General features: G+C 42.4%; 2 protein-coding genes across 4 annotated transcripts; one reads left to right on the top strand and one right to left on the bottom strand.

Moving 5' to 3' along the window:
• Nucleotides 1–29,041: 29,041 nt before the first annotated feature.
• On the bottom strand, nt 29,042–68,402 carry LOC311526606 (ubiquitin carboxyl-terminal hydrolase 12-like). 2 transcript variants are annotated; one of them, XM_084639810.1, is made up of 10 exons: nt 68,254–68,402; nt 53,345–53,425; nt 47,328–47,541; nt 45,993–46,219; nt 44,575–44,651; nt 43,484–43,567; nt 40,189–40,386; nt 37,541–37,619; nt 34,477–34,541; nt 29,042–31,422 (listed from the first exon to the last, which is right to left on the bottom strand). In XM_084639810.1, the coding sequence occupies exons 1-9, from the start codon at nt 68,299–68,301 to the stop codon at nt 34,524–34,526; spliced, it is 1,026 nt and encodes a 341-aa protein (XP_084495936.1). In that variant the 5' UTR covers nt 68,302–68,402; the 3' UTR covers nt 29,042–31,422; nt 34,477–34,523. The 2 variants fall into 2 exon arrangements, with proteins under 2 accessions (XP_084495936.1, XP_084495935.1); XM_084639809.1 differs by lacking the exon at nt 34,477–34,541.
• Nucleotides 68,403–74,185: 5,783 nt separating this feature from the next.
• On the top strand, nt 74,186–87,446 carry LOC311526688 (ras-like protein family member 11A-like). 2 transcript variants are annotated; one of them, XM_084639963.1, is made up of 4 exons: nt 74,186–74,530; nt 76,017–76,073; nt 80,042–80,124; nt 85,270–87,438. In XM_084639963.1, exons 1-4 carry the CDS (start codon nt 74,386–74,388, stop codon nt 85,735–85,737), a joined length of 753 nt encoding a protein of 250 aa, XP_084496089.1. In that variant the 5' UTR covers nt 74,186–74,385; the 3' UTR covers nt 85,738–87,438. The 2 variants fall into 2 exon arrangements, with proteins under 2 accessions (XP_084496089.1, XP_084496090.1); XM_084639964.1 differs by lacking the exon at nt 76,017–76,073 and having other exon boundaries at nt 85,270–87,446.
• Nucleotides 87,447–140,763: the final 53,317 nt, after the last annotated feature.

The raw sequence follows: 140,763 nt of genomic DNA, 5'->3' as shown, positions 1-140,763 counted from the left end.
GCTCTTCAAATAAAGACATGGTCTCCGGCCTTGAAGAAATTACAGTTAAGATGACAAATGATATAGGAAGGGTGGGGGTAAAGGGCACAATCAAGCTTTTATAGACATAGCTACTGTGATCTCATCAGATCTCTTAAGCAATGTTAAGCTCTTTAATACAGGTATGGGAGCTTATCACGGAAAATCTAGGTAGGCTGTAGCAGGGGTGCTGGAACAATTTGTATAGTTGTGGTGCTGAGAGCCACCCAACCAAACTGTAAACCCTGTATCTGATGGAAATCACTTCAAGGCGGGGGGGGGGGGCAGGGTGTGCAGCAACACCTCCAGCTGCCCTAGTTCCTATGGGCTGTAGGAAATGATATAAAACAGGTTAGTAGGTGGCATGCTTTCTTCCGAGAATACTATGAAAGCTCTGGAAATGGGGTTTTAATCTGCACCTCTCAACCTCACCAGAGGGCGCTGCAGAGCACTTCTGCTTTGGTTTAGTGAAAATGGGACATTCTGCAAGGGTTTAAGGTTATGACAGTTCTGTATAGTCATAGGAACCTACAATCATTTGAAGATTAGCTTTTTTATAACCTAAGCTGATGGCTTTTTATTTTTCATTTGCATTGACTAACATGGCAGCATATGGAATTTTGTACAAAAAGTAAGATGAGTGGGAGCCTAGGTTAAACTAGAACACAAATAATAATAATAGTAACATGAGGAATCTAGCAAGAGCCTTTAGCACTATGAACTAAACCATATGTCCTGGTTTCTTCCGTTCATCGTGGAAGTGGACTCCTCTCCATACCCTATCTCCCCCAGCCAAAAAATGTATATCCTTGGGTCACACTTGAGATTTAAAAACAACCTGTAAAATATTATCTAGCTGAAATAGCTTTGAATCGTAGATTCAGGGCACAGCTGACGAGGCAAGTCAGCAAGTCCCAGTCATCTGCCTTTGCAACCCTAGCAGACAAGTGGCATCTGACAGAAGCACAAGGAAAAGATAGGGCATGAACTAGTAGTCCCAGTTAGCACGCTAGAGTTAATAGAACAATGAGTAACAATTTTAACTCCGTGCTCTGGGATTTATCAGACCTGTCGGGCATAGGATGTGGAATCTCCATGGACAGTCATATTTTAATGGTGTAATATGACAGTGTTGGAGCAAAGAGCATTGATGCATGTAGCCACAGTGAAACCTTGATCCTTTCTCTCTGCTGTGCGTAGCAATGGGTGCTGAGTAACCAAGAGCCTGAATAATTTTTGTGTACACTGATAGCCTTGATGTTAAGTTGAAAACCTGACTGAAAAGGGTGTCAAACAACCCCTAGTGTGGTGATGGTCTAAAGTGATTTAACTTGCGTCTTTCAGTGTAACAAGTGTTGGTTATGCCTCAAGCTGAGCAAACTTACTAAACCAATTTCTTCTGCGGTTGTCCGCAAATTGCTGCCAGCTACCAGATAATTTTCTTAGGTTTGTTTGTTGTTTGAAATTATTTGCCAATTTTTTTCTGCAGACTGAAGTATTTGCAAAGATTAGTTGCATGATCTTACATTGTATTATTTGAGAAACAGCAGGTTATCATGTAATTATCAATTATGGCCCTGATTTGCCTTTCACTTTGGACTCAATCCTGCAAGGGAAGTAAGTAGGAGAACTGGCAGGGGTTGTGACTGCTCTATTTGGTGGAAGGGTATGTTCGTTCACCCTTTGCCACAGAGGTTCAGAATCTTGGGGTACTTTTGGACCTGACCCTGCTCTTGGTAGCAACAGTGGCTCATATTGCTTTTTTACTTTTCTGCATTGCTGAGGGTTTGCAGCCTTCTCTTGATAAGGCTGGTCTCACCACAGATCTAGATACCTTTGCATCTCCAGGTTGAACTGTTGCACTGAACTCTACTGGGGACAATCCCAAAGACAGCTTGGAAATTACAGCTATGCAAAGTGCAGTGGCCGACTTGCTTACGCGGAATGGGTCATCTATAAAGCAGTATATGGCATGGGACCTACCTCTTGTAGGGACCATCTTTTCCCCTTGAGTACCATTGCAACAGCAAAAGTCCACTGAAGAGCCCCCTCTAGTGGTCCGAAGAGGTGCACTCTTGAGGACTGGAGGCAGGGCATTTTCAGGAGGGGTTCCTGGCTGTGACATCCACTCCCTCTCAGAGCAGAATGCAAGGCACGTCTGCTAGTCTAGCATCGAGAATATAAACCATTGCTAGGTTAGTTACTATGATTGCCTAGGATGTTACAGGAAAGGGAGGTATTGGTGCTACCATTTGTGGGCAGTTTGTGTTCCAACCACAGCAGTGGGTGCATAAAAATTATTCTATCAGTCCAATATGGGAGCACTCTGGGGTCCTTTCAAACACGGATCTGTCTGATGAGACAGTTAAGCACTAGCAGATACTGTAGATAGTGGTTTGTCCTCTCACCAATGGTCCGACCCTGGAGCAGACTTAGCAGGTAGCAGAGTTGTCAACCAGGTGATTAGACTTGCCACACAAATGAGTTGTGCACACTGCCATACCCAGCAAATGAACCAAGAGCCCCGTGGTCCGTAAACAGTTGTTCTGCTGGACGGGAGGGGGCTACTCTCCTTGGCCAAACAGGGAGGTGCTGGTCTTTTCCTGAAGGTGCCCTCGGCATATCTCACAGAGACACATCTGTGAGCTCTCTCCTGGCTGGGGCGTTTGTAGCGCTATCTGAAGAGCTGCGCTACAGCAGTAACAAGCTTTGGCTTTACAGGGTCATCTTCCTGATCCGAGCACATCAGTCAATTCTCTCGTCACACAACTGACACAGGACTAGCTAAGCGGACAGCCATGAATAGAAACCTCTCTCCCTCCCCATAACCAACTTCCAGTCATTCTGGCCAACTCTCCTGGGACTCCAGTGTAAACGGACGTCGGAGGATGCACAGCAGACGTGCTCCTACCTGCTACCACAAGAGCCAGCGTTACCCACCTTTCCAATATGCCTGCTGGGAACAGGAGGTAATTACCGGCAGAGGGAAGAAAAACACTCAGCTAGTGCAACTGCTTTCACCGCTTTCACACTGGCTCTGGCAGACAGACTTCATTTACACTTTGCTAACACTGTCAACTATCTGTCACTTCACTTTCCCTTGTTTCTGCAGCTCTGTGCTGCCATCTCTTTCTTTTCTGAGCAGCTCCTATCTGGGAAACATCACATTTGCTTTGTATAGATGTACAATCTGCAGCAGCTCAGCTGCCAGTCAGACCTGGGATGTATGGCTGTCTGTTAGCAGGGAGGAACATTGGAAGGGCCACGCTGGGTCTCACCATTAGTCCCTCTCGCTCAGCATCCTGGTGTCAGAGGGTGCTATGCCTCCAGCTTTAATTCAGTCTCTCTGTGAGCATCTCCTTTACTGGGCCAGGCCCTAGGCTTCCACTTTTTGCAAGGGTGAGACCTGCAGCTCCATTACCCTGAGACTGGGCTCTCTGGCTTCTGCACTCCTTTTTCTCACCATGGCTCTCCAATGAGTTCAAATGAGTTTAAACCCCAGATAGAGACTTTACTCCTTTGGAGAGCAATTCCACCAGCAGGTCTGTGTAGAAACGCACAGCAGCCTTTTCAAAACAAGCCAGCATTTACTAGTCAACTGGAACACAGGATTCAAGGATCCCTAGGCTAGTCCAGAAAAGCACAACTTCACGGAGAGCCCATGTGGGCAGTGTCACCTGCCTTCTTCTCCAAAACCTCCCAGATTTCATCTCTCTCTGCCCTGGGCAACAGCCATCATGTCTCACAGTCTGCTCACACCCAGCCCTTTGACTCAAGTTGCAGCATGTTGCGCGTGTTCTGCTTCCCTTGGCTTCCATCATTAAATGTTGGTGTCCGATATTTGGCCTCCAGTGTATCTCTGAGACAACTGCTTTCATATGTGGACAGTTCTTGATAGCTCATTCATATGAGTGCAGATATCAATATCCTATCCATTATCTCAAGGTCCCAGAGGATAATCTAACTCTTTCACACCCAGTGGATAACAATACCAAGCAAGTGGGGAAACTGAGTCACACATTATCCATTACAAATATTATTAAAATGTACCAATTCTCCACACCGGGTATAGCCCTTCCTAGGGTCCTGATACTAATTGTCTCACTGGTGTCCTTTTTTACCTTCTTTTCCACTCATCGCTTTTGTTGTTGATGAGAAAAGGGAGAAAAAAAACAGATTCCATTAAGTCTCCCTAGGACCTCCCTATTACTCATCTATTTTACCTGGAAGGTGATAAGGGCCAGATCTTGTCAGATTTAATGGGACTTAGGTGCTTAGGCACTTCAGAAAATCCCCCAAGGTGCCTAGCTGCATCTTTAGCTCCTAAATATCTTCTAAATGTGGCCCTAAAATATGAGGCTGATGGGTGGCAGTACAGTCCAGCCAGCCAACCTCAACTGTTGTATCCTGTTGAATTTAGCCTGTAATCTCTTTGGGAGAAAAGGATCGTCTCTTCACTTGTTAATGGGAAGCACCTAGCGTACTTTTGGGCTCTCAAAAGGAATAAAAATGTGTGGCTATGTAGGGGAGGAATGATGTGCTGGGGGGCTGGATACAGGATTTTGGTTTGATCCTGTTTCTAGTTATTGCATCTGTGCTCCATTTCCCCCAACAAGTGACGTTTCCATCCCAAGGAAATGTTTAGAGAAAGTTCTGAGAGACTGGGATGACACAGAACGGCTGCTTGCTCCTTGGCTGATTTGGCGAATGTGGGACGAGTGGGGAGGAGGGAAGTGTAGTCTACTCCTGTGCTATAGTTTTGGAAAATCTGCCTCCCTCTGTTGTAATCATTTCACTCATTCACCTGCAATCTCTGACACCACAGTGTGGTTTCTCTGCTACGGAGTGAAACACACAGCCCTGTTACCTTGACTTACTGTTCTAAAAAAATGGAACTCAACTGGCAAATACATTAATAGCCATAGGTGTCCTCATGCTGATTGATGAGATGTCTGTGCCAGCGTGTCAACATAATTGATCTCTGGGGGCAGATTCATAAATGTGCTTATGAAACTAGAATCATAAAAAATTTCTGCCGGGACAATGTGGCAGGTATTAAGGAGGAAGTCACAAAATCAGCTCAAGTAGCTGCTGCACAGATTCCCAGAGCCTTGTTTAATTTTGTTAAGTGAATTTTATGCCAATGAAAGTTGCCATATTGACAGCACCAGACTGATGTCTTTGGCTTATCCACAGAACAGAGGCATCATGGACAAGGGCAATATAAGCATTCCCTGCACCATTAGACCTGGCTTGGACAGATATACCTCTAGGAAAAGGAAAGTAGTTCAACTGTTGGCCCCTGTACGGAGACAATGCCAGAACTGTGTGTTGCCCGTGTAACCTTAATTCAGCCCCCTTGTGCATATGCATTATGATACAGTCTTAAATTGCATGATCACCTATTATTGTTTCCACAGAACCCCTGACTCATTCAGTACACAGGACAGACAGTGCTTGAATAATGAGCAGCTATTCAATAGGATTTCTCCTCATTGTTCAATGTGTGGCCCCAGGCTATATTTATGGCACACTACTCAGACCCTACTCTGAAGACAGAATTATGAACTTCCTCAGGGCCTTTTCTATGGTGCTCATCCCTATAGTATCTGAGTCCTTCATAAACATTAAGGAATGTCTCTTTACAACACCCCTGTGAGGTGAGGGAGTGGTATTATGCCTATTTTACAGATGGGAAACTAAGGCATGGAGAGATTAAGTATTCACTAATTTCAATTACTCCAAAGTATCCATTAATGTTGGGTGCCGAGTGTGAGACACCTAGGACCTGACTTTTCGGAGTACTAAGCATTATATAGCACTTTATATCCTCAAATCACAGCTTGCAACTGTCAGTGCTCAGCACTTCTGCAAATCAGATCCCTGGGTCTCAGGTAAGGTACCCTGAGAAGAGGAACACACAATTAGTTACACCTGTAAAAAGTTCGGTTTAGATGAGGACGTCTGTGACAGAGGAAGGGGTAGAATCCAGTTCTCCAGGGCAGCAGTTAATTGCCTTAACCTTGAAGCTATCCTTTCTCTTCCTGCAGTTCCCAGCCTCATTCACTACATACCTTCCATTTTTGGCAACAGATGAAGCAGGGGGTCTTACAGACAACAGCCTCCTTCAGTACACAACCCTGATCCATCCCCAGAGCAGATCTGGTTTGTGCACTGAATGAGGTACTTACAGGCTTTGGTACAATGTATGAAGGCGGGCCAAGCCCAGGGTATCTACACAAGTATACTTTTCCCCTGTAAATCAGAACATAGTGATCTTGACCTTTAAATGCACCACATGGTTGGAGATGGAACTGAAGCAAAACCCTCTGATCTGAGCACCCCTGAGCACCAAAGAGCTCCAGACCCCAATCTTGAAGCCCAGGCCCACCTGCATAGCTAAGCTGGCCATTTGAACGGGAAAGTAAAAGTTTTGTCAGGTGTCTCTTTGCTACACGGCAGAGGCATATTTATTCTCTGGGCTGTTCAATCCATCCTTTTAAATAGCCAAGTACACTGGGCAGCCACCAGCCAATGCGCAAGGGTGAAAGCGGGAAACAAACTTCACACAGCTGGCTTTTCAGCTTTGAAGGTCAGCTCTGAAAAGCAGCCTGCTGGAGATTCACACTATAATATTCCAGACAGGCTACCATTGCTCTATTTTTAGCCTCCAAGCCCTCTTAAAACAACAACATCAACATAAAAACCTCACGTATTCTGTCAAAAAGAAAAGACCCAAAATATTTCAAATCTGCTGCATATCAATTCATAATGCACCTCCCATCCCTGTGCAAACAGTGAGTGAGACCCCAAGCCTTTTCCCCAGCAGTTTCAATGAGATCGCTCTGAATTCAGTTTGACAGCACACAGCAAAACATGACCAGTTATAGCAGCTGCACTGCAATCTCTCATCCAAAGGTATTAAAGCAGTGCAAAAGTTGGAAAGCAGGATGTAGAGATAGGCCCAAACCCACACCTTGGCTCCCAACAAACCAGAACTACAAGGAACTCACTCTGTGGCTCTGGCTATCCTTAATAATATGTGAAATGGTGGGTCCCAGATTGCACACATTATATTTACCTAGGTTAGACAGCCTACTTCTGTGTCCATCTTGATAGCTACAACATGCTCCTCAGAACAGAGGCTGTATCTTCTTCCTTGTGCACAGTGACAAGCTGTAATAAATAACAATGTGATGACAATAATGTGATGACTATGCTCACACGATAAATGGCATCTGATAAATTGCATTCATTGTCCCCTTGTGACTTCCTCACCTGTAGTTATCCCCACCTGTCAATCCCTCCCTCAGAGCACTCATAGCTTTCCAAACCCAGCAAACAGCAAAATGGACAAAGCAGAATTTCCCCAACAACCCTGACCTGGCAGAGGGGAAGTGGAGATCATGACCTAAGCGGTCATGCTCTCTAGCCTCAGGTTCCATGATGTTCTGATCAATTGCCATGCAGACAGGGACAAGATGACCTACTGCATGTCACTTCCAACCCCAGGGTGATGGGGAGGGGTTCAGTGCAAAAAGCTCACGCTGTTTATAAGAAAAGGCACATCTCTTTTGTCTTCTGAATGCCACCTGCAATTATGGTTTTTACAGCTACTGGAGGACATACACACAGCGCTGGCTGGGCTTTGCACACCAAATTGCATTATGCCAGCTGTGATGTTGTGTGACTGAAATATGACCATTTGTATCATTAATATTGCCACTGTTAGATAGTTGCAACAAATCTTGTACAAAATATGTCATGTAAGGTATCAATGGAAAAGTTACAATCTATCAAATATGATTATCCTATTTGTAGGTATGTATCATCTTTGTATCTAAAGTGATGAATATTGACTATGTACCAATATTTCCAATGTGTTTGCTCCTGGGGTAACGCCCACAAGGGAGTTTATATTCAGTCTAGCCAGCACATTGTGAATGAACCATTCAAGTCGATGGCCCCTTAAAGAACACAATAGGACATAGAAGAAGCTTGTCCCCTCCTAGTGAGCCTTCCTCTGGACATTTCAGCCAAAATTTGGGTAATGGCTGCTCCTGTGAGTCCTCAAAGCATGTAAGGGCATGTGACTTGCTCATGTGATCCTGGACTCCATCTTGTGCCTGTAATTTTCCATGAACTAAGATTGAGAGCATCCCCTCCACATGGGAGAAGGTATAAAGGACCTTGGACGCATCTCCATTTTACCTCTTCCCTGCTCTGATATCTGGACTATGGACTTACACTAAAAGGAGCATATTGACTATGGACTGAGGACCTTCCAATCTTTTGGAAATCACCAGAGACTTTACAAGCCAGCAGTCTGTAACATCAGTGCTGCAAACCTGATCCAAGAACTTTGCAATGATTGCAAGTATATGACTTCCTAAACCATTTTAACTCTCCTCTTCTTTTTGTTATAAATAAACTTTTAAATTTTAGTTACTAAAGGATTGGCAACAGCATGATTATTGGGTGAGATCTGAGTTATATATTGACTTGGCTATGTGGTTGATCTCTTGGGATTAGAGGACGCTATATGTGATGAAATTGGCTTTCAGTAACCACTCATCATACAGTCCAGTGTCTGGGTAGTAAAGCAGGAAGACTGCATTTTGGACTTCTTGTTAACTAGCGTGGTGAGACAGAAGTTTACTTTTGTTGCTGGTTTGGTATATTTTACGGAAGAATAATCACCAGTTTGGGGTGAATCTTCCCTATTTCTCAGCAGGCTGTCCTGAATCTGGTATTCTCAGCTGTGACCCACTGAGGCACAGTGACACCAGCACCTAAAACTCAAGGGCTATCAGGGACCTGAATCTTGAGAGCAGGAACTAGTGTGTATATCTCTATACTGTATTATCTGTATATATCTACTGTATTATCTATGTTTCTTTAAGAAAGCAAAACGAGACCAGCCCTTCACTCTGTTTACACATGGTAAACTATCTGGAGAATGCCGGTGGCCCACCTACTGCCATGCTACCCATTCTGCTCCTTTATAATGCATCAGCTCAATAAAATCCCAGAGAATCAGAGAGGGAAAAGACCTAGTCAGTACCTACCCATGGCCAATGTCAGACTGTTCCCCATTGTGCCTTTGCCAGGACTTTGTTCAGTCCACTTTTAAATGATGCAAAAGATGGGGACTCCACTGGAGAGACTGGGGCTAATAGCCTTCACTGCTAGGACTGTCTGAGCCAAATTTGTCTTTAATGCGGTTACACTAGAGACAAATTTGGCCCTCTCCCCTACTGTCTAGCCTATATTTTCCTGTGCTTGGCTTCATCCCAATACTCTTAGTTATATCCCACCCATTCAAGACCACTACAAGCAATGCCCTTTCCTCACCAGTGTTTACACCCTTTGTACCCTTGTGTTCACTGCTCATACACAGCTTTCATTGTCACTTGACCATGCTCTCTCTGTCAGGCAACATATGCTCACCTCTGCTGGGTGGCAGAGACAGGAGCAAATTGCAGCAGTCCAGTACCAATTGCAGTGAGGAGGCCACATGAAGGGTTAAGAGAGCTATGGAGTACATTGCCTAGGCTATATAGCTACCCGCATGCCTTCTGAACACCCCTAGGCTGCTCCCCCATCTTCCTACTCCTGGTCCTCACCATTATGGCATCTGAGTCGCCTTGGTACTCTCTCCCTTTCCCCTTCCACTCATATCCCATACTTCTGCCAGTCCCCATACTCCAAGGGACAGTGTGGTACAACAATGATTCTGCCAAAGTCACAGATCTTGCCCAAATCAGATTTCTGTGGATATTTAATGAGATAATGGTGTCTATATCACTCAGCTCCCTCCTTAGAAGTCATTCCCTCCAGCCCCTTAAATATCTGTGCTGATCTTTCCTCTCAAACCAGTATTGTTCTGGCACAAGAGACAGCTTCAGAACATGTTCTCATCCGAGTCCCCCGCAGATCATTGGGGGGATCCTGCGATGGAAAGTGAGGCACTTATACTTGCGCCAAAGTGCAAAAGCATCATAGAAATACAACTGATGAAACTGATCATCTTTTTTTTTTTCCAGTTGTAGTCTCATCCATAATGGGAGTAGTTCATGTGACAGACAAAAAGTGCCAACATTCTCATCTCAAACACACGCACCAAGACAATGACCATTCTGCACACACTCCGACATCCTCAGCTGCAGCTAGTGCTGCTGTCTAAAGCACCCGGGTTTTCCCAGTGCCGTCATTGTTTTCTACATATTCAAAAGGGAAATAATGTAAAGTGTACTTCTCCTGCCTCCCCCTCAAAACTGTTCTCTCTGCCTCCCTGGAGAATGGAAATGGACCAGTCTGTAGAATGTTTCATGGCACAATGGAGGCTGTGATATTTAACCAGCTGAATGATCTGGTTAGATGGATAAAAATTCCAGGTGGACATGATTATTGTTGGGTTAGCACCCACGATATGTTTGTATATATAGTATACAAACTATATAGTATACAAAAATAAAAGCAGTCTTTGACCATAAGAGCGCACAGGAAATCTCCATGATACTGCAAAATGCTGCCCAGCGGTGAACCTAAAGACACCGAGGAGAAATGGGTTTAGCACTTTTCAGCAGAGTTGATGGGCTTAAATTCAACTCAAAGAGCTGAACACCACAGCAATGTGGGAACAGATCCAAACTCTCTCAGGTGGGCTGGACCCAAAGCTCTAGCTCTTTTGGAAAGTTCAGATTTGATTTTCAACTGAAACTCAAAACATCTTTGCAGCCTCCAAATAGACATGGATTTTTCAAAATGGAGTGTCGTGGCTTTATTTTGATTTTGTGACAAAAATGGCAATGGCTGGTCATATGTTTGCATCTTCTGGGCTGAATGAGTCCTTGCATCCCTGTATGCAATCCACTGTGATTAGTCCAACTTGTTGGCTTCATTTTGAGTTTTGCCTTTGTGATCATGGGATCAACTGAACCTGAAACTCAAAACAATCCTCAAGGACCGGAATGTAAGGTGTTCTGAAATTGACAGAAGTCTGACAAGTTTTGTATGGCTGTGTTTCCAACCTTGAAAATGACAGCTCTAGTCTCCTGGTTACTGGGAACTGCAGAAATCAAGGCACCAAGACTCAGTAGTAAGGGACATAACTATGATCATGGCTGCTTTTCACGATATCCACAAAGCCCTTTCTAAACTCCCACAGTCCTGTCCCAGACTACCCTGGCCTTAGTGTAAATCCCTAGGACATTGCAATCACATTACTGTATCTTTGTTATAATAGTGGCTACAATAGATACTCCTGAGGGTATTCTGTGCCAAAAAATTAAAAATTCTGCACACAATATTTTAAAATTCTGCAAATTTTATTTGTCAAATAAGTGCGGCGGATCCAGCATGGCATTGGGGAGCATAGGCCACTGGCTGCACAGAGCAGAAAAATACTGCTGGGGAGGGTCACATGACCGCTCTTGTGGCTTCCCTTTGCTTCCCCATCAGAAAGTCATTTTTCTGCGGGGAAGCAAAGAAATCTGCGGGGAACATAAATTCTGTGCATGTGCAGTGGTGCAGAATTCCCACAGGAGTAAATAGAGCCTACCATTGGTGAAATCCTGACCTTATTGAAGTCAATGGAGCCAAGATTTCACCCTTTCACCCCAAGGCTTCTTAACACAGAATTTATTTATTTTTTGTCACTACTTGCTGTAACTAGGAAGTAAATACTCTGAGCAGGAATAGAGAATATCTGTGATTGCATGCAGGCCTGGCTCCTTTGACTGATCAATACCTTCCGTACGTTAATTTGTATCTAAACTAAATCCCTAAGCTAGTACGGTGAGAAAACATCAAAATTGCATTTTAAAAAATGCCAAGCTTATACTATAAATACAGGAGATTCAGAGCTGAAGCATCACTTAGATCTTGACTCATGTCACTAGGGGCGAAGCAATTATTTAAAACTACATACATATAATCTCCATGTACCTACAAGGAACAGGATCCTCAGGCAATTGCTAATGGACAGAAAGACTGTTACCTCTAGGTTATCAGTACAAGGAGGTAGGTCCAGCTCCTCAAACAGACTCAGGCATCTAATTACCATTGAGGATCTGGGCCATAGTGACCAAGAGCCTCCGCCATCCGATGTCTTTTAAGTGTCTTATGTCCAATGGATTTTGGTGACTTCGCTCTGTCATTCAGTAGACAAACATCCACATCGTCATAATCGGCACTCTTGGGCCTGCTTGATGCCTGGCTGAGCAGATGCCAAGTATGGCATGCATCGTTGGGGATTGAATATGCTCCTTTCCCCCACCCCTCCCAGAGGTGGACTCTCTTCTCATTGGGGTGGAATACAGTGATGCCTGGACTGTACCTGCTCTGTAGACAAACTGAGGACATGGGGCCGGAGTCTGATCTCAGCTACACTGGTACAAACTGCAGAGTAGCTTGTTTCACCTCAGCAGGGTTACTTTGGATTTTGGCCAATGTCTCTCAGACTAGAATCAGCCCCTTCAACTACAATCCTGTCAGTCTTGCCCTGTTTACCAGCACTGATTTTATGCACACACATGAGAAAAATGTGCATTATATCCTGTTCACTGATCAATTCTTTAATGTATTTATTAATTAAACTGAAGTCATTTGGTGAATTCAAAAGGTACTTCTGAAACCATTGAAACATCTCACTTTTGCTGCTTCTCATTCATACAAGACTGACGCCTTCCTGGAAGATCAGCTTTAGTCAAACTCAAGTGAATGGACTCAAAACAAGAGTAACTGAATGAAATTCTATGGCCTGTGACATAGAATCATAGGACTGGAAGGGACCTGGAGAGATCATCTAGTCCTGTTCCCTGCACTCATAGCAGGACTAACTATTATCTAGACCAGTGGTTCCCAAACTAGAGTCGCCACTTGTTCAGGGAAAGCCCCTGGTGGGCCGGGCCAGTTTGTTTACCTGCCGCATCTGCAGGTTCAGCCAATCGCAGCTCCCACTGGCTGCGGTTCGCTGTGCCCGGCCAATGGGGGCTGCGGGAAGCGGCGGCCAGTACGTCCCACCCACCTTATAGTAGCTCCATCTAGGTTGCATTTCCCTAGTTTGTTTATGAGAAGGGCATCAGAAGCTTTACTAAAGTCAAGATATACCACGTCTACTGCTTCCCCCCTATCCACAAGGCTTGTTACCCTGTCAAAGAAAGCTATCAGGTTGGTTTGACATAATTTGTTCTTGACAAATCCATGCTGACTGTTACTTATCACCTTATTATCTTCTAGATGTTTGCAAATTGATTGTTTGATTTGCTCCATTATCTTTCCGGGTACAGAAGTTAAGCTGACATACAGTTCAGCCTAGGTGACCTAATAGTCTCTCAAGCTTGGTGAAAACAAATAAACTTGAATCCATGTCCCCCCGCACCCCCAATTACTTTTATACCAAACTTTAGCTTATATTTGTTAGTATGTATTTCTAGAAAGCTTTGACTCACAGGAGTTTATCATGAATCATGAATATCTTATTACAGACAGTAAAGTAATGCTTCTCATTCGTGATTGCAGAAGGTCTGTCATTAACACCCAGGCCTTTGAGAAAGAGGAAAGGATGTTACGCTTGTGATAATGCAATGCTTTTTCTTTTTATGGCTCTTCATTACCAGCCTATCTCCCCTGATATAAAAAACTGGATTCTGATTCAGCTCTAATCAGTGAATGGCATCCTCGCTGACTGCAGGGCAGGGGGAAATAGAAACAGTGCTGGTTGCCAGGTGTTTGTTACAGAGGAGGAAACAGCAAAGATGCTCTGTTTAAAGAAAATGTAGAGCCTGATTCCATTTTCAGTTATGCAATTTAAATCTGAAGGGACTCCACTGATTGCAATACATTTATTCCAGACTTATACCACTGTCACAGAAAGCAACATCTGGTTCAGGAGCTGTATTTTTCCTTTGTTTTGCTTGCTTTGACAATGCATCTTTTAAACCTTTCAATGAGTGGATGCTGATGGCTCCCTATTGGCATCCTTGGTATGACATAGACCACTCAGAAAGCCCTCCCAACCCTGAAGATCCACAGTAGAAAATCTTTTGGGATTGGCCTCTTCTTATTATTGTGTCCTGCTTGGTGAGTGTGCTCACTAGGGCTTAGCATGAAGCAAAAACCTACCTTTGTGGAAGAGGAATGATGTTTCATTAAGAAACACGAAGTGTCAGCTAATGAACAGTCTAGGACACTGGGATGTCACTTCCTGGGCTCCCAGACACACTTGCGTGAGAACTGTATTGTAAAATAAATGAAGTGGAACACAGAAGCCAAATAAGAAACCTTAGGGAAGCATATAAGCATGGGGACAGGTTTATGAGCCTAGTCACATCCACCACTAATTAAGCCTGAAAAAAAGAGATCTCTCAGAACCAGCCCTCCATTAATTTTCATTGGTCCCTCACTTCCTTTTTACTGCCAGACAACGTCAACCCAGCTTTATTCGTGAGCTGCCAGCACTGTCGAGGAGCTGCTTGCTGCTGTACTTCCTCTCAGACAGCACCGTTAGCAGTGTGGGCACATTGGGCATATCCTACCCAATTCAGATTCACAAAGGAGCCAAAAAGGGATTGGCTGATATAGGTGACAATTATAACTCTGGCTATCATAACAACAAACATTTTGGAAGGGATGCTAAACCTCCTGCCCCCGTGCTTAAGTCAATGTTTCAGTGCAATCAGGATGAGACCTGATGTGAGGGGCAGATTATTCTACATCTGCCTACTGGAGGGTTATCTGGTACTAGCCCTCATTGGAGACTGGGTACTGAACTAGATGGCCCCTGATCCAGTGCAGCAGTGCTTATGTTTTCTATGTTCCTATCCACAGCATGATCACATTTAGACTAGTATAAAATCCCAGATAATCTCACCAAATTCAGTAGTCATCTCTAGTAGAAGCGCTCTTAGAATTAGGCCCTTTCATTTCTGCATGCTGCAGTCAACAGAGTCAGAGTGGCCCTTTTAATATGCCAATTTCAGGTCCCTTCTTAGAGTTCATCAGCCCCACTGATCTTTTTCCAACAACTGGGAGTTTACCAGCATCAGTTCCCTTGTTCTCACGTTCAATGATCCATCAGTTGTGCTGAGACTGGTGCCTTGAATGCCAAGAAGGACAAAGATTTTGGGAAAGTGGAGTGCAGTTAGAGCCAGGTTAAGGCAATACAAGGCCCATGGCACACTACGATCTTGAGTCTCCTGTAGTTCTGCACAAGGAATAATACTTTGCATGTATTTGATTAAATTCTGCCCTCATCTACATCACTGCAACTGCATGAAAGTCAACTAGCTTGAACCAACGTAACAGAGACGCAGCATTTGGCCCAGAGAGTCCTCCCTTTCGTCTGAAACTCCCAAAGCACTTTACAAACAGGAAATATTATTAATACCATTTTACAGATGGTGAAAACTAAGGTGCAGAGAAGTTAAGTGACATATCAAAGAACAGAGGGAAAATTAATAGCAAATCTGGAGTAGCCTCCAGGTTCACCTGACTCCTGTTTGCCTAATATAGCGCAGTATCCATAATACAGCAGAGTTCACTGATGTAGTACTGTTTCTATCTCTCCTAGCCTTATGGGCATGAGCCCAAACTCAAACTGGAATTTATATGACAGATAAATCCATTTAAATATGAGCCTTTCTTATATTTTCAGCTCATCAACAACCCAACATGTGAACCATTGATTGCACTCATAGGCATCAAGAAGATACTTACAAATTGGTGCAAACTGTGCCATAGGCTAGGTAACAGGTAGTTATTAGATAGTCAAAGGTGTCTGGATTTCCTACGGGGCAGAATGTACCTACTTCATGCATGCAACAGCAGTTTCTGACACCTTGTCAGTTACACATTTGCCACATCTTTGCCAACAGACCTCACTTTTCCAAGCCATTCACTGGGGGAATCTGCCATCTCTGGATACGTAAGAGCCTGGTGTTTGTGAAGTGAAAACTATATATGAGAGAACAATTTGCTTTATGCAGAACAGAGTGCAAAGGAGAAGAACCAACTCCCAAAGTCAGGAGGGCAAGGAGATTAAAACAGCAAGAGGTTACTGGAGAATCAGTCACGCTCTTCAGACTGCCTGAGCAGAACTTGTCTGTCCCTGCAGACCCCCTACACGAGGCACTGTCTTGCCCTTGCTACTCTCTCACGTCTCTCCTTTTCCCCATAAATGTATTCTTAGGGCATTAGTGTGATGGGAGTTGTCATACGGAATTGTTACAATTGCCAACAGATGATACCATTTTGTTGATGTTACCATTATTTGAAGAGAATGGTGAGAATTAGAAAAAGGAAGCTGCTAAGGGAAGGATTAGCTTCTGTGTAGCTTGGCTTTATGAAACATGGGAAAAGAATCAGTACTAGCTTCAAACCCTCTGATCCAATCCCCAGCTCACCATCCTATTTCAGGTCTTCCTTGAAGCATCTCATACTGACGACTGCTGGAGGCTGAATACCAGATCAATGGATCATTAGTTGGGTCCGATATGGCAAGCCCTCCATATGACAACTCAGTTCTCCAGGAGTAGAGTTACCACACCAGTGGAATGATGCTCCATGCTTCTATGAGTCTTGGAGCACCTTGCAAGTTATTTCCTTTCACAGGCAGCTTGCCTTACAAAGACACATGGAGAAGTCCGCTGGTAAAGAGATGGACAGCCTGCTACTTTACCTGTTGTGCCTGGGCACCAAGGGGTGGTGAGGGGGAAACTATATGAGAGATGGGATTAGAAAATTAGGATAACTGCTTACTGCTCAGCTCAAGAGTCTAGTAGTGGATTCACATTGGACACTGCAGCCAGAGTGCAAATGAATCTGACTACACTAGCGATTAATCCATTAGCTGAACCCCCTTTAAATACAATTCCCACGCACAGGATCTAAACCTGGCTATTCTGAGTAATGACAGGTTTCAGAGTAGCAGCCGTGTTAGTCTGTATTCGCAAAAAGAAAAGGAGGACTTGTGGCACCTTAGAGACTAACCAATTTATTAGAGCATAAGCTTTCGTGAGCTACAGCTCACTTCCTCAGATGCATATCGTGGAGACTGCAGCAGGCTTTATATATACACAGAGAATATGAAACAACTGGGGTGGGAATAGGTATTGTTTCATATTCTCTGTGTATATATAAAGCCTGCTGCAGTCTCCACGATATGCATCTGAGGAAGTGAGCTGTAGCTCACGAAAGCTTATGCTCTAATAAATTGGTTAGTCTCTAAGGTGCCACAAGTCCTCCTTTTCTTTATTCTGAGTAATGTAGCTCAGGCCTGACCATTTACTGAACAGCTTTCCAACCTAGGATCCAAATCCGTAAAGTAATTAGGTGCCTAAATTGAAATCAATAGTAGACAGACATCTAAATACTTCTGAAGATCTGGGGCTGGTCTCTACCCATGGGAACCAGAGTCATCAGCCTTTAGGCCACATTAGCATGAGCTCTGTTTAAATAATGGTTTACAGTGTTTTAGCAAGCAGTTTTACCCTTGTATAGACAAGGCATTTGTGACCAGACTTCACTAGAAGGACATATCTACCAACAGGGCACCTATCACCTTGATAACTTAACTTGTCCATCCCGTGCTTTGCTGCACATTGGGCTACCCGCATTTGCCATCCTTGCCTGTCAACTTCCCTTCTCTCCAAAGCTTCCCATTTAATGTTGACATGCTTGATGTCATTCAGTTGGCTATCACCCTGATAGCCAAACAGGATTTCATACATACACAGGCCTGGTCTACACTGGCAATTTTGCAGAAGTTTCCCGACATCACTCTAGTTCAGTTCTACTACAGGTACCCAAAATGGGATGTTACTGGAAGATGCATGAGCTGGAAAGAACCCAGCTGCAGTTCCAAAGCTCAGTATGAGTTTGTGGCAGTGAAAGTTAGAAAAACAACAATACATCTCTTTACTTGTAAACTAAGCAAATTCGATACGGGAGTTACCAAGAAACCAGAGCACCTCACAATGCCACCTCATTAAAGGGTGGCAGCATTGTTGAAGGCATGCAACTCAGCTGGAGCCCCTGTGGAAAATCTGGAGTGGAGTTTTGTATGGATTGTCTGAACTTCAGCTGTTCTTAAACCCTGATCAGAGACACGGATGGGATGCGGGGGAAAGAGAATCCGTATGACTGGAAGGGGGTGAGATTCCACCACTGATAGGAGACTCTCAGAAGCTGCTGCAGCAATTTTATGACACCAGAAATCCCAGAACCTGAAGACAGTTGCTCAAAGAAGCAGCACTGGGCTTCCTTCCAGAAAGCTTCTCAAGCCCTTCATGTTATTTTTCACTGTGCTGAGATATAATTAGTTACAGTTCTTTAGTAACTGTCATTCACCAGCATGCTGGTTTTTCTTTCCTTCGGAATATGACTAACTCAGGAGTGATGATAAAGGCTTTGGTGGGAGGAGGAGGAGGAGGGGGAGGGGCATTCAGATGAAAACTTCAGGACCCACCTTTTATTTCACAGAAGAGTAAAACTTTGACAGTGTTTAAGAACCAGTTTGTGATTGGTGACGCATGCCTGGCAACCTCTGGCCACAGGAACAATTGCTGTACAATCTACAACAGGGGTTCTAGACCTTTTTCCTGCTGAGCCTCCCCTCAACATGCTATAACAACTCCAAGGCCCAGCGGGGGGGAGGGACACCTCGGGGCTCCTGGCCTGGTGGGGGTGTGACATTGCACTCCATATGCTTTATGAATATATGCTTATGAATGTAAATATGATGTAACTGGAATATGCTTTATGCAAAAGGTCTCTTGTAAGGTATCATTACAAAGCTTATAATCTACCAAGTGTGTTCATCCTATTTGTTTGCATGTATTATTTCTATGTCTGGAGTTAGGCGAATAAGATATAAACTTGTATTACTGATGTAAACATATTAAGTGGAAGCCATTAAGGGTGCTCCAGAAACAAACAGTTGTAAATAGCCCTAGTTACTTGAAAGCCTTCCAGTGTACGTGTGGGCCAGCCCATGGAGAATGGAGTCTAGAGGTCTTACAGTGACATGTGACCATGTCACCTAATAATGAAATCCATCTTAAATCTGATACTTTTCCATTTAGAAGGAGGAGTGGAGACCCAGAGAGACAAAGATTTGTGCCTTGTGCCAAATCTATAAAAGGGGGTGAAGCAGGACAAAAGGGGCCAGTCATGAGAAAACCCTTGCTGACCACCTGAGATGTCTGCTGGAACTAACAAGGACTGTACCAGGGGAAAGGATGGGGCCCAGACTAGGAAGGAGTCTAGTCTAGTCTATGAAAGAAGTTTATTGGAATATCTCTGATGGTGAGATATTACCTATAATCAGTTTCTTAATGTATTAGGCTTAGACTTGCGTATTTTGCTTTGTGACTTACTTTGTTCTGTCTGTTATTACTTGAAATCACTTAAATCCTACTTTTTATACTTAATAAAATCACTTTTGTTTATTAATAAACCTAGAGTAAGTGATTAATACTTGGGGAGCGAACAGCTGTGCATCTCTCTCTATCATTGTTATAGAGGGCAGACAATTTATGAGTTTACCCTGTATAAGCTTTATACAGATTTATTTGGGGTTTGGATCCCATTGGGAACTGGTGTCTGGGTGCTGGAGAGGTAACCTACTGACCTGTTTTTGGTTAAAGTCTGCAGCTTTCGGGGCCATGGCTGTGTTGCAGCAGGCTAGCGTGTCTGGCTCTACAAGGCAGGGTTCTGAAGTCCAAAGCTGGCAGGGAAAATAGGTTCAGAGGTAATTTCAGCACATCAGGTGACAGTCCCAAGGGGATCCCTATGACCGAGCCCATCACAGGGGGCCCTTGGGAATAGGCATAGTTTTACTTCTATTTGGTGTGGGGGCAAGGGCTGGTGGGGCTCGAGCCAGGTTCACACAGCGGGGTCCAGAGAGGGAGTGCCACCTCCACCCCCGACTCACTCAGGAACCACCCAGCCTGTTTGGGCTGTGGCAGGGGAGGGGTGCAACTAAAAAATATAACTCAAATGGGGAACTCAGTTCAAAAAGTTTTAAAAACTGCTCAGGGTGCAGGGAGGGGGTAGCCAGAGGTTGTGTGAAGTAAGGAGATAGCTAGGAGCTCTCTGCAGGCAGGGGATAGCTAGGGGCTGTGTGAGAAGGGGGTAGCTCAGGGTGCAGGCGGGGGGTAGCTAGGGACTGTGTATGGGCTGGGGAAGCTCCCAGTGTGGCTCCCAGCTTCAACGTGTGGGAGGGGGCGCTAGGGCTCCCGGCTTCAGCCCCACACTGCTCCTGGCTTGGGTGCTTGTCGGCTTCAGCCCCATGCTGCTTCCAGCTTCGGGGGGGTGGGAGGACAGCTTTAGCCCTGTGCTGCTCCTGACTTTGGGGGGCAGCTTCGGCCCCACGCCGCTCCCAGCTTTGGGGGGAGGAAGGGCACCGGCTTCAGGCCTGTGCCCCTCCAAGATTTAGGGCCGGGGCTCGGAGCACTGGCTTTCAGCCACAGGGCCCTGCAGCCTCCCTGAAAGGGCTCACAGACCCCCCAGGGAGCTGTGGATCCCCGGTTGAGAACCGCTGATCTACAACACTTTCCAAATGTAGTTGCTTTGCTCCAGATACATAGATCCAAGGCAATGTAACTGGTCCTCCAAAAGAGCGGGGAGACTCACATTCATGCATGAGCGCTCTTACCATCCAATCCCAACTCACTGTGTCAGTATCAAAAAAGGGTTCTGGCTCTCCTTCTGGCAAGTGACAAGGATAGGAAGGGCTCTATCCCCAGGAGCCTGCTTTAAGGCACTCCTGAAGTTTGGTAGCACTTTCCCTATATCAGCCAAAGAGCCAGATACTATGGTAATGAGCACAGTGCAAATGTTAGGAAGACAGAGAGATGAATGGTGTTTTGAGCCATAAAAGGATTAAACAACAAATGAATGTACTTTGTACCAAGTTCTGCTCTCTGTTACTTGGGAAGGCATATTTGGAGGGGCGGGGGGGAAGAGTCCTATGGTTCTAGCTCACACTTAAATTACGATTTCCAGGTCTACATAGCTGATCTCTAAATGTTCAACCTGAGAGGAGTTACAGCTGCTTGGCCCCTTTCAGGATCAGGTCCTCAAGCCAGGAAGATACTGATCTCCTAGGAGATCAGAGCCGGAGGAATCTCAAGAAGGAAGCAGGACTATGACTGCTTGTAAAAGCAGCACATTGTCCCCAGGGTCTGAGGTACAACCTCTCTGAGTTTGTGTAATGATGAATCTCTCCAATTTTCTTCACAAGCCAGTGTCCTCTGGGGAACAGGACCTAGCTAGGGAATCACTTCAAAAAACCTGGTGTAATGGCAAGGAAAGGGGGCAGAAATAAGACACAGAGCCTGGTGGGACCAGTCCTTGAAAAGGGAAGTGTTCAGAGCTTATAGATAAAGTTCAGGAGCGTGGATGGAAGAGGATGGAAAGGAGAGGAGGAAAATCTTCCGAAGATCTAGGAATCTTGGGGGGACAAGCCCGTACAGGGAGGAGCTTGGGGATACAGGCCCGTACAGTCCTAAGTGACTAAGCACAGTGCCTTGCATGGTACCCAAAACATGTTACCGATGGGTACCAGATTGGGAGCACTGGGCTTTTGCAAATTCTCCCACTCTCATTTCAATGCATTTAGACATGCAGATAGTTTGTTACCTAACACAACTGCTTTTTAAACAGTTCCACAGACCTCTTAAGGGCCAGTCAGTTCAGTCTGAAGCTAAACCAGCCAGTTCTCTCTGCATGTTATTTCATGAACTCAAAGTCAAACATTGCATAATTAGTCCCAAAGCATTCCTCCCCCATTGTTCCAAAAGCCACCAAACTCCTAATAGCTGTTGACATCAGAAGACTGCAGCACTGAAAATTCACAGGCAAGCTGCAGACAACAAAAGAAAACCAAATAGAAAATACCCATTAAAGAGGATGCAGCAAAGCGGTCACCAAAATATTCAGAATGTTTGATGTCAGTTCGCTGCTTTTAAAAAAAATATGTGGAAAATAAACAGCTGGACACCCCTGCATGATCACTAGAGTGACAGCAAACCACTCATTCTAGATTCCAGCTGTTGCAAAGAAGCTCCTCTAGACGGACCCACTTGGGAAAGCTCAGAAAGGAGCAGACGTGGAAATCAACTGCTCTGGCACAGACCTTATTTGCTGAGCATTGCAAACAGGTGACAAGGGGTGCTCTCATCCCCTCAAATTGTAAGGGCTGTGTCCATAGTGCTATCCTCCTACTAGCAGTGCTTTCATTCCCATTCACATGGATTCTTTTAATTACATAAAAGCACTGACATTTCAAACCTTGCTCCACTCTTGGTGAGGTTTTAATGGGAAGTTTCCATAGACACCTTCTTGTCAATCTGTTTGAAGCACTCCACGTCCCCCTCTTCTATTTGGCACTTTCACTCCTTCATACAAATGCTCAGAGCAGTGCCACTAAGGGAGCCTGAAATGCTTCCAGCAGAGTCCTTTTAATGCAGCAGGTTTCTTTTGGCTTGTCTCATTGCCAGCACTTCCTGTGAGTAGGGACACATCTCACGAGACACAGGAACAGCAGCTTTCTAATTACTGCCCTTTTAACTGCAACTCTCAATCCACAGAACAGCAGCCAAGAATTGAACTGTGGACTCCAGAGAACACTGAACTAGATCCCTTGATTTCAGAGTGATTTTTGAAGGGTTTTTGTTTTGCTTTAAAATACCTTACTTTTTAAAAAAAAAACTAAAATACCATGGTCTTCAAATCGCAGGCTGCAGCTCTTGCTGATCTTATTGGCTTTTTGTTTGCTAAGACTGTGGAGGATTGGAGATGTAGTAGGTGGCACTAGAGATACCATATAAGGGAAACCTGATTGACTGAGAAGGAAAGTGATGTTTATTCAGCCTGCTTGAAACACCTACTCAACTTGAACAGGAGAACGCTTGGGAGAAAAGTTGTCTTTGTTAAAGATCCAACAACCCCAGTCTCTTCGGCTGAGGACTGAGACAGCTCCCAATCTCTGCAGTTTTCAGCAAAAACAAAATGTGACACTCCAGATATTTCTAAGGCAACCTTCCCCCCCCCCCCAAAGAAAAACAAAAGCACACAAGCAGGAAAATAAACCCTTTCAAATATATTTTTATATCAGGCTTCTCTCCACCCCTCTCATGATACAGCAGAGAAATAAGGGCAAAAGCTCAGTTTATCCTCTTGCTTAAACCCACTTTAGGGTCACCTTAGTGTATCTAAATTTTGTTTTCTCTGGATATTTCACACTTTGTGAATCCTCTGCTACCTCCCCATTCTGTCTCTAAAGCCCTCTTCCCTGTGACTCTCTGAAGTCCTTTTCCCTTCCTGCTTTTCTCTAACTTTCCTTGCCCTTGGCTAAGGATGTATTATCAATCTAGCTGAAGCTGGCCATCCACTCTGTATTTTCACTCTCACTTAGTATCTCATAAGAAGAGAGATGGCACTTAAACCCTTCCACCCACTTCTCTGTGGTAAAACAGTCATGTCTGATCACAGGACAATAAGAGACCACACAAGAAATACAGAAGTTGGTCCAATAAAAGATATTACCTCATCCACCTTGTCTCTATAATGTAACTTCCTGTCATTTCCCCTCCAACCTATTGTCTTAGATTGTTCACACAGGACCAGATCCCAAGAGGTGCTGAGCATCTGCCATTGTATATTGCTATAACTAAGAACATTACATGGCAGGTGGTTTCCCACTTATTAGTACTTGATTCTCAGTTTTAGGTCTTATACATGAGTTATAACATACGGGGTCCCGCAGGGATCAGTTCTGGATTCGGTTCCATTCAATATCTTCATCAATTATTTAGATAATGGCATAGAGAGTACACTTATAAAGTTTGTGAACAAAATCAAGCTGGGAGGGGTTGCAAGTGCTTTGGAGGATAGGTTTATAATTCAAAATGATCTGGACAAACTGGAGAAATGGTCTGAAGTAAATAGGATGAAATTCAATATGAACAAATGCAAAGTACTCCATTTAGGAAGGAACAATCAGTTGCACACATACAAAATGGGAAATGACTGCCTAGGAAGGAGTGCTCCAGAAAGGGATCTGGGGGTCATAGTGGACCATAAGCTTTATATGAGTTAACAGTTTAACACTGTTGCTAAAAAAAAAAAGCGAACATAATTCTGGGATGTATTAGCAGGCGTGTTGTAAGCAAGACACAAGACGTAATTCTTACTCTCTACTCCACTCTGATTAGGCCTCAACTGGAGTATTGTGTCCAGTTCTGGGCACCACATTTCAGAAAGGATGTGGACAAATTGGAGAGAGTCCAGAGAGGAGTGACAAAAATTATTAAAGGTCTAGAAAACATGACCTATGAGGGAAGATAGAAAAAAATGGGTTTGTTTAGTCTGGAAAAGAGAAGACAGAGGTGACATGGTAACAGTTTTCAAGTATGTAAAAGGTTGTTACAAAGAGGAGGGAGAACATTTGTTTTTCTTAACCTCTGAGGATAGGACAAGAGGCAATGGGCTTAAATTGCAGCAAGGGAGGACAAGGTTGGACATTAAGAAAAACTTCCTAACTGTCCGGGTGCTTAAACACTGGAATAAATTGCCTAGGGAGGTTGTGGAATCTCCATCGCTGGAGATTTTTAAGAGCAGGTTAGACAAACACCTATCAGGGATGGTCTAGATAATACTTAGTCCTGCCATGAGTGCAGAGGATTGGACTAGATGACTTCTTGAGGTCCCTTCCAGTCCTATGATTCTATACCAGCTCTTCACTTCCTCCAATCATGACAAAAATTAACCCTCTAGCACCCATTACTACTTTTGGCAGCTTATTCCATTGCCTGTTTTTGTTGTCACCAACTTCGTATATATCTAATCCAAATTGCCCCTGTAGCAATTTACTTCAGTGGACTTCATGCTTCAAGAATAAATTGGTCCCCATACTTTGAATAACCTTTTCAATACATAGGCAGTTCCTTAGAAACCTCATCTTTTCTTGCATAGAAAAGACAGAAAGGGCATTCAACAACATAGCAGTCAAACGCCCATGGCAGAGGCGCAAATGTTTCATTCCCTTATCACGTATCGTTAAGATGATGAGCAACATTCAGTAAAGACTGCCAGAATTTTTAAATCTATATGTCGAATCGCAGCTGAAGTGGCTCAGCTTTTTCATTTTTGCTCTGGACTGAAGTGATTCCAAACAAATTTTAAAAAATGATCTGGATTTTTTCCAAGCTGATGGCCTTTTGCTTTGAAAAATATTGTGACTCAAACTCAAAATGAACAGTTTAAAAAAAAAAAATCATGTATTTGGAAACTGTTGCCAAGAATACTACTCAGTTCTCCCTTTCCCACCCCGTCCTATCTCCTGCAATTTGTTAAACCACTATTGTATGGAAAATGAGGGGCTCTTGGGTGAGAATGGAGGGAAAAATACTGAAAAAGCTTCATGCTTAAGCAATGTTTGAGCACTGTTGTATTTTAACTAAACTTGAATGGATATGGACAAAATTGTCTGCTTAGAATTGAAAGGCGCATTACAATTTAACCTTATCCCAGGTTCTCTCTGCAAACAAACATTCAAGCACAGAAATTTTGCTAGCATGAATACATGACAGAACCCATCTTAGCCAACACACCAGGGATTGACCTGCGGATATCCCAAGCTAAAAGCAAAAGCTGAGTTAAAGAGCCAAGACACTAACTGGGGCTGTAACAGACCCTCATCCTCTGCAGATTGGGCAGAGGAGGACCTATGGTGGGGAAGCCCAAAAGACACACACATCCCACAAGATTACAAATAATCATGAAAAACAAAATTATAAGCTTGACTGGTCAAATATGTACCCAAAGTGAAGTTCAAATTATATGTGACTCAGGTGGGCCCACAGATCATCAGGGACCCTTACTAACACTCGTGTGGTGTTTACTGCTCAAACCCCAAAGTTATGCACGACAATATTTTCCAGCATGGTTTTGCTATGACAGCTGTAGCAGTTTCTGGACAAGGATTTGGTAGCTAACTCTTTCCCTAACTTCATTAACAAAGAATGATTCAGGTGCCCAGTGGAAATTGCTGGCAGCTACTTAAGTTATTTTATCTTATATTAAAAACTTAAAAATGATTTAGAACCACCAAAATATGCACATAACAAGCAGCTTGTATAACCATATGTTACTGTTGTCTTCCCACCTCCGTTTCCCCCCTCCTTGTTTTAGGATAAGATCTCTGGGATGAGGACCACTTTCTCCTATATTTTTGTACAATGCCTAGCATAACAGGGCCTCCACCTTGATTATGACCTCTTGATACTATCATAAGGAATAGAGATTACTGCACCAAACTAGTTTTATTCTAGGGTTTCTGAACCAGTTTACAACTGTGTTAAATTGTCAGTGTTTGAAAGCATCAAACATTGCCACATGCTCTCTGTTCAGTGTTTGTACAACACCTAGAACAGTGGGGCTCTGCTCCATGACTAGGGCTCCTAGGCATTACTGCAACAGAAATAGGTTATAGTATGGAGAGGGTACTAGGGTGCTTCCCTTCAAAGCATATATCAATGCCAACAACAGTTAGCTAAAGTAAACGGTTCAGAGTAAAGAACAAACAGTATTCATTTAAAGATCAAGTCACTTCCCTTTGCAAAATATTCAGTCTCTAAAGGAATAAGGAGAAAAATGTGTGAATCTTCGTGTTCTTAACCCAAGCTGTTGTCCGGTACGCAACTGCAATTACTCCACTAATACCATATATACCAGGGGTGGGCAAACTTTTTGGCCCAAGGGCCACATCTGGGTGGGGAAATTGCATGGCCATGAATGTAGGGCTGGGGCAGGGAATTGGGGTGCGGGAGGGAGTGCGGGGTGTGGGAGGGGGTGCGGCAGAGGAGGGGTGCAAGGTGTTCAAGGGGGCTCAGGGAAGGGGGTTGGGGTGCAGGAGACGGTGCGGGCGGGGACTCAGGGCAAGGGTGCAGGGTGCAAGAGGGGTGTGGCAGGGAGCTCAGGGCAGGGGGTTGGGGTGTGGGGTGCAGGAGGGGTTTGGGGTGCAGACTCTGGCCCAGCACTGCTTACCTGGAGCAGCTCCGTGGTGGCAATGGCACACAGTGGAGCTAAGACAGGCTCCTTGCCTGCCCTGGCCCTGCGCCGCACTGCTCACCCATTCCTCCGAAAAACCTCTCACCTATATCTGAGCTATTGAAGTCCTCAAATCACATCCCTGCGGCACCTGGGGGAGGGGGTGCAGAGGGCTCTGAGCACTGCCCACGCCTGCAGGTACCTCCCCCAAAGCTCCCATTGGCCGTGATTCCCCACTCCCAGCCAATGGGAGCTGCAGGGGGTGGTGCCTTGAGGCAAGGGCAGTGCATGGAGCCCTTTGGCTCCCCTCCCCCAGGGTCCACAGAGATGTGGTGCCAGCCGCTTCCAGCAGCAGCACAGGGCCCGCGGTGCCACAAGGGTGGCAATCCTGCAGGCCAGATCCAAAGCCCTGAGGGGCCGGATCAGGCCCGCGGGCCGTACTTTGCCCACCCGATATATACTGTAAACCATAACTATTCAACTCCATTGCAGAGAAAAATCTAATCCCGTTTTACCACTGCACATATGAACCAAGCTCAAAACAAAGCCAACTGACTGTGTAGGTGGAAGCAAATTGCACAGAAAAAGGGAGGAAGCCTCCAGAAGTTAATAGTGCACAATAGCAAATGCTAGCAGGAATTCATATTTAGAGAATTAATTACATTTCAGGGGGTTATTCCTTTCCCTGAATACCGAGGACTGGAGAAGAAGGTTTTACTTGTCTCACGGACCTTTATTATTCTATTTGCCTCCTTGTACCAGTCAAATCGGATCTGTTTTAAAGGCCTTCTAAACTGAGCTGGCATGGTCACTTCAAACTCTAGGGATGCTAACTAGAATGTTCCAAGTACAAATACTAATTCACAAACAACGTTCCTCGTGCATAAACTCTGTGGGGCAGGTACTCGTGTGTATGAACACATTGTGGGATTTACTGGAATATCAACATAATAGTATGGTGTGGGGGTTCCTATCTGTCACAGTTTGCAGAGATAAATGGGCTACAGGACCAGAATCTGCCACTCTCTCACTGAGCACTAGTTTTTTTCCTGGAGGGAGCGGTCTCATTGAAGCGAACTGGATTACTTGAGGAGTAAACCACTATTGAGCATGAGTTAAAATGGCAGACTCTGACTCAGAGTTATTTCAGCAGAAGCATATACTATAAAATCAAATCATGAACCTTTCAGACCTGAGCTATATTTTGAGGTAATCAGATATTCATTTCTCATATTTGTTTCAGACTACAATGGACCAAATTCATCTTGGATGCAAACAGGTAAAATACCTATTGAAATCAGTGGACATTACCCCCACTTGTTCTAAAATAAAATATGATTCCATTGCTTATTGCCAATATGTGACCTACTAAGATAAGGAAGGGAATTTATTCTGATTTTAAATTCTTTTTTTTTTTTTTTTAAAAAGAACCTCCCTTACTTATATAATTTACTTATTTAGGTCCATATACTCTGATCTGTAAACTCTTACTTATGTGAGTAGTCCTTACTCACCAAGTTTTCCCTTTAAGTGAAGTGGGTTAACTCACATAGATGGCAAACTCTTCCGGGTAGGGACTTCAACTTTGGCCATTAAGCTCAAAACACATGTATGGCACCAGATAGATTTTTAATCTTTTCACTTGGGTTAACACCAGATTAGTAAAATGAAGTATTGAGCAGCTATGTCCTGCAAAGTCTACCTCAGACAAAGGATTCCTTTCATAGCCCTTCCATTTCCACAGTCATCCCTTCCAGTCTATGTGAATGAAGTCTAACAATTAAAGGACTGGGCGAAGCTGGAGATTCGTGGGTACTAGTTACCAACAAATATTCTCAGAAAATTAACGTGGAGAGAAGAAAAAACAAAAGGGGCCCTGTTCACTCTTGACAAAACTAACCAATTACTTTTATTTTTTGTCTTCGAGTGATATTCACACCAATCAAGGAAAAACATTTGGGCCATGTGCATGTGAACATACATGACCTTTATTGGAGACAGGTGGGGTCATTAATTATACAGAAGTAACATCACACCATTCTCTTCCAATTTAATCCCATTTAGTTTCCTTATAAATCTGTAGCAAAAGTGCACTTTTAACAGTTCTTTTAATCTATAGTATATATTCTTTCAATATTCTCTCTCTCAAATCAGGTATTTTATTTGTAAAAATGTATCACCAGATATACAAAATACATGTATAGTGTTCTACATCACTTTTTTGTGTCGACTGTTTAGATTTGTTTTTTAAAATCAGTGCGCTCTCCTTTTTGCAAGAGTTACTGATGACAGATTTCTGTTAGTGTCACTATCCAGGGGCTCTGGGTTTTTCTGCGAACAAGGGGAGAGGACTGCTAACCAAGAGCAATTTTCACACAAGTAGGAACAACAAGATGACAAAAAAGATTTTACTGTTACTGATTAAATCTCTGAAAATGAGAGTACTTTGCATAATAAAAATCAGGAATTGACTGTCCATACATTTTCTTCTGGAGAAGGAGAGGTGGGAGGGGATGGAACTTGTACCCAATTGGAATATGCTAATATTTACTAACTTCCATTTTAAAAAGAAAGGAATTAATTGCTAACAGGAGGTTTCCAGTTGTGAAAGGGAACAACAGATAATGAGTACAGCCACCATAAAGGACTGCATGTATATGATGGGTCTTCATGAGGACAATATTTTGGTAAAAATATTCTATTTATCCCATACAAATCACAGAATTGCATAAATTAAATGTCCTCATAGATAACAATCACCAGTGCGTACTACGAAGTGCTGTACTAAGACCAACAAGGTAGAAGACAGCTTTGGTGTTATTTAACAAGATGAAGAAAGGAAAATATCAATTTCCACTCCTGGTTTAGAGCCAGCTATGACAAGCTTTGGCACTGTAACAGGACTTTTCAAAAAGAAAATTACAAAGGGTTTCAGAGATTTCTTATAAATTCCCTTTAATCTTTTCTTTCTAATTATCCTTGAGATTATACTATATACATTTGTAATGGACAGTTTCTTAAATTCAGTCTTCATAAGACAAATATACCTGTCCCCTGTTAAGCAAGGCCTATAGTGGCATATCAAACCAGAGAGCATTTTCAGGGGCAATGATTCACATGACAAAACTAATGTAACCAACCAGATGAAGAGGAACTCTTTGCAAGATAGTGTGTTAACCATTGTTTTTTGTTTTTCTTCCTTAATGGAAATTTCAAAGACTAGGAACAACTGGATTAGTTATGTAAATAATGCTTCCCTTGGTTAACTCTTCACAATTAGTGCTGCTTCTGTGTATTATCATAGGCAGATACGATCCTGCATCTGTTTACTATATACTGAATGAAATGCTGAACAGATCCTGTTTCAGAAGAGGGCACTTTTGGCGTATGCAATAGCTCCAAGAAATACTGTAACTTTAAACTTTCTATAACAACTTGTTGCAAGACATGCACTTTTAAAAGCTCAACTGCTTCTTTGCTTGAATTTGCAGCATTGTGGCTTTGAGAGTCAAACTTTTGCTTAAAAAATTAAAAAGTACAACAGATTAGGTTAAATGTGGGAAAAAAAATTACATCTTCTGGAGGGGGAATAGGATAGTAAAAGTTAAAAATATACAAAAAAGAGTGCTATTAGTGTTATCTAAAACCAAGATGATACATACTGAGGGATTTATAATGCTGCAGAAATAGCTTTGTGTCTACCTTTTTAAAAATTACAGACTTGACGTTTCCAGTGTTTTAGCACTGTACTGTTTCGCATGTCTGAGTCACCAAAAATATCCAGCAACTGGCTGCTGCTCATATCTCAAAATATGTGTTCAGCTGACACTGAATATTCAAATCATTCTGCTAAAATACAGAAAAACGACGATGACAGACTCCAAGGTATAGCCTCAGGCTGACACTGAATGGTAAAGAATTCCACAATGCTACTTTTAAAACCTTTCTTCAGTTCTTGAACAAATAAGCAGCCAGGTTTCAAGTAGAGGTAACCCAGATTTTGGAAGCTAGCAACGTAAAAAAAAAAAAAGCCCAGAAAGAAAATCAGAGCAAAAGCTCTTCTTGTTACAGAAGACAGCACTCATCCTCCAAGAAATGGCAGAGGTAAACCTTTCTTCTCCCTGCTGGATCTCTCATGGTCCTACAGCAATGATGAGGAATTGTTTCTGCTGTCACTGATGTCCTACTTGGGACATAACCTTGATCCCTTTTTTCTTTTATTTGTACACATTTATCATTTCAGTTTTAGTCTCTTGACTGGTAGAAGAGGATATATCCGGATTCTGAGTTTTTGGAAATGTCTGATGTTAACCCATAGAATTCTTCAATGGCCTGGGCATCAATTTTCTGCAATTCAACAAGACATTCAGATTAGACCCACTCAAAATAACCAACACTGAGCACACACCTCCCTCCCCCAATGAAATACTATTTTCAGTTTAGTATATGGAAGAAGTTGACTGAAAGCTACCCAATATTAATACACCAAACATTTCTTCAATAGATTAAACTGCTTAATTTGGAGAAGATTAAATCAGGATAAATTGATAAGACTATCAGATCAAAAAAATAGTGCACTGTGAAGCTACAGTGCACAAACAAGGGCTCTATGAAGGCCTGCTCTAAAAATTCAAGCTGACGTTCACCCTCAGCTCTTTCTACCAACTGGAGTCTCCAACTTCCCTTACCCAAAGCCATGCAGCCGGCATGCAGATGAAAAATAGTCTGCTATTAACATAGGAAAATATCTCCACCAGATAATAAGGAGTACACACAAAATTTTTAGTAAATTCAACAGGCAGTCTAAATGAACTGCTACCTCGCAAGAGGTTACTGGGGCTTCAAAAATGAAGAGAACTCCTGCACTACTGGTTACTAATCTGGATCACCTATCAATAATGTAACACACAATCACTATTTTCACATTAACTCTGTAAGAGTATACCACAAATGGAGCTTGCTCTCCCTGGGATCTAGTACAATGCTGACCAGTGTGATGTTGAGAACCTCATGAGTATTTAGACAGGGAAATAGCTTCTTTTCAATTCAGGCAGGAATACATTTCTTGTCTACACAATTTAAAATTGAGAGAAAATTACTGCAGGAAAGCACAGCCAGAAAAATTAGTTTGCATTTTGCTCTCAAAGTGGCGAGGCCTATGGTCATTATCTCTTGTGGGTGTGAACTCCGCGGTTGTGGTCCGTCTTCTGAGAATGAGTCATTTCTCATTATTAGTCAATAATTTCATTGTTCTAGGGGAATGCAGCTGTCCTGAGAGGCCAGTGTCAGGAAAAGAAGTCTCAGGCAGCAAGAGCTAATCCCATGTAAGACTGAATTTGATTTGGCAGTCAATGGGGAGCCAGTACAGAGACTGAAACACTGGAATGAATGCTCATGACCTCTGTTGCTAAGCAGACAATGGTTCCTTTAGTATTTTAAAATGCCTTTAGGTCACATGATCCACCAGAATAAGAGGATGGCCTGAGGTGGGGAGCCAAGAGGAAATCAGTCTAGAGCGACTGAAGCTGTAATCTCCTCTACTATCCCCAAAATAGAAGATTTGGGAACCAGAGAGAAACTAAGAATAGGAAAGAATTGGTGGGTGACCTTTAATACTATCCCACACAGCAGCAAAGATGGCCTTGGGATACCACAGAACCAAGATTCTAGGTCCAAAGAAGAAACTTTGGGTGGAGGAAACAGGGAACATTCTCTGCTTGAACACACAGAGGAAGGCCCCAAGCTACAACTTGTGTAAGGAACCTCATTAACACCAAAATGGCTATTAGTACTGAATAGGCAGGAGGTACAGTCCTTGGTATGAAGGAGCCTCTCAGAATAGGTAACATCTTGGTTCTGAGCTCACAGATCCATATGGAATCAAATATTCAGGACAAAAACAGTGGCCTTTTCTTTTTTTCCTTTCTCTACACTTCAGTTCTGAGGGAGAGAGCAATGGCACTGAGGCATCACGGTACTTGGGCCAAAGAGAGTATTTCCCTCATCAGATCAGGGGTCTCTTGGGATTCAGACTTCCACATGGCATTAAGCAAGGAATAAAGGCTCAATGCCAACTCAAATATCATACTGAGCTGCTTTAAGGGTGTATCCAGAGCTGAGATTCCTGGTCCTTTTGAGCCCTCAGGGTTAAGGTAGCACAAAAGGCATTTTTCAGTATGTGCACCTCAGTGGGACACAGGCAGCATTACATATGCAGGGCTGTTCAGCACATTTTCACATTACAATGGGCATCATTTGAAGCTGGTTACCTTGCCAGCTATCCTATGAAAATAAAAGGTGCCCAGTACAGAGAAACAATTCACACACAAATTAACTGCAACGACGTAACTACACTATTCTAGCTATAATTAAAAGCAGGAGAGTTTAGTAACAACCTAAAACACAGCAAACAGAAAGGCAGCTGGAGAAATCTAAAGGGACTCCAATTAGACATCCATCAGGAACTAGAGTATAGCACTGTAGCTCCATATATAATGTTCAGGCTGAATGATCAGTACCACAAGGGAACTTGCCTGCAGCTCCAACCACCAAAGCTTTCTAGAAGTTTCCAGTTAAGAAAATGCAAAGTGCACAGGCTGAACCAAGCATGTGAATTTATACAGTTGATACCCAAAGAACCACCAATTTGTTCCTTAGTATGTTTATGTGCATGAGGAACAAATTGGTTCTCTGAATATTGCCTGCACAGATCCAGCAACTTCAGCAACTGTTCTGGTGGTCTACTGTGAAAGCACTAGTCATAAAAATGAAAGCTGCCTGTAGGTGCACTCAATTTTGAAGAGAATGTACATTACCTACTTGATTAGGCCAGTACTTTTCTTTTTCCCCACCCACCTTATGAGCCTGGGGCAATACACACTTGGTAAGTTGCAAGAAAGATGCAACGAACACAAAATGGAATTACAAAAGATATGATTTGAAACAAGACATGCATTATGTCGTCTGAAAATCCAAATTCCTCAAATGCATGCGTTTCAAAATGCTCTGAAGTTCTGGGGAGAAGTATACGGGACAAATAAGCGTATTTTTCCAAAGTTCTTTTCCCAGAAAGCCTTGTATATGAATATTCAGGAAAGAAAGATCAGTCATTCTAACAGAAAAAATACTCACAAAAGCATATTCACCAACAGACTTAATATAATTATTTGGCAGCTCTGCAAACATTCTCTGCTGTTAATTTAACTTAAATAAGAACTAGTTTACCATGAAATCAAGTCTATTTCCACTATCTAGCATTTTGAATATAACCTGGAAATATTCTTATAGATTCACTTATCCCACAAATATTTTTAAATTCTTTGATAGCATAGCTATATATCCTAACTCATTTCCACATTCACAGATTAACAAATTAGAAACAGAAAATAACTATTTGATTACCTTGTCTCCTCCCCCTTCCATAGCAGGATTGTTTTCCACCAATATACTCAAGAGTTTTGTCCAGCCTAGTTTTAAAGTAACAATCAGTTGATGTTTCCACCAATTCTCTTTGGGAGACTGTTCTACATCTTAACTAACCTGATATTAAGGGTTTTTTTTTTGTTTTTTTTGCTTTGCTATTGAACCTAAATTTTCTTTTATCATTTTCTGGTCCACCCAAAACAATACCTTTCCCTCCACAGCATTTACAACTCTCAAATAATAGTAAGAGTTATTGCTCTCCCGAGTAACTATTAGCTATGCTACAAATTTGTTCTTTTCATCTTTCCTCATAATTTGGGGGAACGAATGTGGATAGACACTCTCCCCTCTATTCCATATAGACATTTACACTGTGCTGCATCACTTTTGGTTGCTACAATGTGACAGCTTGCCAAGCTAATAGCATAGAAAAGTGCATTTACCCATATTGCTTTCAAGTAATTTGGCTTTGTATATTATTCTATTTGAAGTCATTTGCCTTTGGTATTTGACATGTGACAGGTTTTCACATATACTGTAATAATACACTTTTACCTAAATAACTTTCATTTACCTGATATTTTACTTGAAACTTGAACCTTCACCCAAGCAAAAATAAAACATGACTCTTTCACTTTTATTGCATTTAGCTAATCTTCAGACTAGTAAAAGAAGAGTAAGCTGCTTCCAATGTACATTTCAGATCCAAAAAATCATAGCATTTATAATAAAAAGGTGACAAAGCTTTTTGAAGTCTTACATTATGAAACCAATAGAGACAAAAAGATTTATCCTCTGCTCTTTTACAACTTGGCAAAGCATGCACAGAGGCTTTGGAGTTATCTGTTAGCAGACTCAGGAAGACAACTTTCTTCACTTTATATGTGTTTCATACTTAGCAGGTTAAATCTCCAGGGCTTGAAAAGTCTACTTGCCCACTTGTCCCTGGTGTGCAGGGACTTCCCCTGGCAAATAATAAGGTCTACGCCTGCTACTTCTGCAGAATCTAAGCTTTATTTTTATAAATTACTTTTTCATGCCTCATGATTGTGAACATATCTTTCTGAATTTGACCTGATGAAGTATTGAGTTTCCTGCAGTTTCTCTGCGATGCTAAGCAGCAGCAACATGACGGGAAACCAAAATGGTCAGTTTCAGAGCCACAAATCAAAATCTTGTGGGGAGCAATGAAACTGACAATGATTTCAATTTCACTCTGTAGTTTCTTGGACAAGCTAGAGCAGCAGCAGCAAGGAGCAAAGCTTTTTACAGGAACAGAGGACTCACAAAAGTAAACGGGACAGGCAGAGCTGCAGACAGACCCTGTTCCTGCTGCAGTGTAGGTCACCCCATCTCACTAATCATTACAGTAGTCAGGATGATTCCCAAAAACACATTATTCGGGGCAGGGTTGCTGAATCTGGGGTTGGAGGGCACAGATGGGGAATGGACAGGAGAGACATTGCTTTTCTGGCAGAGGAGGGTGGGAGGGGAGTTTCAAGTTTAGCAGGCACCTATCAGTTAGAAGCAGATATGAAAGACAGTCATTGAGTGGAGTTTCTTGGTAGGAATATTCTACACTCTTCCCAGTGGGACTGGACTTCAACAGGACTTTCATGCCTGGACCTTACTTATGCCAAACATTTCCATCCCTAATTTTTCAACTGTGACTTTCAGAACATATGGGATAGAAACTTGTTTTAAATGAAAACTCTCATCCTGCAGAAACTGATGACAAAATCCCCTGCCCTGCAGCCGCCACTCTCCTCCCCCTAATATGGGAAGGCTTCCCACTTGCCAGGGGATTTTTCAACTGCTGAATCTCCAGCTTTACAAGAGCTACATTCTGTATTCCCAATCCTGAGGAGCACAGTGAAGATTCAAGAGAGAAACAACTCACACAGACTATACTATTTTCAGATCAGTGAGATTATGAGGTAAACAATAAAATTTCAGGTTACTTTAAAGCATGACTCAGGTAAGAAAAGTAAATGAAAATCTGGCATCTTTGGAGGAGACAAATCTACTCTGTGTGTCTTCTAGACCAAGCCAGCACACATGCAAGAGATTAAATTGTATTCTGTTCTTACTCATGGTTCAGTACAGTTGCCATCAGTGTTTTCAGACAGAGAAATTTTGCTTTGGCCCATAAAATGAGCAAATCTGACATGGAAGACGTTGACTAAGAATATATAATAACATGGCTATTTTATGGCCTCTTTAAAAACCATACATGTTTTTAAAGGGATTACCTCAGTGCTACTACTAATCAGAGTTTGGACTTATTTTAAGGAGTGATCTAAAAAGGCCAAGAGATAAACCTTCATGTTTTTACAATACAGCTCAATGGGATATGCAACAAAATGCTACCACATGTGTGTATATATTTTAGATACATATGCAAAACATTTATAGGCAAAATATTTTGTGGAGTATAAAATAAGTTTATTTTAGCTAAAGTATATCTAAATACTCTGCTAAAGATCAAAAATCCTATGGATATTTTCAGTATCTAACTACCCATGTGATCACAAGTCTCTGATTTTCTAACTCTTTCCACAGTTCTTGCTACCTGTCTGCAGCAAAAATCAAGAATCCTTCTTTTTACATACTCTTAACCTACAAAAGAAGATGAATGGGTGTTGAATTTAGTGTTGAGGTACAGCCATCAGAAATATTTAGGATCAAGCCGTTGACTCTAGATAGCAAACTGGTCTCAAGAGCGAGCCTGAGATATGGGAAAAAATACCCTGGTGTTTTACATTCTTAACAGGACAGTTGTGGTTGTACCAAATAGATGTCATCCTCAGTCTTCTGTCAAGTGACTAATGCAGCCCCTCAGTTGAGCACGGTTCTACAAGTCAATTATATATACACAAATCTGCTCAGAACTTGACGAGGATGCCCCATACACAGATTTTGTTACAAATCTTTCATGGATGCAAAATGAATTCCTAGATACTGAAATAGGATCCCTGCACATAGCTGGAAAATGGTACTGTCCATATTGTTTTCACAACATAAAAGCAATCTGTATACCTACCTCTACAATGTCGTCGTCAAACAGCAACCAAAAGCCATGGCTCTTCACTATGGTGATATAATGTCCACGGTTTGGACCGCTGTCAGGAAAAATGTCAAAGATTTATTACACTGATGCCTACATATGAAAAACGAAACATTTGTAAATAACTCAAGCTATTATAGGTGGAGCTGATAGTGTCACCTATGGTTAAGGTTCACCAATACTTTCCAGTGTAAGACCTTCTTTTCAATTGCCTATAACTTTGCCCAACCTTAACAGTTTGCCAAAACCTTAACACGCTGGGTATCTACCTCAGATTTACTTAAAAATAAAGAAAATAAAATTTCACCAAAAATGGTTCCATACAATGGTTTGGGTGAGAAGCTTTAGGGTCTCTGCTCTGGAGCAAGGATTTGATATTTAGAAACAGGAATGTGCCGTTTGCGATTCTCATGAAAAAATGCCCACATCAGCCAAGTTACAAACCTTTGGGGGAAAAAAATCTTAGTTTGTGCTGGTTAGAGACCTGTTAGAGTTTGACAGCTGCAGTCTCTGAAGATTCCATCTGTGCTGAGCATGCTTCAGACCAGAGCTGCAGGCACTCAGCTAGACTTTCTGTGCCATTGCTGCTTCCTGCTGTTGTGGCACTATCATCAGAACCGAGTGCAGAGAGACCCTCTCGTGTGTGCTCTCAGTACTCTCCTGTTGGAAGTGTGGTGGAGGAAGCTGCCAGATCCGAATGCAGCGGGGACCAGAGCCAGATCAGATGGGTAAGGGTTGCAAAGGAAGTAGATTGGGACAAGGAATTTTTGGAGTGTAATAATATACATTAGCACTAGGTAAGCCACCAACTGCTGACCTCAGACAGTGAGGGAGCAAGTTAAGGATAAAACAAGAAACTAAATTCTCACTTTTTCTGGCTTTATTTTGTGTTTAATTTAGGATCTGAACAACACAAAACATAAAATAACATAGCTTTTTTAAAGGACTTTACTGTGTATCGGGAAAGTGATTCTGTAGCCCCATTCAGTGTTATGAACTTACTGGATTAACAATTTCTGCTTTAGAATGAATGTGTAAATTAAAGTGAAGTTATCAAAGCAAAATATTTTAAACAGATGTTTTAAAAAATCTAAAATATATAGAAAATAAATTTGTACCTGGTCTATCCTGATATGTTAAGTTCCAGCCTGATACAAGTTTACAATGGAGCTGTGGAACTGCTAAAAAAAGCCAGTGTTTACAGAACAGCAGCTCTAGAGCACAACTGGTGACCCCTTCAATAAGGCAAAGTCACACTAACCGCCATTTCTATATATCATTACTGAAAGCTGTATTTATGCTTATTGGAATGTGTGTCACAGATAGCAAACCTAGGAACTAGCCTTGCAGACTCACAAGAGAAAGTTTGCAGGATAGGACCCTTTTTTTTTACATCATCAATATGTTGTATGAAAATGTATTTCAGAACTATATCACAATCTCAGAACCATGTACAGCATAGACAGCATAAATAATTCAACAGATACCGGCATGTGTTTGGTTTTGCTGGCTCTCTAATTTCGACACTGATCCTTTGGAAATATTCTATAGACCTTATGCTAGATTTCCAACTAGTTAAGATTTACCCCCCACTCCAAAAAAACAAAGAACACATAATCCCCGACCATCCCATTCTAAAGCCTGGTCTAATCTGAAGCATAATATCAGCATAGCTTCAGGGTTGTAAAAAAACATACCTCAACCGACATATCTATACTGACATAACCCCCAGCATACACACAGTTATGTTGACCCAAATAGTCTTCTTTTGATGTAGCTAGCTTTGTTCACAGAGGTGTCCCTACACCAACAGAAAAACCTCTTCTGTTGGTGTAGGCTGTGTCTACTCTACAGGGCTATCCTGGCCTAGCCATGCTAGTACAGTCTCAACATAGTGTAAACATATCCCATTTTTGACTTCTGTGAGTAACATTTTATCTTTTCTTACATAATGCAGTGTTTGCAATGGCTTTTCTATTTGCATCAAGTTTTTTATAAAAAATATTTGTTTTTCAATTATTTTAATTCGGTTTTAATCATGCTGGATCAAACCTGTGCAGCTGATTTAAAAAGCAGTATGCAATCTAACCACTTGGTGGCACCAGCATTTTTAAAAAAAATGTAATGATCTAGCAAGTCACAACATACAAACTGATTCTATTTTGAGAACTTTATTATTCCAAGAATTGCTTTATTTCATTTAGCTTTCCTGGAAGCTTTAGCATGTTTTAAAGCTATATAAAAAGAACAAGGCTGAGACTGTGCATACTGAATAGAAAAATAGGCTGAAAATATTTTCAAAAAAATGTTTAAATGTAAAAACATGTAAAAACCTTTTTATTCCTTCAGTTAATTAGCTTAGATGTTGCTGAGATTGTTCTACATTGTCAGCTGCTGCAGCGGTATTCAAATGTACATGAATGACCAGGTGAGTTAATTTTCATGGATCAGGTTTCAGAGTAGCAGCCGTGTTAGTCTGTATTCGCAAAAAGAAAAGGAGGACTAGTGGCACCTTAGAGACTAACCAATTTATTAGAGCATGAGCTTTCGTGGGCTACAGCTCACTTCACCGGATGCGTTTTCATGGAAACTCATGTAAAACTCAGAAAGCACTGGAGACATACCTGCCACAGTGAACTACTACAGCCACAAGGTCATACATTCTGTCAGGGTTTGTAGCATCTCCTGAAGTATTAAAGAGCCGAAGCTCCAAGGGAAAGACTACACGATAGGAGAGTTTGGTGTATCGATGCAGCTGGTCCATGTATTTGAACCTTTTTAAGTGCAGAGCTAGAATCATGGGCAACTTCTTCACTCTCATTCTGGACCATAAAATATATTAAACATAAAACATCACATTAGAAAATACTCCTTACATTAGATAAACCTTTTAAAAGAAAATAATTAGAATTTGTGTTTAAACGATTAAAAAAAGTTTAATCGTAAATTCAGTTTTAATGAAGATGATTTGTGAAGAGCTGCTTTTTATACAAGCATTTTGGTACAAGTGGGAAAGATTTATAGCACAACTGACATCCACATGCAAGACAGCTGCTTGCCTATGCTGAACAAATCAGCTTTCATCATATCAGGAAAGTGGAAAATGGAATAAACCTCTGTCCTTCAGGCCTGGCTTCTATTAACTAAGAAATGAAAAAAATAGATTTTCTACAACATCTGTGGCTGAAGGGGAAAATGTTCTGGAGGCATCAAACTGATTACAACTAACAGGGAAAAAGGAGTGATGTCTGGTAGTTCTTTAGGGGACGAATGTGAAACTGACCATTTGGGATCTCCTCTGATTGTAGGAGCTGCTCCGAATTTATATTTTCCCTGACATTTCCCCACCTAGAATGTCAGTTATTCTGTGGTTTCAAAGAATTGCCATTGGATTAATATTGTAAATTTACTAGGGCTGTCAAGCGATTAAAAAAATTAAACACGATTAATCACACGATTTAAAAGAACTGCAATTGCGTGATTAATTGCGCTGCTAAACAATAATAGAATACCATTTATTTAAATATTTTGGATGTTTTCTACATTTTAAAATATATTGGTTTCAATTACAACACAGAGTACAAAGTGTACAGTGCTCACTTTATATTTATTTTTGATTACAAATATTTGCACTGTAAAAAAAACAAAAGAAACAGTATTTTTGAATTCACCTTATGCAAGTAGTATAGTGCAATCTTTTTATCATGAAAGTTGAGCTTAGAAATGTAGAATTATGTACAAAAAACTGCATTCAAAAATAAAACCATGCAAAAACTTTAGAGCAGGGTGGGCAAACTTTTTGGCCCGAGGGCCATATCTGGGTACAGAAATTGTATGGTGGGCCATGATTGCTCATGAAATTGGGACTTGGGGTGCAGGAGGGGGTGAGGGCTCTGGTTGGGGGTGTGGTCTCTGAGGTGTGTCCAGAAATGAGAAGTTCAGGGTGCGGGAGGGGTCTCTAGGCTGGGGTTGGGATGGGGGGCGGGTTCTGGGGTGGGGCTGAGGATGAGGGGTTGGGGGAGCAGGAGGGTGCTCGGGGCTGGGATCGAGGGCTTGGGAGGGCAGGAGGGGAAATCAGGGGTGGGGCATCGGGTTGGGGCATGGGAGGGGGTCAGGGGTGCAGGCTCTAGGGTGTGTTTACCTCAAGCAACTCCCAGAAGCAGCAGCATGTTCCCACTCTGGCTCCTACATGGAGGCACAATTCTGCATGCTGCCCCGTCCGCAGGCACCACCCCTGCAGCTCCCATTGGACCAACAACCCATGTGGTTCCTGGCCAATGGGAGTTGAGGGGGTGGCACTTAGGGCAGGGGCAGCGTGCGGAACCCCCTGGCTGCCCCTATGCGTAGGAGCTGGAGTGGGGACATGCTGCTGCTTCTGGGAGCCGCGTGGAACGAGGCAAGCCCCCAACCCCGCTCCCCTGCTGGAGCAGGGCAAGCTCCGGACCCTGCTCCTCAACAGAGCTCAAGGGCCGGAGTAAAATGTCTGGAGGGCCAGATGCGGCCCCCAGGCCGTAGTTTGCCCACCCCTGCTTTAGCGCCTACAAGTCCACTCAGTCCTACTTCAGCCAATCACTCAAACAAGTTTGGTGACAATTTGCAGGAGATAATGCTGTCCACTTCTTGTTTACGTCACTTGAAAGTGAGAACAGGCATTCGCATGGCACTGTTGTAGCCAGCATCGCAAGATATTTACGTGCCAGATGCGCTAAAGATTCTTATGTCCCTTCATGCTTCAACCACCATTCCAGAGGACGTGTCCATGCTAATGACAGGTTCTGCTCGATAACTCGATCCAAAGCAGAGCGGACTGATGCACATTCGTTTTCATCATCTGAGTCAGATGTCACCAGTAGAAGGTTGATTTTCTGTAGTTTCCACATCGGAGTGTTAATCTTTTAAGACTTCTGAAAGCATGCTCCACACCTTGTCTCTCTCATATTTTGGATGGCATTCAGATTCTTAAACCTTGGGTCAAGTGCTGTAGCTATTTTTAGAAATAACACGTTGGTACCTTCTTTGTGTTTTGTCAAATCTGCTGTGAAAGTGTTCTTAAGACGAACATGTGCTGGGTCATCTTCCGAGACTGCTATAACATGAAATATATGGCAGAATATGGGTAAAACAGAACAGGAGACATACAATTCTCCCTCAAGGAGTTCAGATTTTTTATTCAATTTGATTCAATTCAAATTTAATGAATGTATTTTTTTTAATGAGCGTCATCAGCATGGAAGCATGTCCTCTGGAATGGTGGCCGAGGCATGAAGGGGCATACGAATGTTTAGATTATCTGGCACGTAAATACCTTGCAACCACCTGCTACAAAAGTGCAATGCCATGCAAAAATTTGCCTGTTCTCACCGTCAGGTAAATAAGAAGCAGGCAGCAGTATCCCCCATAAATGTAAACAAATTTGGTTTTTTTAGTGATTGGCTGAACAAGAAGTAGGACTGAGTGGATATGTAGGCTCTAAAGTTTTACACTGTTTTGTTTTTGAGTGCAGTTATATAACAAAAAAATAATCTACTTTTGTAAGTTACACTTTCACGATAAAGAGATTGCACTTCAGTACTTGTATGAGGTGAACTGAAAAATACGATTTCTTTTGTATATCATTTTTACAGTGCAAATATTTGTAATCAAAATAATATAAAGTGAGCACTGTTCACTTTGTATGCTGTGTTGTAATAGAAATCAATATATTTAAAAATGAGAAAAACATCCAAAAATATTTAATAAATTTCAATTGGTATTCTATTGTTTAACAGTACGATTGTGATTAATTTTTTAAATCGCAATTCATTTTTTTGAGTTAATCACGTGAGTTAACTGTGATTAATCAACAGCTCTAAAATTTACACTAACATATGTCCCCACCAAGAGAGAACATTAACATTTTCCAGCATATCCTAACCTTACCTCTTCTGTGCTTCCTGTTTACTGCGACACTGCTCACAGTAATATTTATATTCACTGCATAAAGTCTCAGTATTACTGAACCCCCTGTGGAAGTTGAGAGCAAAAAAAAAAATGAATTACAAACACGTGGGAACCTTAGTCAAAACCTCTACTTAACACTTTACTATCCTGCTGCTATCACAGAAAAGAAATATACCCCAGATGAAGATTTCTCTCTTAAACAAATTTCAGAGTAACAGCCGTGTTAGTCTGTATTCGCAAAAAGAAAAGGAGTACTTGTGGCACCTTAGAGACTAACCAATTTATTTGAGCATAAATAAACTTGAGCATAAACTTGTCCCAGTCTCATGTTGTGGGATCTAAGATTCCAGCCAAAGAAATTTGGATATGGCTCCCTTCAGAACATGAACTGGCCAGTATCTGATCATCAGTCAGACCGAGAAGTAGAGTACACAGCAGTATATAGGCTGTCATGGGTTTTGGTTGTACAATTATCTAGTTCACACCTATTGTGTGATATTTGGGGACATGTACAAAAATTAAAACTCATTAACTCTGGCCATAATTTTGCCCACAAAAGCACATAAGCACCCCCCAACTCACTCATCATTAGTGCCATTAGCAGCTATTAAAAAGCTGGGTCCAATGGATGCATCTTGCAAAGTGCTGGTTTGATAAGCTTGGGCTTTGACAGGCTATCAGAGAGTGAATTCTAAAGCAGAGAGCTGTTCAACAAGAATGCCCTGTTGCCTGCCCTCAGAAGCTCAAGCATTCTTTGGCAAAGAGCAGGAGCATTTCAGCAAAATGCAGCAGCAGGATGACAAAGTAAAAATGTTTTGAAAACAAACAGCAATACTTAGTTTTGAGAAACTCTGAACACATGACGTAGCATTAACAGCCTTAGAAGACACAATTAAATGGATAATTCTTATAGTTTTGGTAGACTTTCTGTATAACAGGATCTTGAGCAGAATTTATTAGTTTACGGTAAGCTTGGGTCCTAAACTGCTGCACAACTGAATACCCAAGTAGCCACTCCATTCAGAATGTGTGCAGATGTGTTTCTTTCAACCAGATTCCTTTTCATTTACCTTAGGCAGTGTGTAATTGATGTATTTTGTTCCACATCAACCGATAGGTCCAGGAAGTCCTCATCTTTGCTACTAACCTTAAAAAAAATAAATACTTCATTGCGGCTTGGAATCTGGCAGGTTTAGAATTGCTTCAAGTCCCTGAAATGGTACAGATGTGATTGCAAGTAGGAAGCTTCAGAATTTGACGAATGTATAAATGCAGTAAGAGGCCCTTTCCTGCACTACTCAAGAAATACTGTAACAATCTGAAGTGTAGTTACAGTCCAAAAAGAGACTATGTAAAAAAAGAACCTCCTTGTACAACAACTTCCCCGTGTGCCTGCAAGTCATATCTGCCTATTTTACTGAAAAACCAAGTTTTTGCCACTGACGGCACTCAGACAGCTAGACAGGCTTTAAATGGATTCTATTCTACTTTGTACAGCAATACAATTATCTGCCATATTTCACTCTTCAGGATATGAGAGACAGAAAGAGCTGGATTTTCAGATGCTGGGGTGAGTGATAAGGCCTGGCCATTAGGAAAACAATCTTTTGACTTGTGAGCCAATCACATTTAGTCTCAAAATCCCTCAGAAAGAGCCCCATTTGGTGCCATTTTTTAGAAGTCCCTTTTTAGAGCATAACAATAATTTAGATTTAAAATGCTGACTAGTATTTGGAGCTATTTGAAAAAATGTTGCTATCCAATATTATACTAATTTTTCTTTTCCTCCCAATGGGGCTTTCATGTTTGAAATACTGTTAAACCAATGATTACATGACTAAGTACAAATTCCCAGCCCAAAAGTGGTTCTTTCAGTTTCAGTCTTTCTGCTCCCTCCTTCATTCTCAACACAGTAATTATGGATTAAAAACAAGAAATGTAATCTTTTGACTTGAAAACACGTGGTTAAAACACAAATTCATGAGTACCTTTCCCAGACTTGAAGAAGAGGTTTGTGTAGCTCAAAAGCTTCTCTCTCTCACCAACAGAAGTTGGTCCAATAAAAGATATTACCTCACCTACCGAGCCTCTAACATCCTGACACCAACATGGTTACAACACCATTGCAAATTTAACTATTGTAAGTAAACGGTGAGTAACTCTTGTGGAAACACAACATACACTATGACCGTCACAAGAAATTACAACAGGACAAAAAGGCGGCTCATATCAGCCAGGTGCAAACTGCTTTGGTGGAAATGGGGAGAGGGAAGGAAAGGACCCTGCATTTTTACTAAGGAACATACCTTCATGAGCATTAGTTTGAATGGACAGCTGATACAGTCATAAAATAGGTTAGGTTCAATTTTTAATCAGAAAATGTTCAATTTCATCTACCCTAATAAATGAAAAAATTTGTTTAGAACTAGGGAAAATGGTCCAGTGCCTTTTAAAATCAAATAAAGAGATGTTTTGTTTTTCAACATACAGCTTCACAGTTAAGACATCTGGTTTCGTTGGTTAGTGTTCCCTGGAAGATTTCATGGACCCATGTCAGATCAGTCTTGTCTCCTTCCTCACTCTCAATACTGCCATTCTGGAGTTTGCCATTCTGTTTCTCCTGTTTTTTCTCTTCTTGTAGTAAGTCAGCAATAGTGTTTAGTAGGTAGTTTAGGAATTCATGTGCATCTTGCTGCATATAATTATCAAATAACTCTGGAAAGGAAACAGAAAAGATTGGGAAGAATAAAAGAGCATAACAACAATGCTATTGTTAAGCACAAACTTTATAAGGCCACTCTGCTCTTGTGAAGCACTGCATGTTCTTTTCTATAATTTTTACATTCTTTTAGCCACTGCTATTAGTTAACAGTATTTAACTCTCTAAATCATTTCAGTATACACTATGTTAAAGATGCTATACAGAACAGAGCTGTAATTATGTAGTTTTATGTAGTTCTAGCAACAGATGTTTTGGACTTCAGGTTACTCTCTCTTTTAGAAGGCAGCCTTCTAAAAATTAATTAAGCTCCTTAAGTTAAGGGCGGCTGGCCTGGCAAACATGTAAAATTGGCTTCGTAGATTGTTTTGGGGAGTGAGGGTAAGATGAGTAAGTTCAGATGTGCTGCAAGGGACCACTGGTACATGAAGTCCAATATCTTACCTCATGAGGAAAATGAAAAAAATCCTATAACAGTAAATCAATGATATCTTTTCAAGCCAAATCAGAGATTGTAAATTAACATGCACAAAGGCTCTTCACAACTAGTCCTGGGAAATAACTACTGGATTCCCAATACAAAGAGAGAAACTGATTACCTATTACTTTTTTCTTGCCCTGAATACAGCAGAGAAAGAGGGCGAGAGTGACTTTAAGCCACCGCTGAGCTTCCCTAATCTGGCCCTCTCTATGTGTGTACCCAGTTCATTGTACAACTTAAAGCATTGCCAGTGATGCTCTAAGTTGTAATGGCTTGTTACAGATCTCTATACTGGCATTATACTAGCACAGAATAGCCAGGGCATCAAAAGCTCCCTACCCGCTGTGTGATTGGCCGACATCAGGATGGAATCACTAAATCAGATGGAAAACCCACCTAAAATAAAGATACTTTACAGGGACCATCTACACACTCTTTATACTACACAAGTGGTGAAAATTCGTACCACATAAATTGGGGCATGAACCTTTTAAAATCCAGTTAGTAAAACTTGCTAAATGTCAGTCCCTAGATACACTTGAAAAGAGCTCAGGTTACTTAAAAATGAGCAGCCTAATATCCTAATATTGAAATTTGATCAGGTACTTCAGTTATTAATTTACCATTTTCTTTCCTCAACCGGGAAATAAATTTCTTGGGTGGGATGACCCCCACCTTCTTCTTTTGTGTGGCAATGCTGTTGAAGAGATCAGAGAGGCACGTAAGGAGGCTTTCCTTCTTCCGGGGCTGGACCTTGTATGCCAAAACTTTTTCCCGAAACGGACGACAAAAATAAAGTGCCTGTAGGACTGAGTTGCAGTAGCAGGTATTGCCAAACTGGTTAAAACAGAACAAGAAATATTTCCATTATTACATCTGTTAAAAAGAAACTAACAAAGAGAGACTGGGGAAGCTAAGGACAAACAACAGAGGGGTACAAAAACTAATATGGAGAGAAATATTTTTATGAAATTAAAAAACTTCATAACTACTTTTCTAACTGAGACATTCCATCTGAAATGCTGGAAACCTAAATCACAGCAGCATGAGAACCAAAACGTGAACGACAGATCATGACAATTTCTTTGTCTGAACATAGCAAACTGCAACACAAAGTGTGAAAAATGAGATTTTTAAAATTTTGTCTATAGTTATATAATAAAGTAAGGTTTTCTGCATAAGATTTTTAGCATGATAGACCCATCCAAATTTTGGTGTTCTGAGCAATCACTTATTGCAAAGGTATTGATAACTCACATTTGTAATTCTGGCAAAGAAACAGACTAATGACCTTTCTAATTAAATATCCATGTTAAGTAGAGAGGAAGCCTATTTTTATGGAAGATGTTACCAAGGGCCTTCTAAAAAAACTTTTTACTGTTATGAGCAGGTATCCTCAATAGTTATAGTGAGGAACATTCATAGTACTAGGAACATCTTACTAATAGAAAAAAGTAAAAGGAAACACTGAAAGGATACTTACTGAATTTGCATTCTTTACAACCGCAGGAGAGTTTTAAATGAAAACTATACAAAGGTTCATCAGTCAAGATATTTTTAAAAGTGACTTTTGGGACAGAACTTGATGAACCTTGAAGGGGCTTCATTTTCAGAAGCCCTTCCAAAGTGGCTCAATTTAGACATGCAAAAGCTAAGGCAACAGAGTCACTAGTCATTGTTTCAAATCTTGGCCATAATTCCCATCGGATGGGAGTAATTGAAAGTAAACATTAGATCAAACTGGTTTCAATCTTGGAAGCCCAGATAGTGTGTAAGTAAATTTTCTCAAACAAAGTTTCAATTACCACAATGCTTTATCAAAGACCCTCTCTAAAATAGACCAGAATTACAGTATCTGGGTAAATTAGGCCAAGCATCTTACAGCTTTTAGAAAACAATGATCAAGAATGGTACATATTAATGAATAATGAGTATGTGCTGTGGATCAAATGGGAAATTTTAGCATTGATTATATGACCTAAAGGTCAAAAGATTATCCTATATTTCAGGGGATTGAACTAATACTAGCAGAGTTTCATCTGGATCTTAACACACACCAATTTAAAGGTGGCATGATTGACAAGAGCAGCAGCTGGGTGGAACAGATTCTCCATTATGGGTGCTGAAGCAGTATTGCTTTCTCTCATTTCTTATGTAACTATGTTAATATAATACCTTTATCAAACTTACCAAGGATCTGGATCAAAGCAGCTATCTTATCTACAAGTTTTTTTCTGGTGGTAATTTAGTTAGTATTAAAATTCTATTTTATTTCACAAGCAACCACCATAGTTAATTTTATTGAGGGGAGGGCTATGTGTATGGGGGATAATCCAATGAATGTCCGCTAAGAGAAGGCTACTCCAGGGTTTGCCACAGGCAGGTAAAACTAGCGAGTGACCGCATGGTTATTAGTCCTGCACAGGCCTGAAGCTGCAGTCACTGATATGTCTCTCAGTGGCACCTAAGCCCATAATGTGGACATAAGGAGCAAAATGACAGGATGGTAACTGGTAGCATCACTGTATCCCTTGTGATCAGTTCTATTACAGTATTGTAACAAGGTCACAATAGGTGGATTCAGATTTTATGTTTGCCTGTGTCAGATACCAATATGCCTTTTGAGACAAAAAGTAACACATTAAGTATTTCCTGTTTACAATGAAATACTGGCAAAAACACATGATGCAGAGATATCTAAGAGCAGCTGTTTTACATCTGCCATATCTGAAGGCTGTGTCATTAGAGGACAGGGCTGATGGTATGTAATGTCTAGAGGCGATGTGTCCCAGATTGCTTAACAAGGAGAAACACTTAAAACAGTGAAAAGTTAGATGCTTTTATACAATGACATGAAATAGTTCATTTTGGGTGGTTTGGTTCCTTCTGTTTATAGTAATCTGTGCAATTTATTTTATAATAACTGGATTATATAACATTGTTTGTTTGGCTTTTTTGAGTAACAATGATTTCAGGTCTGCCTGTCCCGAGGATATTCTTGTAAAGGAGCTCTGCATCTCAAGAGCATTCTGGGTGAAATATTTTAAACAAACATAATTAACATACAAAAAAACCAATTGTAGAATACTGATAATCACATTAAGTGGTACTCTGGGAATATGGCTACAGTGTACACCAGAATTTTGTATAATTACTGTAGCAGAACAACTGCAAGTTAATAGTCAATTTTCTGGCTGAGAGAAATTTAAAATTTAATCCATGCAACTCAAAAGGTTACAGCCTTATCATCGTTACAGTTGCATTCACATCACTTTACATGGTACATGAAATGAGAAACAATGGTTCAAAATTGTTAGTTACATGATCAAAATAAATACACAAGCTGAACAAACATTTAATTTATGTTTATTCTTAGTCCATCTCTTTATTAATAACCTATAAGACTGAATAATCAGCACATTCATGAAATCTGTAGATGATACAAAATTGGCAAGTTTTGGCAACACCAATGATGACAGAGAAATAATGCAAGGGTACCTGGAAAGATTAGAAACGCTTGCAGAAAAGAAAAATGAAAATCTTTTGGAAGAATATTAGCTCATATATTTGGGGGGAAAATCCCCAAAACATATTTAATGGCAGGCAGGATCCTAGAAATTAGCTATACTGAAAGAACAGGATGTTAATAGTGGACTTGCTGTCCATTACTAACCTCCAGTTCTTTCAGCATTGCTAATTTCTGGGTTAGAGTGTTTATGCTGTGATATGGCAGCAAAAAGGTTAAAGTGATTTTTGACGGTACACACAGAAGAATCAGGTCACAACGTGTGGAATTAATAGGTCCTGCGTATACAACTCTGGTGTGATTAACTGTGTTGCATCCAAAAGTGTGTTAGGTACTTTATAAGCACAAAAAAGCACATACCTCAAAGAGCTGGTATTAGAATCTCAAGGCCAAAAGTAATAAAAACACCAACAGTGAAGTCCTGGCCTCATTGAAATCCATAGCAAAACTTCTACTGACTTCAAGATGGCCAAGATATCACCTCAAGTGTACTGAAGAACCCAGCTACTGACCTTGCCCTCATTTGTATTACAAAGACCACTTTCCGAAATAAACATTACAATTATAACATTTATACTATACAATTTTAAATAAAATATCCTTTTCAGTTTGTTCATGTTGTGTAACAGCTCTTTATAAAGAAGCAACAGTGAAACTGACTAGACAGTCAATTTCCCCTATATGAGCCCACACAGCAATAGGAAAGTTGTTTGTGTTTTTTGAACAGGAAAATGTCATTGTATATCCACAAAAAATGACTAGAGGATTCAGGCCAGTAAATAACATGAAATTACTTTTAACTAATTTTTTTAAAAAATCAAAACACATGATTCATTCAGTTTAACAAATCTTGCTTAAAACAAAATATTTAGCTCAAACGCTATCTAATTAATTTAAAATAATTTTAAATTACCCATTTACAGAGAATTCCCAACAGATGGCACTTTGAGGATAGCAGCCTCTTAAAATTGAAAATGTTACAGTTTCACAATAGATTAAAATCTGCAGAGGTCAAAACCTGTTCTGCAAACCCTTTTAGGTGCTCCAGCTGCTTTCACACTTTACCAAGAGGGTTGAGAACAAGCAGAGGAAAAAACATGAGGTAGTGGGGAAGGAATTTTTGACAGAGAAGTAAAAATCCAAAAAAATTATTGAAGGAAACATATTTTGTCCTTTTGAATATTGCATGTGGCCGGTAAAAGGATTTTTCTCTACTTTTAGAAGGCAATTTTTTCTTCTTCAAACTATTTATCACTTTGGTATATATGCTACAACAGAACATGCCTTCCATATTTTCCCATTATGATACAAATCTCAAAACCATTGGAATGGCCATTAACACAACACTTAATGAAGATAATTCAGTGCGTTTAGATCAGCGGTGGGCAAACTTTTTGGCCCGAGGGCCACATCAGGGTGCGAAACTGTATGGAGGGCCGGGTAGGGAAGGCTGTGCCTCCCCAAACAGCCTGGCCCCCGCCCCCTATCCACCTCCTCCCACTTCCAGCCCCTGACTGCCCCCCTCAGAACCCTCCCCCGTCCAACCCCGCCCCGCTCCTTGTCCCCTGACCACCCCGTCCCAGGACCCCCGCCCCCAACTGCCCACCGGGACTCCACCCCCAATCTGAACCCTCCCCCCACTCCCCGTCCCCTGACTGCCCCCCCCCCAGAATCTCTGCCCTATCCAACTGCCCCCCGTTCCCCATCCCCCGAACCTCCACCCATCCAACCGCCCCGTCTGCCCCCCAGAACTCCCTGCCCCTTACCCAACCCCCTGACTCAGACCCCCTTACCATGCTGCTCAGAGCAGCATGTCTGGGAGCCGTGTTGCCTGGCTGGAGCCTGCCGTGCTGCCCTGCATGAGTGCGCAGCCCTGCCGCCCAGAGTGCTGGCAGCGCGCTGAGGCTGCGGGGAGAGGAGCAGGGCAGGAGCTAGCCTCCCGGGCCCAGAGCTCGGGGTCCGGGCAGGACGGGCCCGTGGGCCGGATGTGGCCCGCGGGCCTTAGTTTGCCCACCTCTGGTTTAGATTGTTGAGTGTCTGACAACATGATCTGCTACGGACAAAGCAAAGATCAATTAAATCAAATGAGCTCACAATGTGCAGCTGGAGGCAAGCAATACTTTAAGTAACTATATTAGCACTATTCAGTACATTAGGTTGTTTCAGTTCTGACGTGAAATAAGTGTCTAAATGATCCACTAAGGGAAGAAGGGGGAAGTTTAATTTACTGTGAATGAAGTTAACCAGAGCCATATTTTCAACATGAAAAATGAACTATGTCCTGTGACAATTGTAAACATTTTACTTTTTTACATCATATTATTAATAAAAGGATGTGACAGATTGAATGTTACATTTACCTTCCTTATGTTTAGGATGTCAGATTAATGCTTCTGGATAAGTGATGGAATAATGTTGCATTCTTTTCACAATCCTTAATTTAGTTCTATCATTGCAAATTAGGCAATTTTTATGGCCTTACTGGCCTTAATCACACTGTAAACATGAAAACTGACTGAAGTTATGGCAAACAGTTGTTTTAAACAGGAGCTCTCATGCTGATGCAAGCCTGAAAAAAGTACATTTCTACACAAAGGGAATTGACGTAGCTGGTATTTTTCTGTATTCTCTGATCTTTCCTCAACACGACTGTCCCCTCTAAGCCCATATGAAAAACATGAGATTTGAAAAGCAAACAGATTGTTTTGGTTTGAGTCTTTGGGACTAAGACCCACCAAAGTAACAGTTTAATATCTGATACTTCCTCTCTGTTGGAGGACCATACCCTGCTTTTATCTACCCTATGATCTTATGGGCTTTTCCAGCTTTAATTACTCTGATCCTATATTTAAAAGTGTGCCCAAGTATGAATGTCCCACGGAATTTTGTAATTATTAACATTTTCTATTTCACTACAGTTAACTTTTAAGATTAATCTTTTAGTTAAAAACAAAATTTAGCATGCATGTTACAGGATGTAGTGCTTAAATAGATTTCTACTTTGTGCCAGAACTACCCATGGATAAAGGTCTAAAAGAGAATCCTGTCCATTTCAGAAGAGGAGGACTGAAATAGAAAACAGCATTTTAAAAATAGTAAAGCAAATTCACTCACATTGACCAAGCCAAAATAATGTTCATTCACAGGAAACTGTTCAGGACCAATCTCTTTCTCCAAAGCAGAGGCATTGGCGCCCTGGGGAAAACAAAAACCCCCACATATGACTACTAGGAAAAAATTCTCTAAAAAAAAAAAAAAATCTGTAATATTCATGCCATTTCTGGTAAAACAAAGAGAGTGAGAATGGAACTGTTAATTAACATTTTATATTATACATAAAGGTGATGTGAATGTAGATGTGAAGTAATACTTTAAAATAATGCCCATCAGCCTGTAGCTTCGATTTCAGGGTTCAATTAATACAATTTTTTAAAATCTCTTTCCAGGATTCTTAAGAAGTTGTGGGATAAGACAGCTGGACCAGAGCTAGCTGTTAATGTAATAGGTCCCCTTTTATCAAAAATTAATTCAACATTAGACTATTTGTGCATTTCAGATTTTAAAGAAGGATGGCAAAGCAAGTTAATATGTACCTTAATGAAAGACAGATATTGAACTTTGCTATACAATCTTTTAGTGAGTCTAAAATTAAATTTCAACAATTTACAATTTTACAGAGAATTTATTGGACTCCTGCATACTAAGTCAAATGTTATCTATTCTACAAGACAGTGATGTGTGCTTGCAAGGCTGGAATCAACATGGTAATGAGACACATTTTTGTTCAAATGTTCGATTCTATATCATTTCTAGAAACTAACTACAAACTATAACACAACCTTAACAATGCTGGTGCAACTAACTCTAGCGTAGTAAGCTTCCAGCAGAGGTGCTGGGGAGCATGGCGGTGAAGAACAAAAACAATTTATTAATGCTGGACAATGGAAAAGCAACATCTTTTTTGGTTTATGTAATTCTTGTAGCATTAATTTTAAAAATCAAAGAAACTTTAAAATTTAAACCAGAAATGTTGCTCATTTTCAATATTTCCAAAGATATTACAAATACAAAAAAAGTATGTGAAAATTATTGAGTACTGACTGGTCTTTTTTTGAAATCAAACAGTTGCAGTTGCCATATTTTCATAACAAATTTTAAATGATTTTGAAAAAATGATTTTATAACATTTGAGAGTTTCAAGAGTGTAAAAATATAATTTATCCCTCCCTCTCCACCCCAATCCCTCAATGTACCTGCATGGACCTGCTTGTAGGAATAGGACCTAAAACGTTATTTGCAGTTAGCTGTACAACTCCTAAAAGAGCAACACAGTATGGACACTTCATTTAAATTCATTTCATATTATCAAGATATCATGCTTTCATCTTAAAAACTCCACTTTATAATACCCCACTATGGGTTTATATTTAAAAGAAGATACTGTCTTATCTTGAGGTGAACATCAAAACTACAAACTACTGATCAAACTGAGAGATTTTTGCACTTGAATCTATACAAAAATTTGCTAGAGAAAAAGAGAGTTTTTCCACATTCACTAAGGAGATCTCAGATTAGTCAGTCATCCAGGAAGGTCATTTAAATTTAGTGGAGCATGTGCTGTAAAAATAAACAAGGAACTCAAAATAAATTCGCTGTGTAGATGGATTAAAGAAAACAGACTGAAGGGCAGGAAGAATGGTAGGCAAGATGGGTGCCATGAGAGAAAATAGATCTTTAAGTGGAGGAGTGTGCTACAGGAAAGGAACAACATGTCTCCCTGAATCATCCATTGAAGGAGTCAAACTACTCAAGAAATTGGATTACCAGAAGACACTACCTATGAAAATGTATTTGAAGACTGCTGAATAATCTAGAATTGTGCCTATCAGTTGCCAGGTTCCAATTTCAAGTCTTCTGTTAGCCTCCTATTTATAGCTCAAACAGCATTTTAAGGCATCTGAATCACTAAAGAAGAGTGCTTTTCCATAGCTCTTTTTTTAATCTAAATATGTTTAGACATGCTTTGAGTACTTTTAATAATCTCATAAAATCTTTTCAATGCTGTTCCAGCTTTTTAAAATAAATGTAACTGAAAGTGCAACTTAAAATATTAAGTTAAAAAAACCGATGTTAATGAAATTTGACATTTGCATAGTGGAAAATCATAAAAAATTAGCAAATGCAAAAGGTGATGTTCCAGCAGAAATATTCATTTGGCTATTTTGCACATCCTTTAAGCTTTTGATATGTGATGAACAGTGATAAAAAAAGTGGCCTGCAGAGGAGAAAAAAATTAGGATTGTACCTTTTTTGCATCTTTATGATGTATAAAAGAGCACAGAAAGGATTCTCACCCTGTAGCTTCCAAGGTTTTAGTTTCTGCTCATATTTTACATTAGAAATTCAATCTTTTCTGCTCTGTTGTTCTCGTAAAGCATTATTGAGAGCTGGAGAACAGGTAGGATTAAGACATTAGAAATCCTACAGCTCTGGTGAACAGTCTTTACACGGTGGGTATGTCTACATCGCAGGGACTAGACAAACATATCTACGCTATGGGAAATATACCAGTATAGCTACGGCACTGTAACTATGCTGGCATAATCTGCTAGCAAAGATGCCGGCTACGCTGATGTAAGGGATTTTTCTGTCAAGGTAGAACACCACCTCCCTGAGCAATGGTAGGTAAGTTGACAGAAGCACTCTTCCATCAACCTATTTGCACCTATACTGGGAGTCAGGTCAGCATAGCTGCATTGCTCATGGGTGTGGATGTTTCACACCTCTGACTGACAAAGCTATGTCAACCAAAATTTTAAGTATAGACCAAGCCTAAATCACTGAAACCCTGAAGAAGAATTAAACAAAACTAAAAGTTTAAGTATGCTATAGCTCAGCCTTGAAAAGTGCTATTCACCCATTTCCCCACAGTTAGTAATGTTTTTAATGAACAAGTAAATACTATAAGCATTTTTACTATCAATCACTAGGACAAATGATGGTAACTTTGTAAAGCTGATATGACTAGTTATAAAAGGTAGAAAACTTACTATAAAAAAAATCTAGTTTAACTAGAGGTAGCAAAACGCTGCAGTCAGATTTCTTATTTCAAATCTATAGGGAATGACCTAGATTGAAGAAATAGAAAGGAATCACAAAACATAAGAAGCAACATGATTTGTGATAAAATTAACTAGGTTACTGCTGAGGTGTCACAGCCCAAAATTTAATTCCAAAAACTCATCAGCAACAGTCCTAGGTAAAACCATGCCTATGGGACACCAAAATGTTTACACTAAAATCTTCAAAATGTTAGAGTGCAGAGCTACAACAGACAGACAAAGAAGGCTGAAGATTGTACAATAACCTGGGTCATGATGTTATTAAAATATGATGCTTCTGAAAAGCTGAAATGACAGAAACAGTCTGTCCCTTTAATGCTCGGATTTCAGAGCAGAGATCATGTTGCCACTACTTCTAATAGTTTGCAAATTAATTCTACTGTTAGATGACAAATTGGACTGCTTAAAAGTAGCCAAATTTCTACAGCACACATTGTTTGTGGCATAATTGACCTCAATTAGCATAGCAATTTGCTACACATTTTTCAAAGAAATGCGCTTTAACATTATCAGATAAATTCAAATGCTACAAGTTTCAAACATCATAAAATTGTGCTAATCAGCTTTAAAAATGTAATCTGATGGAGCAAGCACATAGTCATGCTCACAATGGCAAACTGGGGAAGGGGGATGGAAGAGATCTCCCTGGCACTCTTCCCCCCTGCCCAACAAAAGAAAAACAACCTAGGCTGTGCAAAAGTTTAGAACTGTACTTTGAAAGAATAAGTAAAGAGGCAAGACTTCAGTTTTATTTTTAACTAGAGAGCTGCCTTAGGACAGATAAATATAATCTGTTAATGAAGAACAGTACCTGGTTTCCAAACGTAAGTGCTGGAATTAGGAAGCTCTTTACAATTCAAAATTGAACTAAAGGGTTAAAAGTGCAAAAAGTATTACTAACTCTTACCATAAATTGTCATTTGAGAAGTCATAACTGTTTGTGCTTGCAGTAAATCTACATAATGGAAAGTGTTATATATTCCATATATAGACAGCAATACAATAGCTTTGAATTCTACGGTGATAAATACAGGAAGAGAATTTACATTTGACCGGATGGCAAGCTGTTTGCTGGAAAACCAACAGTGACTGTGTCACCTATAATGCAGACATGCAAGATTTTGGTTTACTTAACATACATGATTCAAGCTGTGTATGGGGGATTAGGTTTGAATAAGCTATTACCAGCAGGAGAGTAGGGTGGGGGGAGAGAAAACCTTTTGTAGTGATAAACACCCATTTTTTCATGATTTGTGTGTATAAAAACAAACATTTTCTGTATTTTCCACAGTATGCATCCGATGAAGTGAGCTGTAGCTCACGAAAGCTTATGCTCAAATAAATTGGTTAGTCTCTAAGGTGCCACAAGTACTCCTTTTCTTTTTGCAAATACAGACTAACACGGCTGCTACTCTGAATCACCTTAGTACTCAAAAGCCTACGGTTAAGCCTAGTTAAATCAGATTCAGGATCTTAACACTGGCAATTCACACGTATCATGTTACCTTTTAGAATAACATTTAATGAAATACTTTTATTTAAATCTGGTTCTCCTTGCTTTTTGCACAGGAACTCTGTCTCCCACCTCTGTATCTCTCTCACTTCTCAGCAGGCTTGTATTTCAAAGTAACGCCTTTGTAGTATAAATAAAGCTGTTAGGTGTACAAGATTATAACTGATTCATTATCTACCACCCCCAGGGACAAACTATTCCATCTATAAAGCTTCCAAAAGGTACATCCATGAGACTTAGAGTATGTCCATGGAAACTTGTAATATAAATACCTTATCCGTAAGAAACTGTTCTGACACAGTGGTTCAGAGAGGAAGTACTGTGTAACTTTCTATAGGTAGCTATTTGAGCAGAAACTAAACATCAATTATAAATTCACCCAGTCAGCATAAATCTTCCATCCGAAAGGCTGCCTGATTCTAAGAACACATCCTCATGGTTTTGACTAAAGTGGTGATACTATTTACACCACTTGACAATCAGAAACAATCCACACTCACTTGTGCCCAGCAATTTCTAGTATATTGCAAATCCTACGGAGCTCCAAGGAATGGTGACAATCTGTCCTGATTGAGACCTCCACCATTCCATTCTATTCTGTTATAAGTGCACAAATATTGTCTTATGGTTGGATACAAAGCCCGCTGAAGTCAATGGAAATCTTTCAACTGACAGACTGGCTTTGGATCCAAAAATGGACATATAAAATATGTGATAAAATTAATATGCTGCTCTGAATTTAAAAATTATTTTAACTTTGTTACCTTAGCAGAATGACACACGGTCATATATCCACTGTGTGTGTGGAATTATCCATGGAATCACTATTTTAAATTAACCAATTGAGCTTCCGTCTATTAAGAGTAATCTAGGGAGGAATAATTAAAGCCTTTGAATATATTATAAATAGGGCTGAAGTAGTGAAATTTTTGAAAATTATATATTTTTAAAACCTATGTACGTGTATATGTGTATATATATATATACACACACACCTAAACAAACTGGTGTGGGCTTTTTTTTGTAGCTCTGAGAACATTGTGGTATTAGGCTGGAGAGGTTTCTGAAGGTGGATCTGACCTAGCCCTGGCCGCTCCTTGCAGGGGAAGAGGAAGTGCCTTCCTGCCCAGCTGGGACTAGCAGCTGGGTAGCAGCCACTGGCTGGGGCGTCTCCAGCCCTCCCCCGCAGTGATTTACCTCTCTGCTAGCTGCTCCTGACACCTAAAACCATGCACTCGCACTGCTGGGGAGTGACACATGATTGCTCTTGCGGCTTCCCTTTGCTTCCCCATCAGAAAATCATTTTTCTGCAGGGAAGCAAAGAAATCTATGGGGGACATGAATTCTGCATGCACACAATGGCACAGAATTCCCCCAGGAGTAATACCAATCGTGGTGTTATAGACCTCTGTCATATCGTCCCATAGTCATCTCTTTTTTCAAGCTGATCAGTTCCAGTCTTTTTAATCTCTCCTTGTATGGAAGCTGTTCCATACCCCTAATGAGTTTTTCTTGCCTTTCTTTATCCTTTTCCAATTCTAATATATCATTTTTGAGATGGGGTGACCAGAATTGCATGCAGTATTCAACATGTGGACATACCACGGATTTATATAGTGGGTTTAAAATATTTTTTGTCTTATTATGTCTCTTTCCTGCTGCACATTGAGCAGATATTTTCAGAGAACTAACCACAATAATGCAAAGATCTCTTTGAGTGGTAACAGCTATTTTAGAACCCATCATTTTATATTTATAGTTGAGATTTTTTCCAGCGTACATTACTTTGCATTTATCAACACTGAATTTCATCTGCTTTTTTGTTGCCCATTAACCTGGTTTTGTGAGATCCCTTTGTAACAGTTTACAGTAAGCTTTGGCCTTATCTTTCTTAAGTAATTTAGTATCATCTGCAAACTTTGCCACCTCACAGTTTATACCTCTTTCCAGATCATTTACAAGTATGTTCAACAGCAGAGGTCTCAGTACAGATCTTTGCGGACCCTGCTATTTTCCTCTCTCCAGATACTCCATGATGGATTTCCAGATGTCAGTGCTCCTAAATCAGTTTTAAAGGCTCTCATGACTTCACAGGAAGTGGTCCTTATTTACTGATGTACAACATGCAGTAATTTGGAATGGAACTGCCAGTAATTCACACACATTGATGATATTCTGCAATTTACTCCTGGGGAGATTTTGCGCCACTGCGCATGTGCAGAATTCATGTTCCCCACAGATTTCTTTGCTTCCCCACAGAAAAGTGTCTTTCTGATAGAGAAGCAAAGGGAAGCTGGAAGAGTGGTCATGCACTCCTCCCTCGCATTGCAGGTACATCGTTTCAGGCACCAGGAGCAGACAGCGGAGAGGTAAATCACCACAGGATTGGGGACACCTGAGCCGGTGGCTCTTACCCTGTGCCGGGATCAGCTGCTAGTCCTGTCTGAGCTGGAGGCAGGAGAGGATGGGCTTCCTCTTCCCCTACAAGAAGTGGCTAATGCTGTGTCAGATACCCTCCAGAAACCTCCCCTGACTACAGGAAGCTCAGCATCCTTCCCTGCTTCCTGCCCCATCACTCCTCAGATGCGGGGGGAGGGGTCAGTGTACGAGGAGCTGCTCCCCCATCCTCAAAACCCCCATGCATCATAACCTCCCATACCTGGAACCCACCCCCCCGCCAAACCTCACCCTGTACATTCAGACCCTCCCCAGCCCTCAGACCTGAACCCCACCCCACTGAAACTCAACCCCTGTATCTGGAGCCCCCCCACATCCAGACCCCCACTCCACTGACCCCCAACTAGCTGCACCCAGACCCCCCACTCCCTCAGCATCCAGACCACCCACTAAGACCTCCACACCCAGACCCCCCGCCGAGCCCCAACCACCTTCACCTGGAAGCCCCTGCAGAGTCCCATTCCCCTTATACCTGGAACACCGCCCTCCCCCGAGCCTCTGTGCATCCAGATCCCCCCACACCTAGACTCCCTCACTGAGCTGCCTGCACAGCCTGCCAGACTGTCCCACACAGAATCCTCTCACCCCACACCTGGATCTCTCCACACTGAGCCACTTCACACTTGGATCCTGCCTGCCCCACACCTGGTGCACCTAGTGCACAGGAGCAGGGGCCCAGAATATTCCTGGGGCAGGCCCAGCCCCTGTGCTGTGTCAGAGTCGGGTGCAGCCTCACCACTAAATCCGGGAAGGGAGGAGCTGCATGGTGATCTCCCATCTTCATGCAGCCAGTGGCCTGTGCTCCCCACTGCCATGCTTGAACCTCTGTCTTTATTTATTGACAAATAAAACTTGCAGAATTTTAAAATATTGTGCAAAGAATTTTTAATTTTTCAGTGCAGAATTCTCTCAGGAGTAGCAATTGTATGCAGTCCTAGAATAAGGTTGTAGTCCTAAAGAGCCCACCTAAGGAGGAGGTATGAAAGAGACTGATGGATAAAATGATAGGAAATATAGAACCCTCTGTTCAGACTCAAACTTTCACAAATTTCAGGAAACCCTTGCTCATTTAAAATACGGCATTGTAAACTGATGACCTGATCAACCAGCCAGGGAAAGTGAACTCATGTCCCAAACAATGGCACAGTTCATGGTGTGCAAGGAGGAGAGGACATATATACCTTTACACTATGTTTACTACATCGTGACTACTCTAACTTTCACACTTGTAAGCAGAACAGGCAAGGAAGAGGCAGCAATACACAACACCACTTGAATCACCTCAGGTACATTTTGCTATTTTAATGGCTCTCCCTAATTACAACCCACTGTTTAAGCTGTCAGCATCTCATAGCACAATGTCAAAAAGGTTCTAATACACAAGTCAGTGAATGTTTCGAACAACAGATTCATATGCCACCCCAGTGTGAGTTTACCTAGGTTTCCCATGGTTCCCTTGGGTGAGGGTAATAGTGCTCCACTCCATGGAACAACCTAGGGGTTTGGATCCTTAAACCAGTGGCTAGCTTGAGAATAATGGGTATATCAAGATTCTACATGTTACAGAAGCATCCCTGTGGAGACCAAGGGATACAGTATAGCTTCCAAGGCTCCCTCAGGATCCACATTGCCAATCCTTGTTGACAAGTGCTTCAAAACCCCACCACCTGAAAGGGATGGTGCAACACCACAAACTACAATTAGAAATACCCCGCTCCCCCTCAGGCAAGCATGCTAGAGAGAACAGCTACTCAACTCCATTGTTTTTCTCTGTCCCTATGTTGAGCTCCATAGCTCCCTGGGACTTCTGAGGTGTCTGGAGCCAAGAGAGAGAAAGTAACAGCTGCTGCTCTCCCTCCTATTTGAGTTCAACCACAGTTGCTAGCTTCTGTGCTTCACAGCAAAGGGAGCATGATGAGCAATGATCTGACTTACTAAAACACAAAATCAGAGTGTGTATCTCTATCTCAACTTATTTAGTTTGACATTGGCCAAGAAGATATGCATATTTTTATTTTTTCATATACCCAGAAAATCTTATGGCTTCACTTTATAAATCCAAATGGAACAAATGATGCTTTTATGTGAAAGCATGGAAAGCATGTTAACATTTAACATAATGATCCAATTACAGAGACTCAGCTGACCTTGAATAATTTACCAGATATCTACTAGCCACAGACCAATTCAAATGACTGGTGATGGACCACCAGAATCGTCCAGGGGCCTGTTGAGAAGCTCAGCCCAATCCCTGCTAATGGAAATAGGAAAAGAATTAGCATTGGTACAAGGTGATGTCTCTTGACCTTCTATGGGATTTCAACCTTCTTTCATGACAGCCTCTTGTAATATTAGAGGACTCCACCATGCCGACTTAGGCAACTGAAGGGAGTTTCTGTTCTTGCCCAGCACCAGTGGATCCATGAATCACATCACATTCACTGGCCTCACTTGCAAATCTCCACTTCACAGAAGCATGCAGGGAGGAATGCACAATGTAGAGAGCGCATGCATGTCCCTTACACAGGCTCCCCAGATTTCACCCACTGTAATAGATCTATGTGTTGCCAAGAGGCAATTACTAGATAAATCATATGCATCCCTTTGGAGCTGGGACTAAAACCCCAGCTCCAAAACTGCAAACTTCTACCCACTTGAGTTAAAGAAGTTCTCCCCAATTGGTGGCAATAATTGGTTCCTTATCCATCTTTTTGGGCTAGCCACTACAGGGAGAGACATCACATGTGTAGAGCCAAACTAGACAGCACCACCAACTGCAAAGTAAAACTACACTCCCAGACTACAGAGGAGAAGCCTAGAGTCTTCCCTAAGAAAGGTGTGTACTGAAAGACGTCAGTCATCTTGTTAAACCACTTTGTGTTTTGGGGTTTTTTTACACCTCGGAATGGGAACTTCCACAAAGAAAAGGCTATTGCCAAGCCTGGCTTCAAATTCAAGTACTAATGGCAGTAGCATAAATCTTCCAGAAAGGACATACTATATGATTTGCCAAGAGTTACATACAGTTATAATTTTTTCTAAAAAGAGTAATATTTGTTAGTGTTAACTATCTAATCTCTGATCTTAGAGTGGGGCTAACTTTTTGTTTCCTTTAACTGAATTTTAAGTAATACAAGTCACACAATTGGAAACAAAAGTCTGAGTTAAAAGTTGAACTATTTCCCCTCATTATTTACTATTTTATCCGTAGATGTTACCTTCCCCATAAAGTTACCAGTATAACAAAGTTTTAAAAATATGTCAGTGAAAATGCAACAAGACAATTCAAAAGCTTCACTGATGTGGATCGTGTGTGTGGCTCATATGGCAACTGACATGTTTATTTGCAAGTGAACTGCACAAAATGAATAGTAAAAATACTAATTTCATTTCTTGCAAGTTGTTTTCTATGCTCAGTATTCAGTCTTCCCTTGCACCAGTAATAAAGATAATAAATAGGCCCCATGCTGTACTGATCTGGGAGACAAAAATAGGACTACCATTAATGTGTATGCTGAATTTGTGTTCTCCAGGTGTGCCTTGCTAGCTTTGCAGAGCAATTAGATGAGGCTCTAGTGGGAAGTGGCCTTAATTAGCATACTGTGATACACCAACATTACTGTTAAGTCCTTGTTAAGACACATCACAGGAATCTGAAATAGGAAAAGTTCAGATCCCTGCTTCATCACTCATTGCTATACAAGTGTTCTGCTGCAGTTCTGTCAATGCAAAAGCTACAGATAAAGCAATAAAACAAGCTGATTTCCGATTCAAAGGTTTCTGTGTTAAGGCTCAGTTTTATGACTAGCAGAGGGAGGAAGCTTTTCAGACTGGCTGTACTGCCAGGGCTAATGAATGTCCTATAATATCTTGTTTCTTTCCTTGAAGGCTGTAGCATATGATTTAACATAATTTTAGAGATAACTGGGACCATACCTGCTCAGGTATGAGATTTTAAAAAACTTCAGCACAAGATCCATGTGTTTGTCCAAGGGACATAAGGGGATGTAAGGAAATGTCACCAATATCCTCTCCCATACATTCTCCTAATAAGTATCACAGCCATTTACACAAAAATTAACCTCATGGAAAATGTGACAAAGACATCTGTTGGTAGGAAGGGAGTTAAAGTCAAGCAGGCCCAGCACAGATTTTGGCTATGGCCTATGGGTAAGGTTGCTGGTCTGTCATGGAGGTCACGGATTCCGTGACTTTCCATGACCTCTGTGACTTCTGCAGTGGCTGGCATGGCTGGCTCAGGGGCTGCACAAGTCGGCCAGCTCCTGGGCAAGCAGCAGTTTGGGTGTGTGGCAGGGGGCTCGGGGCAGGGGTGCGAAGCAGCGCTTACCTGGGGGGGGGGGAGGCACAATCAAAGGCTGTTACAATACATGAAATATTTTCCTTACATCCATTTCTAATGTTTGCAATAACTGTAGTTGGCCCAGGATGTTCTAAATTGTGAATGGGAAGGAGGGTGATCACACAGAGGAAGGAGGGTGTCCATGAGACACTTGAGATATGATCCACACTACAAAAAGTTTGTGATCCCTTTAAGGAGGGTGGTTTGGTTAGGATTGAAACTCAACAGTACAAAGACAGAATTTAAATGATCAATTTTAATCTTCTATTTGTTTATTTTAAAGAGGTTGTATTGTCCATTGGAATGAGACTGGGAGTCAGCAGCTCCAATCTGGGAGCTATACATCCTAGTTCTACCACAGACTCATTTGAGTGGCTATGAGCAAGTCATAACTTCCTCATGCTTTAGTGTCCCAGTCTATAAAACATAGATAACACCACAGAAGTGTTGTGAGGATTGCCTATAGAGTACTTTGAAGATGTAAAACATGTGTCACATCATTAGACTCCTAAAGAAAAGTTAATTCCCAAACATACCTTGTTTAAGTAATTAAATAGTTTATTCAGAGTCATTTTCACATTATGGTAGAAGAGATTATAATATTTTGGATTTACTAGACATTAACTTAATCATCAAAGGTGTAAACTTCAGTATATTGGTTTGAATTAAATAAAACCACTGCAACCAGCATACTGTACTAATGTTTCTGTATTAGTTGAAAATAAAACTATAGGTGAACTTGACAATAAACTCAGCCAAGGCAAATCAAATAACTTTACATTTTTGTATCAATGTTTACCATGAAAAATGCCATAACACTTTATGCTGTGCATAAATTAGGGATCTTTAAGCAAGCAGTCCTCTCTGGGGCGAAGCAAAGCAGTCTGCACCAATAGCACCGCATAACAGTTTTTGTAGACGTGAAAAATAACTTCTCCGTCTGAAACAAAAATGAGCATTCAAATAGGCAGAATCTACCTCCCTAAAGTTGGAATTTGCTGAGGACACAAAGGGTTAACTACCTACTCTTGCAGAAAGTTGTACCTCAAGATGAACACTGATATAACATGGGCATCTGCGAGTCACTAATCTATTACACCAAACAAAAGCAAAACCAGGACAGGAGTAGAACCAATCCAAAAATGCATGCTTGTGGCCATAGTTACCAAGAACAAACCACTGAATATTGGAAGCATGACCTGAAGTTGGCTGCATGATCACAGGATCACTCAACCTTACGTTTGCCCTCCTAATCCTCTTACTCTGATGCTCAGCCTGTTGAGCTGGGGAATTTGTCCAGAGTACTACCTGGGGCTGAGTCAATCACATGCAAGGTGGGCAGGGAATTCTTCATCAAACCCTGCATCAAAGCAACTGTCCAACCACTTCCCATGACCTTATTTTCACTTGTGTTTACGGTGGGGAAACATAAGTGCATGCATGAACATGTGTACTTTTCTATGGACTTGTGAGGAGTTTTCAAAACCTGTAGCTGGGAGGTTTGTTCTAGAAAAACTAGTAGCAGAGATTACTCCGTTATATTTATACTTTTAATTAAATCAGGCTCTTAGCACTATAAACCGGCAACCATACCACACAGTATGATCCAGACAGATCTCAAGTTAAGGAAAATTGGGTAGTCAGTACTTCAGGAGACTACCTCAAAATGCTGCAGGAAGCAGAACTGGCTAGTTGCTAGGAAAGAAGAGTGGTGCCAAGTCAATAGTGAATTGACATCCCAGGATCATGATGCTACTAAACTTACTGTCATTTGGATGCAATGGAAAATTGAGGTTCTGACCACTTCCTGGTTATTAAGATCTATATGAAGAACAAGATCATTGAGCTTGAACACCCTGATCAAATTCCAGTTCATATAATTATATCCTGCCAACCTCAATTCCAGCAGCTATTTCCATTGGATAAAAGATTTTTCTGCACGAAGAAGAGTTCTTAAATGTTGCAGAGTTATCGTGTGCTATTGTGTTACAGGTGCAACGTTTTGCAGCAGAGGCAACTGTGTTTAGTGGTAAATTAACTGGCGCACGATTCATGTATTAGTTTTAGTTTATTAAAGGCGCTGCATAAATGTAAAATCCTTAATTACTGTACAGTCTGATGAATCCTATAGTAATAATACATACGAAACTCATGCTACTCTTATTCAACACATTAACCTGAGTGAAGGTTTGCAAATTTATTTAGAACGATTATACTAGCTTATGGGAGCTTCCCTCTTGGGACTAATGATTGCAAATGCAAGTGTGAAGTTTGACATTCTCCAGTTCTCTTAGTCCATCCCTCCTCACTTTTAAACACTTTAAAAGGTTCATGTGGGACCAGGGCCTAAGCAACTACTCAAAGAACTGACAAACTGGTTGTTTAAAGGAGGCATGTTTCTTGAATTGTGGAACAAACTACTATTCAGATTTGGCCCCATTCCTAAACTGAGAACCACCATCATGTGGTGCACCAAGTCTCGTGGACTTCAGTGGTCTCTACATGGGAGCAGGTCCGTACTGGTGTGATTCTGGGCCTATGTTTGGGGAAATCTCTTTGGGCACAAAAAGGGAGGCCTGTACAGCCTTTCCTGTCCTAAGTATTTTTCATCAGAGCTATCATGTAGTGCCAGAGAAGCTTTCCTTCTACATAGTTTTCCTATTACACACCCCTTGTTTCATAAGGGTGTGTTTATAAACATGTCATCCCTGTATTTTGCATTATAAAAACTTTTTTTTAAAAATGCATGCTGTTGAAGGCAGGGACTGCACCTCCTAGTGTGGTTACAAAGCACCTTGCACACAGTGGGCGCACTCACAACCTAAATAAATAATAGTAACTATACAACGCTCTATACAGTGTTGGGGGGGTGAGGCAGGAAGGGGATTATTCTAATAAAATGTTTTAATTCTTGATATCTACTCTGATAGAAATGGGTATCAGCTGGCTCCTGCAATAAGGGAAATTTTCTTAATACCAGGGAGAGTGCATGTGTGGGTGTCCTGATCCTTGCAAGGGACGATATCTCTTGGGGGTCAGGAGAAAGGACAGGGCACGCTCTCCAGGAGTGAGCACTGGGGAAAGGGCACGGGGGGGGTCTCTTGGCTCCCAGGGAGCTGGAGGCTCCAGGGTAAGGGGAGCCCTGGGGGAAGGGCAGCCCTTTGGGAGAGGGGAAGGGGAAATCTCCTGGACGCCAGAGACGTGGAGGCTCCAGGAGGAAGGGCCCCCATTAGCCGGTCGGGAGCCCTGGGGGAAAAGTGAAGGGATCTCATGGCCCCCAGGGAGGCGGCGGCGGGGACCCTGGGGGAAGGGCAGCCCTTTGGGAGGTGGAGGCTGCAGAAGGAAGGGCCCCTATTACGCCAGGCGGGGGTCCTGGGGAAGGGGAGCCCTGTGGGGGAGGGGAAGGGATCTCTTAGCCCCCAGGGAGGTGGCGGCTAAGGGAGGAAGGACCCCACCGCGCCAGGCCGGGGGCCCTGGCGGACATGAGTCTCCTGCCACCTGGGGAGAGAAGCCCTGGAGCGGTGCCTCCGGGGGCCCCCAGCCGCCGCCGCCGCCCCGGCCCCACACTCACCATGGTACAGCTGGAGGCGAGTCTCCGGACTGTCATCAGTATTTCCATCCGCCCGACGCGGCCCCGGACCCCGCAGCCGCCCCCGCGGCCGCCGACGCCATGTTGGGACCCAGCCACCCAACTGACAGCGGCAGCCAGAGCCGCAGGTGGCGCACCAGCCAAAGAGGTCCGGGCGCTGCCGGTGCGGCAGCGAAACGGCGCCGGGTACCCGCGCTGCCCTGCCCGGAAGGCCCGCCCGGAGGTCACCCCTTCGCCTGGCGCGTGGGACCAGTCCCCCGCCTCCCGCCGCTGCTCCAGGCCCCGCGGTCCCGCCTGGCGGGGCAGCCGACCCAGCAGCGGGAGCGGCCTGGAGCCGAGGCACAGGGCTGGATGTCAGTAGACGCCGGCTTTGCTCCTGGCCCTGCTGCTGAGGCCCGGGCTGCGCCCAGCAGTTACTGCGCCTTCCTTCCACATGGGAAGCGCCCCTGCTCCAGCGCTTTAGTGGTCTGGGGCGAGTCACTTAGCCCTGCTGTGCCTCAGTTTCCCCATCGGTAAAAAATACCTACCTCACAGGTACCTACTGCGTATGCAGGTGCTGTGAGTCCACTGAATGCATCCGATGAAGTGAATTGTAGCTCACGAAAGCTTATGCTCAAATAAATTTGTTAGTCTCTAAGGTGCCACAAGTACTCCTTTTCTTTTTGCGAATACAGACTAACACGGCTGTTACTCTGAAACCTGAGATATTATTAATCTCTGTGAAGCACTTTGAGATCCATGAGCAGAAGGTACTCAGGAAGAGTGTTCTTAATATTTATTAGCTGTTCTGGCATATGCCCCCGGGGCCCCCTTCAGGATCAACCTATTGAACTGTGCCTTGAACAAATGTAGAGAGAGACACTGCGAGTTTACAGCTATGCATAATTATAAGGAGAGGTGTACATGTTCATGCCTCATGGGGTGGACATTTTTCGTCATGAAACTAAGAGGGGACATGAAGGACCTTATGGAAATTTCTTTATTAGGATTTTTTTTCTGTATGCTGGACAAGAGACCAGACCACCAACAAATTGGATTTTAGAGATAGATTTGATTTGATAAAGAAGCTTGACAGTGATTTTGCATTAAGTAATTCTGTGCCCTTCTGCAGCATGTTTGTCTATCTCAGCAGAACTACAAAATGGATTCTTTTAGTGCACAGTTCTGTGAGTGATCACAATGGTCATTGTACATCAATGGGAAAAATCAGTAAATGCTATTGCAGCTTTGCCTGATGGCACATTGTATACCAGGGACATTGCCTGAGTTTATCTGGACAGTTAAGTTTTATGTAGAATTCTTTATCAAACCTAGAAATAATCTGATAACTTTTTATTAGCTACATGTGTAGTTCAGTTGAAAGGTACTGATTAATAATACTAAAGACTAGGAGTACTTCTGGCACCTTAGAGACTAACAAATTTATTTGAGCATAAGCTTTTGAGAGCTACAGCTCACTTCATCGGATGCTGTAGCTCATGAAAGCTTACGCTCAATTAAATTTGTTAGTCGCTAAGGTGCCACAAGTACTCCTTTTCTTTTTGCGAATACAGACTAACACGGCTGCTACTCTGAAACTTGTCAGTCTTTTTAATGAGGCCCACAGGCTTCAGCTCTGGGTTGTTTGCCTGCAGCTATTTTCCCTCTTACATGTTGCATTTTCCATGTCATTTAGTACTTGCTCTCATGGGAGAACATTCAGTTATTTCAAAAGATAATACAGACATAAAGAAGGCTAAGTACTATTTTCAACATTCCCATAGAGAGTGAAGCAACTAAACTAGGAACAGGAAATTGACAATGAGATTAGCAGAAACTTTAACTAGTTTTTTTAATTAGTTCCCTCTCTCCTACACCAAAATAGAACAAAATCCTTACAAATATTTATTTTTAGTATGGTAGCATCTGGAGACATCCATCAGAATCAGAACTCCCACGTGCTAGGTAAAACATGGAATAAAAAGAACAGTCCTCTGAAATAGCATTTCCTGATGTAGCTAGGTCATACACTCTACTTTTACCCCTCCCTCCAAATCAAAAACAAAAAAATATATTTCCCACGAGTCAAAGTGAATGGCTGACCAGGCAATGTAAGGGTTGTTTCATACATACACAATATTTGATACTGTTCTATTGTTACATTTTCTTATATAATGCAAGAATATTTTTGTACATTTCACAATTATGCTAATTTTAAGCTACAGTGAGCAGAAAGATCACAAAAATGCCACTTTTGTTTAGTGCAGAAGCACTGTATGGTATGAGAACTGGCCTTTGGGCTGCAGGGCTGTTACAAAGCACAAAGAAAGTCAAACAAAGCTATAAAGAGCAATCTATTGTTGTTTAAAATGTATTCAGAGTCAGAGGAGTTATACACAAACTGCCAGCAGCTAGTCTTGTCGCAGCATCAGCTAAAGCCTACTACAAGTATATTTTCTCTTTTATTTAGCTTTTTTTCCCAAAAATGGCTCATCTGAATGTACCAGTCCAGAGACCGTTTGCTACAACTGAGGATGTACAGTATATAAATTAACCGTTGTTATCAATACATTTTCAGGGAAGGCAGAATAGTCTTGTAGTTGAAACACAAGAATAGGAGACAGGTCTGACTCTAAGCCTGGTCACTGACTTGTGTTACCTTGAGCAGATCACTTCACCTCTCTGTTCATCTGTCTCTCCCACCGTAAAATCTGCAAGGGTTAGTTAAAGTTTTAAAAGCACTTTGTCATCCTCATATAGAAGATATGCTAGAAATGCAAAATATTTTTTTTAGGATGCTCCCTCCCTGAATGTGTTTGAGTGCCAAATAAAAGAAGTAAAAACACATATTTAAAGCTATAGCCAAAAGCAACATAGACTAGTAAATAAATATGTATGAAAGTTGGATCAGAAATAAATAACACAATCTCCCCACAACATGCACACACATAGAACTTGGGATGGGACCACCCTAAGGGTGTTTTGTGAAACATCTAGAACTATTGAAAAAAGTTTTGGATTTTACTATACTTAGAGTTTTGCAAACATTTCCCCCCTTAATTTAAGCCATTGTTTTTCCAGGGAAAGTTTAATTAAAAACATGTTATCCTAGTCAAATGTAAACCCACTGTACACCAACATAATAAAGATCCTCTTGAAAAATAATTCTTACTCTGAGTTATACAATCCTAAATAGTGTGATATGGTTTCACTCAGTGAAATGCTATTTTGACAATCTATAAAATTGGATAAAGAGAAGACTAGGAAGCCTCAGGCTTTTGCTACATAGTTTAAAAGAACCATTTCAAGAATTTGATTCTAAAATTTAAGATTTTTATAGAAATGAGTTGGGGAAGGTTGTTGGGTTTTCAAAACGTATTGAGAATAAAAATGTTTCATGATATATTTTTTAAAATTTCAACAAATATGTTCTGGAGAGGGAGTTCTGCATGGTTTTGGAAACTATAATGGTTAGAAACTCAAGAGCATTGTGATAGTGCATAAGAATCTGAAAGCAAAACTGATTAGAAACAGAAATTGATTGGTCTAGTTTGAGGATCCAACCTGAGTGAAATGATGTATTAATGGTGAAAAATAACCACAGGCCAGATTCTCGATTGTTTCACCAATTTTCCTCTACAGAGGATCTGTCTCTTACAGTTCTGTGTTTCTGAGCTGAATAGTTTAAGGTATAGTAACACAGGTGACAAATTTATTTTTAAGTATATAAATATATCTTGACAGTTTTGCTGTATATTGATCTTAAACAACCTTCCATGAAATTTGCCTAAGTGAGAGAGCAGGATAAATGGAGAAAGGGAACAAGGAACGCTTTTGTCAGAGTAGCTGGCATTTCTATCACAAGACCATCACAATGTTTCTGCTATTATGTACTGAAATCAGTTGTTGTGCCTTCCTTTAGGACTTCTAAATACGTATATGTTCTTCTATCAGCATTTTTGCTTATACACAACATCCCTTGTGACATTGCTAACTTATTTGGCCTTTTCCCTGTGGTGACACTCTTTTGGCCTCCCAGTGGTTTGGCATATATTGCCTTATTTGTATATTACTCATCTACATATGCTTTCAATAGCTAATGACAACAAAGGCGCCTTCATCCTTTAATTAGTATCTTCCAGTGGAAGACAGGCACAAGAAGACAGCTTTACCAGTTGATCACAAGAGTTCCTCAAATCAAGCTTTTTTAATATATTCAGACTTTTGCTTAGTAACACATTTAGAACTGAATTATTACTTGATCAATATATTCAATCAGAATTCCACTGCCCCTCCCCAATAAATGTGGCCTGTTCCCACAAAACTTCTATGAAATTGGAGCAATTTTGAAATTAACTTTCTTATGCCATATTTTTCATCATTTGATGTTTGAGAACTTGCTTTCAGATTGTCACTCTTAGAAATTTGGAAACTGTGGCGAGAGGACCCATGCCCCAAAAGCTACATGATCTGGTGCTTATTCATAGGACTGGGAATCAGCTGTTCCTCCTGGGTTCTATTCCCACCTCTGGAAGTGACTATAATAGTTTACAAAGCAATAAAACTTGGCCCTCCCATAGCAATTCAATACAAGTGTTATTTAGTGAGTAATTATTAGCAGCCTCATTTTACAAAGGGAGAAACCGAAGCTTCCTAAGTCACTTGACTCCTGTGCCTATTTTCCTAGACGACTGTGAACCAAGGCCAGATTTCAAAAGCATAGCGTCCAATATGCACTCAGCATGCTGAGCTCTTTTGAAAATGGGAAACGGAGCTCTTTTGACAACTTGGCTGTAGTGCACTGAGAATAGGATTGGCAGTCTGGAGACCCGAGGCCTGATTTTCCATTCTGCTACATTAGTTTTCTGTCACCATCATACTCTTGATCTTAAAACCTACTCTAGGGGGAACTCAGAGCCATGCTGTGACTGAAAGATGCTGCAAGACCCTGAATTTCCTGGGTATAAGGAACAGACCCAGAATAGCCAGCTCTGTACCCTTTTCTCTTACAGGAGGCTCCAGTGCAAAAGGTGTGGCAGGGACAGGAGAGGATAGTGGCTGGTGTATTCCCAAATCCGGCTGGCTCATCACCCACACACAGATCTTTGTAACAATGGAACACATTAAGGCTGCCCTAATGTACACTGGAGCCTGCCTTGCACCATCACTCCCTGGGCTGGGCACAGCAGCACAGCAGGGGTGTATGTAGGCCTTTTTTGACTCTTGGGTTGACAGTCCATCACCAGCACTAAATTCACTTTAAAATGTCCAAAAGGACAGTTGTGACCTAGCACAATGCTGACACACATACCCACACAGTCTAAGTACAGACTCATTGCATTGTTACACTGTTGACCAATGACCTATTTAAAAAAAATAAAGCAACTATCAACAAATGATTCTCCCCTTGAACAATAAGAATGAAAAGTATTGACATTATTTGTGTCATCTAATAACTTACGAACACCCAAAGGTATTGCTTTCTGAGAGGCTTCAAAATACAATCTAAAACTGCTTAAATCCTCATTATAATGCAGAGGAATGTCCATCAGCTCAAGCTCTCTTAAACAAGTGTGTCACCTGTATACAACAGATCAGAATGGAAGGCAGAGAAAACTGGGTCCAATTGAAAGTAAAAAGGGAATTCAGATAGGCAGAACAGAATTATTCAAACTACAATGTCACCAGGACAGTTCAGGGTGGCCATATCTTGCTGAAACAACCACCATGACGATTAAAAAAATTGAAGGATGTGTTTTCAGTTCAGAGCCAAGGTACAGCACGTAGAACAGGCAGCGAGAAAAGATAAAGCAACAGACTGATCATGGTTCATAGGAGGCACACACTTTATGCCCTCTCTAGTGGAATGTCACGTTTTGACTTCTGATTGGCCAAGGAATGCAGGAGTCAGTTTTCACTGGAGTCGAACAGAAAGTTTCCCTCCGCTTTGCAAAGTCGCTGTCTGAGCAGAATCGTCGGAAAGAAGCTGCTCTGATACTTCCCTAAAAAGCTACTTAAATGAAATGAGAGGACTTATCCATCCAAGGATTTACAGCCTAGAAAAGAAGCAAAGAAGTTTTTTTTTCCCTTTTCTCTCCCTACTCCCAGTAGAGCTGATCAGATCTCAGTTCTGGCATGCGTCTCATCTCTCAGAATACTATGTCACAGTATTCTACTAACTTTCTCTTGCTTCCCATACCCGAGTATCCTGTCTTAGACTGTGTGCCCAACAAAATCATCAAGCTTGTTGTACTTGGTGGCAGTAATGTTGGCAAGACAGGTAAGTCCACAGGGCTTTGATTGTATTTACAATGTAACTGTATTTACATTTTATGGTCAGATTGACCAGAGTCTGTATATACTCCAGACTGTAATTGTTGTATAGGTTTAATTACCACTTTAAAAAATGCTCAGAATTTTCAATGAGATGGATCAGATCATCCAATATATGTAGTTCAAAAGTGAGGTGGCATGATCAAGTGGGTAGGACATTGAGTAGATGTCCAGAGTCCTGCATTAAATTCTCAGCGTTACCACTGACCTACTGTATGATCTTGTACAAGTCACTTCACTGTGTCTCAGTTTCCCCATCTGAAAAATGGGACTAATGATACTTGCCTTCGTGGTATGTACCACTTTGAAATCTATGGATAAAAAAAGTATTATTTTCCACATATTTTTCTATGATTTGGGGTGGGGACAAGGAAGAGAGAGAAATTGAGTTTAGTTTAGAAATTTAGTTTTTGTATGTGTGGATTGTGATTTTAGTAGGAACAGACTTTGTTTTACTATATCTGAGGTCCCGCTTCCACTTAGTAAAATTTAAGCAGTCCCCTTGTATAGAAATTTAAAGTAGCTCATTGAAGATAGTGGCATAGCTGCATAGTTAAATAGCTGACTAGACGGGGCTGCATGTCAGTGGTGGGTGTAATAATCTTTAAAAATGGAGTCTGTGGGAATGCTGCGTGCAGATAGGGCTTGCAGAATCAGACCCTTCATTGTTTGCCAGTTGATTAATTTTGCCAACTATTTGGGATGAAAGGCACTATAGAAATAAGATGCTGTTACTGTAAAAAAAAAATACCACAGTTCTTCTCAGAAAGAGATCAAGAGACAGCAAAATGTTTTCCAAGCTTTCTAGCCCTAGGATCTTTGAAACCATCAGAAATTAAGATGAGCAAGAAGTTCCCACTTGCTGCAGATTGATCACTTGCACAGCACATGCAAAAAGAAAAGGAGTACTCCTTTTCTTTTTGCGAATACAGACTAACACGGCTGTTACTCTGAAAACAGCACATGCAGTTTGTCCATTGGATAAAATGAATAGATTCACAGATTTGAGGCCAGAAGGGACCACTAGATCATCCATTCTGATCTCTGATATCCATAGACCAGGTCTTAAACTTGGTACTGTGAACCATTGTAGTATTGTAAGAATTTGCTTTGTTTTAGTTCATCAAATTATTTTAAGCTCAAAGGGTAGCTTGTGATAGCTTCATTGACATTCACATTACTCTATGAGTAGCCTGATTAAAATCAATGGGACAACTCATGAGACAGGGTGCTGGCAACCCAGAGTAATGGTATCATACTCCGGCCCCAAATCATTTCCTATGTGGGCAAAAATGGAGCCATATGCCCAGAGTAATATGTGAACAAAGTTTATCTTGGTGCTACACTAAGTCAGCTAGTAAGACGTTACATGCATTCTGCAAAGGCTGATATTGACTCAGATTAAAGGCCCATATTTTTTCCTTGTTTTACAGCCCTGGTTGTGCGCTTTCTCACTAAAAGATTTATTGGAGACTATGAGGCCAATACTGGTGAGTCTACTTCCTTGTGTGGCATTACAGATAGATTCCTTTTCCAATCACTGTGTATTACAAGAAAGTGAAGCAGTTAGATGCCCATGAGGTGCATATTTCCAGTTAATTGCCTCAGGCTATGAAAACAATAAATCAAAGGCTCGTTATTTACGATCCTTTTAGTCAGTATTATTTCCACTCTGATGGAAAAGGTTCAGAGGGAAAGATTGGCTTGGGGACATACCTACATTAAAGGCAGAATCAAGGAATGTTTCATATATCAATTGAACAATAGAGGCCAAATGCTACCCTGCCTGTGCAACCGCAGTGAAGTCAATGGGATTTCACTAGAGTGTAAGAGTCATCCCAGAATTTTGTCCTATGTGTTTGCTTTTTTCAGTGACTTTAGTGTTGATGTAGAATGCTAGATTGAAGTCCTCTGTACCCAGGACAGGTACAGTGGTAATAGAAGCTTTCCCCACTTTGCCTTGCTATTTTGTCCAATCCTGACCCACAGGGAACATCTCAGAGCAGGGGCGGCTAACCTGTGGCTCTGAAGTCACATGTGGCTCTCCAGAAGTTTAATATGCGGCTCCTTGTGTAGGCACCGACTCCGGGGCTGGAGCTACAGGCGCCAACTTTCCAGTGTGCCAGGGGGTGCTCACCGCTCAACCCCTGGTTCTGCCACAGGCCCTGCCCCCACTCCACCCCTTCCCGACCCCTCCCCTGAGCCTGCCATGCCCTCGCTCCTCTGCCCCCCACCCCCGAGCCTCCTGCGTGCCATGAAATAGCCGATCGGGAGGGAAGGGGAGGTGCTGATCGGTGGGGTTCGGTGGGGGGGTGGGAGACTCTGGGAGTGGAGTGGGGGTGCGGATGGGGGGCTGCTGACATATTACTGAGCTCTTTGGAAATGTACATTGATAAATTCTGGCTCTTTCTCGGGCTCAGGCTGGCCACCCTTGTCTCAGAGGGTATGATGCTGTGACCTATTTACTCCACACCCTCTTTGCGCACCAGGACACCCATTGTATTAGCAGGGTCTGTAAAGTGGATACCTGTGCACTAGGAACTGTACTGAGACCAGTTAACTCATCTCACATGTAGGCCACCTAACAGCTATGGGTGAACTATCAAGCTGGGCTGGATTCAAACCAGTGATTTTGTAATTGTTTTGCTTTGGGAGATACATGTTGAGTTGAGAAGGAAGAGTCAGAAATAGGGATGGTAGAGAACCAGAAGCCTTTGATCTACTCTGCCTGTCTGGTGAGTGATGATCTGGAAGCTTTTACTGACTGCCCCCTTCCATTGACCCTAAATAAACCTTGACAGTTCAGTCTTTGTACTGCTTCTCTTTCTTTTCCTCCACCTTTCCTGCAAGACACTGTCAATCAAGCTAGATTTCTAAGTTTCACAATGGATTGCTACCAGACACATTGCTAAGAACTGCATGTTTTTTTTCCATTAAGCTACCAGCCCTACAGCCATACTGGATCAGAAACAAATATGCTAAAGATAAGAAACAGGTGTTAGTAAATCTGTGATCACATGACTATGCTTCTCCTGCGGCTGGATATAAGGCAGAACACTGTCAGCATCTGGAAGTACCTGTACTTTTTCCTGTGATATATTACAGAGTAGGAATAGCATATTGGCTGGTCTTGGTTCAGGGGTTAGGTATCTCCCCATAAAACAGCACAATCTTTTCCAGCTTAACATCTGACACATTTTCATAGGGCTCACAGAAAAGTTATTCATGCAGTGCAGTCAGGTTTAAAATGTACTATTTTAATGCTGGATTCAAATGCAGTGAACTTTGCCATAGTGAATGTCCTCATATTCTAAACGTTTCTATGAGCTCAGATATTTTTCCACTGGAACAAATATACCTGCTTCTGTGAACCAAATTTTAGAGACATTTCTCACAGGGATGATATATCGTTTTAAACTAAGGTTCACATGCACCACAGTCGGCGCTTATTGGCTTGTTCATAAGTAATCTGAATTGAGGCCAAGGGCTCAATAGGCCATGAAGAGTCAACTCCCTGCTTTCCCCTGGAGGGGATTCCTCCAGGTCAGAGTTGAAACATATTGCCTAGGCAGTAGCAGTGAAGCTTGTACTGGGACAGTATGTACACTGAACAGTGCCGCACTGACAGCTTTGAGACTGTAGTTCTCTCTTTAGCCATGTTTAACAGGGGCTCTCACCTCCCGAGTGCCTCCTGTGCTGTGTGCGGTACCGCAGTCCTTTTCCTGCTCCGGGTGTCCCATAGGTTGTTGGCCTCACTTGGCATGTTGTCAGTGGCTTGGCCCTCCAGCCAAATCACAAAGTCCAAATGAATTCCTTCTGGGGTAGTAAAGAGTCCAATAAATGAAACAGTCTCTTTGCCCTCGCTAGCATCTTCAGTCCAGCTCTGGGCCCTTTAACTTCAGCCCTTCACTTGGGCTTCCCAATGAGACTTGTCCTCTACTCAGGGTTTACATCACTTGGCCTGGGAACCCAGGCCCACCCACTACTCCAGGTTCCAATCCTGGGACCCTATGCACAGCAGCCATGTACTACTCACTTCAATTCGTTGCTGCTATTTCATTGAGCCTCTTCCCACCTGGCCCCCTTATCTTCATCCCTGACCGCAGGGTTAAAGTTCTCAGGTCCTCTCTCTCCCCCAGCTTAAGCAAATGCAGCCAGAACCACACTCTGGTTGTTCCTTGAGCTCCTGTGGCCAGAGAAGAGTCCCCTGCCTTGCTCCTCTGGTCCCAGCCAGGAACTGCTCTGCTAAGGCCTGGCACCTCCTGATTAGCTGCTTCTGTGCAGCCTCTGTAGGCAGGCCTGGAGGACCCACCTTTTTTGCTCCTTTACTGAGGGTTAGTGTAGTAGAACCAGAACTTAGTGTAGTAGGGCCTTTAGCATGGGGCCACAAAGGGCCTGTCCTACCATGTCACTTGTGTTATGTTTTATAGCTAAACAAAGAGGACATCAGTTTCCAAGCTGTCATTATGTCAACCATGGATACTTCATAAACCCCAAACCTAAGCTTTCTTTATGTTGTTGGACCTGCAATACAAAAACAAATATAGTTCAAACCCAACATCTCCATTGTCTTGATCAAAGTTGGGCCAAGCCTAGAAACTTTTATCCAGCCCTCATGCTCTGAACCTTAGTGATCTGGATAAAATGGAACCTGGATACATGCTATCCCTACTTTGGGGGTTTCAGAACCATAGTCTGACTGATGAGATTCTGCAGACCCATAATAATAACTTAAACTCTCTAGTCTTAATGCATGGTTGTGTGCTCCATTTACAATACTGTATGTATTTGGCATACTTTTCCTTGCACTTACAGTAGAAATCCATGGAAAACAGCTCACTCCTTTTACAGTGAATTCCCTGATTCACTTGTGATTACAAGCACTTCCAATCTGCATTATAGAAGAGTGCTACTCTATGTGGAATCAATGGCTTATTTTAAGTGGGCACAGAAATCCCATTCAGGTTGTCCTCTCTCATTCCAAAAGAAGTAGCAGATCATTAGGAAGAAGTCATCTATCAGAAAGAAGAACAGATATTCCTCAGTAATGTGAGTCACAGGAGAAATCGTAGGCCAGTATTTGCAACCATTGAAAATGGATTCTGGATTTGAAACTGTTGTGTTGCTCTTTGAACATGTCACATAAAATAATCTGGCCTGATTGTTCCATGGGTGAAGTAGTTTATAAAGAATTTAATTTAATTTTTAATAAAGAGTTTAAAAATGAAGAATTTAGATATAGCCCAGGGTGGTGGAAACACCCAGTCAAGGAACATATATAATACCATGTTACTTGGGCAACCAATCACACAAATTCACCCCTGTGTAAAGGGCTAGCCTGGGACCTATGTACCATATAATTCCCAGGACTCAGGACTAGAATATTCTGATTTTGACTGGATTTACTTTTTTTTCTCCGTTACATGTACTGTCTCTAATTATCTTACTTATTTTTCAGGTGCCTTGTATTCAAGAAAATTCACCATAGACGGAGAGCAGATCTCCTTACAGGTGCAGGATACACCCTTTGTCTCATTGGAGGTAAAATGTCTGCTCAATGGATTTATGCTTCAGAATACAGTGGGTGCCTTTTGTTCATTGCCAGCTCTTTGGTCTCCCCTATACGTAACTCTTGTCATTAGCAGATGTGCTCAAACTAGAACCCCAAATGTGGACATCCCAACTCAGGTGGCCTCTGCCCTGCCTCACCTACTCCTTTAAGTCAGGCTCCTTTCAAGTTAAATCAAGGCCAAAAGAAATGACTTAGTGCAGCCCAAGCTTAAACTGAGGAATAAATCTGCAGGGTTAGCTTGGTTCAACCAAGTCTTTGCTTAATCTAATTGCTGGCCAGGAGTTCCTGTCCCTGGATGAGCAGAAGGAACTCTCAACTGTTCAGAGGCCAATCTGGCTGCTCAGGTCAGACCCTCCTCTCCCAGAGCAAATCTCTCTTCCTTCTGAGGGACAGTCTTTATAGTAGCTGTAGAAATCTCCAGTTGGGGGCCTTCTTAGTATCTGCATTAAACCACTCCTTACTTCTCAGGTGCATGAGGTGGATAAGCCCCATCACACCAACCCCCCACCAGCTTTCAGGGTGTTCTCGTTATAATTCCTGGCTATGGACCTCTCCATAAAAGAGCAGTGCTAAACTGACTCTATTTTTTTGGAGCTGGTTTGGAAGCAGACCAAAATGGTGGAAATTTCACAGAAGCATCAAATTTTGTGATATTTTCCCCTCGAATGGTGGAACTCTCACAAGAGCAACTGTTTTCATGAAGTTTCTAAGATTTAGGGCCAAAATTACGTGCATTTTCATCAACACTGAACCCAAATTCCAGGTTTGGTTTTTCCTTGAAACCAAATCCAAACCCAGATTTAATTTACCATATATCTGAATCCAAACACCATTATCAACCTCATCCTCTCTCATGTCAAACCTGAAAAGGTTTGAAGATCCTGTTTAGTTTAGATATGCACCTGAAAATACAGATACTTCTCTGTATCCTGGCTGAGTTATCCCATCATGAGTTTGCAGAGCTGGGCAGGAAATCTCTTGTAATCCAGGATTCCATCTGAGTTTTCTTTGATCACTATAAATTAGTTTAACTGAAAAGCCAAAAGTCCCAACCAATCGTGTCCCATGCCTTTTTAGAATGGGGGTGGTGGGTGGGTGAGATGGAGGAACATACATCCTAGTCATCATCCACACTGACAAAAGGAAGGCAGGGAAACCTCCAGAACCCTTTACAAAATGTTTTGGAAACTTAGTCAGATTTTGTGGGGAGAAATTTAAAAAAAAATTCTCTTTTTATAAACAACTATTTTTCCAAGGAAATTTTATTTAAAAAACCACATGTTTTTCTCATGAAGCAGAAGTCTGTGCTATGCAAACAATATTCTATTTTGAAAGGAATTCTTACCCTGCTTGTAAGGCTTCCAGAGGAATAAAACAAGAATTAAAATGCATGCAGAAGCCCAGATCTCACATTTTTGCTAGCGCCAAACAGAACTTGACCTTTCTAAGTTTTGAGTTCAGTTGAACCCATGATTTTAGTGGTTTTGAAATTTAGTAAAAGAAGCTCTCCTATCAAGGACACAAAGTACAGAATGACATCAATTGCCAAGTATAGTCTTTCCCTCTATTTGTAAAAATACAGCAGAGAATCAAAAAGGTACGTTGTAGTCTGAAGCCCTAACTAAAAGCCCTATCATTTTCAGAGGATGAAATTCACCTCTGTGCAGAGGCCCAGCGTATGGCTTATGTGCCACTTACACCCTCAAAATAATGCTTAAGTGGGAATTAACTGGTACTAGCTCTCTGCACAGGTGTGACTATCACCCAGAGACCCTGTTGACAGAAATTAGGCACTGTAACCAGGGAAGCATGATAAATACATAATAAAGGGAATCCACCTTTCATTCTATCCTGGGAGTGGAGGAAGCATGAAGGAGGTCCACTCCCCTTCCTTTCTCTCCAGATATAAAATCATTTTTCAGATTTCACTATTTTGACTCGACACTGACCCGAGTTTTGATTTCTGGAACCAAGGCCGAACTTTGCAGCATTCAGAAGTGTTACCTCTGAGGTTTGGAGTCAGCACTATTTCTAATTTAATGATGGGAGGCTTCATTTCCTTTGTCCCAGTGAAAGCCCTACACTGTTTCAATAATTCCCAAAAAAGCTTTTTACCTTGGGTCTGTGTTTGCACCAAATGGTGTAATTGAAGTGATTTCAAGGGCTCATTTCTGAATTGAGCCATCAAAAGGATGTTTGACTAGGTTGTGTTCATGTGTTTTCTAAGGAGATCCTTGAACGACAATGAGTCACTTGCACTCTGACATCTGTGTGCTGTGATTTCTGGAGAGAGTCATGTGGAGTTACTCAGAATTCTAACAACATCGGAAATGTTAATGTTTAAAAAAAACCAGAAGCAGACAGATAACTGGGTTTGTTAAATGATTAATTGCTACTTGAAATATCCATAGCCAGTGACTGTGTGTAGTATTTAATTCGTAAGGAGACATGTCTGTAAACAAACTAGCTTATTAGTCTTCTATTTTTGTGAATAAAACATTCCACTGAGGATTATCACATCTATCTTACTGCTGGCTGGGCCCAGCCATTGTAACTGAGAACTTCTGCTCGGGAAAGCTGCATTCATCTGTTCCAAAGAAGTTTTCAAATCCTTGTTTATAGCAACTAGTTCTTTTCCCTGCTAAAACGAGTTAGCTGGTGAAAGGGGCCTGGGGATACAAAGAAGGGCTACTTATATACAGATCAGTTACAGTAACCATGCAAGCTTCCCCTCTCCCCACACACTGCCCTGCCAATGTGTTGACTTGGGGCACCAGAGAGTTCACGCACCTTAACCTTTGAACTGACAGTGAATATATCTATTCATTCTAGGTGTGACTGTAATGTTTGTGAGGTTGGACACCTGTTCGGCAGGAACTGGATTGAGACCCAGCAGCTCATTTCACATAAATAGAGGTCACTTGTTATATCCTGAGAGTTGCATTCCTTGTGGAAATGATCCATGAGTATCTCAATTCTTTAATGGCTTAGGGTGCTGCTGTACCAATGATATAGCCTTACTGCTGTGTGCATCCCACAGCACCACTAATGAGAAAAATCCAAACACAGCATGGGATCAAGTGTGATGGCACTGTGAGATGGAAGAGATGAGGTGTTATTAGATTTTTTGAGCCATTGCCTCCAATGTCTGTGGTCTAAACTAAAGAAAAATTTTTCAAAGGTACAAAGGGCAATTAGGGACCCAATTCCCATTGAAAGTTAGGCCCCCAACTCCCATTTGTACCTTTGAGAAATCTCCCCCTAAAGCAAAGATTGCTCTTTTAGTTTTGCCTACAGTATTCCTCCTGCTGTCTGATCAGTTATTACATAATACATTTAAGCCATCATTTTCAACCCCAAGTGCCTGAAGTTAGGCTCCTAAACCCATATTTAGGTGCCTAAATAAAGTGATCAATCTGGGGCAAGTGCTGAGCACCCACAAACCCCACTGAAACCAATGGGAGCTGCACATGCTCGGCACCTTTGAAAAATCAGACTACTTTTATTTAAGTGCTTGAATGTGGATTTAGGAGCCAACCTTAGACAGCCAGGGTTTAATATTTTGTCCTTTTCTCCTATTTTCTTGTTGTTGAATCTGACAAGTTAAATATCTGTCAAAAAAACTGCTGATGATTTTTCCTGGTGTTTCATGCTAGAGAAAAAAAGAAACCAAATTACCATATGAATGGTCGATATGATAGAACAATGTTTTAGTAATGGGGAAGGGTCTGAGAGGTTGCTGAAGTTCAATTTTAATTTAGGGTGATTAGATTTTGGGTCTGTCCTACAGGTTTCACTTAGCCAATTAGCTCATGGATTATTTTTATGCCAGTTTATTCTGGACAAATGTATTCATACTGGGCCATTCAATAATTTGATAAGACTCCCAGAATTTCATTTGGCAAAAGATGTTGGGCCAGACATTGCAAGATGCTGAGCATCCCCTGGTTAGGTTCCAGAGGTTCCAAGAGACTTTAATTCCCTCTGACATTAGTGGAGACTGAAGGTGCTTAGTACCTTGTAGGATCTGACCTAGAGTGAAAGAAGTTACAAGGACTTGTATGTTGTTTCAAAGAGCCTATAATATTAGCAGAAACATTTCTTATCAGACCAAGCCTGCCAGATAAGAACATGCAATGCTAATCTCCCTGTCTAATTGAATAAAATCCCAGCAAAGATATTAAAAGTAATCGATTAGTCTAAAAAAACCTCATACTTAGAAATGAACTGATCACAACTCAGGCCAAAAAGTAACACATCAGCTTCCTTTGCATTCTTCCCCTGGTGATTGTTATTCCTGTCCTGATTAGGAGCAATGATGTTATAACACCTGATATGGGCACTCTTGGACTGTGCAGACATGACAAAAAGACAGCCTAACAGTAATCAGAAATCCATCGCCTCCTGGAGAAAGTAATCAGTGTTCAGGCCACCATTTATTTTCAGCTCCAGTGAACAATCACTTGCAGTAGATTACTTTTTCTAAAAAAAACTTTTAGTCTGAATATCTGGAGAAACTTACAGATGGTAAGATCCATCAGACAGTGGAAAAGTCTCCTCAGGAAAATGGTAAAAATCCCATCCTTGGATACGTTAAACGCTGGACCGGAAAAGGCACTAAAGAAGGTACTGTAGGGAACAATCCTTCCCTTAGATAAGTGGGGCTAGACTAGATGACCTGACAGTTTTTTTCTGTCTAACTTTCTGGCTCTAACCTTGATGATTCCATTTATCACCCCTGATAACGAGGGGAAGGGTGCTGAATACTGATTCAATAAATACAAAATCCATTTGAACAAAGCATCAATGTTCTGACCATTTTTTAACCACTGAACAACAGCCTGGTCTCCACTCCATTATCTGTGCTGCCAGATCCTATTCATATTCCATTGACATATCATGGTATTTCATCCTAGATCTGGTACATTCAACAGCAGTCAGAGTTGCCTTTTGCTCTGTATTCGTGTCAGATTAAGTAGCAGCAATGTGATGAAATGGAGCAATTGCCTGCTCCCAGTGCTGTATGATCACTTGCTGCTGCCCTGTCTGATGGTAGCTTTTTTTGCTTCTTACTGTCTGTTTTCTAATCTCTCATCTCTTGGTTTTGATGGCAGGATGATAATGACAGTATTTGCTGCCAGGAGCAAATAAACCGTTCAATCTACTGGGCGGATGGTTTTGTATTTGTTTACTCCATCACGGACTACGATAGCTACCGGGTCATCCGACCCCTGTACCAGCACATTCGCAAGATCCACCCCAACGCCAACATCCCCCTGCTTCTGATGGCCAACAAAGGAGACCTGCTGCGAGCCAGGCAGGTGTCCTCCAGAGAAGGGCTTCAACTGGCCAATGAGCTGGGTGGCACTTACTGCGAAGTGTCAGCCCGGGAGAACTGTGAGGGGGTACATGAGGCCTTCCAGCAACTTTGCCAGGAGGTGGGCAGGATGATTGGAAGCTGCAATGGGGAAAAACGGAGAGGGCTCCACCTCATTCGGCCCAAGTCTCCAAACATGCAAGACTTAAAGAGACGTTTGAAACAGGCACTGTCTTCCAAAGGGAAATCTGCCACTACACTTTGACATAGCTGACAGCTAGTTCAAAAAGCAAGCAAGCAAGCTGATATTTATGTCTTTATTTCCTCAAAATTCAATAGACACATTGGTTAAACACAAAGATCTCAGTTAAACATCCTCTGTTTCCTTCAGCAAAAGGACCTATAGAATGGGTATTTCTGAGCAAGAATTTGGAAACTGTTTAAAACAATAACGTGTCAAAAGCTATGCACTTTTTAAAAGGGGGACACTGTCAAGTAGTTTATGCCTAAAATTTAGGTTTTATTAATAAGAAAAGATTTTCAAAATCCTAGAGAAGTGAAGAGAAATGTCTTGGGTTTTTGTTTTGGGATGTAAATATTCCCAAACACAAACATTAAGGAGCTAAAGCATGATAACAGGAGAATGAAACTGACTATATACAGAAAGTGAAACTCCACTAGACTACTTTCCCTATCCTGTGCTAGCTAAGTGAAATTCAAAAACCAAACAAAGAGAAATGGTGAAAACTAAGTGAGATTCAAATTAGATACTTTAAATTATGCTATAAAGTTATTAATAACAATGGGAATGATTTTTTCAAATATGATTTTTATCATTACAGTGCCTTTTTAAAGGGAGTGTAAAAAATGACAGTTCTCTGATTTTTTTATTTGTATTATTACAAGTAACACCTGGGTTGACTGTAACTGAAAGTATGGAGGAAAAAGATATGTTTCTCTTATTTTTTTTCAGTTTGTTTACTTTGACAGCACTCTTTAGTTAGTTTCACTACAGTCTGCTTCCCCCATTTTTATGTGTGTCTTCACATGGCAACAGGAGAAAAAAAAACATCAAAAAAGATAGAGAAGTGTGATTGGGCTGGCAGCAGCTCATTGCGTTGTGTCTTGGCATGCGCATCTCACAGTATAACCTTCATCACGTGATTTTTTTAAAATAGGATCTTAGTTTTGTTAGCGTTGTTTGTAGAAAAAAAAGTTTAACTGTATAAATAAAGTTAATTAACCCTCAGAGCAATTCCCACAAAGCCCACTCAGCAGCTGAGCCAATCTTATTGCCTGCAGTTGGTTTGAATATGATGGTGTGTGTGTGTGTATACAACATAAATCCACAAGGCCATACAGGTGTTGTGTCATTAGTTGTGCATTGTATGCAGAAGCAGCCTATAAGTGGAGGTGGACCAAACCACAAAACAGTAATCCTGTTCCAAACTTTCAGAGAACTCGGGAGTTGCCAGGTTAGGGATTTGGGTGGGGTTGATCCTTGTACAAGAAATTATTATTCTGAGTCGACTAAGGGAATAAATAGATATTTCTGTGAGGTACAATACAATCCTGATGCTTTTACATGCACAGGCCTGCAGCAGGAGTTAATGATTTGAAGGTAACTGTTATGGATTAATCCAAGAATACAGTGACTCATCTGTCTTCAGTGCTTCACACAAACATATTTAAGAGGAGATTTATGTTGCATTTTTTATAAGACAGTATCAATGAGGGCTGGACAGCCTAAGATACTTTTGCAACACTATTTGGTTAGAAGTAACTTCACTAAGAAAACCATAGCTCCATTCTTACTCAGCACACAGCTTCTTATATGCATAGTTGAAGCAAGAGATTAATGGACAAGCAGTGCTAGGTGGCCAAGGCTGAGCTGGTATGTGAGCTGAAAGTCTTTTTTTATTAATTATTATTATTATTACTTTAATAAACAAGGCTATTTATCCATCCCCAACTGCTCCACAGACTTTTGGGAGGTTGGGCAAGTCTCTTAACTTCTCTCTGCCTCAGTTTCCTCATCTGTAAAACAAGAATAAGGATATTTACCCACCTTTGCAAAGTATTATTGGATCAATACATGAAAAACACAAGGTAATTGTTTCCATTTACGATAGAGATGGTTTTAAACCACAACACCCAGGACCCCAAAGCTGAGGGCTGTTGGCATCCAGGATTTAGATACAGAGGATGTTAATGCTGGGAACCACATAGAAAATTCAGAACTTGATTTCAAAAACCCTCTACATTTCAAAGGGGTTTGTATTCAGTATTTTGGTTCAGGCCCATCTCTAGCTTATGGCATTTTTGCTGAGTTATGTGAGCTTCAGTCTTATCCAGAGTTCTGATGTGAACTGGAACCTGTTAAAGAGACCTTGTTAGCATGGTCCCCATAACTTCTCCCAGATGCATATCAAATGGATTGTGAAGGGAGAAGAAAATCAGATGATCATCTCCCTCTGCATGTGATTCATGTCAGGTCTGGAATGAGAGGGAAACAGTCCATTTCCGAGACACCAAACCAAACCAAACAAACTTAGTCTATTATCTGGAATGGCCAACTGATTGCCAAAAAGGGCCAATCGAAAGATATTGTGAAATTGCCAAGCCGATGATGGCAATTGGATTTCCTTACATCCAATGTCAAGGTTGGAGACGGTGGATCAAATTCAGACTTGCCACAAGCAACTGCAGTTCCATTGACTTCGTTGGAGGAGCAGCTACATATGCTAGATCTGAATTTGGCCCTGGAGCTGCTGAATGTCGGTGGCACACATGCTAGTTCAGGGGTGGCCAACCTGAGCCTGAGAAGGAGCCAGAATTTACCAATGTACATTGCCAAAGAGCCACAGTAATACGTCAGCAGTGCCCCCATCAGCTCCCCCCAGCCCCGCTCCCAGCGCCTCCCACCCACCAGCAGACCTGCCGATCAATACCTCCCCCTCCCAATCAGCTGTTTTGTGGTGTGCAGGAGGCTCTGGGGGCGGAGAGGAGCGAGGGCATGGCAGGTTTGGGGAGGGGACGGGAAGGCGTGGAGTAGAGGCAGGGCCTGTGGCAGAGCCAGGGGTTGAGAAGTGAGCACCCCCCGGCACATTGGAAAGTTGGCGCCTGTAGCTGCAGCCCCAGAGTCGGTGCCTATACAAGGAGCCGCATATTAACTTCTGAAGAGCTGCATGTGGCTCCAGAGCCACAAGTTGGCCACCCCTGTGCTAGTTCCTAGCCTCCCATGCATTTTTAGGCAGTTCTTAACCTCATTCATTGATAGCTATTTTTGTGGATGGCACAGGTGAGCTGTCTACATGAAAGTTAAACATCCCATGTTTCATTTAAAATTCACTGAACCCCAGATGCTGGAGCTGGAAAAGACCATCCAGTCCTTCTCCACTGGAGCCAGTCCAGGCTTGTCCCCTACAGCACTTTTCCTAGTGCTTCATTCAGTCTAGTTTTAAAAGTTCCAAGTGAGGGAAATTCCACAGCTTCTTTGGGAGACTACTCACAACCTAGAGACTGAATTTTTCAGCCTAATTTTTCCCTTTCTCGACCTTCTCCATGTACACATTTCAACCAGTTTAGTTAAACCAGTGCAATCTCTTGTGCAGACACTCATATTTTGGTTTAAGAGTAGCTGATTGCAGTTTAAAACCTAGTCCAAAAGGATTTAAATTAATCCCAAAGAACCCTGCTTTAAACCAAAATAGGAGTGTCCACTTAGCCTTTTGCTCTGATTTAAGTAACCCAGTTTACAATCACACCTTGAGTTAAACCAATGGAATTCTGCATGTACACAAGCCCTTAGATTCACCCCATCTCTCCTAGTTGCTCTCACTCCCATGGACCAGTTTAACAGTTCCTCACCCTGCTTTGTGCTCAGAGCATTCAGCTCAATTACATCCCAATCTCTTGCTTAGTCAGTGTTTAGCTAGACCTGTTTTGTTCTCAGACATCTCAGACCCTGATTATTTTAGTTGATCTTCTCTGATTTCCCTCCAATTTATCAGGAAGGTTCTATTTTGTAAACTGCTGTGCACGCTACTGAAGAGCACAGAACAGCTGTTGAATTAAAATACACAGTCCCCGCTCTGCCAGATTCTTAAAGATTTTGGGATTGTTGGATTATGGAAAGGGCTCTCCAAAACTCAGTTCTACTCTCCTTTCAGCCATTAATCTCCTTAGTGATGGGTTCAAACAATCTGTTACAAAGTAACACAGTTTATCTTAATTAAAGTGTATCAGTGTGGGTTCCTGTAGAGAGAGAAAAACAAAATGTGAAGCAGATAGATGAGCTGACAGGCTTGGTAAACACCTCGGAGCTGATTTATCTGAGAGCAGTTAGACCAATCCTTCTTTCTTCACAAAATATTTTTTCACATTTTCCATTTTATCCAAATAGGTTTCAAGTCAAAGCCTCTGGATCTCGTCTCACAGGGGACACTTACTGTTTACTCCACAGCAAGCTGAGGGGAAGCTGCACATTTTCTAAGTTTGATGGGTGATGCCTTGAGTGCTGTTACAGTGAATGACTGTAGAGACTGTTCCTATGGACACTGTGTGTTTTTCTCACTCTGGGCAATAATACAAAATGCTAGCAAGCTGTAGCTGGTCATTTTGGAAAGATATGAGTTTTGCTTACTGGATCTGGAGGACAAACTGTACTTTGTTGCTTAGAGAGTTCACTAGATAAATGGGGGTTGTGCCTTTTCAGACACAGTCTTTGAACTCTCACAAAGAGCTGAATTATGTCATGCTTGACTGTGATCCAGGTTTCCAGTAATTTACTGTGTTCCACACTGTTATTTCACTTTAAAATTCCTAAGATCCTGCTACATCATGCTGAAAAGGGTCGAGAATTTTTGAGTAGCACATTAAAGTGGAACCCCCCCTACACAAACATACACACACTTTTAAAGGAATATTGTAACTAATCTGTCAGGGTTATTGTTTTACTGCACACCAGAGTCATTCAGCACTTGATGATGACTGTAAGGATAGAACTCACAGCTTCCTGCTCTGTAAGCACAGGCCCCTGTCACCTGACCTGAAAGAACCTCCATTATTTGTCAGCAGAATGGATTCTATCACAGAGGGCTGAACAGTTCTGTTTCCATCCAGTAGAGGAGGGGACCACCCCCCTGCCCTACACCCCTCCCCTTCCCTCTCCCCCCAATATGCTGCCATGTATATTTTCATTTTACATAAAGGAAAGCCTGTCAAACTTTTCCTAAAACATCTGGAAAGGGAAGAGGCACAAGAAAGTGTGTTTCCAAGTTGATCCTGGGGATTCTGGAGTCCAGGGGGAGAAGGCAATGGATTGTGATGAAAGGTGAATTATCCGATTGGATGGAGGTTACTAGTAGAGTTCCTCAAGGACTGGTCTTGAGACCAATCTTTTATTAATGACCTTGGCACAAAAAGTAGGAGTGTGCTAATGAAATTTTCTGATGATACAAAGTTTGGAGGTATTTTCAATACAGAAGAGGATCAGAATATTAAACAAGAAGATCTGGATGACTTTGAAGACTGGAGCGACAAAAATGGGATGGAATTCAATAGTGCAAAGTCATGCACTTGGGGTCTAACAATATGAATTTCTGCTACAAGTTGGGGGCTCATCAGTTGGAAGCGACAGAGGACAAGAGAGACCTGGGTGTATGAATCAATTTCACCGACATGATCTAGCTGTGAAAAAGGCAAATGCAATCCTAGGATGTAGGGGTGAGGCATATCCAGTAGAGATAGAGAAGTATTAATGCCACTGCACAAAGCACTGGTGAAACCTCATTTGGAATACTGTTCTGATCACCCATGCTCAAGAAAGGTGAATTTAAACTAGAATAGGTGCAGAAAAAGCTACTAGGATGATCAGGGGAACAGACGGCATATCTTATGAGAGGAGACTGGAAGAGCTTAGCTTGTTTAGTCTAGAAGGCTAAGAGAGGATATGATTGAGTAAATACCAGGGAAGGTGAAGAGATATTTAAGTTAAAGGCAATGCTGGTACAAGAACAAATGGATATAAACCAGCCATGAACAAATTCCGTCTGGAAACTAGAAGAGAGTTTCTAACCATCAGTGGGTAGAGGTTCTGGAACACCCTCCCAATAGGAATTGTGGAGGCAAACAACTTTATTTGTTTTAAGAGGGAGCTGAACAAATTTATGAGTGTTATTGTAGGACAGGGTTCCTTGTGATGGTGGGGGGCAGGGCTCATCAGCCCTAGGGCTTACTTCTGATTTATGTCTTAAGTTCCTAAAAACTCATGTTTCAGGATTTCAATTGACCACCTGCAGAGGCTAGGAAGGGGTCTTTTCTCCCCAATGTATTCTGTTTGGGTTTTTTTAAACTCCTTCCTCTGAAGCATCAGGGACAGCCACGACAAATTGAACAAGGAGGGCCAGGACTCTGAGTTGGCATGGAGCATTCTCTCTCTCAAGTGCTTGGCTAGTGTTTCTTGCTCACATGCTCAGAGTCTAACTGATTGCCCTAAAGGGGTTGGGAAGGAATTTTCCCATAAGTCTGATTGGCAGTGATCTTGGGGGGTTTTGCCTTCCTCAGCAGAAGGTGGGTGCAGATCACTTGCCAGGATTATCTGGGTATATCTCACTTAATCTCCAATGAGGAGGCCTTGGGTACTGGTGCACTTGGTCCATCCTATTCTCTGTGTGGAACACATAACAGCCTAGTCTCCTGTGGGCTGTAATACTTTGGTCTAATTTCAGTGTTGGGTTTAGTGTGCAGGTATGTTGGTGGCCTGTGATATACAGAAAGTTAGACTAGATTATCTGGTGGTCCCTTCTAGCCTTAAACTCTATGACCCCGTGTTTTTCCTGTGGCTAAACTATTGTGTGCCCTGATTCCATCAGCTTTAGACACCAACTAGTGTTAGGCAACCTTGGTATTTGGAAGAGACACATCCAAAGTGCAGAAAGCAGTGCTGTTGGTCATTGAGCATGTAAGCAGTATTTGCTGTGTGTCAGTACTGAAGCAGTGTCTCATTGGGTTGCTAGGGGGTGCTGTGCTTTGCTCCTGAGGGCACTGTCTTTCCAGGGCCATCCTTACCCATATGCAAACTACGCAGCTGCGTAGGGCACCAGGAAATTTGTGGGTCCCCCAGCTGGCTGAGCTGGCCAGGAAAGCTGCCTCCACCTCCACTCCACCCCTTCCCCTGAGCTCTGTCTCAGGGGACTGCAGCAGGGGTCGGGCGTGCCCTGCACTCACCGGGCAGTGGGAAGTAGAGCGACCTGGCCCCAACCCACTCCGCTCTGCCAGCGAGTGCTGGGGGGCGGTTCCCCCTGTCCCCCAAGTCCCAAGGCTATGAGCCAGAGGAGCAGAGTGGTGCGGGTTGGGGCCGGGTCACTCCACTTCCCACTGTCCTGTGAGTGTGGGGTCGGACCCATCCTGCAATCACCGGGTGGCAGGAAGTGGAGCGACCCAGCCCCAATGTGCTCTGCTCTGCCGGCTCGTGCTGGGGGGCAGTTTCCCCCCTGCCCCCCAAGCCTGCTCCTGCCACACCACATTGTGGTGCCCTCCCCCTTTCCCCCACAGAGGGGGCTGCGGAGGGCACCACAATTTTTAAGGATGGCCCTGTGTCTTTCTGATTAAATGTAAAACCAAAGTTCTGGCCTCAGCTGATCATTCAAGATCCCCAGACATACCACCCACAAAGCAGCAGCATTAATTCTAGTATCCTAGCCACATTCCAACTCAGGCAGTTGTTCACCTCAAACTATCCTTCACTTCCTGTCCAAAAAGGTTGCAGCAGTGCTGCTGTGATCTATCAGATATTTGTATGAGTCCACTGCTGTGGTAACTGAGAGTACATATGTCACTGGTCAGTGAAACAATTCCTATATATCCTTTTAACTGCCAAGAGCCAAATACACAGTTTAACATTGCCACTGCCAGAGCTAATACCACCACCATCATCCTGAGCAGATCAGTGAGCAGCATTCCTCACTCTGTGTTTGAGGTTATATTCGTGCTATTGAATCTGATTCTGAAGAGTGTAACCTACACAACAGATCACCCTTTATTTGGCAACTTCCTTTATTTAGAGACCACTCTAAAAGAACCCCCAATGTACTGAGTACCATTCTGCTCCACATTTATTAAACAATCCGTCGTGATTTATCAATCAGCTGATTTTTGTTAGGTCTTTGAGTGGTGCTTTCAATGGCTTTCACTGTACTTTGTTTTAAAGTATGAGGGTTTTTTAAAACAAAACAAAACAAAACAAATCCCTGCTGTGCTGATGATTAAGAATGGCAGTTTTATCTATTTTCTGTTTTTAAATTTAATCTTTTTCCCATGTGAACTTTTGTGCTGGGCGAGGATGACAGCCCTGAAGTCATGTCTTTATACACATGGCAATGCAAGCTTCCCCCACACTTTACTATGCCTCAACCCTGACTTGGAAGAAGCATCATTAGCAGTCAGAGGATATTTTCTGTTTTCATTTCCCAATCAATCAGTCCTTGGCCTCTCTACTTTGGCTTGTCAGCAAGAGAACTGGTTAGTTATTTCTGATTAAGAAAGTGCCTGTGTTCACCATCCAGTTAGACACAATTTACCATTAGTCTTTAAAACTCAGAATTGTCTAGAATTCTCAGGGAGGAAGTCAGAGGGTTAAATATTTTTCAAATGGGCCTTTTAATCAAGAATCACGTAATGTGGAATGAATGTTTCAACTCAAACTGTTTTCTCGCTATGCCAGTTTCATAGTGCGAGGTCAAAACCGGGGGAGCTACTAAACTAATAGAAACACACACACAAAAATCCAAAGGATAGTTTCTCAGAAACAATTTCAGCCCTGCTGGAAGAGTGTGTGTAACTTTAAGAACTTCCTGCTCCGAACTGGCTCCATATATCTCATGTGTGCGTGCTGCTGCTCTGGGCACTGTTCCCACGCTATATTGCAAAATACTCCTTGAGTTTCTCATGGAGTTTCTGCCTGGACATAAACTGCAGCTTTGATTCCAGGTGGATGTGCTAATGTATATTACATATTCAGGATATTGGGGTCACTGTTGATTATGCTTGTTTTTCTGGCATGCATAGATTTCTTTCCTATTCTATCTGATTCATTTACAATACCAAAGGACTCTCAGTGCTGCAATAAAAATGAAACAAATTTAGAAAAGCCATGCCCATGACATTTCAAATTACTTTGATTATTTTAAACAAACCTGATCTCTGACTACTCCTTACATAAAGAGACCCTGAACTATTTCTAGATAATCTGAAGACCTTCCTATAAGGGGTTGTAATCAATCAGTCAGTCATGCCAACCGACGTTATTTGTAAAACCATATTTCTACATTTTAATGACCAATGTGTTAGTGTCTGTATGTTATTCTTCTTGTTCCTTTCTACTTCCTCAGACAATTTCAGTTGTTCTCAGTGCAGAGGTGAACAGATACCACTCTGATGACTGCAGCAGCATGGATAGATTAGGCAGATTACCCTAATGATATGAATATTAAATCCCACCTCTTTCCACTGAACAGAAACAAATGGAAGGAGGGAATCAACATACAACTTCTCTTGCTCAACACTACTTGCCCCTGTCTCTGACTGTGCATACTCAAACAAGTTGTATGAAACAAACAAAGTCTCTTCATAGCAGGAAATTCTTATGACCTCTCGGTCAGGACATTTTGTCATCAGGAGACAAATAATTTAGATTTTAGATCTAAATAACTGGACATTTTTGACATCTACTGTCATGAGCTTTGGACTGGTGAATGACAAAACCAGATCAGCTCAATAGGAACATAGTTTTTCAGTGGGCAGATGGACAAGTGTGATGTTCAACAGAGTAGTTCAACATAGACACTGGAGTGAAACAGGGCTGTATTTCATTTCTGCTGTTGTTTGGCATTGCCAAAGTCTGAATAATGAACAAGTGTATTAGCAACTGACACTGGTATTGCATGGTTAGATGGCAAAGGCTAGGAGACCTAGACTTTGCTAATGATATTGCATTGTAAAGAATAAAATTGTCAGACACATAGAAGAACATAAATTATTGTGCAAAAGTCAACATGGTTTCTGTAAATGGAGATCATGTCTTAGTAATCTATTAGAGTTCTTTGAGGGGATCAACAAACGTGCGGGCAAGGGGGATCCAGTGGACATAATGTACTTAGATTTCCTGAAAGCCTTTGACAAGGTCTTACGTAAATTAAGTTGTCATTGGATAAGAGGGAAGATCCTTTCATGGATTGAGAACTGGTTAAAAGACAGGGAACAAAGGGTAGGAATAAATGGTAAATTTTCAGAATGGAGGGGGGTAACTAGTGGTGTTCCCCAAGGGTCAGTCCTAGGACCAATCCTATTCAACTTATTCATAAATGATCTGAAGAAAGGGGTAAACAGTGAGGCGGCAAAGTTTGCAGATGATACTAAACTGCTCAAGATAATTAAGACTAAAGCAGACTGTGAAGAACTTCAAAAAGATCTCATAAAACTAAGTGATTGGGAAACAAAATGGCAATTGACATTTAATGTGGATAAATGGAAAGTAATGCACATTGGAAAAAATAACCTCAACTATACATACAATATGATGGGGGCTAATTTAGCTGCAACTAATCAGGAGAAAGATCTTGGAGTCATCATGGATAGTTCTCTGAAGACATCCACGCACTGTGCAGCGACAGTCAAAAAAGCAAATGGGATGTTAGGAATCATTAAAAAAGGGAGCGAGAATAAGACAGATAATATCTTGTTGCCCTTATATAAATCCATGGTACGCCCACATCTTGAATAATGCGTACAGATGTGGTCCCCTCATCTCAAAAAAGATATACTGGCATTAGAAAAGGTTCATAAAAGGGCAACTAAAACGATTAGGGGTTTGGAACAGATCCCATATGAGGAGAGATTAAAGAGGCTAGGACTTTACAGTTTGGAAAAGAGGAGACTAAGGAGGGATATTATAGAGTATATAAAATCATGAGTGGTGTGGAGAAAGTGAATAAGGAAAAATTATTTATTTGTTCCCATAATATAAGAACTAGGGGCCACCAAATGAAATTAATGGGTAGCAGGTTTAAAACAAATAAAAGGAAGTTCTTCTTCACTCAGCACACAGTCAACCTGTGGAACTCCTTGCCTGAGGCGGTTGTGAAGGCTAGGACTATAACAGGGTTTAAAAGAGAACTGGATAAATTCATGGAGGTTAAGTCCATTAATAGCTATTAGCCAGGATGGGTAAGGAATGGTGTCCCTAGCCTCTGTTTGTCAGAGGGTGGAGATGGATGGCAGGAGAGAGATCACTTGATCATTACTTGTTAGGTTCACTCCCTCTGGGGCATCCGGCATTGGCCACTGTCGGTAGATAGGATCCTGGGCTGGATGGACCTTTGGTATGACCCAGAATGGCCATTCTTATGTTCTTATTGTGGAGCAACACTTTTGAAAAGTTACAAACAAATGTGATGGCTGGGCTGTGGGCAGCCAGACCTAATGGTCAGAACCAGAGTCCACAGTCACAAGTCAGGAGTCAGCTGGGTCAGGGTACCCGGAGATCAGAACCACCAGTCAGGAACCAGAGTCAGGCTGAGTCAGGATACCAGGGAGTCAGAGCCAGGAGACAAACTGGATGTCAGGAACCACAAGTCAGATGCCAGAAGTCAAGCCTGGAGTCGGATGGCACACAATCCAGAGCAGGGTGGAGCTCAGCTTTTAAACAGCTTCCTGTTCCTACTGCTGGCTTAAGTAGGGCCTGTGAGCCAATCTGCTGCTCTGCCAATAGGACCTCAGCAGCAGAGCCTCAAACTTGGGCTGGGCTTTGTAGGTCCTAGGTAAGCAGCTGTCAGTATGCTGCCAGATGGAGGGTCGGAGCTTGACTGTTCTTACAGACCTAGGTTTGAAACCCATGGGTCATGACACAAAGACAGAGAACCTGAGAAAAACAGCAGAGCTCAAAATTAGTTATGCTAAAACAACATCTTTGAAACCCAGAAGTTAAGCAATAACATCACATTAGAAGGCAAAAATATCACGAAAGTAGAACAATTCATCTACCTGGGCATTTTAACAGGGTAAATACTGAAAAACAAAATCTGACTGTTCAATAGCATTTTGAAATTAATTTGCTTTAGCCTCCTGAAGCCTCTTTTGCCTTCACTTTCCAAGAATAGCTGAGTGATTGCGTTTTACTGGTACAAAAGTGCATGGAAGGGTTAAATAAGCAGCTTTCCAGGGAAGAACTGTTTTATTGTGCTGTATTTGTACATCACCTAGCACAACAAGGTCTGGGTCCCATGGCTGAGGTTCTGAGGTGCTACCACAATACAAATAATAACTAATGACAACATCAAAGCAGTGCACAAGGATTCACACAGAGAATTTTAGATTTGTGCTGGAAATACTTGTGCACACAACCACTTGGAGAACAGAAACTATGCCATGTGTTTTTTTCTAACCAATGACGATTAACCAAATCCAACCTCAACATTCACAGAGAACTGCTTAGCATCAATTCAGAAATAGATGGCAAAATAATTAAAATTCCTAATGCTTTTGAATAGCAACCAAGGTAGAGAGTATAATCTCATCATGGATATTGGATGAGCAAAACCAAGGCTAAATTCACCGGCTAATCATCTACTGACTTCTAATTCCAAACAACATCTAATTAAAGCTTTTTTGTCATAAGCATGGTTTGACTTCTCTATTTTGGAGGGAAGCTCCCATCAGGCCAATGGAGCTGTGTGTGGGGGAGTGGGGGGAAATTCTGCATCTGCCTGAGGCTTTCAGTTTTGGGGGGCAATGTCCCCTTTCCTCCCACAAACTGCACCCATGCTTTTTGACATGGATAACCTCTGCAATTGCTGGTAGCAGGCTGCACTGTCAACTGGAGAAATGACAGACATAGTGTACTGCAAACAGCTACGCTCACCGTAATTTATCATAACATCAGTGGCAGCAGAAGCACTGCTGAGTACACCCAGAAATCCAGGTTTGGAAAAGAGCTAACACGTTAAAATAAACTGGTTGCTATAGTCCAGTTATTTAATAGGACATAAAAACAATTAAAGAGACCCTGGTGCAACCAGTTGTGGAAAACTTAGGTCATATTATTTAAGATCAGTGCTGCTTCTGTGTTATCTCTTTAATTTATATTTCTCTCTGTGTGTTCTACTGATGTTATTAATAACGATGACAGCTACATAAAATCAAGATCTTTGATGCCTAGGAGTTTTTCCTCCTTCTACTGATGCTCAAGCTAACCATTTTATTCTCAGTTTAGGGTGCCATTATTACGTATGAGGTAACAACCGGAAAGTGAAACCAACTATAACCAGGAAGTATAACTGATCAGTCTAGTTTCCCAGTCCCAGTTGTGTGAATTACTAAAAAAAGGAAACTAAACAGCATAAATCTAGCACCAGCTTAATCAAATCAAATTAAAATAACCCATAAGAATGTGGAACATGATGTAGACAAGGTAAAAGCAAGTAACTTCATCACTTCATATGGTGTAAGCCTCCTTCCCTTCTACTCCCACTACTCTTCTTGCCTTATGCCATGCCTTTATTAATTCTAGCACAGTGATACTCAGACTGAGGCTCACAAGTGGCTCTTTAACATGTCTCCTGTGGCTCTTTGCAGCACATATTAAAACACTGTGCTTTTACTAGGATACTTTTACTATGTTCTTAACTAATTGTAGTTGATAAAATAATAATACTTGATCAGTCTTTTTGCTGTGAGAATAATATACATATACACACACACACACACACTAAATATTTCCCATCTTACTGTTTAAATATGAATATATAGTACTATAGTAAATTAAACAATGAATTCACACTGCTGTAGCTCTTTTGGGTAATGTTGATCACTAATTTGGCTCCTGAACCACTGAGGTCTGAATATCTCTGCTCTAGCATCTCAACACCTGTCTGTGTGTTGTCCCCTTGACTCCAGTGGGGCTGATTGTGGTAGTAAGTGTTTGAAGAATCAGGCCATTAGACCTTAATTTCAATTCTAAATTGCAGTTTAAGAGGGGGAAGAAAGGCAAAAGCTAAAACACAATGTTATAGACCTCAGTTTAAGCTAAAGCAGAGCAGCCACAGGGCTGCTCAAATTTATATTCCCCAATTGTTCCCTGATAAATTCTTATCAACCACTTTAAAATATTCTTCGAAGGGAAGGCTTGTATAGAGGGGTGTGCCTTGCATTGAGCTCTAAGACAAGACTTCAAGATGGATGTCTAAAGTTAGGTTCCTAAGCCCACATTCAGGAACCACTGAGCCCAAGTCCAGTTCTATATGATGAGACAGCTATTAGGGTAGCACCATAATAAATAGCAGAGCATGAAGGGTACATACTGTACATATCTGATCAACTTGGCTCTGGAACACAGGGACAAAGAGGGTCATAAAGTCTGCATATGTTGGGTTTATAAGCTGAAGTTCTCCATCTCCAGACATTACCCAGAGGGAGGGAGGATTGTTCTGCAACCTTGAATCAGACAGAAAGGATTAGGGGTCGGTGTGCCAGCCACTGATAACACACACGAAGCCGAGCCCAGCTGCTTGAACTATGACATAGTAGAACATTTTTCATTGATTCCCCTGGTGACAAAAGCCATGATATAAAAATGAAAACCTTTTAATGTATTTTAAGCCAAGAAGCAAAAGACCTCTAGATTTTTCATGAGCAGAGACATCTGCCTTTAATTAATCCTTGTGTACCAGTAGGTGTCATTGCCGATTTGAGTGGGAATGTATGTACATGTACACGCATAGCCGAAATTTCTGATCAGTTCTGCGTATTACTCCAGACCCTTCAAAGTTTACTTTAACCTCTCTGATTATCTTGCTCTCAAACTGACCCTGACCTCTGCATTCTGATCATTGTTCATGCTTAGGGCTCAGGAGCTTGGTAAATTTCACGTGACTGACTATAAACTAAAAGAAAAGGAGGACTTGTGGCACCTTAGAGACTAACCAATTTATTAGAGCATAAGCTTTCGTGAGCTACAGCTCACTTCCTCAGATGCATATCGTGGAAACTGTAGCTCACGAAAGCTTATGCTCTAATAAATTGGTTAGTCTCTAAGGTGCCACAAGTCCTCCTTTTCTTTTTGCAAATACAGACTAACACGGCTGCTACTCTGAAACCTGACTATAAACTGTCCATTAGAGGGTGCTCAAAGCTCAGAGTGACTTCTGTCAATTCAGGTTTCAGAGTAACAGCCGTGTTAGTCTGTATTCGCAAAAAGAAAAGGAGTACTTGTGGACCTTAGAGACTAACCAATTTATTTGAGCATAAGCTTTCATGAGCTACAGCTCACTTCATCGGCTGCATACTGTGGAAAATACAGAAGATGTTTTTATACACACAAACCATGAAAAAATGGGTGTATATCACTACAAAAGGTTTCGGTTCCAAAATGGAATCAGCATATGGATATTATACTACTTCTAGGCAAAGTGCAGGCAATGTGCCCAATGATGAGCTAAAATTGCTAAGGTGCATATTGCCTCCATCACCATTGCCATTTTCAGTTGCTGCCAGACCACTGCTCAGTAAAGGTGTCTTCAGAGCACAGGCCTTCTCTTGTTTGAGGCATCAGGCCTCAGTTGTAAGTGTCTAGGACAATTTTAAAAAACACTATATTTTCCTTTCTCTTTACTAAACACAGACCTTGTTGTTCCTGGGAGCTAATGTGCCATCCACTGAGGGGCAAATGCCACCCACTGCAGAAGTTTTTTCATGAAAGACCTCTCTCACCATTTAAGCCCTTAAGACAGGCCTATGCAATGCAGAATTTTGTGCATCCTCTGAACTGCAGCGAATGCCACCCTAAATAATAATTTCAATTTCTGCATGTGGCCCCAGTGCATAAAACCTTAACATACATCTACTACAATATAAAGTTCATTACTATCTGCCTGTGACCACGGGATCTGAACCTGCAGGCCTTTTTCACATGAATAGTCTAATGACAGCAATGAAACTACTTATATGAGTAAAGGTAGGAGGAGGAAGCCCCTTAGAATTGGTAACAGCTGTTGGCTTAACATCCTTATTGACTTAAATCTTCTCCTATTTAATTCATCTAATCTTTCTCCAGACACCCACCACAAACACTGAGCCTCAGCTCTGACCAGGAAGGATCATTTTTTCAGGATGGGATTGAAAGTTAGTTTCTGTGGGCCTGACTTTCAGAAATGCAGCTCCTAGTGAAGTCAAGTAGAGGTAGAGTTGTGAGTGCTCAGTACCTCTGAAAGTCATCCCCCATGCTAATGCAACCTCTCCTGGGGGCCTGGAGCTATTCGATTTTGTGGGGCCCCTGTATACAAGTCTTTTTCCTAATTTAAAACAAAATTATCAAAATTATGGCATTGAGGCTATTAACGTTATACTAAACTTGCCTTTTAATTAACATAAAGCCTTTTTGTGCTTACATTTCAGTCTTAAAACATGTAGAATATAGTTAAGTTAATTCAAAATAGCCTACTTCTTACCGTAAAACAGCTGTTATATTAGCTTTTCCTGGGAGGGAGTCTGGGTGCAGGAGGGGGCTCCAGGCTGGGGTGGGGTGCAGGAGAGGGTGAGGGGTGCGGGCTCTGGCCTGGAGGCGCTTACCACAGGTAGCTCCTGGCTGGCAGCGCAGCAGGGCTCAGGCAGGCTGCCTGCCTGCATGCCGTCACCCCATGCTGCTCCCGGAAGCGGCTGGCTGCTGGCACATTTCTGCGCACCCCTGCGGTGAGAGGGACAGCGTGTTTCAGTGCGCTGCACATGCCCGCAAGCACCACGCCTGCAGCTCCCATTGGCCAGTTCCCAGCCAACGGGAGCTGCAGGGATCGTGCTGGAGGTGGGGACAGCGTGTGGCACCGCCTTCCCCCCTCTCCCTGCCAGGGGTCGCAGAGACATGCCAGCAGCCTGCCGCTTCTGGGAGCGGCGTGGGGCCACAGCATGCAGGCAGCCTGCCTGACCCCTGCTGTGCTGGGGACCCTCCTAGCCTGGGGCCATGGGCTGCAGCCCCTAAAGCCCCTGCATTAATCTGGCCCTGCTTGGCTCCCCAGCTGAGAGTCAATCACGGGGACAATTTGTTGCTGTGATTTTTATGACACAGATACCTGTATAGATCCCTCCTCCCCCTGCAAGCCATATCACATAAGCCTAAGAATCAATGGATGATAAATTTCAGTTTTAAGAAAATCTAGTTAATTCAGAATCATTTATGAAATGTAGAAAATCTTTTCAAGGTTTTTTCAGCATCAGGGTTTTTATAATACATATATCTTACTACAGCTTTACAGTGTTGTTGAAGCCATGTTGGGTCCCAAGATATGGGAGAGGCAAGCTGGGTGGCGTGATATCTTTTATTGGACCTTCTGTTGGTGAAATTTGAAAGCTTTTGGGCTACACAGAGTTCCTGAAGAAGAGCACCCACTTTCTCTCTAAAACTTTACAGACAATAAAAGAGATAATAAACTGTTTACATAATACCCAGGATATAAAATCCTCCTCTGATTAACTAGAGCCAAGTATGATCCCTTTGTCCCTGAAATTCTTTTATTCATGCCACATTGTAGCCTTACTGATATAGCCAAACAGAACTCTCCTCCCACTTACCCCTATAATTTTCCACTTGGAAATGTTTTCTCTTGTTGCACTTTGATTCCATGGAATTCTACAACACTTTTAGGCCGAAGTCCATGACTTGAGTGAACCAATTCCTTGGCAGGGATACAACTCACTAATACATTCTTGGCTTAAAGTAACAAGGTCCATGTAACCCTCTGCAGTTCCACATCTCTAATTCCAGAAGCTGCTAGGGAATGAAAAGGATCCAGGAGTCTAAGTCAAGGCTCTCTACAGCTCTGCAAACCCCAAAGGCTGGTTAAAGGTAGTCTTTTCCAATATAATGATGGATTTTCACAGTGATAATTATATTATCATTACAATTCTCCCAGTAGCAGAACCCTGTGGCATCTTGGATAGTGGGAGAAGAGCAACATGTGCTATCCCACCTACTTGAATTGCCAGATGTGGTGGGGCGGTCACCCCGCCGAGAAAAGGGCTGGAACAAGCCTTTTAAGGCTGCGTAGACCAGCAGCCAATCAATAAAGGTCTTTGGAGAGCCAATCAGGGGAAGGAAGAGGCAGCCAATCAAAGCAGGGCGAAGCCCTATATAAAGGTGGTCTAGCAGAGAAGAAGGCAATCTCTCTCTGACTAGTGAGGGAGAAGGTAGGCTCCTGAAGCAAGAAAGGAGCCAGCACCTTGGACAGAGCAGTGCTAGGCAGGCTTGGGGGAGCCAGCCCCAGCCCGGCTGCAGACCCTGCTACAAAGGGCTGAGAAGGTGCACAGGGCCATAGGGGAAGTGGCTCAGGGAAGAATAGGCGGACAAGAGGGGAATGAAGGAGGGCAGAAAGAGGCTGCCGCTAGAGGGTCCCTGGGTCGGGACCCAGAGTCGAGGGCGGGCCTGGGTCCCCCCCCCCCCCGCTTCCCCTGCACCTGGCTATGGAAGACAGTGGCCAATATGGACTGCAACTTGCCCCTGAGCTAAGGGGCTAGACTCTGGGTTGTGGTTGGCCACTGAGACAGGTGTGAATCCCAAAGACTGCTATTACCCCCGCCCCCTGTCTCCCCTGGAAGGGGGTGAGTCTGGAGTAGTGGGCACTGCTGGAGGGCAGTGTCCTGAAGTGAATGCCGCTGAGCAGGAAGCAACGTGGGTCACAGGGCAGCAGAATGGGCAAGACACCACGTGCTGAGGACGCTCTGCAGCAGACAGAGCTAATTCCTGGAACAACCAGTGGGAGGCGCCAGTGGTGGTGAGTCTTGACCCCATCACACCAGATTTTTGAAATGCAGTAACTAAACCTAGCCTTATGAAAGGTTCCAAGTTCCACAAACTGGCTCTCAAAGGACAAAAAAAAATCCCCACAAAAACCATGGCCTAGATCAACCAAAATGCCCCAACCACCTGTTTTGTGGCACCAGTTAGGCAAAAATAAGTTTCTCTTTGTAGCACACACACTCTTACAGACATGGATAGCAATTTTAAGTTTAGTTTTGATGTATAAGGCTTTGCAGAGGCGATATGGGAGGCAGTGCAGTCCAGTGGACAGAACACTAGACTGGAAGTCAGGAGATCTGTGGATTATAGTTGCTCTGTCACTTACTTTCCGTGTGACCTCTAGCAAGTCACTTTGCCTCTCTGTTAAATGGGGATGATACTTACCCTTCTTTGTAAATCCCCTTAAGATCTATGGGTAGAAACAGCTATAAGATTCAAATATGAGCTGGAAAATCAGTTTGAGAGCCATCCCTTTGTCAGTCAGCCTGGTCTAAGTCTGTTGTTACCAAGCAACTTTACCTTGAAAGCACTGGCGCAGTGTTTGTCTGTGAAGTGGTCAAACTTGGAAGTGCCATAAAGAATCATAATATGGAACAGAACTGTGCAAAGCAAGCAGGATCTACCAGAAGGTTAGTTAGCATGAGCAGTGATGCCAGGAATAAGGAAGAAAATGGGTGTCAAGGAAGATCAAGCTGGACTGGTAGTAGGGAATCAGAGCAGAGCGAAAAAAGATGAATAATTCAAGGAGAGGGATGGGGGTGAGAGAGGAGGCAGCAAAGCCACAGAGCTCTGGATGAGGCTGACTTTGTAGCTAGATAACAGCCGGAAGGGGTCCATGTTGCACTAGAAGGTTTCAATATGCTGCCTCCTTAATACTTCAGTCCCTACATGTTCCATAGAACAATGCCAGGGAGTGAGCACCAGCTTGGGAATCAAACCCAGTTCTCCTTCTCCCAAATGGTAGTGAGGAAGTGTAAAGAGGGTGTGTTGAGAGTGGGGTCTTCCTCTTGTACTATGACATGTAAGCAAATGTCTCTTGTAAAGAACTCTCCCTCTGGGAATCTCACACACTGAACTCTTCATTACCACTGTCCCTTAGTGGGTAAAATAAAAACTGGTCCATTATGTGTCAAGAACCCACTACTGTTTTTGAGTGCAATTATGTAACAAAAAATTTCTACATTTGTAAGTTACACTTTCATGATAAAGCAATTGCACTACAGTACTTGTATGCGGTGAATTAAAAAATACCATTTCTTTTATCATTTTTACAGTGCAAATATTTATAATGAAAAATAATATAAAGTGAGCACTGTACACTTTGTATTCTGTGGTGTAATAGAAAAAAATCTACAATATTTAATAAATTTCAATTGGTATTCTATTGTTTAACAGTGCAATTAATCGTGATTAATTTTTTTAATCGTGATTAATTTTGAGTGAATCGCGTGAGTTAACTGCAATTAATCAACAGCCCTAAAATAGATACAAATTGAACACAAAGTTTTATTGCTATATTTACAATTTTTATGCTGACAGCAGGAGCCCTGCTGTCTGGGGCAAACAGCCAGAGCCCTGCCCATTCTCCCAATTATCTGAATTTTTTATCTGATCTGGCCCTGGTCCCAATTAGATCAGATAATTGGGTTCCACTGTACATGTTTTTATTTTTTCACACAATGTAAAAACTAAAGATTCTCTGTAAAAACACAAATTCTGCATTTTTTCCATATTTTTTTCCATGGCAAACGGATTTGTAGGCTCCTTGGTGATGAGACTGACTCTATCAAATTGAATCCTGCAGGAAATTCTGTGGGGTGCGGGGAAAGGGTCACAAAAACATGTCAGTCAATAAATTAGAGGGCTTCCACACCCCACCCAACCACCCTCTTACATCTCAGCAGTGGCAACTCTCCTTCTCCCTGTGGATGGTTTGATCACTTTGGAGCTTATGTCTGCCCAGCAGGAGCACTTCCAATGCTGCAGTGAAAATGAGGATCTTGGCCACCTTCCTTCTGTTGCGGCTGTGCACAGCTGTAAAGATAGCCCTGTCCCAAGTTCCCGAGTGTAACTCCACTGATTTCTCCTGGTTTTACTTCTGATTTACACTGGTGTGCATAAGGTAAGAATCAGGCACGCACTTGTCCAAAATAAAGGACAGTCCAAAATCTCATAGATTCCAATGGGAGCATTGCCTGAGTATTTGCTACCAGATCTGCCTCCGCTGCACAGCAAGATAAATCTCAGTTTAGTTGGGCAGCTTTCATTATTGCTAGGGACAGGTGAGGCAATGAGGGAAACAAACACCTGTTGCAAGACTTTTATCCAAAAGTGAAACTAAACCAAATGGTTTTCTGAGATTTAAAAAGTTAATAATTTTCCTTCTTCTCCATTATGTTTAATTTTCTCTTTCTCCCAAACATTCAGGATTCAGCTGCAGCAAGAAAGCAGAAGCACTGAAATACTGTAAGGAAGATTTTTTATTTTTTTTTGCAGACCAGTTTTTCAGACCCAATAGGAGTTCACTTGAATTGTATGAGTGTTAGTAGGAGATGACATTGGTACACTAAACATATAGGTCCAAATACTGGGGAATAGCGTGAAGACAGTTTAAAAAGCTTTTGCTCTGCGTTTAAAATATTACAGGGCTGAGGGATGGAATTCTTGGCCGCAACAAGCCAGACTTCCAGAAAGGTTACTATGGAGTAGAGCTGGACGAATACTTTATTTTTCGGTTTGGTGGCAGTTCTGAAAGATCAAGGGGGAAAACAAATCAGTGTGGGTTGAACTAAATCTAAAATATGTTGGGATTTTTGGTGAACCAATGAAGTCTGTTTCAGAACAGGGATTTGAAGCTAGGTCTTCTGCATTTTTGTCAAATAAACTATTTATCTGAAAAATTTCACCTAGCTGTACTATAGATCATGTAGGAGTAGTGGACATGAACCCTCGATAGCAAGTGTGAAAAATTGTGATGAGGGGTGGGGAGGAGGGTAATAGTTGCCCATGTAAGACAGAGCCTCTAATATCGGGATGTCTGGTCACACAAGCTGCTGAAGGGTTTTGGCCCCTTGTATCCTAGTCTGATGACAACTCCCATGCTACCCCCATGGGAAATCTACACAGACAACTGCCATGGAGTGTTGCAGTCTTCCTGCGTGGTCTCCACTGATGTTGCCACCTACACAGATGATGCAGGCTGGCTTTTGATGGGAATGCAGGATGTGGGAGTTGACCCAGAGCAGGTTTGGGCCTGATTCTGCCTTGCCCCGCACCTTGTGTAGTCATTTATACCAATGTAAAGTGAGTGCAAAATGTTAACAAATCAGAATGGTAACATGTTACACCCACTTTGCTCGGGTGCAAATAGCTACACATGGTGCAGGACAATAAACTTGAGTGCTGAGTACCATGTTCACTTGATCTGATGCAGCTCAATCTCTCAAATTGTTTGAATTTTTGATCTATGAAAAGGGGAGAAAGTTGAGGGCACCAGAGATGAGCCAAAGCCTTTACATTCTAGGAGATTCTGATTTAGCTGGATTCTTACTATTTAATATTTATATTATAGTAGCACCCAAAAGTCCTAGTCAGGATCAGGCCCCCACTATGTCATGAGCAAATCCTACAAAACCAAATAAAGTATAAACTCTCCTCATCCCTTCTACCAACCAGTGAACAAAAACAGCATCAACATGTTTAGAATGAAAAAAAAATTAACCAACCCTGCAATCTGCAAGGAAAAAAATCTGTAACATTTTTACCATGCAAATAAAGCATTTACCATATCTGCAGAGAGGTAGGAAGAACAGTTTCTCTCTAAAGAACAACGCATAGCAGTATGATTGTTGATATATAAAAAAGAACCACAACAAAAGAGCAATGCAGCATAAAGAGGCAATTATTTCCTTTTTCCTTTGAAAGGCTATTAGTTCAAATAATGAGCAGTTGTTACTCGCAGTGGTGGGTGTATGCACGGGGTTGGGAATAATCAAGATCAGTTTCAGTGAGCGCCTCTTCGTATCTATCAACTGATACATATTAGGATGGGTCAGCACTGGAGCTATAGTGCTGAGCATAGCTGCCTTAATGCAACTGACCCTGATCCAGTTCTTGGCCAAGACACAGTGAATTTCCTTCTTCATTAGGCTTTTAGCTATTCTGGGCCTGGGCTGTCTTTATCTGTGTCTTGTAATGCACCGAGAACATTGTTGGTGCTTAACAAATAATAAATGATAATGGGTGAAATCATGGACAATTATAATAATAATTGACCATGGGAAAAATTCCACTGACTGACTTAACAGGGACTGGATTTCACCCAATATTTCTTAGAGGTAAGTCGAAACCAGAAACTCCAGATCTGGGCCAAAATTTAATGTCTCCGGAATTATCAGAATTGACATCCCAAATTCAAATACTTATGAAATAGGCAGTTTGAAATCTGGATCCCAACCCGAACATTCCCAAATTTGAGATGTTTGGATTCTGCCCATTATAGAGAGATTCAAACTCAAACTTGGATCTGAACCTAGATTTTCAATCTGGATCAAGTTTTTCATCCAGGTCCATCTCCAGTATTTATATCCATCTTTTAAAAATCTTAAAATACAGTCAGACATTTGCTATGTCTATTTTTTTAGGTGTGAGTGGGTCCAGTTTAGGAAGCTACATTTTGTGGGTATAGGAATATTAGAGTTAAGGCGGGATTTGCTACTAATTAAGAGCACATAAGCCAGGGGTGGGAAAAACTACGGCCTGCTGGCCGGATCCAGCCCCTAGGATTGCCCCCTGTGGTGCTGCAGGCCCCGCACTGCTCTCAGGAGCAGCCGGCACCACATCCCTGTGGCCAGGGTGGGCCCCAGGCAGAGGGCTCCGTGAGTTGCCCCTGCCTCCAGGCACCGCCCCCCACAGCTCCCACTGGCCAGGAACGGGGAACAGCAGCCAATGGGAGCTTCGGGGGAGGTATCCCATGTGTGGCAAGGGCAGCGCACAGAGCCCTGTGGCTCCCCACCCCTGAGGGGCCACGCAGGGACGTGGTTCCGGCCGCTTCCTGGAGCGGCACAGCGTGGGACCAGGGCAGGCAGGCAGGGAGCCTGCCCTGGCCCCGGTGTGTGCCGTTGCTACCCCGGAGTCGCTATAGGTAAGTGGCGCCGGGCCGGAGCCCGAACCCTTCCTGCACCCCGCCCCGCAACTCCCTGCCCTGAGCCCCCTGCCTGCACCTTGCACCCCAGCTCCCTGCCCTGAGCCCTGTCACACCCCAACCCCCTGCCCTGAGCTCCCTCCTGCAGTTCTCACCCCTCCTGCACCCCCAACTCCCTGCCCTGAGCCCCCTGCTGCACCCTGCACCCCCATGCACCCCAAGCCCCTGCTCTGAACCCCCTGTCGCACTCTGCACCCCTCCTGCACCCCAATCCCTTTCCCTGAGCCCCTTCATACACCCCGCACCCCTCCTCTGCCCCAATCCCTTGCCCTGAGCCCATTCCTGCACACTGCACCCCCTCCCACACCCCAACCTCTTGCCTTGGCCCTGCATACAGTTTCCCCACCCAGATGTGGCCCTCAGCCCAAAAAGTTTGCCCACCCCTGACATAAGCACTGGTTAGGGATATTTGTTCACCCAAGAAAAATGAGGATTTACTAGCTGGACATTGGTGTGCATTTTCTATAAGTGCATTGCAGTTCACAGTTGAAGTCCACAGATCCTCAGCTTATGGTGATTTGGAAAATTAGGGTTTCACATGTGGGGGACTGTCTCAAATGCAACCATGAATTTTCCCCACAGCTATTACTAATGTCGAGGCCCTCTACATTTCTGTTTTTGCACCACCTCCATACAAAGTAGTCAGAGTTCTTTGTTTCTAGAATCCTTCTTAGTTGCCATGGAAATTATCACCATGTCCCTAAGTATAGGATTACGATTTCATAACAAACAACAGGAAATGGAGGGAGAGTACTTTTGCTTAAACAGATATTTTCAGTCACCTGGGTAAGGAAAACAAAAAGTTCCAAATAGTATTTTGGCACCCTTAAAGGCCCACGGTTACGGATTTTACATTATAGCCTCTGTCCGTTCTCTAAAGAAGGAAAGACATGCACAGCTAGCAATCTCAATAAAAGCATGTGTTTTGCAGAACTCAGAACAGAGCAGCGTAAAGCAGCGCTGTCATGAAATTCAGCTGTGAGTGGCCAACCTACCTCAAACTCGACCTGTAGTATTTCATCCTTAGTGTCATACATTGAAGTCTGGATAAAGAAGGCGAAGAGTACGTTAATATTACTGATAATTTAGACCCCAATACTGCAAATTACTCCACATGTGAGGATCCCAGTGTCTGTGTGGAGTTCCACTGAAGTCCATGGGGGCTTGGCTGTGCATTGTAACTTGTAGACTAAATCATTGCCTGTTGTGCTGACTGTTTCTCATTGTTTCCTTGTATTCTCTCATCGGTTGTCTCTTGTCTTATACTTACATTGTAAGCTTCTTGGGCCAGGAACTGGTTTTGGGTTTTTTTACATCATGTTTGTACAGCACCTAGCACAATGGAGTCATGGTCCACAACTGGGAAGGGTGGGGGTCATGGTCCACAACTGGGAAAGGTAGGCTCTATGGTAATAAATGCAATTATAATAATAATAATTAATGTGATCATGGCCTTAAATAGGACTTTTAGTGCAGCAGTGAAAATAGACAGAAACAGGAGGGGGAACTCTCTCCACTAAAGCAGACTGAAAATTTTCACACAGAACTTTTTTCAGTGAAAAATCAGATTCAGGTTGATCAAAACATTTCATGAATTCATGCTAAATTCATCAAATTGGTTTGGTCTACCCCTTCCCACGGGCCCCGCCCCCCCAAATTCCAAAAGTCAAAAAGTTTGATTTTTTTAAATTCAAAAATGACTTTTCATTTCCAATTTTAGTTCAGCTTTATTTTTAAATGGCATTAAAAACCTCTGAAATGAAACAAAACATTTCATTTTTGGTCAGATGAAATGCTTCATTCACCAAAAAAATGTGAAAGGCTTTTGTTTTAAGTTTGACCTGAAATTTTAGTATTATTTCTTTCTTTATTATTTTTTGATTTAGTCAGTACACTGAAAAAATCAATTATTCATAAAGCTCTGCTTACCACACCAGCCAAGGAGCTGAAATAGCACAGTTTACTTAAGCAAGGGAGAGCTTTTATCGGAGGATGGAGAGATGCCCCTCCCCAACTTTAACCCCTGTATTTGTTTGCCAGGCATTTGACATGTGAAGAATAAGATGAGGCTCCTGCTACAAGGAGCTTACAATGCACAGGCCAGTTGATACCCTAGTAATGAACTAAATTCAAAACCCTCAGTTCTGGGCCACATTCCAGTTGCTATACGCCTCCAGCAGCATCAAGGGACTGGAACCTAGGCAAGTCTTCCCACAGGGGAATCTCCTTAACAGGGGTAGGTTCCCCTACCTGCATAGGATAACACATTTCTGTGCAGCCTTCAGCATAAGTACTTGTCCAGGGGCATGAGGAGGCTTGGCCAGAGCAAAATGTGCATTGGATGGAGCAATCCCCTGGGCGTGGAGTGGCCTGTAGCTGGCCATTTAAGGCTACCATAACTTAAAACATTTCATTGGGTACTCTAAATTGTGCCAGTGGTTCAGCAGAGCTCGGAATTCAGAGAACATACAGGTGGGTTAGAGTCATCTATGCTCACCCCCCACCAGGGCTGCTCTTCTGAGACATAGCTCAACACTGGGAGTAAAAAGTTATGACATATTTAATTCACAAAAGCACTGTAGATGTCGCATGCCTACCTGAGCTGTCTAGAATGAAAAATTATGCTGAAATGAACATTACTGCAAAATTTCTGGTATTTTCCCAGTTGAGTCACAAATAATAAACAAACAAACATAGTGGGACCAGAACCTGCAGTTCTCCATGCGTGGAACTCCCATGAGAGCATAGACAGAACTGACATTTCTGATATTTCTAAGGTAAAAAACAATTAGGAAATCTAAAACTTAGAAAAATAATACAAGAACCGTTCTTTGTACATCAGAAAGGTGTTATTGTTTTCTTTTTTTATGGTAACCTATAAGCTGGAACAGTATAACAGCTGCTGATATTGAACTGAATTCACTATTTATTCAGAGTATTCATTAGTAGCAACTATAACGCTGTGACACTAGAGAAAAGACCTCTGTAAAATTTCATGCAAAAATTTTCAGTTTTTTTATTAAAAGATGAAATGCAAAAACATGAAGATTTCAATGTCAAATATCATAATTTGAGTTCCAAACTTTGAATATCTGAGTACTTTTTACTTAGCAATGGCCTTGTTTAAAAAAAAAAAATCTCTGCGCGTTCTGACTGGTTTTGCCTTCCATCATGATTTCATCCCTTCTGGTAGTAATAGCAGCCACTTAACTGTAGAGGGCAGAGCCTGACAACATTTGGGAATGTAGCAACAAAATCACTAGCTGGCTTTTGATTTAATTATGGTGTTAAAACTGGGAAAGGTAGGTGTAGGGCATATTTCAAGAGCATCACTAATGTGGAAGCATAACAACACCCCTCTAATGAACTAATATTTTTCCCTTCATGACAAATACTTTAGATCAGTGTTTCCCAAACTGTGGGGGGCCCATTCCCGGAGAGACATGAAGGACAAGTTGGGGTGACTAGTCTCTCTTTTAAAACAAGACTATTTATATGACATTCCCTAATACAGATAATTTTCTACAAAGAACATATTATACATGGAAAGAACTAGGATAACAAGGAAAAATAAGTCCTGAGGGTTTCAGTAGACTTCAAGTAGATGGTGTCTCTTTAGATCAGTGGTTCCCAAACTAGGGTCACCACTTGTTCAGGGAAAGCCCCTGGCGGGCTGGGCCGGTTTGTTTACCTGCCATGTCCGCAGATTCGGCCAATCGCGGCTCCCACTGGCCGCGGTTCACCACTCCAAGCCAAAGGGGGTTCTGGGAAGGGCGGCCCTCAGCCTGTGCCACTTCCTGCAGCCCCCATTGGCTGAGAACGACGAACCGCGGACAATGGGAGCCGTGATCAGCTGAACCTGCAGATGCGGCAGGTAAACAAACCGGCTTGGCCCGCCAGGGGCTTTCCCTGAACAAGTGGCGCCCCTAGTTTGGGAACCACTGCTTTAGATCATTTCCTTAGGCCACAGAGCAAAGCACTGGCAGAATTGGGGTTATTAGAATTTAGAAGTGACAAGCACTCACTCAATCACCTAAACTCAATCACTTAAACTACACTGCCATTCCACTGTAAGTGCGCTTGTGTGCACACGTGTGGATAGTGTGTGTATGAATGTGTATAAGTGATGGGAAAAAGTCCAAAGCTATTAAATCATAAATCATAAACTCACTCAAACAGCACTTGGGTAAACTGGTTCAGAAGAAAACCCAGAGCCCTAATCCGCTTCTCAGAAACCTACAAGTGTTTTCCATCTGCTCCTCCCCTCCATAAAATTATAAACAATGCAGCTATTGCCCTCTCTGCCCACAATGCCATTCATAAACCTGTATTTATGAGTCCCACATGAAGGAAGAGGAGGCATGTTTTAAACTTCATTCCACTGTAAGGAAGAATCTCAATACCAGAGGGTGAGACTGGCCTGCACCAGCTCTCCCACTTCAAAGAATCTCTGGACTCCCTGTCGGACAGTTACCACAGCTATGCCAACCAGATTGTGCTGGTTTCAAAAGAAAGAGGAAATCTCCATGAACACAACCCCACACACAAATATGACTGAAGAAATGTAGAGAGGAAAAAGAACACTCATTCCCTCTCATTCCACCCCACACCTAGGCCTGATAATGGTGCCAGCTCACAAGAAGCTGCAGCTTTGGGCTTCGAGAGTCTTTGAAGATTCAGATGGCCGGTTAAAGGCCTGCACAGAAGGAGGACCAGGGAAAGACAAACAAACCTCAAAGGCACACACACACACACCCTCTCTACCCAGATCTGACATGGTTCCTTGGCCGCATCAAAAGAGAGCAGGCCTGTTTGATATTCACTTTTCCTCCTTGAATTTGGGAACGTGTAAACAGAACACTGGGCCAGCAGTCTTGAGCTGAATGAATGAGCTGCAGAGGGAAGTGGGGGTGGCTCAAGTCACAGCTGGCCCTGGCTGTTCTCAAAGGGGAAGCCTATCTAGTGTTGACCTCTGGAGATCAAACAATAGATACAGCCCCTTTGAGACTCTGTGCCTATATACATCTGGTACATTCCTGGCCTGGCACAAAGATACTGTATGGAATTTCATTCCAGAGTCTTCTTCATTATGGTATTGCCATGATTTTCTTGTGAGTCTCACAATATTTGGTGTTTCTCTTAATAGCCTGGGTCCTGGAGACCTGCATCTCTATGAGAATTCCAGCCTTCACTTGAAAAGAGTAAGTTTTAGCCGTCATGGAGAAAAAGCTTGAAACATGACTCCTAATGGCTCAAAAATCAGAAAGCAAATAAAAAGAACCCAATGTTTATTATTTTTAAGCCAATCATGATTTTTAAACACATCTCATGATTTTTTGGGAGCCTGAATCATGGGTTTTGAATGCTTGCAGTTAGCAACTTTGTCATTATTTACACTGCAAATTCTTAAAAAGACATGCTTTCAAAAACTCTCATGCTCCAAGCCATAAGCCAATCACTACCTGATTGGAAATAGGGAAAAACTTCTTCCTAAAATAGGTTATTTTGTAATTGTCCATTATGGGGTTTTTTTGGACCTTACCAAAACCACTTTGTATGGACCACTGTTGGAGACAGGAAACCAGACTAAACGAACCACTGGTCTGATGGTTTAGCAATTCCTATGGTCCTAAAGTGTCTGGCACAGAAATGTGTGATCCTCAGAAGGTTTGAGAATCAATGCAGTTCAAATAAACACCCAACATTCACTTGTTTATTTAAAGTGTCTTTGAACTATTCCAAACTTGTGTGTCTTAGAAACCAGGCTGGAAATCTCATAAAAACAACATTTTTCATTTTTTTGCAATAGGTTGGCTTCCAGCTGGAACCAAGAAGTGCAGAGCACTATATGGCAAGGGAAAATTATGCCTACTTCTAGAACCCCAGAATAGGTTTGAATGAAAGTCTGGGACAAAAATCCAGTTTGTTCCTATTTTATCTGAAGATATTCTCCCATCTTCAGTTTGACATTTTATAATTTCTGACCTCCCGCAGTGATAATTTCACTTCTATGGAAAAACTTGGGGCATTTTATTTTTGTAGCCATACTGATGCTTGATGTACATTTGCTTCACGAATCCTAAACGGGCAAGAAGGGATAGGAGTTGTGTTATGAAGACGAACATTTTCCATTAGTCATGTTCTATCTAGTCACCATCCCAAAGCTGCTGCTCAGCACATCAGGGCTGGTTCTTTGCATGATGCAATGGAGCCACATTAGCAATGTAAAGATTATAGCTGGATGAAGCTAGTTGTCCATAGAGATCAACTGAGGAAGCAATGTTTAGATTCAGAACTGAGTTAGGTTTAGAATCAAATTCAAGTTCTTATGAAGGCTGAACCAAACCTAGGGTTCAGATTAAATGTCTGGGAAATCTTGCAAGATGCTCTCATGAGAACGCAACCCAAAATGATGGAAGTAAAGCTAGATCTCCTGCTTTGCAGAGATTTCTACCATCTTGCATTGGCCCTTTCTGGCAAAATAAACCACATACAGTGGATTTGACTCTGAAGATTTGAATTTGTGAAATACTTTTCTTCCTACCCTTACTCCCCCTTCTGAAATTTAGGTGGGGTTGGAGCGGAGTTTCCAGACCTACCTCTAGTTATATTAACCACAGCAACTTGTGCAGACAAGACTTTATGCAGTGGGAGGAGGATGCATAGAAATGGGAGAGCTAAAGACTTGCCGCCTGTATGAGCTCAAACCTCTTCTCCTTGCTTTATCACAGCACTTTATTTTAAAAGGAATCATGCAGTTGAAAGGTCAGGTCAGTCTGCAGCTGGGTATGAAAGGCTTTTCCAGCACAGCATGAAAATGTTCCAGTGGTAAGTGAGTGGCTGGGTGGAGATGGCCTCTGCATTGCCCTTCTGCAGCTATTGTTCGGCACCTTGTCTGAATAGGTTTGAAAGCCTCCTCCCTGAGAAGCCACTCCTTTCTCCTCTACTGTACTTATACCTCCCACACTTTCATGTTTTGTACTGCAGAGAGCTGTTGCTTCCCAGCCAGGGTCAGCACAAGGTCATGACTCCTGACGTGAGGTTAATGTAGTTGTAACTAACAACATGAATCTTTGCAGTTAAGTGAATATTCCACTCCCCCCTCTGCCCCACCCCCACTTTTCTGTCTCAGGAGGGGAACCTGAATTAGACTTATTCATTGTAAGGGATTTAGGGCTATTTTTTCAGACCGCTTAGGCAATATATGGTACAGTCATGTACACCTAAAAATTGCCAAATGCTTAACATAAAATAGTGATTTAACACTTAGTCCCCATATAGCCTCCACAGTGTTTTCCCCAGGAATTAAAATCAGAGGGGGTGTTCAAATATACAGGGTAGGGGGTTGGAAAATTAGTAAATTGGCAACACTGGGTTGACCACTGAGGGGGGGAGGAGATGGGAGAATTGGAGGGGGGTAGGGAAATCCCCCCTCCAACAATTTCAAGACACATTAAAAAGGCAGGTGAGCATTTTTATCCCCGTTTTACAGGAGGGAAAACTGAAGTGCAGAGACCTCTAAGACAAATATTAAATATATTGTAACTGAGAAGAGTGTCAAAATATGACCCTGACCTGACTGTTTGTCCTATGGATGTGGGCAGCAACAGAAGAGTATTAGTCCAGTTTAATCCTATCACCTTTTTCCTCTTGCAAAGATTTTTTTAAAGGGGAAAAACTTGTGCTCTATTTATTAATTATTAATATTATGATCTATTTGTATTGTGGTTTTCCAAAAGCAACATTTTAATCAAAAACTCATTTTTTAAACAAAAACAATTTTTCAAAGATTAAAATGTTGGAGGTTTTGGTTGAAAAATGAAAGAATTTTCACAGGAAATTGGGGGGAAGAAATGTCCTGTGAAAAATGATAGCTGGAGCTAATAAAAAATGCCTAAAAACCACTGGAAAATGTGTTGTAGGGAATAGCTCTGCACTGGCTGGTTAACCTGATAGGTCTTTTCCAGTTCTAATTTCTGTAACTCCAAGGAAGGAACTTTAGTTCTTCTGTAGCTGTCCAGCTTTAGTGAGCCCAGGATGCTCAGAGCACATATTAGCATCATAATGGGATACAAGGCCTGTGTGGATATCTGCATACAAGTGTGAAGAAAGCAGTGGTTAGAAGGATGGGGTGGAGAAATCATGGAGACTGTCTGCTTGGCTAATGACATAGCTTTGTCTGTGTCTCTCTGAATCCTGAAAGAGGTCACAGAATGGGTGTTTATGATGAAGCCCCCTTAATCTGATGGGATTCTTTTGATGTCTACTGGAATTGACCACTGGGTTTACAAAGTACAATTAAAGACAGATAAAGCCCTAGCATTTAGAAAACAAATAAAATTAATCAGATTAGAACACCCATCACCTTGGAAAACAACAAGACTTGTTCTGTGGAGTGATCCCTCGGTCAGAAGCCTGTGACACTGTGGCCCAATTTTCCCCTTAGATCCTGTTTTCCCCAAGCACACATTTGGTGAAAGGGGACAGAGGCTAAGGAAGATTAGACTGAATAGCTGTGTATATGGATCAGTACAGCAAAGCTAATAAAACCATGTAAACCAAAGCAAATTAGTTTGCCTTCAGAACTGAGCTGGGAAAATGTAAGCCTCTCTTGACTGCAGTATTTATATAGCTGATATAAAAACTGATTCAACATTGTACCAAATCTGTACACCTAGCACCTAGTGCTTCACCTGTGTGCTGAACATTATGACTTCTCAGAATTTCACAATTATACCAGGGAAAGAACTGAACTCTTACTTCTATAAAAGCACCTCTGACGTGAGCTAAAGGAAGAGCTTTGTTAGCTGTTAGCAGTATAGGGCCTATGACACATGTGCAGGTTAGATCTTTAGTTGCAAAAATATATTGTGACTGAGCATTCACAGCCAATCTTGGCCAAAAGGAACAAACCCATTGGGGCAAATTCATCTCCGGTGTAACTATTATTTTGGCCCGTAGGAGGGCTACTCACCAAAGTAATTAACCCTCTAATTGCTGTATTCATTCCCTGTGCAGAGCACACACAATGTTTTCCTTATGACATACACAGCATAGGACACCTCCTGGCAGGGTCAAGATAATGATTTACAGAACTCCAAGCTGCCAAGGACAGAAAAGCAACTCAGGCTGTGTTGCTTTCTACTGCGACCCAATTCCTGGGTAAGCTGCTGAGGCCACTGAAGAGTCCCCAAAAGCATGAGTGCTGCCTTGCTTGTGTTTCAGGCCGCCAAAGGAATGTTTGAGGAGGACAGTAGACAAACTAGATGAACTAAATTACTCCCCTCCTACCCTCTGTATCAACCCAAAGTGCCATTTTGGGGTCTGTTTTCTATGATGCCAGCTGAGCAGTGGCTTTAATACTCTGGAAGGGCCTGATGTTTTATGGTCACCAGAGGCAGCCAGATTTTTCTCCAGAAGATCATTGCTAAACCAGCTTTAAAAGAGCCATCATAGTTTCATGTGGAATTTTATGGCCCTCAACAGCTACCCAGCTATAGAGCAGCTCACTAAATGTGTGTGCCAGGACCCAACGTAGGCAGCTGGTTTCCAGTGCTGCAGACACACAGACAGCAGGCAAGTGATAGACAACAGAGCAATTAGCTGTCCAAAGGAACTGGAATGTTCTTTCTTTAAAAATGTGTGGCATGGTGTTCTTGAAAGTGAATGGTTAAAGCCAGACACAGTGCAAGCGGATGCCAGGATCATTTCCAGCCCCACTCCCTTGGCTCTGCCAATGAACCCCAGTCTTGGCCTGCAGCCCCTCCTTTCACCTACTCTTTCAGTCAGGAGTAAATTAAAACTAAACAGGGCCTGGATCCACCAGCCTCATACCCCCTCTCGCCCTGAACTCTTCCTCACTGCCTTCCTTCTGAAAGATAAATTCCTCTTCTCTGTCTAGCCACCTCACCCCCAGATAGACTGCAAAAACTATTTCTTTTACACTGCTTCAGGCCATATTCTTCCTCACAGCCTCCAAGAAGTGATCTCTTGATCACTCCCACCTCCAAGTCCTTGATTGTCCTGCAAGGTAAGGTAACCCAGTCTACACTAGCAGGCAGCTAGCACCCTTCAGCTATGGCCTACAGCACAGCCTTTGATTCACTACTGTACCCAAAACCCTTCTGCCAGCAGAGCCAGTATCCCAGGGTATCCACCCCAATCCCAGTCTTGGGTTGGGTCTCTACACAGCTCTGCCAGTGTACCTCTTTCCTTATCTAAATTCCTGACCCTATTCTTCCAGTTCAGGAAGCCCTAGAGTACACAGCTGTGAGGAACCATCCTGAACTTTCTGGAGGAAGTAGAGTGTGAGCAAGGTGTAACAAAATAGGTCTTTTCCAGCTGTAATTTCTACGATGCCATGAAACTGATTTTATTTATAACCTATGCCAGGATTTGGATCAAGATCTACTAGAGTGAAAACCCCGAGCACTAGCCCTAACGTCACTTGCAGACCCCAACATTAACAATACTTTCATTATGAACAGTATCTTTCCCACTGAAATATGCAGGTCACTTCACTAGACCCCTGTGAACTGGTATTTTGAAACACATTTTAATTTAGATAATTTAGATTAGATTATAATGAAGAGATAAATTGTCACCAGATCTCTGGCTGAAAAGGGGAACAGTTTGCCATAGTGAATGCCTAAAAATTTTAAAAGAAATATAAAAATGTTACTGATGGAATGAATTTCCAAGGTAAATATTTGGGCATAAGGAAGACTCAGACATGTGCTACTGGAATGTGCATTACAAGATCAACAGCTGGGCAAGAGTTTAGTTCTTGAGAATTCCAGCAGAGGCCGCCATTACTTTGAACTTCTGCTGAGTTGATGTGGCTCAGGAGGAAAAGAGAACTAACTTCTGCTTTTCCCATGTGATAATTAGCAGCAGAAGAATAGAGGGACTTTTAGAAACCAGAAAATTGGTGAAAAGAAAAGAACCCATAGCTGCTTATGACTTTGCTGTCCCTGAAGTTCTTCATTATACGTAGCTGTGGGTAAGTGTAGGAAGGAAAAGAAAACAAAAAAAACAAATCAAACTGTAAATGTTGGCAAATGGTTTTTGACGGCAGGGGCTGTGTAGATTGTCTCCAAAGAACTGGTCTTTGACTCTTACTCCCCCACTTTGAGTGCCCTAGGTCATATGTAGTGAAAGCAACCGGATAGACGAAACTATCTTATCTTACACAATAGACCCTGTACTGGTTTAATTAAATTGGTATAGTTAAACCCCCAACTGTGGATGCATTTATACCAGTATAAATGTGCTTATACTAACATAGCTAATTCCCATATGAGAAGGGGAATACGTATATGTGTGTGTATAAGTACATTTATACTGGTATCACTACATCTTCACTTTAGAGGTTGTACCAGTGTAACTATATTGACTAACGAAAAAATGACCCCAACCTGAGATATTTATACTGGTACAAAAACTGTGTTTAGACCAGGGCTTAGTCTCCAGGAGACTGGAGAAAGTATTGGTGTAGGAGGTGAAAACTCGTAAACTCCTGAAAACTGTGATAGAAGAGAACAGTGAGGGAAGCTGACATTGCAGTTATTTTACACTCTGTATCTCCACCATGCTGAAGTTTAGCTGCTAGAAGCAGAAGGACCTTGCCTTCATGTAGTGTAATCTGACTATCCAGCATGAACATTATAGAGGAGCCCCTCTTTTACTCCGTTTGACTCATATTAGGACAGATGCCTGGTCTTCTCCTGGGCCTGCTTGAGGCACTGCTGTGCCCTGGCATAATTTTGATACGGTCAGTCACACAGAGAACACGCACACCTTGCAGATGCAGAACCGGGTTCTGAGGTGCTTTGTTGAGGATGCTGTTCAATGCTGTTCTGAAGCAACTTCAAAGAAAATCCTTAACTGAAAGCAGCAAAATTTATTACATCATGTACTAGTTGGAAAGGAGAGCAAGGACATATCTCCAAATCCCTCTGGGGATAGCTGGATGTCCCTTATTACAGAAAGCTGTCCTCTTTTTGCCACACCATCATCTTCCTTGCCCCAAACTTTTTAACTGGTTTTCCTATGGATGGGGCAAATGTGTGTTGGGATCAATGCGCCTTCCCACAATGTCATGACACAAAGGTGCAACATCATCCAGTCATAAATCCAAAAAGAAATTTGGTCCCTCTCAGTCCCACAAATTAGCTGTATAGGAAAAGGGAATTTCACTATATATGTTTCACAACCCTGACCCAGATAAATACTACTATGACTCTTACATACCCTGTGCCTTGTTTTTCAGCCTAGATGCCAAATTTATTCCTGGTATAACTTCCATGACATCCTTAGAGTCACATCACTGGTAAATTTAACCCCAATTGGCCTAGACTGGAACATTGCCTTGCAAACTCTTCAAAATATTCCTCAGATAAGCAGCCCTTTCCCAAGCAGAGATGAGATGCTTCCAAAAGCCTTCTTTCCGCGAGGTGAGAAGATTGCTGAATCAAATCAATCCTTCTCTCCCTCATATATGTACCAAAAGGATCTGCAAACACTCAGCCAGTGTAAATGAAAGCAGAATCAGCCCTTTCATGTTCCATTCCTGGATCTATCAGACTATCAATGTAGTGCTGCAAAAGTCACTTGTGACCTCTATGTGCTTCAGTTTCCCAATCTGTAAAATGAAAATCATAAGTAGGGGAGTGCTGTGAGGCTTCACTGATGTCTGCACAGTACTTTCAGGTGCTCAGATGAAAGGGGCTGGAAAACTGCAAAGTGTTGTTATAGATTAGGGAGGGAAACTTGGTAATGTGATTATCAGCTGTGTGCAACTTTCTTGCACAATGAGGAATGTAGTTAGACCAGCTATCAAAATGTGTTCTATGGGCTGTGAGTCTAAAAGGTAAGTGTCTTCAACCGCTTGAAAAGAGTATGTGTTGTGTGTATCTGTGCATGCACATGCCTGTAAGAGAGTGACAAGAGGATACACACATCCATAAAGCTGCACCTAGAAGGGGAATTATTGCCTTTTTGAGAGACTCTTCTTGTAATTTTTAAATTAATATATATCAGTGTAATAATACCAAGTAAATCCCATGTAACAAACTCTCCAGTTTGGATGTCCCTGACAGATGGACAAACAGAGCTGACTGTAGCTTTTTTAACAGAATCATTAAGTTGAAAGCTGCAGATCGAAGAAGCGTTTAGCAGTTAGGTAAGGAGGATAATGGCACTGGAAATAAGGGTGAAATTCTGCTCTCAGTAACAACAGAATAACTGGAGTAAATCAGTTAGAGATCAGAGTTTGACCCTGAATGACCAATGGATAGCATCTCCGGAACATGCGGCTGTTAACCAAATCTCCTCCAAGGAGTAGTTTCCACGGCATGCATCCGATGAAGTGAGCTGTAGCTCACGAAAGCTCATGCTCAAATAAATTGGTTAGTCTCTAAGGTGCCACAAGTACTCCTTTTCTTTTAGCATGAATATCATAATTCTTATGAATGCAGATGAAGGTTCCATCTTTCAACCATGGGTGTAGGTGAGGATATGCCATGACCCAGAGAGTGGTTTTAATTTTGAGGGGCAACAGGTTATTTGTTGTTTTTTTTAATTAATTAATGCCCAGCTATATGACTGTCTGCTTGCACCCGTTGTCTTAATAATCATATTAGCGCAAAATCAACAGGAATTTTGCTGAGTACAGACTTAGAGATTTGTCCCATTATATGCACTAGTGCATCTAATTTGAGAAAGAGGGACACTGTCAATAGGAGTGGTAGGTGCTCAGTACCTCTGGTTCATGTATGATTGCCAAAATTGTCTGCTAAGTTCCAGTTGCAGAATTAGGGCAAACAAATTATTCACAATTAGGAAGATGGAAAATATAGCTTCTTTTTTCTGCTTGCAGAATATCCATAACTCGCTGTTAGAACTTATTTAAGAAAATTTCTTCATATTTCATAAATATATTAAATTTAAGCACTGTTGTTTCTTTATGATGGGTCAAATAAGTCACACAGCATTGCCTCTGCTCCCTGATTGGATGAATATCCAATCACTTGTTTTGAAAACTAGTAAGTAGAAATATAAAGTTTGGTTTCTGCAATATTTGTGTCAGTAAAAATTGATGACTTGAATGTTCATGAAAAGTGAACACAAAAAATGCTAAAGAAATTATGATGGAGTGGGATGTGACCATGTCAAACTGTGAACTCCATTTTGTATTGTAACCTCCATTTTGGGTTTGGACATCCTTCTTATGTTGGTGCTGAACATATGCCTCCAAGGCAGTTTGCTGTAATACATTCCAGACAGGTGCTTGGCCCAGGAAAGGTGCTTGACATCTAGCTAAATTATTATGACTGAAAAGTCATCACGGAGCAATGTAGGACATCAACTTTGATTGTTTCAACAGCTGGTCCAACCCCATGGAGCAATCGACTTGCTACACAGAAACCTGACTGGGGAAGGGCTTGGAATTTTTCAGCCTGGGCTCATGGCAAAAAAAAGTGAAAGAGACTATTTAACAAAGGATTTGGTGCTTCTCTCCGATGGGAGGACCTCCACTGCCACATGGAAGAACTGTCTGGAGAGAGACAGAAGACAGGAGGGACTCTGCCTAGCCTGAAGCCCTGACAAGACCTCGGATTAATAGAAGGGGTGAGATCTGACAGCAGGGGAGGTGGGATGTAGGGGTGTTTGCTATTTTACAAAGATCTGTAACTCTCTAGTGATTTTTAAGAGTAAAGTTTCTGTGGTTAAGAAATTCCTTTGCTAAGCCTGTATTCCTTGCCATCCTTCCACTATGTTCCCTCAGGGGTTAAACTAAGAAACTCAGGGTGACCACAGCCAAAGTAGAACTTTAAGGGAGCATATGAAAGCAACTAGAGGGGCCTGGGGAGGTCTGAGGCACAAGTTCAGGAGTCCGGGACCAGCAGGACTGTGGAGTCTCATATCCCAAGGAATGAGTCTGATTCTGGGAGTGTGCCTTGCAGAGCCAGAGCTTGGAACAGTGACCTGTCTCTTCCTAGACCCCATTGGCTTAGAAGCACATGGAATTCAGTGGTGAGTCCACTGACAACAGACTGGTAATGGTTCAAAGAGAAACTGGGCCAGATTGTGACAAAATTCATTTAAAAACTTGAGTAAATAGTCATATAAATTGCTTTGCATTATTTTCCCAGCTCTAATAAATAATAATAATAATGAGGCTTTACACTTCTATCATGTACCCCATCCAAGAATCTCCAAGTGCTTTGCAAATACTAACATAGTGTTCCATGAAAGCAGGGGAGTACCATCATCCATCCCCATTTTACAGATTCTGGGACACAAATAGCTCTGCCCAAGATCATGCAACACATCTATGTCAAAGCAGGGAATGGAACCCTAATTTTCTATCACTCCTGTGTGTTAGCCACAACACTATTCTTTCCCTGTATCGCTAGTGAAGTTGTAAGAGGCATAAAGATAAATTCCATCTCTCCTGGGAGAATTTGCAGGTCTTTTAACTGAAAGTTAGCAAAATTAAACTTTTGACTTGGAAATGGAACAAATTTGACCTGGAGTCAGTGAGAGGCAAGTAACACTGAACCACACAATCGCTTTTTCAGAGCATGACTTGTCAGGGTACAAGTGGACTTTCAATGGCTACACCCTTTATTCCTTTACTATCTCTCAAGAGATGTTACAGAATGAACTTTTATTAGATTATCTTGTTAATATATAATCCTATTTACTGGATATCCAGCTGCAGCACATATCATTTACCAGCGGATCTCAGTTTTCCTCTTGACTTTTCCTTTTTATGTTGCAGGCTGAAGGAATGTGTCACTTACCAGAAATGTGTCACTTCATCTACATAGTGTTCTGAAGAATAATTGGCTGGGTGTAACCAACCTAGTGTGGGACTGGCACCATGGTAAATTTTTCCCTGCTGAGCCTTGCAGCCAGCTCTCATGCATCTTTTCAAATCTTCCCAATCTGTGCAGCTATTATTATAATTAATTATTATTTATGACTCTGCCACAAGTGTACTAGCCACTTTTAGTAGTTACAAACCACAGCACAAATGGCCAAAATCCAAAGTGAGTACATCCATTCTATCTAATGTCCCTGGACAGTAGGATGCTTCTTCACTTGCTGTCCTAACGTGTTGTGGAATGTTGCTGTATGTTAGCATCTCCCACCCCAGAGATGGCTGTATTTCACTGGACAGTGGAGAAATTCCTGTGAATACATTTTCTATGTATTCAAAGTGCTTTGGGACAGGGGTGTAATGAAGGGGAGGGGCCATACACTCCCTCTCCACCCTTGGCCAGCTCTGAGCAGAGACCCAGTAGATGCCACCTTTTTCCCAGCTGTGCCTGAGACAGTAGTGGCCCCTTGGCTGGGGACACACCACCCACACAGGAGGTAACAGGTTGGGTTGCCCAGTAGAGAAGTCTCTGCCAGAGTCCCTGTGCTGCAGTCTGGGAAGGGAGGTCTGGCACTTCCCTGAGCCTGCTGCCCGGCAGGACAGCAGTGGAAGGGGGCTGCAGCCTGGATTCTGGGACTTGCTATAGGGAGTGGGAGCGCTTGGGGCCCGCAGGGCTGCGTGGTACCTCCCCCTGCACTTTCTATGCATTGCCATGGTACCAGAGGCGTGGGATTGGCACATCTCAGAGCTTTCGTCCCTGGCTGCAACCCCGCAAACCTGCCTGCAACTGTATCTGCCCTCTGCGAGCTGTGCGCCAAGCTAAGCCATGCCCATGTGGCACCCTGTGCTCTACTATCTTCTCCATCCTGGGACAGGTGCCCTTCTGGAGAGGAGTCCTCTCTCTGGGTCTCCTCCTCAGGAGAATGGTGGTTGCACCCTGCTTTGGGATCTGTTGGGATGAAAGACCCATTATCTCCTCCACAAATCAGTTGATGAAGAATTGGAGGGTGTAACCTACCTGTTCAAGAAGACATATAGGCCCCTTTGTGGTTTCTAGGATCTTCATTTTTGTACCTTAATTATTTCTTACATAGCTATCAAAATACAATCATCCCTTGATGATAGCTAACTTTTCTTCATAAGATTTGACACAGTAATTACTTGGATTCATCTTTGCACAATGCGATTTATGATAGGAGAATATCACATCCGTATAGTTGGAGGACTCTTAACTACAGTCATAAAGAACTGCTATTTTGAAGACGCTGTTCTTCTAAGGTGGTATTCACCAACTAAGTCTCTGGTTTAGTTTCCTGATTGTAAAATGTCTTTTTAGCAAACAAAAAGTGCCATTGTGTGTGGCCAAACAGAAAACAGACACCCTTTGTTCTGTAAATAATCTGTCTGAAATTCAAATTACCCAAGCAGTACATCCTGTGGCACTGGAAAGAGGCTGGTGTTTATGATCACTCACAGAGCATCCACTAACATTCAGAGAGGTCAAAGTGAATGGCAGCTGCAAATCCACAAACTGAAGTCAAGGGGATACTCTAGATTTACACTGATGTAGCTGAAAGTAGAATTTGGCCCATCGCTACCCTGAAATCATGTGCAAGACCTGAACACAAATCCAGAAATATCACTCCATGCGTTAGACTCCAAGGCCCTGATATACTCATTGCCCAGGCTGCCAGACGTCAGTGGTGATTAAGTTTGCCTGAAGTGGGGGATATAGTGGTGCAAATTGGATATAGTGGTGTCTGCAACTCCTGCTCCATAAGAGAAACTGAAGTCAGCTGGTACAGTCTGAAACTGGACAGGGGACACTTGTGATTTTTAGAGCCTCGGGGTGGGGAAAAACCTCTTGTTGGGGAGAGGAGCAGGAAATCACCCAGTGAGTACCCCTCCCTTCTGTGCCTGCTGTCAGAGAAGCAGATAGAGCAGCCTATGATTTGCAGAGTCTACAAAAAGAGCAGGAACCAAACTAGCCTTTTGTTTGCTTACATTGAAGGCCAGTCCCAGCAGCTGGTTTCATAAAGAAATTTCAGCCCAAGCAGCAAAACATTCACTGGTTCAGGGACTCTGGGGTCTAATACTGTACACTCACAATGCTCATTTTAAAAAATTTAACAGAATTAGTTTTGTATGATTTACAACAGATAAGGCTAGGGATCAAATTCTTTCTGCCTTTACTTCCTATATAACCCTTTGTGTCATTCTGTCAGTTATACAGAATGCACCCACCAAATATTTGGAGGAATTTCCAGTTATGAAAGCTATGTATGCATTTCCTCATCCATCCTTTGGAGGAATAAGGAAATGAGCACAAAGCAGGTGGAACTGGCATATAAGAGCAACATGTATCTGCCTCTTGAGAAAGATAACTACATTTGAAGAGGTTTATAAACTGGCCAGCTTTTGGTTACCCATCTAGAGTCTGATTTTCGGAAGTACTAACCACTCCCAGTACCAGCAGAAGTCAATGGGAACTGCAGTGCTCATCGTCTCACAGAAGCAGGCCCTTAGCCATTGACCCACTCGCACCATAATATGATAACTTTCATAACCCAGACACATACTGGGTAATTAATTAATAAGAATCAATTTTTGATATAACAGTAGTAGTTCACTGGGGCATCATTACACAGATTACATTCCTGAATTTGGTTCAAATATAGTTAATGCCAGCTAATATATATGGAAATGGGAGAAAGGCAATGGATGCTATTTTCTGAATGCTTAGGCGACACTGTGCTAAATACCTCTTTATTTTAAGGAAAGTTAAGGGTGCTTGGCACTGCACAAGTCCTAAATATGTAAAAATAGCAGCATTACAGGCCAAAGATTGGGGCCATTGAAATCACTGTCCAAACTCGCATATACTTCATAAATATTCATTAAAAAGCAGTTGCTATATTTGAAGAGTAAGCATCACTTAAAAATTACAAAAGAGCCATCAAAATTATTCACTGGAGTAAGCTAAGGAAGGATATAGTGCAAGCTAATCATTTTACACTCCTCAGTTTTTATAATTAAGTGTATAAGTGCTTACAGCAAAAATTACAGTTTCCTCCTCCACTGAGAAAAGCCAGATGGATTCCTCTGCTGAGAGAAGGCAGATGTCCTTTATCTACCAACACATAGTTTTCTATAAACAGAGGATAAATCCGTGTACTTCTAATGAAAACACTTTAAAGCCCTATCAACCCAAATACTCCAGCACTATTAATAACTAATGCAATATAATATTAACAATAAAAATCATAATAGAAGTTGGAGATGGAAAAGGTATTGTAGTCATCTCTGGCCAATGCAAGATGATTTTCTATGTTAACCTTTCTAGTGTTTTGTCCACTCTACTTTTAAGTGTCTCAAGCAATAAGGCTTCTACTACTTCCTTCCCCCAAAAGTGACTGCATTTCACAGAAGCTGTATGTACTGTACCTAGAGCTAATTTGTAGCAAATCTGTAATAAAACAGTGCAAAATGAACAAGGTTGCAGCACTAGCTGAAAGAATAAATCTGACCAACATATGTGTGACTCTGGATTAATCAAATCAGCAGTGTCTACATTCACGTGTGCTTTTATCAGTATCTTTTTTTTCCACTTTCTATTAAAGCCACCTAATTGTAATTTCTTGGGACAATCCCCACTCCGCACTTGTGAGAACCATTTTTATTTGAAGCTTGTTTACATTCTTGCAGTGTGGGATTGGATGGAAGTTTGGGTTTCCTTGTGATGAAATATCAAAGTTGGGACCTAAATGATTGCCTCGTTGTATATTCCCACAAGATGATGATAGGAAAACTTCAGGTTAATTAAACTAATCATTAAACCTTTGGGAGATCTGACTTTGCTTCTCCCTTCAATTTGGCTATTTTTCCCACTCCTCCCAATATACTTTATCTATTTTATTCTTCTGTTTTGAATTTCACTAAATTGTTTTTTAAATCTCCCCATGAAATACTGTATCCATGTGAAGGATTATTACAAACATTCCATTACCATGCAAATAGATTTGGTTCCTTATAAATATATCTGATCCTCTTTACACCATGAAGAGCCATATCCAATCCTGATGTAATCAGGTGATCATTGCACCTGGTTACATGAGGGCTAAATTTGGTCCATAATCTTTTTGTTTGTAGCATCACAGCTGTCAGCATGGAAATTATTATGATGTCACAAATGGAGGATTATGACTATAGATGGGGAGCCAGGAGCCAGAGCAGATTTGTTCTTTAAAGATTTCTTAAAGAATTCTGATTTTTAATATAGTCAATGGTATGAGGGAATGGAGACCAACAAGTGGTTGCAAGACCAGGCCAATGAGGAAGATAAGCAGATGAGCAGGTTCTGTTTGATCATGATTTATGTAGGGACAGAGTTGCTGAAGTAAAATGGATTGCCTTCGCTGCAGAGTTAAATTATAACTTGAGTGTTGTCCCTAACTTGAGTCTCATCCTCATATAAAAACCCTCAAGTCAAGTGGGGTAGTGCTTCTAATCATAGGCACTGACTTCCTCTCTACCCAAGGGGTTCTCAGTCTCTGCTTTGCCCCAGGCCCTGCCCCCATCCCGCCCCATCTCTTCCTGCCCTTGCTCTGCCCCATCCGCAACCCCACTCCACCCTTCTCCCAAGGCCATACCCCTGCCCTCCTCTTTCCAATCCACCTCTTTCTGCTCCCTCCCCAGAGCATGCCTCGTCCCTGCTCCTCCCCCTCCCTCCCAGCGCCTCCTGCAGGCCGCAGAAGAGCTGATCTGCGGCGGACGGGAGGAGCTGGGAGGGAGGGAGGGGGAGAAGTTGATCAGCAGGGCTGCTGGCGGGGTAGAGGCACTGGGTGGGGGGGAACTGGCTACTTGTGGGTGCTAAGCACCAGCTAATTTTTTCTGTGGATGCTCCAGCCCTGGAGCACCCACAGAGTCTGCGCCTATGATTCTAATTCAAGTTGGCTGGTCCATCATTGGTTGTAGACTACAGCTCCAGTTACCACAACTCATCAGTGGCTAGCACATCACCCCCGCTGTTTCCTGCAGTCCCCATTGGCCAGGAACGGTGAACCACAGCCAGTGGGAGCTGTGGGGCTCCGTGCCTGTGGACGCTCCAGATAAACAAAGTGGCCCAGCGACTTTACCCTGCCAGCGGCTTTACTCTGAGGGGCTGGGTGCCAAAGGTTGCCAACCCCTGCACTAATACAATCACTCTGTGCAGTAATCCAATTACTCTGTGCAGTTTGAGTGTTATTTTGCAGACTGGCCGCTCTCACTCAAGCTATGCTAATTTGAGAGGAATTAACTCAAACATAGATAACAGGTTAACTCAGGGCATGGCTATACTGGAAACTTCAAAGTGCTGTCACAGGAGTGCTTCTGCAGCAGCGCTTTGAAGTGTTGAGTGTGGTCGCATGCAAGTGCTGGGAGAGAGCACTCCCAGCACTCCTGGTAATCCACCTCCATGAGGGGATTAGCTCCCAGCGCTTGGAGCCTGTTTACACTAGCACTTTAAAGCTCTCTGACTTGCTGCGCTGGGGTGTGTGTGTGTGTGTGTGTGATTTTTCACACCCCTGAGCCAGCAAGTAAGAGAACTATAAAATGTAAGTGTAGCCACGCCCTCAGTAATGAAGACATAGCCACAGTGGGACCAGTTCCCACAATGAACAACAAGTGATCATGACTCAGCAGAACATGCTTGTTCCAAAATCAAACCAAACAAAATTCCAGCATACATATCACTGCGTCTTCAGTATCTAGGGTCAGATTGTCCACTGTATGGAGAATGGGTCCTATAGCAGACACAAATTTCCATGGAGTTCCCACTAATGGAAGTTCCCAATGGCTTATTTCCAAAGAGTTGGTCCCACATGGAACTTCACAGGGGTTTGTCCTCGTAAACCCCTAAATCCACCCTCATACAACTGCATATATTTCATGAGATCTGTGAAAGCCAAGGTAACCCTCATCATTGGAGGTTTGTAAGAACAGGTTAGACAAACACCTCTTAGAGATGGTGTGACCTAGCGAACAGTTGATGCCAACTGGCAGAGGACACAGGAGATGCATAGGGTTTTACAGTGATCCCTTGGGTCAGACATATGCATAATAGTTCACCAAAGGGTGGCATGTGAAGTCTCTACCAAGAGAGCCAGTAGCCCAGCGGCCATCCTAATCATTATGAAATATGTGTACAGATAATATTTAAGAAGTTATGTATCTCTACTGAAAATGATGTTCTTAAAGTCTTGGAGTTAAGGCAGGTCATCAGCAGGTGACATACTTCAGACATGTTCCTTTCAGGCATGAGGTAACAGATGCTTATCTCCCTGTCCGGTCGTATGTGTATTGTCTGCCTCACAATGGAGGCCTATTTGTATACTGAGCCAGGTGCCAACTAAAAGGTTGCAAAATTTACGTGAGAGAAAAATGTACAGGAAGACACTCAACAGCAGGGGATTGTCTTGTTTATGAATCAAAACAAAGGAGGGGACCTGTATATCTTGGAAGGCAAAGGAACACACTTGTCCTTCACCTGGGAGTCAAGTTGATAGTGTGTTGGTCTCATGAAAGGATGATCACAGTCAAAGCCTTGCTGTAAAATGCTGCAGGGAGTTTGCAGGTCTACAAGACATGAGAATATCTAGTTACTCAAGTTTAGGTTCTAGACAGGGGTTCTCACAACAAATTTTTTGGTGGCCTCAGAGTGTGGCCACCAGCTCTTGCTGGTGACCGCTATGACAATTTTTCCAAAAAACTTAATTAATTTTAGGAAAAACAAATAAATATGCAAATATACCTGTCCAAATCATTGTAATTTATTTATATAGGATGGGTTTTCTTTTTTTTTTTTGCAGATTCAATAATAACAACAATGTACAGTTGTCCCTATTCTTTACTGGACCTAAACAGAATAGAAACACAAATAAGGTGTTTTGCATGTTCTTGTCTTTTTTGTTATTGTTTCTTTTGCTTTTTTGGTTTTTGGTTGTTGTTTTTTTAATAGAATTGCTAGCTAGTAAGTCCCCTTTTGTGAAAAGTGGTATTTGTATGTTTATTAATATCACTTTTCACAGCAACAAACTTGTTAGCTAGCTGGGAGGCAGTGAAAAGTGATATTAACAAACATACAAATATCACTTTTCACAGTAGACTTAGCCCTGGCAAGCTGGGGGACAAATTAAGCCTTGGATGGAGAGGTGGGTAGGGAGGCATTGGGGGCCAGGGGTGATGGGGTGGATGGGTCAGGGGCCGGGGGAGGCAGCAGGGGCCAGAGGCAATGGGGGAGGTGAGCCTGAAGCCCAGTGGCCAGAACCTGCTGCCACATGGCCGAGGCTTGCCACTTGCCACCCCAGGGCTGAAGCCAGAAGCCTGAGCCCCACTGCCCACAGGAATGTGGGGAACTCATACCAGTTGTCTGCTCCTCCAGCATTTGTGGCTCCAGGGGGGGGGCACGGTCCAACCCCTACTTGCAGACCCAGTGGAGAGGCCAATGCTTTGCCCCCCAATCACTGCCCAGGCAGCTGTGGCCACAAGAAAAGCCTCATTCGAGAACTGCTGTTCTAGAATATGTGTTATGATTTTATTTTATATGTAACTATTTGTTTCCAATATATCTACTTGTTATTATTTGAACCTCTTTGCTTTGTTTAACAAACTTATACCTGATTTCACTATAAACATCTAAGTGTTGTGTGTTAAGTGGAATGGTGATCTGAAGTGGAATTAGTTAGCTGGGTGTATTGTTTCTTTAGAAGCACTGAATCTGTGAATACTGCGAGTATCCAGTAGACCAGGGGCTGGACACTCAAGGGAGACACTGGGAGGGCACAAGAGCTGGAGCATGCCTATTGCTGACCTGTAAAGTAACAGTGGGGCTGACAATGCCTAGAGAGGAGTGCTTGCATTGGCCACGGCAAGCGGAGTTGGGGAGCTGAGCCATGGCAAACACAGACAAAGCCCTGGTCTACACTATGGGGTTAGGTCGAATTTAGTCGTGTTAGGTCGATTTTAAAATTAATGCGTCCACAAAACCAACCCCGTTCTGTCAACCTAAGGGGCTCTTAAAATCAACTTCTTTACTTCGCCCCGGCCAGGGGAGTAGTGCTAAAATCGACCTTGCTGGGTCGAATTTGGGGTAGTGCAGACGCAATTCAACAGTATTGGCCTCCGGGAGCTATCCCAGAGTGCTCCAATGTGACGGCTCTGGACAGCACTTTGAACTCCAATGCACTAGCCAGGTACACAGTAAAAGCCCTGGGAAATTTTGAATTTCATTTCCTGTTTGGTCAGCGTGGCGAGCTCAGCAGCACAGGTGACCATGCAGACGCTCCAGAATTGCAAACAAGCTCCAGCATGGACCAAAAGGGAGACACTGGATCTGATTGCTGTATGGGGAGAAGAATCTGTGCAGGCCGAACTCCGATCAAAAAGAAGAAATGCTAATATATATGCCAAAATCGCACAGGGCATGGTGGAGAAAGGCTACAACAAAAGGGACACACAACATTGCCGCGTGAAAGTTAAGGAGGTCAGGCAAGCCTACCAAAAGACAAAGGAGGTAAACGGTCGCTCCGGGTCAGAGCCCCATACATGCTGCTTCTATGATCAGCTGCACGGCATTCTAGTGGGGGACCCTACCACTACCCCACCACTGTCCGGGGACACCTGCAAGGGGGGAGTCTCACGCAACAGGGCAGAGGATTTCGTAGATGAGGAAGAGGAGGAGGAGGAGAATGCGCAGCAGGCAAGCGGTGAATCCATTCTACCTGGCAGCCAAGACCTTTTCATCATCCTGGAGCCAATACCCTCCCAAGGCGGGATCCCCGACCCTGAAGCTGGAGAAGGCAGCTCTGGTGAGTGCACATTTGTAACTACAGTACAGGGTTTAAAAGCAATAGTGTTTAATGTTTGATTTGCCCTGAAGAGTTGGGATGCATTTGCAGCCAGTACAGCTATTGGAAAAGTCTGTTAACGTGTCTGGGGATGGAGCAGGAATCCTCCTGGAACATCTCCATGAAGCTCTCCTGGAGGTACTCTGAAAGCCTTTGCAGAAGGTTTCTGGGGAGGGCTGCCTTATTTCGTCCTCCACGGTAGGACGCTTTACCATGACAAGCCAGTAGCAAGTATTCTGGAATCATTGCAGCACAAAGCATGGCAGCGAATGGTCCTGGGTTTTGGTCACATTCAAGCAACATTTGGTCTTTATCTTTCTGTGTTAGCCTCAGGAGAGAGAGATCATTCACCGTCACCTGGTTGAAATAGGGGAATTTTTGTAAGGGAACAGTAAAAGGACCCCGTTCATGCTGGGTTATTTGCACTTGGCTAAAAGAGATCATCCCGGAGAATAGCCATGCGGTGGGGGAGGGGTGAAGGGATCATCCCAGAGAATAGCCATGAGGTGGGGGGTGAGGGGGGGAGAGGTGTGTGCTGCACATTCACCTGAAAACCACAGAGCCTCCTTTTTTCTGAAACCCAACCAGCATTGCTTGCTATGGGAAAGGATGATGCTGCAGTTTGAAACCATTCCCACATGTTATGACAGCGGAAGAAGCCAACCCCACATACCAAAAGGCTTACCATGGCTGCCTGGAAACCAAATTCTGTTGCCCAGCCATGTGTGATGTGTCACCATACTGGCAGGAGCTCAATATAAAAGGCAAAATGTGCTTTAGGTACAAGGTCGCATGTGCTGTGAATTGCTTGATTCACTGTGAAAGAGTCTCCCTTTTGTTCTCAGAAATGTACCATCTTAAATTTTACTCTCCCTTTTTATCTTCCCCCAGGTGCAAATGTTTCTATGTTCCCCCTATCATCTCCATCTCTGAGGTTATCGCAGATTAGAAGGCCAAAAAAAACGCACTCGCGATGACATGTTTTCAGAGTTCATGCAGTCCTCCTGCACTGATAGAGCACAGCTTAATGCATGGAGGCATTCAGTGGCAGAGGCCAGGAAAGCATTAAGTGAGCATGAAGAGCAGAGGCAGGAGGCGATGCTGAGCCTAATGGGGGAGCAAACGGACATGATGAAGCATCTGTTGGAGCTGCAGGAAAGCCAACAAGAGCACAGACCCCCGCTGCATCCATTGTATAACTGCCTGCCCTCCTCCCCAAGTTCCAAATCCTCCTCACCCAGACACCCAAGAACGCGGGGTGGGGAGGCTCCAGGTACCCAGCCACACCACTCCAGAGGATGGCCCAAGCAACAGAAGGCTGTCATTCAAACAGTTTTGATTTGTAGTGTGGCTACAATAAGCAATGTGGCTTTGTCCTTCCCTCCTCCTGCACCCCACCCCACCCCACCCGGGCTACCTTGTCAGTTATCTCACTTTTTTTTTAATTAATAAAGAAAGAATGCATGGTTTCAAAACAATAGTTACTTTATTTCCTTGCCAGCTGTGGTCGAAGTGAGGAGGGTGGTTGGCTTACAGGGAATTAAAATCAACAAAGGGGGCGGGTTTGCAGCAAGAAGAAAAACACACACAGCTGTCACACCGTAGCCTGGCCAGTCATGAAACTGGTTTTCAAAGCCTCTCTGATGCGCAGCATGCCTACCTGTGCTCTTCTAATTGCCCTGGTGTCTAGCTGCTCAAAATCGGCTGCCCGGCGATTTGCCTCAACCTCCCACCCTGCCATAAACATCTCCTCCTTACTCTCACAGATATTATGGAGCACATAGCAAGCAACAATAACAATGGGAATGTTGGTTGCGCTGAGGTCTAACCTAGTCAGCTAACAGCGCCAGCAAGCTTTTAAACGTCCAAAGGCACATTCTACCACCATTCTGCACTTGCTCAGCCTATAGTTGAACTGCTCCTTACTACTGTCTAGGCTGCTTGTGTACTGCTTCATGAGCCATGGGAGCAAGGGGTAGGCTGAATCCCCAAGGATAACTATTGCCATTTCAACATCCCCAATGGTAATTTTCTGGTCTGGGAAATAAGTCCCTTCTCGCAATTGCTTGAACAGCTCTGAGTTCCTAAAGATGCGAGCGTCATGCACCTTTCCCGGCCATCCCACGTTGATGTCGGTGAAACGTCCCTTGTGATCCACCAGTGCTTGCAGCACCATTGAGAAGTACCCCTTGCAGTTTACATACTGGTTGACAAGGTGGTCCGGTGCCAAGATAGGGATATGTGTTCCATCTATTGTCCCACCACAGTTAGGGAACCCCATTGCAGCAAAGCCATCCAGTATGACCTGCACATTTCCCAGAGTCACTACCCTTTATAGCAGAACGTCAGTGTTTGCATTGGCTACTTGGATCACAGCAGTCCCCACAGTAGACTTGTCCACTCCAAACTGATTCCCGACTGACCGGTAGCAGTCAGGCGTTGCAAGCTTCCATAGAGCTATCGCCACTTGCTTCTCAACTGTCAGGGCAGCTCTCATCTTGGTATTCCTGCTCTTCAGGGTGGGGGGCAAGCAACTCACAAAGTTCAAGGAAAGTGGCCTTACACATGGGAAAGTTTCACAGCCACTGTGAATCATCTCATACCTGCAACACTATGTGGTCCCACCAGTCTGTGCTTGTTTGCTGGGCCCAGAATTGGCGTTCCACTGTATCAACCAGCCCCACTGCTGTCATGATGTCTCAATTGCCACAGCCCGTGCTTTCAGGAATGTCTGTGTCCATGTCCTCATCACAAACGTCCTCCTGCTGGCGTCTCTTAGCCCGGTTCTGCACATACTCCAGGATAATGCGCGAGGTGTTTACAATGCTCACAACAGCAGCAGTGAGCTGTGCGGGCTCCGTGCTTGCCGTGGTATGGAGTATGCACGGGTAATCCAGGAAAAAAGGCGCGAAACGATTGTCTGCCATTGCTTTTGTGGAGGGAGTGAGGGAGGGAGGGGAGACTGACGACACGTACCCCAAACCACCCTCAGCAATGTTTTTGCCCCATCAGGCATTGGGAGCTTAACCCAGAATTCCAATGGGCAGCGGAGACTGTGGTAACTGTGGGATAGCTACCCACAGTACACTGCTCTGTAAGTTGATGCTAGCCACGGTATTGCTGACTTAATGCGCTTAGTCGGACAATCAACTGTATAAAATCGATTTCTAAAAATCGACTTCTATAAAATCAACCTAATTTCGTAGTGTAGATATACCCAAAGTTTCCTCATTCTAGGGCATGTGGTAGCAGACTAGGTATACTTGGTTCAGCCTCAGTTCAGAGGACTGGACTAGATGACCTCTTACAATCCCTTCTAGCCCTACATTTCTATAATTCTATGTTTCTATAGATACCCTGTGCCTCTGCAGTGTCTACAGGTCCCTCCTGCTCATGAGGCAGTATGGTTCCTGGAGCTGTGCTGCCATGGATCATTACTGGCCTCTGTTCCTAAGGCCCTTTCACAGAGGGTTCAGAGCACTTCACTACTATGGTGATGGGGCAGGGGCTATATAAGTACCTAGACAGAACATGAATTGTTGTAGGATGATCTTAAGATGGGATGCTCTGTGCGGTTTGGGGTGCAGTGGGATGATGCAATGGAAAATGGCTGTTCCTTCAGCCACTCCACCACCCCAGATACTGATCCATGCAGAACATCCACAAATGGGGTTGGGGGTAATAGGGGCAAGCTGAAACCTTATATCAACTCATTTATTTATATAGTGAGATATCTAAACATGTGCCTTGCAACTGGTAAGTCTGCTGAACAATAAATCAGAAATATACCAAAATCAGAACTTTCTATGTGAACTGCCCTTCTCTATCTCCTTGAATGTTGGTATTTCAGATAAAATGAAACCCAGATCTTCCTCAGGTACTGATTTTGTAGAGCCGAAACCTGATAGAAGTGGTTTTGTAAAACCAGCTTTCTCATTCAATCCCTACAAAAAGTACTCCCCAAGAGCTTACAGTCTAAAGAAAATAAGTTTGGTACAGTTTGGCGAACAAAAGATTGTTGCTAGCATACATTGTGGAACAGGTGGATTTGCAGAAATGTTCTGAAGATAGAGAGAAGAGTCTTAGTTCACATTAATTATATGTTATATACTATGGATCCATCTCTGTGTTATGTGAGAATCTCTGATAAATTCTTGATTGTAACCACATGACTAAAGCTGCTCAAAACTCAGGATTTCCATCCCATGGGAATTCTGACACTTTGACAAAGTTTTTGTTTAATTTTCAGCTGCCCTTTAGTGAGGGGAATCCCACACCATGAAGCAGGGAACCTAGAAACCCTGAGAGCCCCATCTCAAACTGGGACACTCATATTTCCAGGATTCCAACTCTGTGGTAGGGAACCTGAAAGCCTTGGGGTCCTTGGCTGAAGAGCAGGCTGCATGATCAGGCTGTCATAGAGACACGGACCTTGGAAGCTCTGGGATCCCTGGCATGAGGGCAGCCCACTTGGTAGGTCTACCCTGGAGCTGTGGACCCTGAAAGCCTGAGTTCCCTAGAAGCTTGCCAGGTGAGCTGGCAGAAAACCAGGCAGGGTTCTGTCAAAATCCAGTCTGTGGCTTGGCAAAAGTTTGTTGAAACCAATATATTTCTGTGAGACATTTCGGTTTCAACCAAGTGGCAGAGTCAGATAAAAAAACATTTTGTTGGAATATTCCCAACAACCTCCATTCATAACCCTATCCTGCCAGGGAGGTAAGCAGTATTATCCCCATTTTAACAGATGGGGAACCAAGGCACAGAGAGATTAAGTGAACTATTGAAGGTCACACAAGAAGCTTGTGACAGCGCTGGGAATTGAACCTAGATCTCCTGGTTGTCTGTGCCTTAACTAAAAGGCTATCCTTCATCTCTGTAGCAAGATTTTTTCCTAGATCTCGTCTTTTTTCCTAAAAGTCATCTAAACCTACTGCAGCAGCGTGGTAATACTGGTGGTAGTTAAAGCATTAGTCTCTTTGACTTGGTTTACATTCACAAATTTAGTACCAGTTTCTCAGTGCTAGTGCAGGCAGGAGTCAGGCATTTTCAGCATTGCCTCCTGAAACCCTGCTGAAATGGGCACAAAATTGGCTGGTATCAACACAGACTTCTAGGATTTGCTCTGTCATAAAATTAAGAACAAGAGCCGTTTGAAAATTATTGAATTTTCAAAAATTTCCATGAACATTTTTTTAAATGTTCCTGTTTATGACCAACTTTTAGTATAGCTGAAAGATGTCAAAAATTGAAATTTCAGCAAAAGTAATTTACAAAATATGTTCTGCATTTTTTCAGCCAGCTTTATTAAGAGCCTATTTTTTCTTCTCTTTCATCTAGTATTTTGAGTACAGCTAGGTAAAAGTGGCATATGCCAATCAATCACCTTTTTCCCAACCTTAAAAAGCAAAAGGACCCATACATTTTCACAGTATTTGTGGAATTTTTACATAGATTGTTTAAGTATATCAGATGATGGTCTAAGAATCAAGGAGGCAGGATTAGAGACAACCTTAAAAGTTAAATCAAGCCAGTGCTAGGCACCTGCAGAATATCCTAGAACAGCAGACTCAACCTTTTACTTTCTGAGCGCCCCCTGCCCCCACATGCTATAAAAACTCCATGGCCATGACCTGTGCCACCTCTGTTTTTATGCATATCCAGTAGATTAAAAGGTGTATTAAATTAATAGTCATACAGTTAAACACACGTACATATAGAATCTAAAAAAGAAAAGGATAATACAGGTACAAAAATAAAAAAGTGAACATTATTTTTGGTTTACTTACTCAGTCTGAACCTTGTTTCTGGTGCTGATCAATAGTTCTGTCAAGACGTGAGGGGTATCTTCGACAAGCGTGTGTCATGGTCCATGTTCATCCTGGCTGGGCACTTTGTTCTCATTGACTTCATGGCTGACCTACACAGCCACAGCCCCTCCACCAGCTAGCCAGCCATCCAGGCGACCTGCACAGCAACACAGCCCCTCCACCCGTGCGGTGGGGCTTGGCTTCAGCTCCTTCGGCCCTGCATGGCAGAGCTCAGGCTTGGGCTTTCTGCCTTAGGTCCCAGCAAATCAAACGCCGGCCCAGCTTGGCAGACCCCCTGAAACTGGCTCATGGCCCCGCAAGGGGCTGTGGACCTGTTGAGAACCACTGCCCTAGAACACTGTCTGCACACACAGATGTGAAGACACAATCCCTGTACCAAACAGCTTAACTCTGAGACTTCAACCTGCAAAAATGCCAGGTGCTTAGTTGTCATGAGTTTAACTTTAAGCTTTACAAACAGTCCCATTGAATGGACTGGGGATTAAGAAGACAAGCAACATATGAAGGAAGGAGAGGGATACACCCCAAATATGTATAATTTTTATTTACATTTGGCCAGACTCATACAAGCTGAACAGTGACATCCAACTGCTTCTCAGTCTATGCACTATTAATTGACCGGTTACTGACTCCCCCCATTGGAAG

The sequence above is a fragment of the Lepidochelys olivacea genome (genome assembly GCF_965140295.1).
Source record: "Lepidochelys olivacea isolate rLepOli2 genome assembly, chromosome: 9".
In the NCBI taxonomy this organism is placed as follows: Eukaryota; Metazoa; Chordata; order Testudines; family Cheloniidae; genus Lepidochelys; species Lepidochelys olivacea.
This window is presented reverse-complemented; position numbering and strand designations above follow the sequence as displayed.

Excerpts from the sequence above, each read along its gene's own strand:
- LOC311526606 (XM_084639809.1), bottom strand. The coding sequence starts at position 68,301 with ATGGAAATACTGATGACAGTCCGGAGACTCGCCTCCAGCTGTACCATG. Across the intron at positions 47,542-53,344 it reads ATTATTTTGGCTTGGTCAAT|TTTGGCAATACCTGCTACTG; the intron begins GTGAGTGAATTT and ends TGTTTTAACCAG. Across the intron at positions 40,387-43,483 it reads AAACAGGAAGCACAGAAGAG|AATGAGAGTGAAGAAGTTGC; the intron begins GTAAGGTTAGGA and ends TTTATGGTCCAG.
- LOC311526688 (XM_084639963.1), top strand. The coding sequence starts at position 74,386 with ATGCGTCTCATCTCTCAGAATACTATGTCACAGTATTCTACTAACTTT. Across the intron at positions 74,531-76,016 it reads CAGTAATGTTGGCAAGACAG|CCCTGGTTGTGCGCTTTCTC; the intron begins GTAAGTCCACAG and ends CTTGTTTTACAG. Across the intron at positions 76,074-80,041 it reads AGACTATGAGGCCAATACTG|GTGCCTTGTATTCAAGAAAA; the intron begins GTGAGTCTACTT and ends CTTATTTTTCAG.